General features: G+C 39.2%; 1 protein-coding gene and 1 pseudogene across 1 annotated transcript; one reads left to right on the top strand and one right to left on the bottom strand.

The window, feature by feature from the left end:
• Window positions 1-33,062: 33,062 nt before the first annotated feature.
• Window positions 33,063-34,837, bottom strand: LOC101532218 (large ribosomal subunit protein uL29-like; annotated as a pseudogene).
• Window positions 34,838-69,215: 34,378 nt separating this feature from the next.
• C2H1orf87 (chromosome 2 C1orf87 homolog) lies at window positions 69,216-139,413 on the top strand. Its single transcript, XM_004588809.4, has 11 exons — window positions 69,216-69,345; window positions 81,846-82,047; window positions 90,152-90,292; window positions 90,930-91,193; window positions 94,112-94,233; window positions 98,357-98,522; window positions 107,293-107,390; window positions 124,183-124,247; window positions 130,938-131,002; window positions 132,590-132,797; window positions 139,172-139,413. The coding sequence occupies exons 1-11, from the start codon at window positions 69,236-69,238 to the stop codon at window positions 139,330-139,332; spliced, it is 1,602 nt and encodes a 533-aa protein (XP_004588866.2). The 5' UTR covers window positions 69,216-69,235; the 3' UTR covers window positions 139,333-139,413.
• Window positions 139,414-144,179: the final 4,766 nt, after the last annotated feature.

Here is a 144,179-nt window from a genome sequence, read left to right as displayed (position 1 = left end):
ACTAAACTTGAGAGAGCAGACATTCTCAGAGATAGGTCCAAGAGTAAGGCAGAAGACTGGAGTTTATCCAGCCTTAAATATTTCATGATTCTGCCTGAGTATTAGTGGTCTGACTCTCCTAAATTTCCATCTTAGAGGGCAAAAGCACAGAGAGATTACTACTGTCCAGACACTTTGCGGCAGTCCGTGCCACAAGTTCATTCTGCTAATTCCATTTCATTTCTAGGAAGTCATCTTTTTTTTTTTAAGATTTACTTTATTTTTATTACAAAGTCAGATATACTGAGAGGAGGAGAGATAGAGAGGAAGTAGAGCTGCCGGGATTAGAACCAGCAGCCATATGGGATCAAGGCGAGGACCTTAGCCACTAGACCACGCTGCCGAGCCCAGTCATCTTTTTACTGTGATCTTCTCCAAGTATTCTTCACATACAAAGACAAACCTTTCACATTTCTTCTAGATTTAATTTTCTTCTAAGTTCCTTAACTTTCTATTTTAAACTTTTATCCTAAGCTTGCCTTCTCTTGCTCAAAATCATCCTCAGAAATCTTCCGAGTTCTCCTTTAGTTGGCACTCCATTTGTCATACTTTATCAGAGCCCATCATGTGTTTATGTTATAGCTGGTTATTCAGTATTACTCATCAATTCACCAACATCTTCAGCCCTCAACTGAAACAATCCCAGCATCAGTTGATCAGAACTCTCCTATTGCTAAATCCAACAAGTACATTCTTGAGCTTAACGTAATGCACTTCTCCAACCTTTAATTGTTTGGACTGTTTGCCTCTAGTCATCACTCCTGCACATTTGGATAAGTTAGTGGAATATGGAAAACTGCTCTAACATAGAAAACAGATTATCAGTAACACAGATGCAGGATAGTTTGAAAAAACGTAAGAAAAAAGATGAGTGATTCATTTTGGTTCATTTTCATCCAAATTTAATATTGAATGATTGATACATAATAAAATTTTTGAAAAGCTTTAAATCCGTGCGAGTTAACTAAAATTAACTGCATGTGCAACAAAATTTTGTTTAATTTTTCTTAAAACAAATTGTCAAGATTTTACTTATGATACACTGGATGGAGAACTTTTTTGTGGGGAAATTGCTTAAAAGATCACTGCCAGGTAGTCTCGATTCATTTATTTTCTTCATTACCAGAGTTGGTCTCACTCGAGGAGGTGGAATGTAAGGTGAACACTTGCTTTATTTCAGAATGGTAGATCACATTATCACTGTTATCATACAAGAAGTTTCTCACCACTTGGTCCTGGGGATTGGTGGCCATGGACATTGTTGGGGCAGGCAACAGAAAGTATATAAAATAGCCTGAAACACAGACCAAAGAATTCAATGATCTTTCATTCCTTTTATTATTATAACCAGAAGAAAAACATCATTTTGGAGCTATCTTTAGCACCTCTCAAAAACATGTTCATATTCATTATTTTATAAAGAAATTATGCCTCGGACATAGGGTCTTCCGGAAACTAGATTCTGAGACAAGAATGGAATAGCACTACTTTAATTCTATTCACATTTTTTATTACCATCTATTTATGGCAAATAAATTGCTTTTTCATTTATAGTAGCATTGCAAGCATTTTAAGTAGAATTTAATAAGGAGGAGAGTCAACTTATGGGAAAATATTAAAGGAAAGAAAGACATATGCTATGTAGATACGGTAAAAACACAGTTGGGAGCCCCCAAAGAAAGCCACAGTTTAATAGAAAATGTGGAATTTCAAGCCAGAAAAAAAAATTAATACCCAACACCACTAATGTCAGACAATCCCCTTACATTTTTTTAATCTTAACTTTTTGCATTAACAAAAATGGAGGAAACCATAGTTACAGGACTGTTGGAGAAGGATGAGAAAAGACATGCGGAAAGAGCTTAGCAAGACCCTATGTCTATTATAAAACATATTTCAGTGCCCTTTGTTCTCCTTTCCTTCCTGCTAACCTCTGAGCATATCCATCACTCCCTGCTCTTCAGGTATGCTTTTCACCATGTAACCTGTGGGCAGGCTCTTGTGTCTAATAGCCTCTGAGTGAGTTTCCTCAATGCAAGTTTCTGCTGCTGACAGCCTGGCATCAGGTTACTGTGCAACCTGCCTTCCAGAGAGAGTAAAGTGAGTGGCAGCAGGCAACAAGGGCTGCCAGGCAAGTTTTCCCCACAGACATCCTTCCTTCTTCCTCTTTGTCAAACAGCATTTATTCTTTCTTCTCTCCTTCTCTATGGGAAAGCAAGTAAAACAATGTGCTATGATTTAGGTTACTATGGAGAAATTCAATAGTCCCTATCAGTTTAGTCAAAACAGTGAGAATCCTTGATTTCTGATTCCTTAAGAATTCTTCACAAGATATAAAATCAAGCTATTGCATTTCTTATAAGATTAAGAAACACAGTTAATATTATTGACAACTTTTGTATCTGAAAAAATGTAATTGGTAAGGTCCAGTGCTGTGGACCTTACATTCCCTATGGCCACCTGTTGAAGTCTTGGATGTTCTTATTCCCACCCAACTCCCCTCTAATGCACCTGGGAAAGCAGCACAAGATGTCCTGCTGGGCCCATGCAGCCACATGAGAGACCCAGATGGGATTCTGGGTTCTTGTCTTTTGCCTGGCCCAATCCCAACCATTGCAGTCACTTGGGTTGTGAACTAGTGGAAGGAATGTGTCTCTCTCTCTCTCTCTCTCTCTCTCTCTCTCTCATCTCTCTCTCTCTCTCTTTCTGTCTCTGTCTCTCTGTGCCTTCCAAACAAACAAGTAAGCTCTTTTTAAAATATGAACTGCTAAGGCCATATTTGCAGGTTCTGGTGAGGATGAAGGACTGCTAACACATTGACTAGCATGTATAGAACAGGTACTCACAGATATTGTTTCTTCCTTTGAGCATGGACAGAATGGCAGTTTGGATTTGAAAAGAGTTAAGAGTTTGTTAAACTCTTTCTGCTGTCAGAAGCAAGAATCCCTTTTATCAATTATCTTAAAATTTCTTGCTCTCCTGCTTGGGGTTCTCAGCCTTGAAACTACCTTCATCTCATTGCTTGACAAATTACTTTTCAAGTCATTTGATCATAATACTGACTCTAATTTGCCTTTGTTCTCATCTGTTGTTCTTTTTTGGAGAAAGCCTCTTCAATCCAAGATTTAATGCTTTATTCTGTGTTGTTACTCTTTTTTCCAGGTGGCTTCTGATCTGTTATTTCTTCAGTGTTTCTAGTTCCTGTGGGGGATTTTTCCTGATGCCTTTGATTTCTCGGCACCAGATGGTTTTTTCTTAACACTCGATAAGTCCCAGAAGATTCATTATGATCATTCTGAAAGTAGTAGATGCAGAAAAGACAATAAAGTAATCAGAAAATCATATCATGCATTTATTGTGAGCTTTCTAGCCAACATACAAGAATGGTTAACATACTAGCACCTAGATGGAAAAACAAGTCCAGATATCTAAACCAAGTGTCATAAAACAGTTAGTGCAAAGGCCCATTTACTTAATGATCTGGGGCATAAAATTGTCAAAGAAGCAATTCAGAATAGCATGCATAGTAGGGCACAAATAAATCAAAAGCATACACAGTTAGAGCTCTAATACAATGATCACAATATAATAGGTGAACATCATATAGTAGAGTGTTGTCAACTAATCAGTGTTGATCACTACCTATTCGATTGAACGCATGGCCAATGTCAAGAATTCCAAAATAAATTATAAAAAAAATCCTTGAATCAAACAAAGGTGCTCAAAGTAGTAAGACAGACAAAGCTATAAATTCTAATTGGATGTTTTCAGTGCTCTTGCACAGGTTAGTATTTAGAGTGTAAAGCAACTAGAGGTAGTACCCAATTCTACCCAAGTGAAAGGGGTGAGGAAAGGAGTGACAATAAAAGGAGGGGAACATTTCCTCTGTACACATGCTTACAAAAAGGATTTCTTGAAAGTCTTGCTGGATATTCTCTTATTTATTTCTGTTTATTTACACTTATGATAAAAATTAGGGATTATGCTACAAATAGAAATACAAGAAATGTAACTTAAAAATACTATAATTGTTAATATTTGATTACATTTTCTAATCATTCTGATGGAGAGTTTTTGCACGTTGCTTTGGAATTCTTGCACACACAAAAATAAATTAAACTAAAATTTATTGAATACTGTCCTTGTATAAGGCACGAGGGATTCAAGGATGACTTAGTAGCCACCATCACAATGAAATAAACAAATAACGTAAATATTGCAGTTAACAATAGCTGAATGTAGGCGTGCATGTGGCACAATGTGTGAGCATAGGATGCTGAATCCCATATTGAAGTTCCTGGGTTGAGCTTTGGTCATTTAGTCTCTGATTCAGCTTTCTGCTAAATACACTGTGGGAAGAAGCAATGATGGCTCAAGTGCTTGCATCCCTGAAGAATCCCATGGGAGATCTGGAATGAAGTCTCCTTCAGTCTGGCACAGCCCTAGCTAGCTATGACAGGACTTGAGAACTGAATAACAGATAGAAAATTATGTCCCTCTTTCTTTCACATAAAGTGAAAATAAATAAGGGAAGTTATTTTGAAAAGAGAAGTTTAAGAAACAAAGTAAAAAATTAACCTGTAACCTACCATGCATGCAACTTTATAAACCATAACTTTTTCTTAATATTCTAGAAAAGGCATTTTCAATCACAGAGAACTGCTTTCATAACACTGTCATAATATTCATTAAGTTTATGAATTATCATTGATTTAAAGCCAATTTAACTGTCTTTTAATATCCCCTGGTATAAATAGCTTAAATAAATAATTTTGAATGTTAAATGTTAACATTTTTTCTTTTTCTTTTGATCTTACAATACAATTAATGATTCGTTGTGTTACATTTTCTTTTCAACAGCAATCAGTCTTTTTTTTTTCCTTCATGTTCACTTGCCTTTGCCTATATATTTTCCAATTGTGAGAGAGAAAATGCCTGTCTCATACATAAAATACACCCTGGATCAGATCAAGTAGTGACTCAGGCCTGTCAAACTCTCCAAATTTCTCACTTATGTTGGGACAAATAAAAGTATTAAATTACCATGCTGTGGAAACTACCAAAGCCACAAATGAGGAAAATTACAAAAATTTCTAATTCTTCCTATGTAGGTTGCTTTTTGGAAAGTTATGTTTGTATCATGCAGTTTCTGTCCCTTTCTTCTGATCATTCTCTAGTATTGACACTGAGTTATCATTTTCATAAAATAGCAAATGAGAAGCTGTTGCACAAGCTCAGTCATAAATTATAATACATATTCAGCTCCTATGTAGAGATTGATCATATTGGTAAGAATTCTACTGCGGCCAGTTTAACTTCTTTAGATGTGTGGACAAGGTTTTGTGTTCCTAGCCCATAAAGAGGGAAAAACGTAGCAGTGAACTAATATTTTCTGAGAACTTACAAACACCATGTTCTTTGCATGTTACTGAATATGATGCTGTTAACATAATGAAATACATTTTCTCACAGTTTTGATAGGCAATGAGATAGAGTCCCAGGGATAAAAGAGTTCTCCAAACCTATATATATATAAATATATATATATATACATATATATATAATTTTTAAATTTTTATTACAAAGTCAGATATACAGAGAGAGGGAGAGTCAGAGAGAACGATCTTCTTTCCGATGATTCACTCCCCAAGTGACCGCAATGGCCAGAGCTGAGCCAATCCAAAGCCAGGAGCCTGGAGCTTCTTTTGGGTCTCTCATGCGGGTGCAGAGTCCCAAGGCTTTGGGATGTGCTTGACTGCTTCTCAGACCACAGGCAGGGAGCTGGATGGGAAGCAGGGCCTCCAAGATTAGAACCAGCAACTATATGTGATCCTGGCACGTTCAAGGTGAGGACATTAGCTGCTAGGCCATGGTACTGGGTCCAAAATTTGGTAATACATTGAAACTGGGATAAAAACCTAATTTTGTGTGCCTCCAGAGTTGAACCTTTTTCTCCTGCCTTCACTGCCTTTCTAATATAGAATAGGAATATCTCAGAAAAGGGGTGCTGGGATAGTTTATTAGCATCAACCTAAACCTTGTGCTGTTCCAATTTCTGATAGATCTGCTCCATGGAGCCATTAAGAAAAGCCACTCATCCAAGAGCTATAAATTAGTGCTTTCCCCATAAACAATAACTATCAGCAGTTATTTAAAACCTAGGTAATATCTTCCTTGAAATAAGTATCAGTTTTCTGATCATTTATGTTCTATCACTCTTGGGTTTTCCATCCTTGACTCCATTAACAGAATTCTTCTTAATTCCTTTTTCCTTTTTATGGCTTTGCAAGTGGCTAATTTGCAGTAAAAATTGCTAATTTTACAGCTGCTTTCTGCTTTGTCAGCACAAGACTGCCTGAGGAGTTATTAATAGAAGAATAGGATTCCCTTTTCATCCTTTTGCACTTCACTGTTGGAGAAGGTGAGACAAAAATCCATTATTTAATAACATTTGTTCTTTTTGAAAGGTCATCATTCTGGCCTTTCAGTTTCCACTAAACTGCAGCAGTATCAGCAGCAACAGCAGGCACTTTCTCTTCCTGAAAGGTTTCTGGAATTCTTCCAGGTGAAAAGGTTCGTGTAAGACTGTCTTTGAGATCCACCTTGAAAAGGGAATCCATGTTTAGAAAGTCTCTCAGTATTTCTGTGTGTATTCCAAATAGTGCCATCTAGCTGCTAAGTATTTATAAATAACCCCAGTCATCCGCATGTAGAGTCCTGGGGTGGATAGTGAAAAAGGGATGTATAGTTAGGAATTTGATTTGGCTACTAGTACTACATAATAAAAGCAAAAGTGGCTGAAATCATCTATGCATGACTGTTAGCAGGAGTCCAAAGATGACAGTAAATGGCAAAGAGTACAGATCAGCTGTCTGTCCATCTCTCGGGGAGCTCCCTTACAAGTCCCTCAACAATTTGTACTTACGTAAGTAAGCTACAAGAGAGGCAGGGAAATGTTAAGTCTTGTTTTGTTTTGTTGCATTTTGTTAGCTAGGTACATTACTGCATCTAATCAAACCAGTTTTCTTAGAAAGGAGAGAATACTAAAGAATCAAAGTAGCATGTCCACTACATAAAACAAAGAATGTCTATTCAATTAAATGAATAAGCCTTTATCAAGCATCTATTTCACATCTAGAAATCACAGAACTGAACGCTTTCATCCATCTTTTAAGGTGCCTTAAACTTCATCCTCTTCATACACAATGTAACAAATTAGCATGTTTATTGATGCAAAACAAACTCATATTTTTCATAATATTTATTCTCTATTAACTTTTTAAAGATCCCTTGCACATAGAGTTTTGCATCAATTTTAGAGAACACACATTCTATTTAAGCACATTTAGAAATGTATTTTAAAAATGTTCTAAATTATAAATCAGTTTCAGTCAATTCCCAAGATTTGTAATCATACGTGCCTAATAGACATCCAACCACAGGGAGTAACGGTAACTGAACAAAACACAATTGCTACTTTTTGAAATCAAACTCTCACTAGCAACAAGACTCTATTTTGCACAGGCTACTCTGAGCCAGTGACTTAGTACAGCAGGTATCTTAACACAGGCCCATTCATGGGAAACATGGGAGTCTTGATGGTTGACATTGATTCAAGAAAACTTTGATAACCAAGTGTGAATGTCCTTTAGGCACAGGAAGTCTGTGAAGGAAGCTTGTATCAAATTTCTGTCTTTTCTTCCTTTGTCCATGGTTAACTCACACAGCAGTTAGAGAATTTTCTCCGTTATTTAAGATTTTCACCACTTTCTCTAATACAGACATATTGCCCAATGAAAGGCTAGCACATTTAATCCTATCATGGGGGCTGAAGAAGTGGCATAGCATAGTAGCCCTCTGCAGCACTACATCCATTTTGAATGCTAGTTTCAGTCCTGTCTGCCCCTCCTCCAATGAGCTTGCTGCTAAAGGCCTGGGGAAACAGCATCATGTAGCTCAAGTCCTCGGACCTCTGCACCCACAGAGAAGACCCAGAAGCTCCATGCTCCATTCTTCAGACTGGCTCAAGTCTGATCACTAAGGCCATTTGGGGGAAACAGCAGATGAAGACCTCTCTCTCCCTGATTTTCAAGTAAAAATAGATCTTTCTTAAGAAATTCTATCCTGGAATTTGTTTTTGAGGGACTCACACTAATTCAGTCCTCTGAAGAATTTAGTTCATCAATCTCCAATTCCACTTTTTTCATTTTGTCTTAAATCCATTCTAATGAAGTTGACATTGGACCCATAACTCACTGAAACTATTCTTGCAAGAGCAACCATAATCCCAAGATTGCTAAAATGAAACATTAAATTTTATCCACAGTTTAATCACTCCATCAGGAGTCTTGGATTGTAGTACATCCTTCCTTCTGTTTCATTCAATTGGCCAGTGTATGTTAGACCACAGCTTCCTTACACAACTCTTACTTGATTTATCAGTTTTTGTAAGTATTTCAAATTTAACCAACCCAAGACTTGAGTTTTTAGTGTTCCCCCAAATTATTCCTTCTCTCTTAGTCTTCCCTATATCTATACATGAAAAGTCTTCCTACGTGCTCAAGGTATTTAAAAAACTAAAAAACTAAAAATTAATCTTTGATTTATTTGTACTCTTGAATCCAAATTCTAACCATTTGTATCATTTTCATTCTACCCTAAGATACAAACAGAATATGACCATTCTTATTACCTCACTCTAAATACTTTGATCAAACCAAATTCTTACTTGACCTGAATTATTATAATATCATCTCAGGTAATTTCCTTACCCCACTTTCATCTGGCTAATATTTATTTTAACAAAACTATCCAAATGGACCATTTAAAAAGTAAACTGGTGGATTTTGTTTGTTTTACAACAGATTAAGGGATATTTTGTGATACAAGCATTCCATATCTGAGAACCAGCTCAATTTCAGGTCTCTTTGCATTTAATCTAGAAGCTAGCATGTCTGAGAAAACTGATGGTCCATTGTGTTTTGGCCCTTTCTATCCATGTGAGATATACAGATGAAATTCTACTGTCTGCTTTCACTCCGGTCAGTCTCAGCCATTGCAGTCCTTTGCATTGTGAATCAATGGATGAAAGAATCTCTGTGTCTCATCTCTCTGAGAGAGAGATTAGAGAGATGCAAGAAAAGGAGACAGAGGTTCTTTCTTTCCATAAAATAAATATTTCACAAATGTAAATAAACAAATATTTACATTTAACAAATAATCAAATATTTCCAATGACCTCTATTCTCAGTTGCCGCAGCAATCCTATAAGATACAATCACCATGTGATAGCTCCTCTGTGTCTGTCTCTATGTTCATCTCCATCTCTTACTCTGTTCTATTCACCCTTTCTTTCCTTTTTCTCGAAGAGGCAAATTTCAGCATTGACCATTGTTAGTTCACTCTTCCTGAAATTCTTCCTCTATGAAGTATTCCAAGGGTAACGTCGAGGAATCATTCACCTCCTGTGGTCTGTGCACAAGATGATCTTCTCACTGAAATTTTTAGCCAGTTTATCTAAAATTACAATCCATATGTCATTGAGAACTTACTATCACAATGAATCACTTTTAGGAGTATTTTGTACAAACTGCCATATGGATGTTTTACTATCAAAAATGTGTTTCTCCATGAGAATGGATAGCTGTGCTCATTGCTGTATCACCAGCATCTAGCTCAGCAATCTAATAGATACTCAGTATTTGCCATGTGCAAAACTGAATGAATTAAGCACATAAACAAATTTTCATTTTTTATTTTCATAAGAATATTATGAGACAAATTTATTCTAAGTAGAATCATAAAATCATAATGGGTCAACACATTCCCTAAAAAAAACAAAGTTTCCAAAATAATCACAAAATTATATTGTTAAATCTAAAAGCCAGAAATTCTAAAAACTATGAAATTCCTGAAAGAAAAATCTTCCTAAAATAAAACTGATTATTGGGCCCGGCGGTGTGGCCTAGCAGCTAAAGTCCTCGCCTTGAACGCCCCGGGATCCCATATGGGAGCCGGTTCTAATCCCGGCAGCTCCACTTCCCATCCAGCTCCCTGCTTGTGGCCTGGGAAAGCAGTCGAGGACGACCCAAAGCCTTGGGACCCTGCACCCACGTGGGAGACCCAGAAGAGGTTCCAGGTTCCTGGCTTCGGATCGGCGCGCACCGGCCGGTTGCGGCTCACTTGGGGAGTGAATCATCGGACGGAAGATCTTCCTCTCTGTCTCTCCTCCTCTGTGTATATCTGGCTGTAATAAAATGAATAAATCTAAAAAAAAAAAAAAGATGTAATTATAAAAAAAAAAAACTGATTATTAAATGTGGTCCTTGACAAAGGTGTCTACTGGAATAAAGGAAAAAGCAGGGAGGGTTTTAGTGGTCACACAAGGAAGGCATTACAGATTTGGTATATAGACTCTTAGTTTTTGTGTTTTCCACATAAAGAGTTTTATACACTTGGAAAGCTAAAATTTTAAAGTTTGAAAAAGCAGAGTAAAATCTGCCACAACCTTTACTTAGGAGAAGAAAATTCACTTAAGAGTTAAGGCATACTGAATCCTTACAGCAAATTTTTCTTCAACATAATAATTATTTTTCAAAGCTTCTAGAGGAGAAAGGCAAAAAGTATAAATGAAAACTTTGAAATAACAGAACCCATCTGAAGTGTTTGAAATCCAAGCAGATACCTACAGTCTTTTCAGTCAAAATCTAAAAGGACAAATCTGTAAAAATTATATGAATCATATAGAATGTCATTTCACTACACTGCAATACATTCAGAATACAGTTTAATGCAAGGTTGAAATAAAGTGATCAACCATTATCCTACCTAGCAAAGCACAGGAAGAAAAACAGGCAAAACAAAATGGAATTAAGAGTCACATTGGACCTACCCAATAATTTTTCTTTAATTGGCTCCAGAAGTATCGAAAATAAAACAGGACAAAATATTAAACCCCCCCCAAATGAAAAAGAACTGGAAAAGAATTTTCTTTTTTTTATGTTTATTTTTTTTATTAAATTTATTCATTAATTACATTGTGTTGTAATTACATAGAATCTGGGATTCTCCTCCCCACCCTCCCCCCATGGTGGGTTCCTCCACCCCGCTGCATAACCATAGTTCAAGTTCAGTTGAAATTCCCTCTTTGCAATTCTTTGCCAAGCATAGAGTCCAACATCCTATAGTCCAGACAAGTCCAACTACTTATTAGGTAGACCCTGTCTGGTCTGAGGGCAGAGTCAGCAGAGTATCTTCCCGGTCAAATAAAAGCACTAATATACCATCTGCAACAATTAACATCGTTATGGAATTAATTGACATGGTATTGAGCAGTCAACATGTTGAAAATAAATGCGATTTCTTAACCACTTTCTGTGACCCCCCCATTCACAGTTCAATTTTAGTTTATATACGACATATGACATAACATAACATGTTATGCTTAACATCATATCATCTTAAATTAAGGCAAACATGTGGTATCTAACCTTTTGGGATTGGTTCATTTCCCTTAGCATTATGGTTTCCAGTTTGGCCCATTTGGCCACAAAGAACTGCATTTTGTTCTTTTTAATAGCTGAGTAGTATTCCATGGAGTACATGAATCATAGCTTTCTTCTCCAATCCTCTGCTGATGGGCATTTTGGTTGTTTCCATGTTTTTGCAATTACTGATTGTGCTGCTATGAACATAGGAGTGCATGTTAGTTTCTCATAAAACAAGTGTTCTGGATATATTCCTAGGAGTGCGATGGAGTAACATCCCATGCTCCTGGATAGGTAAAATCAATATCATTAAAATGTCTATATTGCCAAAAGCAATATATACATTCAACGCAATCCCAATCAAATTGCCCAAAACATTCTTCACGGAACTGGAAACAATGATCCAAAGGTTCATCGGGAAACACAAAAAAAACACGAATAGCTAGAACCATCCTGAAGAACAGGAAGTTAGCAGGGGGAATCACAGTCCCGGACCTCTGGACATACTACAGGGCAGTGGTTATCAAAACAGCCTGGTACTGGCACAAAGATAGAGAGGAAGATCAATGGAGCAGAATAGAAACACCAGAAGGGAACCCACACAGATACAATCAAATAATCTTTGATAAAAGGACAAACGATAATCCAGGCAAATGGGAAGGTCTCTTCAATAAATGCTGTTGGGACAACTGGTTGATAGCCTATAGAAACAAAAAGATAGACCCACATCTCTCACCATATACTAAGATCAAATCTAAATGGATAAAAGACCTAAACCTGCATCCAGAAACCTTCAAACTTTTGGAAGAAAATGTTGGAAATACTCTGCAAGATCTAGGGGTAGGTCCCTACTTCCTAAGAAGGACACCAAAAGCAGTAGAAATCGAGACCAAAATAAACAAATGGGACCTCATCAAACTAAGAAGCTTCTGCACAGCAAAGGAAACAATCAACAAAGTAAAAAAGCAGCCCACAGAATGGGAGAAGATCTTCGTGCACGACATAGGTGATAGAGGACTAATCTCCAGAGTATACAAAGAATTACAAAACAGCCGAAACACCAAAATAAACAAGCCACTCAAGAAATGGGCACGGGAAATGGGCAGACATTTCACAAAGGAACAAACCCAAATGGCAAATAAACATATGAAAAAATGCTCAAGCTCCCTGGCAATAAGGGAAATCCAAATTAAAACATCAATGAGGTACCACCTAATGCCAGTAAGGGTGGCCCACATGAAAAACACCAACAACACTTGCTGGCAGGTTGCGGGGGGAGGGAAAAAGGAACCCTACTCCACTGCTGATGGGGCTGCAGATTGGTACAGCCTCTATGGCAATCAGTATGGAAAAGAATTTTCAAAAATTTTGTCAGATGGATGTGTTAATTGCTTGGTGCAATCAGTACATAGATTTTGTTATTTCCCAGAAAAATAAATAACAGTTTATAAAAATTGACTAAATCAGGAATAATCTACATCTTCAAGAGCCTTAGTGAATTCCAAGGAAGTTTAGTGCTTATCTGGTCAAATTCCTGAAAACCAAAAAGACATATTAACAACTATCTGATTGAATTCCTGAAAAACAAAGACACAGACGTACACACACGCATGTGTGTTCATGTGTATAAATGAATATACAAATGTGAGGAAAAGGTAGAGAGAACAGATTCTAAAGTGCAATTCCTAGGACAAAAGCTAGGCGACATTTTTTTTAATTGGGAAAGTGTTCATCTACAATTTTTGCAGGCTTCAGCCTGGTCCATCCGGGGGAACAATCAGGGGCTGTGGGGCTGTGGTATGTAAGTCTAAGCCTCTGCCCATGTTTCCCACATCCTATCTATCACCAGTTCGTGTGCCTGCTGCTTCATTTCCAATCCAACCCACTGCTTGCACCCGGAAAAACAACAGAGGCTGGTTCCTTGAGACTCTCCCCATATGAAAGCTCCAGAATAAGCTCCTGGTTCCTGGCTTCAGATCAGCTAACATCTGACCAATGATAGCCATTTGGGCAGTGAACTAGCAGATGGAGAACCCCTCTCCCTCTCTGTCACTCTAACTCTGCCTTTCAAATAAAAAAAGTAATAAATTTTTTAAAGGGGCCATGCACAGAACTTTCTCTGTCCCTCTTTCTCTGTAACTCTGAAATTTTAAATAAATAAATACATCTTTTAAAAAGAGAGAAAGTTAAGGGATTGAATAATATGTTATACTTATTCATTATTTTCAAAGTATGGCCTCACATGCACAGGGATTCCTCCTTCTGCCCCCATCATTTCCCTCTGTTGTTTTCTCCCATATTATTCTAATACTATAGTCCTTCAGCATCAGTCACAGCTGCAACATGTTGGTATTTAAGTGTATCTTAGCATTGCAGGTAAAGACAATGATAGAAAGTCTAGTATTCCTTTGTCAAAATCTATTTAGAATAATATATTCTATACAAACTGACAAAAAAGAAAGGAGTTTCGTCATATTTTTATCAAATAAAATATATCTTAAATTAGAAACAGTAAAAATAGAATAAAATCTCATTATATAATGATGAAGATTCAAATTAGCACATGGAAATACTACCTATCATTGAGACATTCAAATACATAAAACAAATATTAACAAAGGAAAAGACTTATTAAATATAATAATAATAGAGGTCTTAATACCTCACTGGTAGCATTTGACAGATCCTCCAGAGAAACAACAAAGTAATAACTAAATCTGACAGAATTCTACACAATATCTAACTCTATAGTTGCAGAAAACACATACTTCTCAACAGTAAACAGAACAATCTCCAGGATATATCATATGGTAGTCTCTCAATAGTGAGTTAAAAAAAAATAGAGATCACACCAAGTGTCTTATCTGACCACAACGCAATAACAAGATACAAATATCAAGAAAAATCTGCAAAACTACATGTACACCTCAAAAGTAAAGAACTTAAACCACAACAGCCAATGAATCAAGTAAGAAATTAAAGAGGTTATATTTTGAAATAATTAAGATAGAACTACAGGGCTTGGTGCAGTAGACTATTGCTAAAGTCTTTGCCTTGAAAGCATTGGTTCTCAATGGGAGTCAGACTGCTTAATGATCTACATCTAAGAATTGTAAAACCTAATATACTTTTAAGAACCTATGTTATTCCGTAATGGTACAGGAGAGCAGAGAATCTTCCATCTCCTTAGAATGTGTGAGGAAGATGTTAAGTACAACTTATCAAGAATATAACAGGTGGGCCCGGCGGCGTGGCCTAGCGGCTAAAGTCCTCGCCTTGAACGCCCCGGGATCCCATATGGGCGCTGGTTCTAATCCCGGAAGCTCCACTTCCCATCCAGCTCCCTGCTTGTGGCCTGGGAAAGCAGTCAAGGATGGCCCAAAGCTTTGGGACACTGCACCCGCGTGGGAGACCCGGAAGAGGTTCCTGGTTCCTGGCTTCGGATTGGCGCATACCGGCCCGTTGCGGCTCACTTGGGGAGTGAAACATCGGATGGAAGATCTTCCTCTCTGTCTCTCCTCCTCTCTGTATATCCGGTTTTCCAATAATAATAAAATCTTTAAAAAAAAAAAAAGGAATATAACAGGCAACTTATAGACAGCAGACTCGAATCAGCACTAGACATTAGCAAAACTATAAAGACATGCGGGGGCAATCAAGAGTGATCCTGACAACCTCTTAACAGGAGGTCAAATGCACAGAGCAGGGGGGGACCCAAGAGTTGGAGCAGGTGGACAGGAGGAGGCTTGCATCCCAACCCTGGAGATTCCTGGATCCTCACCAAAGATTATCAGTATGGACACCACGGGCTATATCCCAAATGCCAAGGAGACCACTGGGAATTGGCCCTCATGGGCCAAGAACTCTGAGGTCATCCACTCCCTCTCAGATCTGCCACACGGGATGGAAGATGCCCAGATCCTTGCTCACAGGATGTAATGTCAGCGGAACAATAGCCAGGAGACCTGAGTGGACCTCATAAACAGAAGAACAGTAAACTTCCTTTGGGACTCGGGAGAGGAGCTTTCTCTGGTCCTTACTTAGTTCCAAATTTGTATCCCCACCCTCTCTTGCAATGACCATCAGGGTCGCTTTGGAGCCACCCCCTCCCCAATTAGTGTAGACAGAGAACAACAAGGAAAGCTTAGAATCAGACAGGAAATGGTCAGCTTGGACTCACATATACCTTATCAGATAAGTTACTCCTCACTAAAGCATTGAGGATTTCTCTGTACACCCCTTGTAAAACTGTTCTGCGCCTCAACTGTTGACATATGCCTTGTTATATTTATAAGCCAGTTTAGACTATCCTAAAATCTGCCAAGTTCAGTAAAAAGTATGCTTCAACACCATAAACTGCTAAATACTAAAATGAAAATAGACACAAGACAGCTGAATAGTACTCTATAGCCATTTTAAGGTGTATAGAATCCCGTTGTATATAAACGAAAATTGAAATGTCAATGAAGTAGTCACAGGATGTGGTTAAGAATTTGCATTTCCTAACATATTGGTTACTCAACACCATGTCAATTAACTCCATAATGTTGTAAATTGTTGTTGATGTTATGTTGCGGCTTTTAATTGAGCAGGATGATATTCTGCTAGCTCTATGTTCAGACCAGAGATGGTCTCCCCAACAAGCCGTTGAACTTATCTGGACAATAAGATGCTGGACTCTATGCTTGGTATATGCTTGCAATAAAAGAATCTTAACTGGATTTGAACTGTAATACTGCAACCATGGGGGGAGGGTACGGGGAGGGGTGGGGGAATCCCAGAGCCTATGAAACTGTGTCACAAAATGAAAGGCAATTAAAAAAAATTAAAGAGAAAAAAAAAAAAGAAAGCATCGGTTCTAATCCTGGTGGCCCTGTTTCCCATCCAGCTCCCTGCTCGTGCCCTGGGAAAGCAATCAAGGATGGCCCAAACCCTTGGAACCCTGTACCTGCGTGGGAGACCCAGAAGAGGCCCTGGACTCCTAGCTTTGGATTGGCTCAGCTCAAGCTGCTGCAGCCACCTGGGGAGTGAATCACCAGGTGGAAGATCTTCCTCTCTGTCTCTACTCTTCTCTGTACATCTGACTTTGCAATATAAATAAATAAATATTTTTAAAAGATACAACGTCAACATGCTAAAACATAGGTGATACAATAAAAGTTGTAGTAGGGCTTGGCGGCGTGGCCTGGTGGCTAAGGTCCTCGCCTTGATCCCATGTGGCCGCTGGTTCTAATCCCGGCAGCTCCACTTCCTCTCTGTCTCTCCTCCTCTCAGTATATCTGACTTTGTAATAAAAATAAAATAAATCTTAAAAAAAAAAGTTGTAGTAAATGCGAAGTACAAGTTTTTTATAATCAATGATTATATCCAGAAGCCAGTGATATCTCAAATAAATAATGCTACTTCACCTAAAGAAATGAGGAAAACCCTGTGTTAAACCCAAATTATTCAGATGAAAGTAGCAAAACACAAAGCAGAAATAGAATAGAAACCAAAAAAAATACTTGAAAAAAAAATCTATGAACTGAATAGTTCTTAACGAAGATGAACTAAATTGATAAAATTTAGACTAGCTAAGACAAGAGCAAAGATTCGAATTAATAAAGAAATGAAAGTGAAAACACTACAGCTGACAATGCAGAAATATTTAAAAAATAATTCTATGAAAATTATTATATAATCAATTACAGAATAATAAACTTGATAATTTAGGAGAATTCAACATATTCCTAGATAACATATCAATATTGAATCATGAATAAATAGAATACCTAATGAGCAGCATGATTGAATCATTAATAATGAGTTTCCCATCAAACAAAAGCCCCAGACCAGATGGTGCCACCAGATGATGCTGAATTCTACCAAATATTTAAACAAAATCAACATGAATTCTTCTTAAGTTAGTCCAAGACAAGGAAAACACAGAAATCCTTCCAAAGCAGCTTTACAGGGCCTGCATTACCTTGATTCAAAAAGCAAACAAGGACACAACCATGGCAGACAGTTATTCGCAGCAGATAAATAGAATCTATCCCAGAGATGCAAAGCTGACTCGATATACACAAACCAGTAAGTGTAAGAGCCATTATTTGGTGTAGCAGTTAGGATGCTACTTGTTCCCACATGCAAATTTGAATCCTGGCTCTACTGCTGATTTTTGTTTCCTGTTGATCTTCGCCTTGGGAAGCAGCAGGTTATAGCTCAAGCACTGGTAGCTGCAGCTTGGAACACTCAGGTTGAATTCCAAGATCCTGGCTTCAACCTGGAAAAGTCTCATTCTCTCTCTCTCTTTCAGAAAATCCACAGTCCAGCAAAGACTGTACAACTGGATAACAAATCCAGCAGAGTTTGAGGAAAATACAGCCATCAATAGAATTATTACACTACAATAACAAATTTTTATGAAAAAAGAAATCCATCTCATTTTCAAAAAATTAACAAAAGTACTCAAAAGTAAATTTAACCAATGATGTGAAAGATCTCAATGATTGAAACTAAAACACCTTTAGAAGAAATTGAAGATAGAGCCAGTATTTTGGTGTAGCAGGTAAAACCACTGTCTTGAACATCAGTATGCCATATGGTCATCAGTCTGAGTCCTGGCTGCTTCATTTCCAATCCAATTTCCTACTAATGTCCTAGGGAAGCAACCAAAGATGACCCAACACTTGGACTCCTACACTCAGGTGAAGGAGTTCTGGTTCCTGCACACACATCAGCCCCTGGTTCCCAGTGTTTCTCTCTCCCCTCACTAATTCACATTACCTCCTGGTGTATTGGAGTTGCCTGTTCCCTACATTCTCACCAATACTTGTGCTGTGTTTTGGATAATTGCCATTCTGACATGGATGAGATGGTATCTCATCATGGTTTTGACATCCAGTGAAATTTCTGTTACTCTGTTGCAGATAAATGCCAGGAGTAAGACATACTACTGTTCATCAAAATGTTTATTTTCTAAATACCTAAGTCATGAAACCTTGTGATCAACATAAAGGAACGCAATGTCTAAAGAATTTGACTAGAGTTATTCTGTGCATGCTCTATGTGGCTGAATCACCCCTGTAAATAATGGCTCACTTTCCTCTCCAAAGAGCAGTTCTGAATATTGATACGGCCAATGTGATTTTCCTTTCACTGGGCATTTTCCTGAATTTCTAGGCTATTGTCTTACCAAATCATTATACTGCTGTTGAAGTTGTCAGAATAGAATGACTTTATTTATGTCAACCCTTTAAAAATTAAATAAACAAATAAATGACACTGGAAGGTAATAAAAGCAAGAATTTTATCCACAATTATCTAATATTATCTATTTCAAGAGTCTGCAAGGGCCCGGCGGCGTGGTCTAGCGGCTAAAGTCCTCGCCTTGGAAGCCCCGGGATCCCATATGGGCGCCGGTTCTGGTCCCGGCGGCTCCACTTCCCATCCAGCTCCCTGCCTGTGGCCTGGGAAAGCAGTTGAGGACGGCCCAATGCATTGGGACACTGCACCCGCGTGGGAGACCCGGAAGAGGTTCCAGGTTCCCGGCTTCGGATCGGCGCGCATCGGCCCGTTGCGGCTCACTTGGGGAGTGAAACATCGGACGGAGGATCTTCCTCTCTGTCTCTCCTCTGTGCATATCTGGCTGTAATAAAATGAATAAATCTTTAAAAAAAAAAATGGATAAGATTATTGTTAAAAAAAAAAAAAAAGAGTCTGCAAGAATCACAACCATGCACAAAGAGCACTGCAACCTTACATGTACCCATACACATAATGACATATTTCCTGGGACTCTGTATTCAATCTTAATCTGACATCACACTTGTTACTAGTCTGTGGGATCTAGCATTATTGTTTTGGATTATCTTATGTAATCCTCCTCATTTTGGCCACTTAAAGTGTTTCTGTATCTCTGTTTGTTTTAATACATTCACAGTTTAATCAGGCATGCTTAATCACACTGCAATGCTCTGCCAATACTAAATAAATATTGTTCTTTGGAGAATTTCAGTTTCATTCTCATTTTGATCAAGATTGTGGTAGTTATGCTTAACATACACTTTTTCACAACTTTCACATTTTCTTATTCTAAGAGTCACTTATTTATTGAAAGGCAGATTATAAAACAGGGAGAGAGAGAGAGAGAGAGAGAGAGAGAGAGAGAGAGAGAGATCTTTCATCTGTTGTTTCACTCCCCAGTGCCACAACAGCAGCCAGGGCTTTATTAGGCCCAAGCCACAACCCAGGAATTCCATCTGGTTATCCAGTACAAATGACAGGAAATCAAGTACTTGAGTTGTTATCTGCTCTTTCCCAGGTGCATTAGAATAAAGCTGGAATGGAAGGAGAATACCTGGGAACTGAACTGGCAGCCAGATAAAGAATGCAGGTGTCACCAGCAGAGGTTTAATTCACTCTAGCACAATGTTGACTCTCTTCCCACCTTTTCAAGAGGAGAAAATTGTAATTTGCTTAAAATGGACTTTTCCCCCATGGTCCAATTGTTAACTAAGAAGATGAACTAAGGTTTAGATACAACTCTAAGTCTGTGGTGTCTCCACAGCCCAATTCAGCTGCCTGAGAGCACATGTGTCATTACTACCTGGTCTTTGACAGGTTAATATTCTTGCCTAATCCTATTCCTACTGTCAATAAAAGGTGTTATCTTTGTCTCTACAACATCTGTGATGATATCGATTTCAAAGTGATCAACATTGGTGTTTAATCTATTCCTGACAAATGCTAGAATATAAAAATGGGATACCAGGAATTTTTTAGTCATGCTTCTGGGACGTTTTTGATGCTTGTTAGGAAAAATGACATTGAAATAAAAGTAAAAATCACACAGTCCATAAAATAGATCAATTCAATAAGAATGAAGCTGGTGTGACTGGGGAAAAGAAGTCCCAGGGACCCACAGAAGCCATGAAGCACGTGCAATTGTGAACCAACATATTTGTTCTGGGTTTCAGTATTTCTGCTGCAGCTCCACGACAGCGCAGTTTGTGGATACACAGGTCTTTCATTAAAAGAGGGAAAACTATGGCCATTTTTGGAGTATAAAAGGTATAAGAAACAGTAAGTGATTGGATGAAACAGGAAACCTGGAAAACCCAGTTCTGCTATGTCTGCCTGCCTTACTGTACAATTTGGACTGCAAGAATCCAGTATAGCAGGAGCATTAAAATTTTATTACAGACAGGTCTGCTTTTCAGATCATGTCTTTGGCATATTTTTAAATATAAAATGTATCATTTTAATTATTTGTCAACATACCGTTTAGTAACAAAAGACATTGCCATTGTTGCAAAACCAGATCTAGTTCCAGAACTTTTCCCTTTATCCCATGCTCATATGTCAATTCCTCAGAGCCTGTCAACCACTAATCTTTCTGTTTCTGTGGGCTTTCCTGTTCTGCACAGTTTATATAAACACAATGGGATGATATATTATCTTTCATGAGTGCTATCTTCTTTAACATCATGTGTTTAAAGTCCATCCATGTTATTGCATGATTCAGTACCCCATTCCATTTTGTCAATGAATGAATATCAAATCATATGAGTAGTCATGTTTTCTATATTTATTCCTTAGCTGATGAATATTTCAACTGTTTCCATATTTTAGCCACTGCTTGGAGATCTGCCCAAATCTATTTTTACATTTTGAAGTCTTAAGAGCCCTGCTTCTTCTCTCTCTCCAAGTGTTTTAATTTCAAGCCTTTGCAGAGGCTGCCAGCTCCACTCCCACACAGCTGGATTATCTGCTTGGAGTTCCCTCTTCTTCCACGTTAGCCCCATCACAAGCCCTTCCTCCATCACATTCATCACAGCTGGTAATGAGGTCATTGACTTTATGATAAGTGTCTATACCATCTCCTAGAATTTCATTTACTTTAAGGATGAAAAACCCTACTTATTTCCCACTAAGTTGTTTCAGCATTAACCACACTGCCTGCCACGTAGAAATTAATTGTTAAATGACTGTTGATCATGGTATCTGACTACCGAGATTGTGGAAATATTGTGAACCTATCCCATGGTGGCTTCTATTTAAACTCTGAGGCCCACATAAGGTACATCTTAAAGACCTACCTCAGTGGAGTGCTGGAGTTTGTTCCAGTGATTCAAATGCTGTTGTTGGTTGAACAGGACCAGATCTGTAACAGCTTGCTTCTAAATTCTTATCATGCTCTAATCTAAGCACTTTGAAAGTTTAATATTTTTAAAAGAAGTGAGTTATAACCTATTACCACATTCATTTTACAGATGATAAAACTGAAGCACATATGAATTAGGTGACAGACCTAAGACTTAATGAGTTCAAACCATAATTCTGAAAATCTCACATATGTTTATTTCATCTGGATCCCTGGGATAATTGAGAAGACAATCGCATTTAACAAGAGAGGGTGTTGAGGGCACAGTTAATCAATGATAAAGATATAATGAAGCCAGATATTACTGATGTCGAATCCTTCTCTTCCCTCTTACGATACAATATACAAAATACCTTTATTTAAGATTTATTTTACTAGTTTGAAAGACAGAGTTACAGAAAGAGAGGGTGAGCAACAGAAAGACAGGCCTTCCATCTGCTTCACACTCCAAATAACCAGAATGACCAGGACTGGACCAAACTGAAACCAGAAACTATCAGCTTCTTCTGCCGTACCCAGGTGGGTATAGGAACCCAAGCTCTTAGGCCATCCTCCACTGTTTTACCTGGTTCATTAGCAGGGAGCTGAATCTGAAGTGGAACAGCTATATTAAACTGGAGTATCTCATACTAGCAATGGCAGCCCCAAGCAAAGTGCATTGTAAAACTGTTGTAAACACTAGGTTTAACTTTCTGTGTTATACAATGAAATGGAAATAATTTCTAAATTACCAAGAACTCTCTCTACCCCTTGGAAAGAAGCTGTCAACTGTATGTTGGAATGCATACTTACAAAAATATTTCATCTTTTGATGAAACTTAAGGTAGGCACCACTTCCCATGTGTAGATTTCTCACATATATCTAGACAAGATACCTGGTCCTATAATTCTTGTAAGTCACTAAATCTTTGCAGCGACCCCAGGCCTCATGAGTTTTAGCATGGTTGCAAACTATCAGGAATAAGCTTATACCCCTAACTTGCACCCAAATGTTGCTCACCTGAGCTTCAGCATGCTGCACTTCCAGAGAAGTCCATAGTTCCAATCTGTGCTAGTCACAGTATCTATTGTAAGCTGTTTCCATCTCCCCTTAAGATAGTCAGTCACATTGGAGAAGAATGAACAGGAAATGCTCTGTGTAATAGACATTATAAAAATTATATTTCATCCAAGTTTCAGTTAGATATCATTCTATACCTTTCATAGTTGAAAAAAATATTTGAATCAGTATTTCATTTATATTGTTTGTAACTGGCCAAGATTTATTAAAAGGACTCTATATACTTCATTCTCATGAAAATAAAATGTTAGGCACTATAACTATATTTTACACATGAGGAAAGTGAGGCACATATAAATTAGGAGGCCTCAGCTGTTGATAAATGTCCTTGCAGGAAAATTTAGAAGATTGAGGTCCAATTTCACAGAACAGGAAAATCTTAGAATGTTCCAAAATGTAACAGCTAGGCCAAAGGAACATCACAAGCCAGAGAAGGGATTATTGCTACAGAAGCTGGATCTGTAAGCCAGAAATTACCCATTCTGTCTATGCTATGATTATATTTTAAATCAACAATTAAATCAAAAATTGCAACTAGTAGAAAACAGGCATCCCAATGAAACCGTTGGATATATCTTAACAATAAGATGCTGCACGGCTGTTGTAGGCAGCTGTAGGGAGTAATGGAAATCCCAGATCCTATGGAATTGTATCATAAAATTAAAAATGAAATAGAATAAGAAGAAAAAAAGAAATATAGCAGAACCAGAAAAGACCATCTACTACACCCTTATTTCACAAAGCCATGTATTTCAGCTAAACAAAACAAAGTTACCTTCAGATCAAGTCACATGCTATATCTTGAAGGACAGTATTCCACTTCTGCAAATACTATCCTTCATCTTTACCTGAGCAGTTTTAAATGACCATCCTTTATTTATGTCAAGCTGATTCTTTTTTTTGGCAATGAGGTCTGTACTAAGAAAAATGAAGTCATAATCATAAGCCCATCATTTTTTCTCATTTGCTACAAAGCAAGCTCCTTGATCAGTAACAATTTTGTATGTGGCCAATAGCAATGGATGAGACTTTTTACAAATTTTTCTTAGTAGGGACATGTAAAGCTGTATAGGAAGAGAGCTGAAACCACGGAGTATCAATGCCAATGATAGTACATGATTTCCTAGTCCAAGGTGACAAAAGGTTGATGTAGTAATAAGCTATATAATATCTCTGAATAATTATGCCTTTGTCTTTGTTGCTTCTGGATTTGCATTTGATAGTAATAATGACTATAACAGCCAGAGAGAGAGCTTCTGTGGTTGAACACCTGTATAAGTTAGCTACCTATCATGATACTGACTACTAATTGAACAAACACTGGTGCTGAGACAAATCTATCCCTGACATCTTAAGCATACATTGTACCATTTGTCTGTATGGACTGCTTTGTGGTGGTGGTAGATGTTACACCTAGAGTTCTGAGCAGTCTGACAGCTATCTCCCCATTTTTCATTTTTGCTGTTATACATGACAAATTCTAAGATTCCTTCGGCTTAAGGGTTTTTTCGTTTTGTTTGCAGAGCTAGACTTGCATTCTTTTGACATGGCTTGACTGAAATTTGACTCTGATAATCATTCAAGAGGTAAAAGGGGAATTTGGGGGGAAATATTCACTTTATGAGAACAAGATCTTGTTGAAATACATTATGCTAAGAGAAGGGGACACTCATTTCTGGGGAGAAAAAAAGGAATTGATTTACTAACCAGAAAGACTTAAAAAAATTTGGGTTTTCAGAACACTCAGGTTTCTCTATTCAACTTTTATTAATCTAGGTGTCAATGGTTTATTTTTTCCCTTCTTTTTAAAGAGGCCCTGATTTTGTCATGGGAGACCCACCGAGACTACTCAGGTCTTTGCTGTTGAGGCACCGTTGTCATCAATTGTTGGTTCTGATTTTTGTTATAGCATAACCTACAACTGCACAAAATAAGGTTAGTTTCTGAAGTTGTCATAGAATCTCTATTAGGTTATTCCAGAGAGAGAACCAAATAAATTAACTGATATTGATGATGTTGGAGATGAAGATATGAAGAAAGATATTGATGATAGATGGCTAGACTGATAGATACAGGCAAACTGAATATTGATACATCAAGATAGATAGATGAGAAGGAATTTTGGGAGAATTGGTTTACGTAATTATGAAAGCTAGGAAGATCTACAATAATCCAGATTCACACTAGAAATTGTGGCATAATAACAGCCTAGCTTGTTGCACAATCATAACCTCAAAAAAATAATAAAAAGCAAAAAAACAAGCAAAACAATGAGGGAGGAGGATGAAATGATGGCATAACTCCAAGCTCAAGGTAAAACGTCTGTGAACTGTGGGGACAGTGGTATAAGTTTTGAAGCCCCCAAATCAAAAATCCTGGAAGTCTAGTGTTCAAAGATAAGAGGAGGGCATTCCAACTCCAGGAGAGAGATAAAACAGATTCACCTTTCTTCTGCCTTTGTCCATTCATGCTTTTAGTCAATTAAATGTGCTCCACTCAATCTGATAACTGATACGTCTGTCTTCTTTAGAAACACTTCACGGACATGGTAAGAAATAATGCTGTAGCAGCCAGCTGGGTATTGCTTGAGCTAGTCAAGCTGACACTTAATTTAATCACCAGAGAACCCTGATTTCAAAATTATTTCTGAAGTTTAGATTGTCTTTAGACTTTTATTTTTAAAAAAAGCCTCTAGTGAGATCAAAAGCAGACATTCCATTTTATATCTTCTGTGAATAATGTTATTCCTACATAAATTAAAGATTACAGTAGGTTGAATTGATGACTTCTTGGTAAACAAGGTGAAAGAATGGTAGTTCAAGCATCCACAGTGGGATTAGTCTTGGCTAGGTGGAAAAACGATGATTAAAACAGAACATACCTAAATTTTCTTCATCTATCCAGACTTAAATGTACATAATGGGGCCTGGACCAAGCTAAATTTTTATGCACAAGAGGCTCACATTTTCCATGTCTATTCAGGAAAAGGAACAAACAATGCGTATCTCTTTCTCTCTGGCATTCTGGATTTAAAATAATAAAATGACAGCAAATCTTATTTTATAAATTAATTAGGAATAAGTAAGTGGATTCTAAATTCTAACAATTGCCAACAACTTCAACCTTCAAAAACATCACTTATTTGAAATGCATAGATAACAAAAAACTATGGAACACACACACACACACATACACACGAGAGAGAGAGAGAGAGAGAGAGAGAGAGAGAGAGAGAGAGAGAGAGAGCGGGAAAGAGAAAGAGAGAGAGTATAAAAGAGAAATATTCCAATTTCAGGCTCATACCTAAATATTCCAATTTCAGGCAATACCTAAATCTAGACTGGGCTGAAGCCTGGGGAAACCAGGAGCATGGAACTCCATCATCTGGGTTTCCTATTTAGATGGTGGGACCACATCCACTTGGGCCGTATTATACTGCTTTCATAAGCACGTGACAGGACACTAGATCAGAAACAGGGGTGGAAGCAGTGTAGTAGGGATCCCAATCTGACTTGGCATTGCTAGCAGTGATTACTGTATCACAATGGCTGCAGAAAGAAAAATGTTACATGTTTTATCACATTTGTGGTAATTAGTAGGTAGACAGGTAGATAGACTACTAGAGTTTTAACTATTTATTATTATTTTAAAATGTACTGTATATGAGATAAATGTACATCTCTTCATTTGCTTATTATTTATAGTCCTTGATTAAATTTCCTCTGAACTAATGTTTAACATTTTATTTTGTGGAACACTAAACCTTTAACTACAATATCAATAAAAAATATACTGTCTCAGAAATGGAAAGGAATTAAGAAAGGAAGAATAGAAGAAAGAAAGGAAAAGAAGGAGGGAGGGAACAGAGGAAGGAAGGAAGGAAGGGAGTAGCAGGAAGGAAGATAAATTCCATTGTACATTTTTTCAAGATTTAATTTTATTTAATAATCAGAGTTTATAGAGGGAAGAAGCTACAAGGAGGGATTTCCTACCCACCAGTTTACTTCCCATGTGTTCACAGCAGCTAGAACTTAGCTGAGTCAAAATAGGAGCCAGGAGCCAAGTCTCCCACACTGGGGCAGGGATCCACAGACTGGAGGTTTATTACTTTCTCAGGCCAGAAGCAGGGAGCTGGACTGAAAGTGAAGCTGCTGCGACTGCAACCTGTGCACAAATGGAATGCTGGTGCTACATATAGTCAAAGCCTTAGACTATCATATTCTTAGAAATACATCTATGAATTCTATTGGTATACTTTTTTATTAATATCACTTTAACATGAGAAATGATGAGAATTGTATTGTAATTAGCATGTGTTTCCTGTTATGGTGAGAATCTAAAGCACCAATAAATTCCTCAAAAGGAGAAAGATCCCTCTGTCTCCATTGTTCTGCCTTTTGAATAAATAAAATTAAACCTAAAATTAAAATACATAAAAAGATACTCTGAGCTTTGGCTTCTCCACTGTTCCCGTGTAGCACTGAGAACCTATCTTTGATTTAATATTCATTGTTCAAACTCCCTCTACTCCCCCCATCAACTCTTCCAACCTAATAATCATCATTCTATCCTAAAATTGAGGTTTTTTGAGATTCTTCGTAAGAATGCAAGGTTTGTTATCTTTTTGTGCTTGGCTTATTTCATTTAACATCCTTCTATTTTGTGTATTTTGCTTAAAAATGACAATATTTTGCTTTTCCTGAATAAACAATGTTTCATTGTGTATGCATATCATGCTTAAGCTATCCTTTATGACGTATACTCTGCTGATTAAACTCCCTAAATGTTTTTGAAGTGAGAGCATTGATCAACATTATGGAAGGAACCCAAACCCAGGATCAGTCCTTCACATGGTCCACTGACGTTCTTCAGCCTGTAGGCGCTGAAGAAAATTTCACAAATTAAACTGCCCTTGTCCCTACATATAGATAAAATCATTTCAGAGGGACTACTTTCTTCTGCCTGTTTCTTCAGTTAAATTATTTAACTCTGGAATTTCCCTCTATGCTTCTGGAGAAATCACTGTCTTTCTTTCTTCTAGAGAATAAGTAGTTATAAGAGATCTTCAGCCTGGAGGTCTTCTTGTCTGTCTCTGAAAAATCAGAATAACATAAACTCATGCATCTGAGAGCTGAAGACAGGACCCAACCACAGCTCTGCTAACCATTCACAGTGTGGCCTTGAACAGCAGAGCCCTTTGCTAGATCACAGAAATCTACTTCATCAAATGAGGTATTTCACAGAGTAACTTAGGGTCTAGATTTCCCTCACTTTCAGGCATACCATTTCCTCCAACAAAGTCAAAACTAAGGTAACTTTAAAGAGTTTTGGAGGAACTCATCAGCATGTCAAATCTCAGTGGCCTGATCGACTGGAAACATCTCTCAGTTGGACAAATCACTTTACTTTCATAAATGAATCAGTCCCTGTTTCGCCTCTCTGGGAATAGCCTTTCTGCTGAAGACTATTTTAAGAAGCAAATGGGAACTCTTCAATGTTTTGTGCCTTTCATGCTCTGCCTCTCAGGTCCAATGGACCTTTAGTAAATGCCCTCTCTAAGAGAGAATCAAGAGGTTATGGAGGCATTTTGCTGAAAGTATACATTTTGATTCAGTAATTAGTGCTTTACAATCTTTTATTAACTTCACTTGGGTAGCTGAATGTGAATTCTTTATACATACACTTCTCAATTTTTTCTCCTCTTTTAAAAAAATATCCTAATATAAAATATGGATAGGAAAGGGTCCCTCAGGCAGATTTACTCTTCATATATTGCTGAAAAATGCTTCCAAGTTGTTGAAGGGCGATTTCTAGAGAACTTTGTCACACCTGCAACACAGAGTAAGTTTTCTATAAATCTTGTTGCTATCCTTGCTCTTCTTAATATTCTCCTGAGCAATATCAATAGAACTGGCTACTTCATGAAACTCTTTAATTGAGACTATATCCTATAACAGACACATGATAATCATTTGGTCAAGCTGAGGAAAGCTACTAATACGTAGCTTGCCTTCCAGCCACCCCCAAAATTGCCTCCAATCTAATAGGATCTATGATTTCCTTGGTGAGTCTGCTGAAGCAGCTGCTACTTCAGGGTCAGAGCAAGGTCTTATTCAAACCGATTGCTTCAGGTCATATTTGCACAATGGGAAATCTTACCTATAATGTAGATGTTGGTTGCCAAACATCCAGTCATGTTTTCTAGGAATTCCTTTATGTGATTAGCCATAACTCGGCCAGATCTCTGAGGAGCCATTTAGATGCTCCCACCAAAAAACTTTCTATTGCGTTCTCAGAGGAAAAAAAAAATTCTTCCCATTTTTCATTGTCTGTGATCCTCTAAAACATGTCAGTGGCCATTTACATAAACATTTTATTACAGAGCTGAGTGAGACACATTTTAGAGCCCTCTCTTTAAAAATCTGTATACTCTGCTAGCAATACTCCCTCTTCCAAATATTTAAATATAAATTACACTCTAATTTTTGCTTAAACAATGAAAACTCGAGCCCGGTGTGATAGCGTAGCAGTTAAGGTCCTTGCCTTGAACACTCCAGGGTCCCATATGGGCGCTGGTTCTAATCCTGGAAGCTCCACTTTCCATCCAGCTCCCTGCTTGTGGCCTGGAGAAGCAGTTGAGGACGGCCCAGAGCACTGGGACCCTGCACCCACGTGGGAGACCCTGAGGGAGATTCCTGGCTCCTGGCTTTGGATCGGCATAGCACCGACCGTTTTGGTCTTCTGAGGGAAGAGCTTCCTTTCTGTCTCTCCTCCTCTCTGTACATCTGCCTTCCAATAAAAATAAATCAATCTTTTAAAAAATGAAAACTCAATGAAGATAGAAATGACATTTTATTTTTTCAGTATTATACTCTCAGAACACATCAATTACCCGATATATAGTAAGATGTATAATAACTACACAGTAAATGTATTGGCATTAATAAATAAATGATTCGGGCCCGGCAGCGTGGCCTAGCGGCTAAAGTCCTCGCCTTGAAAGCCCCGGGATCCCATATGGGCGCCGGTTCTAATCCCGGCAGCTCCACTTCCCATCCAGCTCCCTGCTTGTGGCCTGGGAAAGCAGTCGAGGACGGCCCAATGCTTTGGGACACTGCACCCGCGTGGGAGACCCGGAAGAAGTTCCTGGTTCCCGGCTTCGGATCGGCGCGCCTCGGCCTGTTGCGGCTCACTTGGGGAGTGAAACATCGGATGGAAGATCTTCCTCTCTGTCTCTCCTCCTCTCTGTATATCTGGCTGTAATAAAATGAATAAATCTTTAAAAAAATAAATAGATAAATAATTCATTATAGCATGCAGAATGAAACAATTGAGGATGATCAAAGAATATGAGTCAACATGCTAAACTTACAAATAAGTGAAGTCTAGAAAATATTCTGTACCTCACATCTACAGGGGTTTAGTGTCTTATGGGGAAGTGAGTTCTTCATGAATAAGGACACTGGAATATAAACTAGTAAATATCTATCTGGAATGCTCTAGAGAAAATTCTCACATTGAATCAAAGATAGACATCAGTTGCCTTTCATTTCCTCAAAATACATAACCTCATATATTCCTGATGCCTAAATATTAACTGATGACTTAAAACAATCAGAAACTTAATTAACTGTAGGTGAATTTTAGTTCCACTGCACTAGCTTTGATGTAGTGACCAAATTAACGACTTTAACTCCAGTTTCTACATCTATGGAATGTCACAACACAGGGTTTACAAAGATAATTGCAGATTGAGTTAGATAATAAATTTAGTGTCTGGTGCCATGGCACAGCAAATAGTCATTGGCTGCAAAGCAAGCATCCAATTTGTGTGTTATTTCATGCCCAACTCCACTTCTGATCCAGCTCCTTGCTAATGGCCTATGAAAAGCACCCTAAGAAGGCCCACCAGCTTGACCCCCTGTCACACATGTGGGAAACTCATCCTGATTTTGACTTGATCCTCCCCTGGCCATTGTGGTCATCTGGGGAATGGACTAGCAGATGGAATATCTCCCTTTTGCTTTCTGTTTCTCCCTTTCTCTCTAATTCTGACTTCTTTAATAAAAAACGAAAGAAGGAAAGAAGAAAGAAGACTTAAGAAACCTTGAGCGCCATTCTAAATATCTATTAACCACGTGACTACTATTATATTTTTTGTTCAGATCTATCTCTCAACTCATGTTCTTATTTCTGAAGTTAGAATAGTTAAGAAATTCTGCAAGGCTGCAGTATAAAAAAAAAATTGCTATTCTCTCAGACCATCACCAGTTCCAGTCACATTCATAACTTTCAGCAAGTCATACATAATCTTTGTATATGTATGAATAGCCTCAGAATCTTCTATCATAAAGGCCTTATATAAAATAGTTCTTCAGATGCATTCAAGCCCTGAAGAAATTATACCACTTCTTGCTAAGGTTTAATTTATCTTATCTTTTGTCATTCTTTAAAATCACAGGGTAACACTAGATAACAAAATTCACGCATTGCTCCCAGGTTTTCTGTCCATTGTAGGAAGGATCCCAGCATGTGACTGGGTCTGTCTGTGTCTCATGAGTATATTATTGGGTACTTGGGGCTTTGTGAAATTCAATAAATCATAGGTAATTCATTAGCCATAATCAACCTGTCATGGCAGGTATCCTGTCTGAGGCAGACTTCTTTCTAATGACTCCATTCCTTTCTAGAATGAGAATAAAAAAATTAATACATTGCAGCTATCAGAATATTTTCCTTTTTCAAAAGGGAATTTTCTTAATATGGGTCTGATATCCCTCCTGCTGTTACAATTGGAGTCCTCAACCTTCCTCTCTGAACCCATCCTCAAAAGACCCCGAAAGCTCATTCTTTGCTAGACATGTACTTCTTTACCATCACAGGGAACAGGACATTTTAGCCTTCTTCCCTGGAACCCTATAGAGTATTCAGGCATCTGCCACAAATCTGATTAGTTCATCACATACAAAAGCAAAATATCCATAGTGTTATATTACCCCCAGCTGGGAATAATTTTCAATACTAATAATATGAATAATAAAGAAGAACATTATAATAGGGCAAGCTATCCAGTGGAGACAAAAGAACAAAGGGTCAAAAAAGAAAAGACTTTTTCCTCTTATGTAGGAAGTTAAACTGCCATCTTACTTTTGGTTATTAAAGAAAAGATTTCACTCAACTGTGAAGGCAAAAGATTTGATTGATAGGGCTGTTATCTTTAGTTAGCTTAATAATGACTTAGTTTGGATGGGTTGATTTGAAGAAAATTTGATTTCAAAAATATGCCTCTGCCTCCGTGTCCATATTTAAATTACAGTTTCCCCATTCCTCCCCTGAAGCACTTTCTCACAGCATCTTCATTGTTAATGAGTAGTGTTTGGCTGCTGGATGACTTCAGACTTGAATTTACAGACGCACTAGTAGCTATTACTTAATGTAAATTAATTGCAAATTGTAAATTTAACAATATTTTGTTGCAAGTGTATGTTGCTAATGACAAATTAAGCTAACTCTATTTGTTCTTCCAGGCATATAACATTTTGTGCATTTTATCAAAAATCCTTCTAGTTTTTTTTAATAGAGAAATAAGTAGTAATGAACACTATCTTCACTCCATTTGTGCAGTGGACCCTCGGAACTTCTTACTCACATCAGGTACAAACTAATTCTTATCAACAAGCCTTTCCAAGTACCTGCTTCATGACTCTCCCCTGCCTATGGCAATCCCCAGTATAGGTTTTACTTTATTGCACATTATTGTAGGGTTCCATATATGAAAGAAATCATGTAGTATTTGTCTTTCTGCGCTTGCTTTTTTTTCTTGAATGACTTACAATTCCATTCATGTTGTTGCAAATGATGTCATCCTTTTAAAAATAAAATAATGTTTCATTGAATATATTTACCACCCTTTCTTCAAAATTCAGTCATCAGGAGATAGTTTCTAGGTTTGCCTCCTGCACTTGGCTATTGTAAATTGTGCTGTGATATAAATGATGGAGCAAATCTCTCCTTGAAAGCAGATTTCATTTTCTTTGGCTTACATCTATATGTGAGATTGCTGAATCACATGCTGGCTCAATTTCCAGAGTTTTGAGGCACCTCAATGCTATTTTCCCTCCATGTTGTGTTCTCTTTTATCCAACACCAACACATAATTGTTTTTGTCTGTTTGATATAGTCAATCTAACTGGAGTGACATGATATCTTATGGTTTTAATTTTCATTTCCTTGATGATTACTGTTGTTAAACAACGTTTTTCTCTACCTGTTGGCCATTTGCACATATTTAAGAAATGTTCATTCAGAAGTAAATCTGAGCTTGAGGCAATTAGAGAAACTCCGGTTGGGTCAGGCTTAAGACTCGGGCTTCTAGTTCTGGCCACCGATGGCAAGCATTAAACAGATCTTGAGGTACTCTGAGCGTGAAGCTTAAGAATTTTCCCTGTCCATGGCCACCATGAAGTGGGCAGATCTCAAGTAAGTCTGGGCTGGAAGTGTGGGCTCCACACAGCCTGGAGAGCTTGGGCAGGGCCCAAACACCAATTGTGCCAGGAAAAGCCTTCAGTCCACCTGGTGGTATGATTTGGGAACTTGGGGTTGTAAGGTTAGAGGGAGTCTTGGGGATGGCACAGGTGGAGATGAGCAGGGATCTGAAGGTTTATGTCCAGGTGAGGGATAACTTCTCTGGGACTTCCATGGACAAGGCCAGTCTACTTAAAGGGCTAGAATATGTAACCCACCAGCGAGCATCAAAAAGGGAATGGTTACTGTGAGGCAGGCCCATGAAGCTGGCCCAAGTAGTTAGACCTACCTACGCAGTGAGTGCTGTATCCCTGAGCCACAGGGATGGGTGTTCAGAGAGGCCTGGGTCACACATCCAAGATGCTTGGTCCTGATTACATGTTGAGTGCTAGGTCTGAGAGTCCCACAGGTAGAAGGTCCAGTAGGGCTCTGGTCATCTGGCCTGGGTTCTTGTGCCCCCTTTCAGGGTGGTTCCGTGTCCATGAGCCCCACGGTTGGCAGACCATCTTGGCCCAGGTTGCCTAGACCAGGTACATAAGCCCACCTATAAGAACTACTCCTTAGTGTAAAGGGTGGAGTATTGGATGGCAGACCATGGTTCACATACAGGACATGGTAGCCATTGGTGCCTGCAGAGGACATCTGGTACCACAGCAGAGAATAGAGAATGGAACATAAGGACAACTACCCTAGCCAAACAGTGACAGCAAATATCTGGGTGAATGGAGGCTCTAAGGTCAGCCAATGCACATTAGAATGGATTCCTCATCCATAGATAAGCAAAATCGATAGCATTTCAGAACTATCACACTCACCTGGGCAGAACCCTTGGAGTGTGCGCCACACTGTAACCATGGGTTAATATCAGGTGGCCTTGGATACTGGGATGGTTGAGAAGCTGGGAACGCCCCCATCACCTTATCTTTCCCCTCCCCCAGAAACGGGAAGAAGAAATAGAAGGTTTGGAAACAATGAGCACACACATTGCTCCCTAAACCTACATCCTTTCTACCCTGATCAACTGTGTGGACATTGTTTAAAATAATAAAATAGTAATAATAAAAAAAATTTTTAAAGAAAAGAAAAAAAGTACATGATAAATACTAAAAAGTCAAACAATAAAGAAAAAGAAAAGAAATATCTGTTCAGATCTACTACCCAATTTGGCTCTTGTTTCTAGTTAGGAGAACAAATGTGTTGCAGCCAGAATAAAAGTTTACTCACGTGTATAATTTTATATATATATATATAATTTATGTACTTGCTCAGTGGGTACAGCTGCTCCTTCTGCTTCTGTTTCTTGGTCTTGACGTTCTCCTGGTGCTTGATGAGGCTGCGGGCATAGTTTGTACTTCTTGCCCTTGTAGAACTGCCTAAGGTTTTCCTTCTGGGTCTGATTGGTGAGCACGAGGACCCGGGAGATGGACTTGGCGTTCAACGTGGATCTTGGACAACTTGGACCCTGCACCGGTGACCCTAGGCGACGCACAGCTGCGACAGCTCCACTTTGAGGTCGTCCACCTGCTTCAGCAGCTCCTCCATCTTCCTGCCGTGGAGGTCCTGAGCCTTTATCTTGGCCATGATTGCTGCGGCTGCTGCTGGGAGGAAAAGCGCTTTTTTTTTTTTTTTTTTTTAATACGCAAGCATCACTATTGCTTTTATTGACACAGTGGAGACACAATGAACATATATATTGCTCCATACAGTCTCCTGATACCTCTTCCAATCTTACAATTGAAGGAATATAATCTAATCCATCCCATGAGTACCTTTACTATGTTAGTCTAGTGTTAGGTTCTCAACTTTTAACAAATACCATGACAATTTATTCTAAAAACTCAATACTGCTTCTTACAAATTTCTTTTTTTTTACGATTTTTTTTTTGGAAGGTCAGATATACAGAGAGGAGGAGAGACAGAGAGGAAGATCTGTCCACTGATTCACTCCCCAAGCAACCTCAATGGCTGGAGCTGAGGCGATTCATAGCCAGGAGCAAGGAGCCTCTTCTGGGTCTCGCACACGTGTGAGGGCTTTGGGCCTACCTCAACTGCTATCCCAGGTCATAAGCAGAGAGCTTGATGGGAAGCAGGGTTGCTGGGATTAGAACGGTGTCCATATGGATCCTGGCACATTCAAGGTGAGGAGAGAATTTTAACCGCTAGGATACCACACTCGGCCCTTACAAATTTCCACAGAGAATATCCATGAAGTTCATCCCTAGAAAGTTTAATTTTCTATAATGTTTTGTTATTATATACCCTTTTTGACCATATAAACTGTGTGATTATCCATTATGTCATCTTTACTTCGGCTTCTTGGAATTTAAAGTCAATTTTCTTGTCACATAAATACTCTTTTTCACATAATTCTTTCTTTATTATTGAGCTTCCCAACAAGTGAATTAACATTCACTTACCTTATTTTGAACACAAACGTGTTCTAGAGATTTGAAATACAGCAATTAGTAAAAGAGAAATAAAATTCTTCCCACGTCTGTTATCTAATTTGGTTACACACTTTTTATCCTACAAATCAGTTTCAAAATTAGTGCAGTATTGCTCTATGTGATCTGAGGTTGATGCTCTTTTACTCATTAAATACCTGATTCCTTCATTTATAATGCATTTATTAAAATATATATTTCATCTAAGTATGTAATCTGTCGCAGATTTGAAATCTGCAAGAAAAACATAAAGTACTGGTAGAATTAGAACTAAGTCACTTCTGACTTTCTTAAATAATGGTAATAGAAAGTTTATAGGCAGATTCAGTAATCCCTAATCAGCATTTTCTAACACATTAACAGTTGGTGTCTGGAGCCTGACATTTGCTGTGAATGAGTGCTTGACAGCTTTTGTTGTAAGTTTGGGCTGCTTTTGCCTAGTAATGTGCTCCCTGCTGTCTAGGGGCAGTCAACTTTACTTTCCAAGATATGCTCTACAGTGTCAATGTCAATCTTTCAACTCACCCCAGAGCTCACCCTTTCCCACCCAATGTAAACACTCTGAAGGATTTCCAACTATGGTCAGGTATGATGTATGCTGTGATTGCGAAGGCCACTGCTTAGAAACACCTGTCATTCTAGATAACATTTTTAATAATGAATCTTATCAAGACAACCAAAGTGTAGATTGAGATCTGAACTTATTTAATTAACTAAGAATATAACATTTGTAATGTGATTAACAATAGCATAATATATATTCGATTGAAACCTGCTATTTATGTCTGCTGCAATTTTATCAAGGGATTAGTACAAACCTTGAGAATGAGATAAGCAAGTGAATGAGATTGATTCCAGCTATACTCTTTCTTGTCTTACTCTAGGTTCTTCTCCGCCCTTCACCTCATGCGGCAATTGTCTTATACAACCTGTTCTACTAGGCTGTGTGCCCAAGGGAAACCTGAACAGAAAAACTAGCTCTTCCTCTGCAGAGAAATGGAAGCCCATTCTTTAAATCTCTCACAACCTTTCTCATCTCTCCAGACTACACATACAAATAAATAATCCAGAAATAATGCCCTGAGTAAGAATTTAACTACCACTGAGCATGCTGAAATAGACAGCAAGAACTAAGTCACTCCTGATTGTGCACTTGAAGTTTTGAGATTTTGTATTTTACAATGTGCACATCTTCCTGCAAACATTTCAGTAACATCTACATGTTTTGCATATTCCATTGTTTTTAAATTTTCATTATGACATTCTATGACTGAAGGACCTCTTGGAGACATTTTTGCATCATCTCCAATTTTAGAGATTTTCTATTTAAGCGTTCTGTTACTGATTTCCAACTACAAATGATTATTGTTAGAGAGTACATTCTGTGTGACTTCAATCATTTTCCAGTTGTTGAGTTGTGTTTTATGGTCTAGATATGGCTGACTTTGCTAAAAACCCAAACACACTGGAGAGGTTTCATATTCTATTACTGTCACTTTCACCTGTAATGTTCTTTATTTGCCAATTAGTTACAATGTTTGCTGTGTTATTCAAATCTTCCCTTTTATCACTGATAATTTCATCAGAGAATATATCAATTCAATTACTGAGCAGGCATGTTAATGCTTCCAGCTATTATTAAATATTTTCCCCCAGCTTATATCAATTCATGGCTCATACATTCTGAAGCTATAAATTGGGTTCATAATAATTATTAAGTGCAAAACATTTTCATTATATGTGAATTTTTTTATTTTTATTAGTGTGTCTTGCATGAAACACTGAATTTCTCATATTAGCATGACTGAATTTGTATTTCGTCAAATTACTATTGGCATTATATGTGCTTTTAAAATTGTGGCAGAAACTGCTAACCTCCCATTCTTCCAGGATAAACTTTAGTGTCCTAATGAGTCCCTCTCAGGCTCTCAGAAGTCTCTTTTGATTGAAAATTTATCTTAATTGGCTTGTGGAACCAAGTATGGGAAAGGTAGAAGTCCCTCAGATACAGGTAGCACTCCTGAGGTTTGAATCTGATCATTTCTCAACTGAGAAACATATCTGCTTGTACTCCATCCCCGGTCTCAGCAGTTAGTAGGATGATTTAGTTACATCTGCTCAAATTAAATTTGATTAATGTTTTCTGCAACCTTTGCACTCTCTAACTTATGTTTCCATTTCCCTGCCTGTGGCTGTGGCATCACCTAATACCTAGCTTTTGCATCTCCAATTCCTCATCTCAAGATCTGCTTCCCGGGTCTGGCGCCGTGGCCTAGTGGCTAAAGTTCTCACCTTGAATGTGCCCGGATCCCATATGGGCGCCGGTTCTAATCCCGGAAGCTCCACTTTCCATTCAGCTCCCTGCTTGTGGCCTGGGAAAGCAGTCGAGGACGGCCCAAAGCCTTGGGACCCTGCACCCGCGTGGGAGACCCGGAAGAGGTTCCTGGTTCCCGGCTTTGGATCGGCGCACACTGGTCCGTTGCGGCTCACTTGGGGAGTGAATCATGGGACGGAAGATCTTCCTCTCTGTCTCTCCTCCTCTCTGTATATCTGACTTTGCAATAAAAACATACGTAAATAAATCCTTAAAGAAAAAGAGATCTTGTTCTGTGGATTTGCAGCTAAAGAAACCATTCTACTTGTAGTCTATCTAAGTCATTGTATTTAGAATGCCTTTTGGGGCCAAACATTTGTTTTGCAAGCTAATCCTCTGTCTGTGGTGTTGGCATCCCATATAGGCACTGGTTTGTATCCTCCACTTCTGATCCAGTTTTTTGCTTATGGCGTGTGAAAGTAGTGGATGGCAGCGCAAATCCTTCAGCATCTGCCCCCTCATGGGAGACCAGCAAAGAAGTTCCTGGCTTTAGATTTGCTCAGCTCCAGCCATTACATCCATTTGAGAGGTGAACCAGCAATGGAAGATCTCTCTCTGTGTCTCCCCGTCTCTGTAAATATAACTTTCAAGTAAAAATGAATGGTATCTTTTAAAAATATAAAACAAAAAATAGAGTATATTTTACAAGAATATTGCTGTTTTATTTAGTCCAACAATCTTTACATTTAACTGAAACAATAAGTTCATTGAATATATATTCTGATGTATTTGTGTGTTTAATTTCCGCTACTATTGCTATCATTTTACTATTTCAGTTCATTAACTAATTAGTTATGCACTCATTGTATAGTATTTGGAAACTACAACAAATGTTCTTAACTAACTACAGTTTAGTATAGATTAGATCATTAATTGTTTCCCCAAAATTGATGGTATTTGAAAAATTTTATCCTATTTGTTCTTTTCCTGATGTTGAATCATAAGCTTATCAATCAGAGACAAGCGTTTCTTTGGCTAATTCATGAATGCATATTGTCAGATGTCTCAATTTTGTTCTTTTGATCCTTACTTGGCTGCAACATTGACAAGTTTGGAAAGTGAAGTTATTTTTAAGGAGTTCCACATAAGTGAAAAAAATTTTTTTCCAATGACCCGTTTTCCTCTAAAACGTCTCGTTGCAGTGTGACATAGATATGTGTCACAGATCTTTGCTTAAGCCAGATTATTTTAGGGGCAATGAAATGACCAAGTTTGGATTAGATTTGTCAGCATTTCTACCTTAGAAAGTGTCTTTTCTCTGAGCACATATCCCGGGTGAAAAAAGAACATTAAAGCAAAAATTGTGGCTTGGTTAACAAAGAGAAAACCTAATAGACATTTGTCACAACAGGAAGAGCTATCTGTCAAATATAGCAATCTAATAAGGGATGTATTATTATTATCCATCTGGCTCCAAGACTGAGAACTCTGTTATTTGGAGAGTTGAAATTCCTAGCACATGATCAGTTTTGTAGTGATAGAATCTTTACTCAGATTAATGACCTCCAATTTCACATTCTGGGTCAACTTCATGCCCTATAATCTTCTGAATGGAATGTGAGTTTCCCTTTTTCCCTCTTCTTCATGGCCAAAACAATGAAATGTTCACATCTACAAACTGAGATAGGCAACATACTTGCCTCTATACCTTTCTAGGGCTTAGCAGCAGCATGAACAATAGCTGTACAGAGAGTGTTAATCATCCATAAATCAGGATTGTCTGAAACTCTAACTTGTGTATCCCTGTATCCATTACTCAATTAGTAATGGACATAAGCCACCTAGGGCCTAAGCATTATAAGGTGTTGCTATGCTAGCTCTCACCACAAGGGATGAATTAGATTTTTCACATACATTAGCAGAAATGATTTGTGTCCACTCCCCATTGCTATTCATAATTTTGAGTTCACTGTACTTAAAATATTCCTTCTCACCTTCAGCTGCATGGTTTGTACAAAGCTCCATCTCTTTAGGAAGTATCCTTAGAGTAATGGATTAGTGTCCCTGACATAGTTTGCTAGGTTGGGAGCACATTAGCCAATTTCATTTCTCCCAGAATGGAGCTGGGGAGCTAAGGAGCTCGGTAGTCAGAAAAAGCAAAAGTGGGCTGTTCTATGACAAAGCAGCTGGAACAACCACAATTGCAGCCCTTGAGAGCAGCTCACACCATGGGGTCAGAGGAGCAGCATTTTATGTTTCTTTGTATAATAAACTGAATATTTTTATATGAAACAAATCTTCCATCTATGATCCAGTTCCCATTAGTAGGTCAAGGCAAGAGCAAACCAGGGAGGCTTAATTTACTTAGGAGACATTCAGTATAAATACTATATTCCCTTGTGTGGTATTCTTGTTCTGTTAGCCTTAATACACACAAACAAAGATGATCAACTCAAAGTTTTGATGTGCCCAAAGGCGATCCTTCTTATAACATGGTGTTTCATTCAGGCTGGGTGTCAAAAAGATCCAGAAAATCTACACCAACACAGTGTGTATTTTGTTCCACTAAAGTATGATTCAATCTGTAATTGCTAACCTGACAAATTTGAACGTTTACCTTAACATTTGTAGGAAGCAGATAGTTTCCATATACTGCCAACCTGTTGTTATCAAAGCATTTTCCAAGAATTGTTTTCCAACCACACAGTCACTAGCATAATCAACCTTTGTGTAGATAGAATAAACAAGAAAATGGTCACCAGTCTACATGAAATGCAAGAATACTGTTCAAGGCTGTGTCTCATAGCAAGCTCAGGCTCAGACATAAAACCACATAGAGCCTGAGGAAGGATATATTTTGGGTTCATTTTATGGTGGTCATTGCTTTGTGTTCTCCCCCATTATCCATCTCCTCTGACATTCTATAGCCTATCCTATTACATGCTCCTGTTTAGACATATCTACATGCAACCATTGTCCTGGCTAGTTTCTATGGTATGTTTTCTTAGCAGACCAGTCACTCGGCAGATCTTAGTCTACAGAAGACAGTGAGTCTAGTTTCAGTACTCCACAGCTGTTTGCTTTTTGTAGACGTTTTTCTCTTAACTGTGGATTTTCTGTTCTGCCACTATGTTCCTCATTCTGTCTCTTCTATAGTTGCCTTGTTTATTATTACTGTTATTTTGGTGTCTTCCTCCTCTCTCTGTCCTTTGTTTGCATCCCTCTGTTGCTCTGGAGTTTTTTGTTGTTGCTGATGTTAAGATTTTAGATTTCAAATGATTATATTCACAGGGAATTACAAAAAATGTAAAGAGAGCACCCTTCTTATATCCAGTTGCAATATTTGTGTCTAGCATAACTATACTAAACAACCAGGAAACTGACATTTGTATGGTTTATAGGTTTTATTCATTTTATTGTACTTATTTATGTGTGTATGTATATATATATACATATATATAGGTGTGTTCTCCTGAATTACTTAAAAACAGTTTTTTTAATGCTTGTTTGAGAAAGAAAAGCAACAAGCTTCCATGCCCTGATTCCCTCCATAAATGCTTGATGGACAAAGTCACAAATTTAAAATTTAATCCAAATCTCCCATGTGGGAAACCCATTACTTGAGTCATAATCACTTTTTTCCAGGGCCTGTATTTGCAGCAAGCCAGAGTCAGGAGCCACACTTGGGAATTCCATAGAGAACATGGGTGATTCACAAGCTAAATAAACACCACACTTCCTTAACTTTAAATATTTAAATACTTAGTTAATTACATGAACTTGAAAGGCAGGGGATAGAGAGAGAGAAAGAGAAAGAAAGAGAGAGATGGAGGGAAGGATAAGAGAGGAGAGGAAAAGAGAGGAATGGAGAGGAGAGGAGAGGAGAGAGGAAAGGAGAAAGGGGAGAGGAGAGGAGAGGAGAGGACAGGAGAGGAAAGAAACAGAGAGATCTTTCATCTGCTGATTTACTTCCATATAACTGCAATAGTTAAGTATGAAACCTGCCAAAGCAAGAGCCAGGAACTCTATCTGGGTCTCCCAGGGAGTTGGCAGGGCTTTAGCACTTAAGCCACAATATACAGCTTCCCAGCAAGCATTCATAGGAAGATAGATAGGAAGTGGAAGACTCAGGATTTATATTGACCCTCCGACTAGGGAATGCAAACATTGCAACTGGTGGTTTAAAAATGCTCCGATACAGTACCACCCCGACTTACTGTTTAACGGGCAAAAACTTCAAAATGGCTCAATGTCAGATCCAATAAACATTAATTAGGAATACATAGGGGATACTGTTAGAAAATTCACATGAGTTTGTTCAGTTGGTTTCATATTAGTCCTCTTAAGAGGTATTACTCAAACTACCCATGAGGAATTTATATGGTCTTTAAGGAAAGCGAGGGATGTTTCCAAGACTGAGTGATACCTTACCTCTGAGTCCTAGGCTCATCATGCCAGCTCTTTAACCTTTGACCCTCCACCCCCTGTGCTGATTATGAGCTTCACTTTCACCCACTATATACTGCACAGCCTGAGTTGGACATGAAATTTGTATGGCTACTTGCCTTTCCACTGATCAATGATCCACACACTACGTTCATTTATGATGAATAAATTATTTGGGGTTTATTTTTTGTTTGTTTTTAAAATTTGTTGAAAAAGGAAAACTGAATGAGAGCAAGAGACAAAGAGAAAGAGCAACAGAGAACGACAGAGAGATCTTCAATGTGCTGATTCATTCCCAAAATTTCTACAATACCTTAAGATAAGCTATGCCTAAGATAGAAACCCAGAAATCTACCTAGATTTCCCACATGGATGGCAGGGATCTAAATATATGAACTATCATTTGTTGACTGCCAGATTGCACATTAGCAGGAAGCTGGATTGGAAGTAGAGTTGCCAAAACTTCACCCTAAGGCTGCAATATTGGATGCAGACAATTGAATCAGCAGGCATTTGAAGCAACAGCTTAGTGTCTGCTTTACTACAACATTGGTCCCTATTCTCTGCTTCTCTAATTCGAACCATCTGGTAGGGAATCAGATTGTCCAATGGGCTACAATGGTATTTCACTTGTGTTTGAAATATTGTTTTCCAGTCTCTTCCATCTAAGAAGTTTGTTGACCCATTTGCATTTTGAGGGAGACATGGTTGCTATTTTTAATTCTGTAGATGAAGTTACTGAGCCTCTGAAATGACCAAATCAAGATCAGCCAGAAGAGAAGCCCAGAATAAAGCTCAGATCTTTCAAGTCGTGATTAAAATTCTCTTTGCTTTTCACACCATGGCATGGTAGGATATCACCACCTACTATAACAACATGTTGTGTTTTGTGAACCATGTTAGGCTTTTCATTCATGTCATCTCACTTTGTTTTCATAACAGATCTGTCAGTGTGCTCCCTTCTACAGATGCAGGCACAGGGTCAGAAGGCATCCTTTTTTTTTTTTTTTTTTTTAAGATTTTATTTATTTTTAGTGGAAAGGCAGATATACAGAGAGGAGGAGAGACAGAGAGAAAGCTCTTCCTTCCGATGGTTCACTCTCCAAGCAGCTACAATGACTGGAGCTGGCCAGATATGAAGCCAGGAGCAAGGAGCCTCTTCCAGGTCGCCAACGTCGATGCAGGGTCCCAAGGCTTTGGGCTGTCCTTGACTGTTTTCCCAGGCCACCAGCAGGGAGCTGGATGGAAAACAGGGCCACCGGGATTAGAACCAGTACCCACATGGGATCCTGGCGCATTCAAGGCGAGGACTTTAGCTGCTAGGCTATCGCATCTGGTCTGATCAGAAGGTATTCTTAGCATCTAGCACAGTTAGCAAGAGTCAAAACCAGTAGGCTGTCAAGTTGAAGTTAACAATTACATTATTAGTTTACATAGAACATATGATTTTCAACTTTTCACCATATAGAATACCAGGAAGAGTTCAGTTATAGTTACAGGCTGGATGCTGCAAATTTTTTGTCAAATTTAATAATTTACAAATTATTAAAAATTTGGAGATTTTATGTAAGAGTGTGGATTTGTAGCTCCACAGTATATCCACACAGCTGGCCACAGATACATGATGAACTTGCAAATCTATGCTCTTTTTTCTGCCATAATTTCCTACCAACTAATTTCCTCATGACCCTGCCTGGCGCTATAGGCATGAGGGTTGCTGGTGAGTCTTTAGTGGATTTGGGGATTGGAGTTTAGAGTCAAGTTTACAGGTGAAAATCACAATTTCCATGTTTCCTTGTTAGCTGAAAAGTCTTTTTAAAAAGATTTCTTTTTTATTAGAAAGACAGATCAGATTTACAAAGATAAGGAGAAAAAGAGAAAGATCTTCTATTCACTGGTTTGCTTCCCAGATGGCTGCAGCAGTCAGAACTGAACCGAAATGAAGCCAGGAGCCAGTTGTTTCCTCTGGGTCTCCCAGATGGATACAGTTTCCAAAGGCTTTGGTCCATCCTCCACTGCTTTCACAGGCCACAAGCAGGGAACTGAATGGGAAGTGGAGCAACTGGATCATGAACCAGCATGCATATGGGATCCCAGCACTTGTAAGGTGAGGATTTAGGAACCATTGCACAGGGCCCAAACAAAAAAACAGTCTTAAAACAGAATCACATCATTTTCACTTCTTGCCATTCATATATGGGAGTTTATTGTGTTTTTTCCTTAGAATTTTTAATTCATCTGTGAGTGCTCTGACCAATAAATCCTGGGGGATTGAGTATGTGACTTTCAAGGTTATTTGTCAATGTCAGCATCTTCATTCTATTTATTGGAATACTATCTTTAGGAATCAATTTGGGACCACCTTTCTGGAGGCTATGTGGAATACTCTGGTTCATTTCTTAATTGAGTCCCAGATTCCCCACTGTTTTAGCCGAGTTAATAGACATGTCATTGAAACCATTCTAGGACCAACAAACCTGCCCATCCACCAGGCGAATACCATTAGGAGATCCCGATGCTATCTGGAACAAATGAAACACACAGTTAAGCCATGCCCAAACACTTAATTGCAGAATCATGTGAAACAATACAATGGTTTTGTAAAAATACATTTGAAATTCAGAATTACTGAGAGGAAGGAGAGACAGAAACAGACATAAAGAGAATCACACAGCAGGTCCAGTAGGGACAAGTCAAATCAAAGAATCAGGAGCATTGGTTGGCCGGGAACTAATCCACGTGGCCCATCTTTCAGTGTATTCTCAGACCATTTCCTCGGAGTTGTATGAGAATTGGAGTAGGCAGACATGAACAGATAGATGTCCATATGGGTGTCTATGTCGTAAGTTGCAGCTTAATTCACTACAGCGTAATGTTGGCCTCTATGGTTTACGTCTTAAACAGCGAAATTTTTGAAATAATCCATTTTGCCCCAGCAATAAGCTAGATGAAATTGCTTAAAGCTGCATGCTTCACATCCTTTGAAGACTGTGAAGACTCTCTTGCTCATAGATGCAGGAGTGATAGGAGCCAGTGGAAGAATGAGCTTACTGGCATTTTTGTAGTACCAAATGTTATCCATGCAGCATTACTATTAATTATAAAAGTCTAATGATTTCATGACAATCTTTCAGCCATTATTCAAAGACAATGCAACACTAATAAAAGAAAAGAGCAGACAGGTTAAATTCTTTATCCAATTCTTATGTAGGCATTTTAATTAGTTTCATGTCTTATTAATATGCTGCTGTGGCCACTTTGGCCTTTTCTAGATACAGTGTCCCCACCAAATGACCCTTTTGATTTAGCAGTAATGGAGGACACACTGACAGAACTCAAATCAAGCCTTCAATTTCCAGCGCTGTTGGAACATTAAAATAACCACAATGAGAGTTTGATTGAAAGCCTGGGAGATTTTGTAGGACAGTATGGAAGCACTGGGGAAAGAAATCAGGTCAACCTGCAGGAATGAATATAGAGAAAATGGGCACAGGGCTTTTAACTGATTTACCAATCGAAAGCCAAAAGGGTTTTACTTTATTTTTCTTTAGCAAATTTCTTTGGAGCACTTTGAGGTGCTACAGGTGTCTATAAATGGTGGCACAATCTTCAGGCCTTTCTTTGCTCTCTCTCTGTTTTGGTGCTGCTACAAAGGCTGCTGTTTTGCTTGGAATATTTTCCTAACTTCTTTTCCTAGTTATGTTGCTTTCTAGTTTCAGCTCCCACATCAACTTTGCTACTTGTTTAGTCTTACTTGAGCCTAGACATTCACCTTCTGGGTAAGGAATTCCATACATCCCTTGGGTTTACTTTACTACATTTGTCAATATGGCACTCACACTTAACCAAGAGTTGTATCCACATACTACATTCAGTTGTAAAAGAAAATGTAGTAACTGTATTTTTACTAATGAAGCTGATCCTTCCAAGAAATGGACCTCTGCTGACTTAACAGTAAAATTCAAGTCTGGCTCATCACAGGATACCAGTTGCTGCTTTTGTTTCGAACGTCCCACAGCCACTGTTGGCCTAATGGCATACAGTGTTTGGAGGAGTCATTTGAGTGACTATGACTTTGAAGAAAAAGTGCTCAAAAGCTCATTCTCTGCTGTGGACTGACAGGTCTTGCTATACTGTATGTTCTAAAAGTACACTGCAGAAGCCATTTCCTTCTTTCCTTCAGAATAGAAGAGTTTACAAACACTAGATTGGAATCAAACTGACTTGCATTGTAACTTCTATTCTGCCCGTTATTAAAATTTTCCTGGGCCTAGACACTTTCCTCCTCCAATGCTCAATGTCTTTTTCTTTATGGTGGAGATAGTAATAATTACCAAAAGCTTTGACTGGGTCATTAATACTGTACCTAGCATGCAACAAGTACCCTTTGCTTCTTTCTGATTGTCTCGGATTACTAGGTTTTTTTCTTTGTAGGAAGATCCACTATTGCTTACCTTAAATTTAGGTTCATGATCTACAATCTTTCCCCTTCTGCTATGATAATTTAGCAACCCTAGGTTCTGTGTGCATAGGGCCCTGCTTCAAGGCTTGCTCTGGCTTGAGTGAAATGACTTCATTCTTTTCGAAGCAACCTCTTGTGAAAAGGTGAGAACACAGCTTGAGATCAAGAATCATGGGCACATCTCACACAAAGGTAACTTAAAACCAAATCAGGCTTCAAGGAAATATGTGAAATTGGTTCTCCTTATATAAATAAGAAAAGATCTTAGAGCTAAGGTTTCAATTCAAGTCCAAAATCAGGAAAAGACCAATGTTGGTGTTTAAGGCAGTTACTCTTATTCAAAACCATCCTCAGAGAAACACCCAGATTATTTGATTGTATAGGTTGGAACCCCATAGCCTAGTCAAGTTGATAAGCTGAGCTAACATCTGCTGCTTCCTCGGATGGGTGCATTAGCAGGTAACTGAATCAGCAGTAGGGCAGTCAGTACTCAGACTGACACTAGAATATGAAATACCAGTTGTATAAATGGTGGTTAAAACTTTTTATATGCTTTATAATCACTGGCATAACGCACAACTAGCAATAATATTCAATAAGTAAGAAATGAAAAGTTGAATACATATTCCTATAGACAGAGGTATAAACAGTAAGCAATAACCACATAAGAAACTAGTTTTACTCAACTAGAGGGGCCCTTTTTCACCTTCTTTGAGTACTGCATATCTAAGAAAATGTTTGGGGTTTTTTTGAGACTGGTTTTTTTAAAAGATAATGAAAAAATATGAATGATTTGTCCAATAAATTAAAACTTTCTAATAAACTAAGGATTACCACTTGCCTAAAAATAAAAACTTAATAATTCATATCTATTTGAAATTAAATCTCTAACTATAAAATATGCTACCAATAAAATCTTCAGGATAGAACATACTAGTCAACTCTGCCATGTATTCAAGGAAGAAATAACATCAATCTTTTACAACATTTTTTCCTGGATATAGAAAGGGGTTATGCAAGCATTTTAAGACTAGCACATCCTTGATACAGTTATCTGGCAAGGAAACAACAATAGAAGTTTAAAATATATATATTAGAATACTCTCCCTCAAGAACACATAAGTTACAAATATCGACGAGTCTAACCTAGCATTTATATAAAAACTATATACACCAAAGCCAAGTAGGATTTTTTCTAGAAACAAAGTCTTGATTGATTGAACCTTCAAAGTTCGATTTTATCATTTCAGCAATTAATACAATAAAGAATAAAATAACATAGATTGTATAAAGCATTTGATAAAATTCAGTAACCTTTGGTGGCTTTGGCCTCAAAACACCCAGGTTGGAGGACCAGCTTTGGTTCTCAATTCCAGCTTCCTCTCTCTAGTGCAAACCCTAGGCGTCAGTAGACCAAGGCTTAAACAGTTAGCAAACCATTAAACACCAAGAAGACTTGGGGTGAATTTCTGGTTCCTGGTTCCTGGATCCTGGATCCTGATGCAGTCCAGTCCTGGTTAATGCAGGGCTTTGGGAATAAACAAAAAATCACCACATCTTTCATTCTTGAAAAGTCCTAGCAAACTTAGAATAGAACCAACTCTCTTAATTGGATATATAATAGTTTCCAAAGATATATCAAATATCCTTGTCTGACCTGACACATTTAGCAGTACCTTTGGAAAAGGAAACACTCTACGGGAGTATCAAATGTGTCAGTAGATTCTTCAATTCTTTATGTTATTTCAACAAGAAAGAGATATTAGTAAGATTACTGGGCACAGATTATTATCCAAACTGAGTAAGAATTTACAATCATCAGAAATATTTTGCTTCTGTCAAAAACCTGACTCAAATACACTTTAGATATGATAGTTACTGATTTTGAGAACTGGGAAATATGGTTTGATCTATCCTCATCAGTCACTCAGTGTTGAAGAAGGCAGTTTGAGAAATGGCCACCCCTTGATCACTTCGCTGTTGTTAGAAAAACTGTTCCCTCCGGTTGGGGCTAGGTGACCTCAGGGTACTCAGCCTCTGAGGGCATCCAATTCCCTGTGGCCTCCTTGGCAGTTGGGATATAGTCCTTGTTGCTCGTATTAACAGTTTGTGGTGAAGGTCTGGGAGTCTTCATGGTTGGGATCCAAGCTTCCTCCTTACCACCTGCTCCACTCTGGAGTGCTCCCCTGCTCCACGCACATGACCTCCTGTTAAAAGGTTGTCAGTATCGCACCCGATTCCCCCCTCATGCATTGGTACAGTTTTACTATTCTGCAGGGGATGGGAGAAGTCCAAACACTACCATGCAGAAACCAACGTCATCAGAAAGACAACCAGAAGCCCTGAGTGGTCTGCAGACACAGAAGAACAATAAACGTCCTTTGGGACCAGGGAGGAGAGCTTTCTCTGGTCCGAGCCTGGCTCCAACTCTGGACTCCCACCCTCCCTCACAATGACCATCGGGGTCGCTCCAAAAACCCCTCATAGCATACAAACTAAAAAACCCTAAAATAAATAGACAAACAACAAAAAGTAGAGCTTGGAATCTGACAGGAAAGAGCTGGCGTGGATTGGCTCATGCCTCACTGGGGGACATAAAGATTAGTCACTCCTCACCATGGTGTTGAGGATTTTCCTGCACACCCCCCCCCAAAAAAAATGTTCTGCACCTTAATTGTCGGCAAATGTCTTGTTAGAGTTACAAGCCAGTCTAGATTATCATAAAATCTGCCAAGATCAGCAAAATTATACTTCAACACAACAAATGGCTAAATACTAAAATGAGATAGACACGAGACAGCTGAATGGTACCTTATAGCCATTTTAAGGTATATAGCAGCCGGTCCTGTATATAAACTAAAATTGAAATGTCAATGAGCTAATCATAGGTTGTGGTTAAGAACTTGCTTTTTTTTTTTTTTTTTTTTTAACATACTGGTTACTCAAAACCATGTCAATTCCATAATGTTGCCAATTGCTGTTGATGTTATATTGGGACTCTTAATTGACTGGGATGATATTCTACCAGCTCTAACTTCGGACCAGAAATGGTCTCCCCAAGAAACTGTTCAACCCATCTGGACAATAAGTAGCTGGACTCTATGCTTGGTATACGTTTGCAAGGAAAGAATCTTGATTGAATTTGAACTGTAATACTGCACCAAGGTGGAGGAATCCACCAGGGGGGAGGGGCGTGGGGAGGGGTGGGGGGATTCCCAGAGCCTATGAAACTGTCACATAATGCAAAATAATTAATAAAAAACATTTTAAAAATGATCTTTAAAAATATGACAAAAAAAAAAAAAAAAAAAGAAAAACTGTTCCCTGCTGTTTCTTCCTTCTTGAGCTTCACTTCACTCTAAGAAGCAGCCCTGCAGAAAAGACTCTCTGTTCACCAGGGATTCTGATTGGTCAGGCTTTCACTCTGTACCCACCTCTTGGATTAAATAATGGGTCACAGAAAGGGAAATGAAATTAGCAGCCCTATCACTGGGCAGAGGTGTGAGGAAGGAGTGAGTCTCAAAAGAAAGAGAGATAGAGAAAGGAAAGGAAAGGAAAGGAAAGGAAAGGAAAGGAAAGGAAAGGAAAGGAAAGGAAAGGAAAGGAAAGGAAAGGAGAAAGGAAGGAAGGAGAGAGAGAATGAGAGAGAAATAGGGAGGGGAGGGAGGGAAAAGGAGAGGCAGAGAGAAGAGGGGAGAGGAGGGAAGGGAAGGAGTGGAAAGGGAAGGAAAGCAAAACTGGAAAGGTAAGGCAAGGCGAGACAGGGAAAGGAAAGGAAAGAAAGGGAAAGGAAAGGGGAAAGAGAAAGAGAATGAGAAAGAGAAAGAAAGAGCAAGAGAAAGGGAAAGAAAGAGAAAGGAAGGGAAGGGAAAGAGAAAGGAAGGGAAGGGAAAGAGAAAGGAAGGGAAGGAAGGTGCTAGGAGAAAGCAGTGCAAAGTCAGATCTGTGACTATGGTTACAGTGTCGTCCACATGACATGCACATAGTTAGGATATGCAGGTCTTGACAGATGCCTCTCCAGATTCTAGCTATGTACATCTCCTAGGCACTCTCCATGCCTTATTTTCTTCATCCATAAAATAAGTTACTTAATACATCTATCAAAACATCAAAACAACTAATAAACTCAAGATGTTTTCTCCTTAGCTGGGGACTTGCTCTGTAGAGGGCAGCTATCATTAACAATACAGCCCACATGGGCCAGTCAACACAGCAAAGACCCAGAGAGATTGTGACTTGTCCTTGGTTATAATCACAGAACTGCCCAGGGGAAAGGTCACAACAGGTACAAGAGCTGGGAGCCCTGAAGGTATCTTCACATCCTGGGAGTTAGAAAACCAATGATGACATTTGGTCATGAGGGAGACAGAGGCTAGCTGTGCTTAAGAACAATTGTTTAGAATACCACACAGTGTTTTTATTTTTCAATGTGTTTCCCATCAATTACATCATTTTATTCTCAAATATCCCTAAGAGTCAGGAAAGACATTAGTGCCATTAGCTGCTGTTCTTACTATTGATTTTTTTAAATGCAGTACTTTTTCAGAGCAAATACAGCATTCCCATTTGTAAACTATTCCTGATACATTTTTCAATGAACTCTGATACTTAGCTCTCTCTGACTTTGGTTGCTCTCTCCAGACAGATAACGGTAAATTTTCTTGACAAACTTATAATAAAATTCCTGAGGAAAAATATCACTAAAAAGTGAGAGAACTGGAGAAAACATTTTTAAATACAAATGGAAATTACAATCTGTATTTCCCATTTCTGAATTTCTGCAGCAGCTCAAATCAGAAGGACCAAAGGATCTGTGAACTAGCTAACACTACAAGTTAGCAGCTGTTCACACAGGTCCCAGGCGGTTGCCAAACGAATGCATTTCTCAATGTAAACAGAACCAATGGAAATTCTGTACCTCACAAAATCTACTCCAGATGCGTTACACTGAATTCTTGTCTTCTTTTCTTGTTATTCAGGGTAGAATGCGTGATGTAGAAAGGAAAGTTCTCAACTAAGAAAAGATCAGAAGCCCTGGATACTACCCCTCAGCCCTGTCACTTTCTCACTTTCAGGAAGACATATCCACTCTGAGTCACATACTCAGAGGAAAAATTGAAATACTATGTAGCTCTGCAGAAAGAGGCTGGGTGTGAATCCAGCATTTATGTATTCTGAATGCAAGGAAAGTTATTTAATCTTCTGAGCTTTAATTATACAATTTGAACAGCTATGTCTGATGATTAAACAATTCCAATATGACTACCTGTTTGTTGCAATGTTTAAAACAGTATACCTCGGTCAAACACATTCCATATTAAAGTGCCTGGGTTAGTCTCATCTCTGGTTTCACTTCTACCTGTATGTTAATGTGCACCCTGGGCCACAGTAAATGACTGGCTCAAATACCTCAGTCACTGCTATTCTCATGACAGATCCAGGATGAAGCTGGCTCATGGCTTTGACCTGCCCCAGTTCTGGGGAGTAAAGCAAGAGATGGAAGGTCTCTCTCTTTTTCTCGCAGCTGATTGAGATAAAATAACAGCAATTTGTAAACAGACATGCTTTACTGACTAAAATAGCATGGGGGTGAATATTTGTAGAACAACACAAGCAATGAAGTCAAATATACTTGGTGAAGATATTGGTACAAACAAAATGAGGAAAATGTTATATAGAGTTATATATTGTAATTATAGTGATATTTCTTAAAATTTTTCTGCTACTTTAAATGATCACAGATATATAGAGCATAATGTATAATATACATTAAGCATTGTGTGCTTCATATTATTTCAGATTCTTAAATGAGTGTTGCTTCTTCAGAAAAACAACCACTGTGTAAAAACCAGGGATACTATCACACTACTCTTTGTACAATAATGATATAAAGACCTCCTGTGTTCAAACACTACTGCCAAAACAAGCATGATCTCTGCACTGTCTATAGATAAAGTTAGGCTGATTATGACAAAGGAAGGAAATGGGGAAGGTATTTGGGAAATCTATGAATTGGCCAGCAAATTGAATAAAACAGAATTTAAAGTGAAAGCAGAAGAAAAGATTCTAGAGAAAGAAAAAGACATGCAAGTACAAACTTCATGGAAGAAAATGAAAGGCATTTCCAGAAGCAGAAATCATGAGGACTGATTGACTTAACATTGGATCCTTGCCTAATGGTCTAATGGAACCAGACATCACATAATGAAATCCAGTTTTTCCAAAGAGTTTCACAAATTTTGTTTCTAGAAAAATCAACCAACACATCTACCCCCAAAAGTAGAAACTACTCAACATGCCGTGATAGCCAAACCGGAGCGGAATGTGTTCTACAGACCATTCAGTTCCTTAAGGGAAATTTGTTTTCATCACCAGTCCAGATCATCCATCATCCATGTTAGTGATAATTCATTTAACATCTAAGACACAGTTTTCCTTCTGTTCAAAGTTAATGGTCATAAAAAGTTCGTTCTTCTTTTCAGCAATCACATGAGACCAATGTTTTGATGAAAGGCACATTTTGGTATCACCCCCTGCCCTGCGATTTTATGTGTTTACCATAAACTCTGACTTTATCAGCATCCAATGAAAACCTGTGAAAAAGCGGAAACATATCTGCATAAGAAGACTCTTGTGGGAATTGTAAGGGAATTGGAACTCACTTATAAAAACCAAATAGCAAAACGATTTTGGTGTTGGCTAACTTCAGTCGGGGCTGTGCTTCTCATGAAATGAACCCAGCTTTGAGTGCAGCATATTCTGCTTGTTTGGGTAGTGCTGGCTAATCGAGGCATATATTTCACTCAGCTATGAGAAAACAAATTGGCAATGGCATATTGTTCTGATATTTCAACCATTTGCTGGCTTTCTATCCCTCCAAAATGTTTTAAACAGAAGCATTCAGCATGAATAGGCCAAACTAGGGAAACCAGTATTTATGAGCCTATCCGAACCTTGTAAAGATTTGATCGGCAAATATGCCAATTGATACACCATAATGTTTTACAACTGCAGTTGTCTTGGTCTATAAAACTCATTATAATTCTAAAAGGATTTCTGTTTTCTTTGCAGACATTTCTGCTTTACTGCCACCGAGTGGCCTAGATTAGAACTGGCAGTTTTGTAACTGGAGTCTGAAGAAACAGAAAATAAGAATGTGTTTCACACAAAAAAAGCAATTAATGATCCTGAAATACATTTTTCTGTCTTGTCTGATTTTCTCCATGTTCCCCTTCCTAGTGTCTCCTGTACACACACACACGCACACACACAAAGGCATACACATTATACACACACACACAGAGGCATACACATTACACACGTACAGGCATACACCTTACACACACACAGAGGCATACACATTCTTCCAATCAGAAATCATGTGGCCCTTGTAAGGATTAAGACTTGAAAATATCAGTGGGTGATTCTACCTGCAAACGCATGAACAACCCATTATAAATTACCTAGCCCTTTGTTTCCTCTCTAGGAAAAATATTTGGTGAAATACTGTAAGGCTATTTTTAGCTCTGCTGATTCTTCCTCATTTATTTTCTGAGTGGTATGCCTGCAGTTTAAACATAATTCCATTTGTTGTGGGATGAATGATGCCTTCCATAATGTATATATATGGTAGCCTCAGTCCCCCAGACATCAAAGTATATTTAGAGATAAGGCTTTAAGTAAGTCAATTGAGTTAGTTTGTTTCTCCAATGGTGGGCCTGGATTGAGTCTGCATCTTTGCAAGAAGGGGAAGTTTGGATACAAAGATATGAACACATAGAGGAAAGATCAAGTGAGGACACACTTAGGAGGTGGCCATCTGGAAAGTAAGGAGTGAGACCTTGAAAAAATAAACCGGATGAAACTTTTATTTTGGACTTTCTAGTTTCCAGAACTAATAGAATGTCAACTTGTGTTGGTTAAGCCACAGTGATCTATAGTACACTTCATAGCCACCCTTGGAGAGTGATACACAATGTGAAACAAAAAAAAAAAAAAAATCAAGTGAAATACAATGCATGCGTTTTGAAACCTGAAACTGATACTAGAATCTGTCACATGGGCTTGCTTGAAGCCCCACTCCTCAACTAACGATGATTAAAAACTGAAAACTCCATATTTAACTATAAAAATGTATGTGTGTTTGTATGTGTGGAGATAAATATATGTGCGTATATGTATATATGTACATGTAAATATTTATGCCAAATACAGATATAGGTATGAGTTTGAGAATAAGGCAAATTTGAAATCAAATCCAGGTTCTTTCACCTACTAGCTAAGTGACCTAGGCAAGATTTTTATTTCTTTCTCTAAGACTCTTAGAGAGATGATCATTCTTGTCTGTAATACATATTTATTCATATTATGTATAGAGAGAATAATTTCCACCATTTTCTTTCCCTTACCTAGGTCCCTCATGGGGAGGTACAGTTAATACTAGTCACAAAATCGAGCATAAGCTAAGCATTATGCTTACCAAAGGGACAATTATATAACGTTGAAGGAAATTCTGTTTCTGTACCACATTCTGGTCACTACTCACTCAGTGATCCAAGACAAGTTTTGGGTTGAGTTTACTCTGCCAATTCAGTTAATCCTGTCAACAATCTCAATTTGCAGGAGGTAGAAAAGATTTTTTAGGAAGTATTTATTTAGTAAAAAGTGTTAGAGAGAGAGATCTTCCATCTGCTGGTTCACCTTCCGGATGGCTCGAACGGCCAGACCAAAGCTAGCTGCTGAGAGCTTCCGTCAGATCTCTCACTCGGGTAGAAGTTGTTCGAACACTAGGACTTTCAATGCTTTCCCAGGCCATTAGCAGGAATCACCGCAAGGAACACTGCATCACAGGTGGCCATTTAATGCATGATGTCACAACACTAGCCCCTAGAAAAAAAACTTTGTTGAAGGATCTGGTTTTTTTTAGGAAATAAAAACTGCAGCATGCATTTCTACTCCCAAATAAAACAGTAAATATACCTTGACAACAAGATACTAGATTATCTACCATTGCCTATACCAACAACACCATGACACATGTAAAGAACAGAATGCTAGGGTCGTGCCTATAGCTGAAGGACTGCATTATTGTAAAATACTAGAGACAATGGGCAGGGACAAAAGGAAGGAAAATGGGGAAAGCCTAGACCTACAAAACTGTATAATGGAAAATAAAAATTCTAAAAATTCTGTTCTTTAACAACTTTTAGCCCATGAATGAAAATTACATTTTGTCTCTTTGTTCCAAATTTTTTTTTCAGGTAGAATTCAATGAACATTATGTAACAGCAAGGGCCAAAGACATTAGTGCTGTTGAGGAGCAAAGATAGATACCACAGTACATGGAGCTGACTTTAATGGAGTATCGCTCAAGACAAACACTCTGGAATACCAAGTGCTCTTTCCAGTACATTGTAATAACATTAAGCTAAGGGAACAAGAAACCCCCAGGCACAATGTGCTAAGCCTGCAGAGCAGCAAAGGTCCCATTCTGCTGAGGCTCTGTGTGCTTGCAGAAACACTGCGTCAGAGACAGTACAGCTCTGTGGAGTTCTATTATGCCATGGGCTACAGTAATATCCTCACAGTGAGCACTAGAAATTGACTGGTTGGGGCAGGTGTTAATTGTCTATATGAACAGAACCAGACTCCAGGCATCCAATCCTCAAGGAGTTGGGGTTGCTCAGTGCTTCTCAGTATTCTGGAGAGCAATGCATAATGAAAAATATCCCACCCGGAGACTGATACGGCATCCACTCAGAAACACAGACTTGAGGACGATGAGAATCACGTGCTTTCATTCTTCAATATATTGTTTTTCTCTCATCTCCTTCATATCTAGCCCTAAGTTAGAATCAACAGGTCTGCTAATAAAAGCATAGACCCTCCATATATTTCAAAGCTTCATAGTGGGAAATTCTATGTATTCTCAACACACCAACATTTTACTTTTTTCTCCCTGGAGAATGTGAAGAAAACCACTTGAGGATAACACTGTCTTGCCATAGCCACAGATGATGGCATTTTCCAGGATAATGTGATTATCTGCCCAGGATACTGCAACCCAAAGTGCTCAAAGCATTGAACCCTCAAGAGACTATTGTAGAGCTGCATTCTTCATAATTCTCAGTGTAGAGGGCAGCCTGCCAAAGGAGAGGACAATATCCTCACTTTCTCTTTTGAGTAACATGTTGTCGCCTGCTCACCAAATGCTACATGAGTTCCTCTGTTTCAGAATCTCCCCACAAAAACTTGTTTATCATCTGTTTCCAGATGTACATTAGACTTGGATACATGGGCAAGATATCTAAACTTCAGACAAAACACTGTAATATCTACACTATGTCAGACTTAGTCCTGGATACCCTACAGAATCGATGCATTATTCTTTTTCAGCAACCCTCTCCTTTCCTGAAAAGAAAAATACCTCTTATCAAAAATTGTTCTCTTACATTCAGTTAGTCAGATACATAAAATTTTAGTTTAAACTTAAACTGCAACTCCCTTGGCACTACATGTGAGCGGAGTCAAGTACAATTCATTATACAAGTACATGTTGCATGTTGATGATTGTAATAGATGATTGATAGAGATTAGATAGATAGATAGATAGATAGATAGATAGATAGATAGACAGACAGACAATGAGAGGGAAAGAATAAGGACAAAAGAACGGAGTGGAAGACGGGAATGAGAAAGAGAAGCAAGGGAATGGAAAACAGAGGGAAAGGGAAAAGGGGGAGAGAAAAGTACAAGTGACACAGAGAAAGAAAAAGAAAGTCACATATAAAATATAAAAGTTTGGCTACACCAAGTTCTTAATCTCTGCTGCTATCATTAATACATACAAGAATTCTGTAGTTACCAGTATCCTCTTTAAAATGAAGAAATTAAAGATTCAAGGCACTGGGCAATTAGTCTAAAAAGTTAGGATTCTATCTCATCTCTTTCTGACTCCAAAGCTTAGACACTTTTTCTTAAACCATACTAACTCTATACTCCACCTCCCCCAGAAGGAAATTTTGAGGTCACACAACAACATATCACACACAGGATGTGTGTGCATGTGCAGACATTGCATGTGCAGAGTTGCTAAGTATGGATTTCTGTCTTATCGCCTTCAATAAGAAGATTAACTCATGTTTACTTGGCAGCTAGCAGAGATGCCAAATGAGGTTGTCAGCTGTAGGTAGGTAGGTGAATAGCAAAGTCTACATCACATGTAATGCCTACCAATCCATGCCCACCTAGAAATGGTAACAGGCAGATCACAGCTATAAGCAGGTATCATTCTTTTATTATATGCTGTGGATAGGTAAAACATAAACAGCATTTCCTTCATTTAAAAGTAACCAATGCAACATATGGAAAAATTGCTTTGAATAGTACAGGAGAAATTTTACATATATATATATATGTTATTTGTGAATATAAGTTTGTCCTGCACCACAGTGAATATGTGGCTGTTGTAAACATGGCTGAGACTCATCATTATCGATTTCTCTCCTTCTTGGCACATACCTCCTAAGCCTATTTTTGATAGGGATAGCTGTGTCATTTAGTTTGGCCAAAGGGCTATAAGCAGACTGTATTGGTGGCAGGTCGGGGGAGAGGGATGCAGGGAGCAAATAGATAGGGACAAGAAGAAGGGAAAGAAAAAAATTTTAAGATAAAGCAGCTTTTGGGCACAGTGCAGTGGCCTAGCAGCTAAAGTCCTCACCTTGAATGCACCAGTATCCCATATGGTCGTTGTTTCTAATCCCGGCAGCTCCACTTCCCATCCAGCTCCCTGCTTGTGGCCTGGAAAAGCAGTCCAGAATGGTCCAAAGCCTTGGGACCCTGCACCCGTGTGGGAGACCCGGAAGAGGTTCCTGGTTTCCGGCTTTGGATTAGCGCAGCACCAGTCACTGTGGTCACTTGGAGAGTGAATCATCGATGGAATATCTTCCTCTCTATCTCTCCTTCTCTCTGTGTATCTGACTTTGCAATAAAAATAAATCAATCTTAAAAAAAAAGATAAAGCACCTTTTGCCATAAACATCAAGGAACTAAGTGTTTAGCAAGAGATACTGTAGAGTCCACATAGACCACACTCTCAAGCCAATACATGGTGAATTCATCCTAGAAGACTGTCAAAATTCACTGACAAATTCATAAGAACAAATATTAAAGTTTTATTTATTAAACTACTGAGATATAGGCATTCTCTGTTAACACATTCTAACTCGATCTCTCCTAACACTGAGGATGGGATGATTTCATTCATTCTGTGAATGTACATAACATCTTTCCTAATTGAAGATTGTACATGCATTTTAATCTGATATTCAAGGTCTCTTCTGCCATCTGGTCCAAACCTACCTTTCCAAATGTGCCTCCTGCCATACTCCAAATGAAACTGGCTGCTGTTCCTTGTCTCCATCTCTCAAAAGTTTTTGTTTGGGGGACTTCTCTACTTCTGTTGTTAAGTAGATTGCATGTCAATTGTTATCTTTTAAAGGTCGAAGTCTTACTCCATCTCTTGCTTGAAACTTGCCATTAAATGGTAGTTCCTCTTGCCTTTCAATGTTCAGACTTATTTCTTGTCACCTTTTGTTACTTTATGCACCATTCTATAGTTATTTATGAGCATTTTTATTTTCCCTACTGATAATCTTGAGTGGGGCACTTAAATCTGATTGATCATTGAATTCTCAACACTGCGCCATTAGATATAAGTACATCAGTGATATGAATGCCATATATTTTTATCATAAAATCAATTCAAGCCACTTGGAGGTGCTATGATGAAGCATTTCTTCTCTCAATCACATTTGTACTTGCCCTCAAAAGAGGAACATTATTTTCAATATGTTATGCTGAGTGAGTGGGTAGGGGTGCTGAGCACTGGAGTGTCTTGCATGTATCGAAAGCATCTTTTCTTATCATGAAGCAGTATAGGAAAATACAGTGGACATATTTCCTCATCCAGAAGTATTCAAGACCTGGGCAAATTTATAATACTGAGGTTTGAGTGTTGGTAGGAAGAAGATCAGGACTGAAAATAAAGTGGAACATGAATAGTCATTGAAGATGTAGGGTATGCCAGAAACTTACGCTAAATGCTTTATGTAGGTTACATTGCTTATTCTTCCACAGATCAGAAAGGAATGGCATCTCACAGTGGATAGAACATGCACTCCATAGTAAGACCATATCTGTTTAAATCTCAGTGCCACAATTAAAAAGCCGTGAAATAGTTGACAAGGTGCTTATGTTTCTCTGTCTCCTTCATTGAAAATACACTCTATAACTATTAGGATGAAAAATGTGTTGGTAAATAGGTTACAGAAAAGAATGCCTATTTGTGTATCAAGACTATTAAATACTATGTTATAATGTAAATATGGAAAGAAGAATGTAACATCACTCTCTCTCCATCTGTAGAAGCACCCAACTAACTTCTTTCAGGGGATTAGCTTCTTCTGAGAAAGCGAGAGATCAGTTCAGAGACTAGTACCTGTTGGGAAACTGAGAAAACATTCACATCAAACAGATAAGAAAATTCCAGTCACCTTTGAGCATGGCTCCACCCCTAGATACTGAGTCATAAAACTGATACAGAAAACTACAACAAGTTTCTCTCTTTGTAGGGGGAGTCTGAGCCTCACGTATAGGACCCTAAACCTAACGCTCTTCATGGTTTGCTTCTTAATTCTGCAGCTGTAGGAGCAGAGGGGATTAGATTTGTATGTATCTCTGTAGTCTACGGGGAGCAATAGCAGCAGTTTTATTTGAGTGTGCAAGATCATTAACAGACTCCATCTCCGTGGGAGCTGTCCTGCAAAGGAACATTAAAAATGTGCAGACCCCTGTTTTCCTAGAGAAAAATTTTATGTAACATTCCTGCAATGGCTACTGTTGAACCTGACCACTAACTTATATCACATAGGTAAGGGACTTCAGCCACCTTGAACACAGTGCCAGGCCCTAGTCTACAGATTTTAAAAACAATACTCCAGGGCCCGGCGGCGTGCCCCAGCGGCTAAAGTCCTCACCTTGAACGCCCGGGATCCCATATGGGCACCGGTTCTAATCCCGACAGCTCCACTTCCCATCCAGCTCCCTGCTTGTGGCCTGGGAAAGCAGTCGAGGATGGCCCAAAGCCTTGGGACCCTGCACCCGAGTGGGAGACCCGGAAGAGGTTCCAGGTTCCCGGCTTCGGATCGGCGCACACCGGCCCGTTGCGGCTCACTTGGGGAGTGAAACAACGGACGGAAGATTTTCCTCTCTGTCTCTCCTCCTCTCTCTGTATATCTGACTTTGTAATAAAAATAAATCTTTAAAAAATATACTCCAGAGAAGAATACAAAGCTTCAGAGTTAATCAAATATAAATTTTAATTGATTGCCTGTGTACTTTCAGTAAGATCATTGACCAAGATTGTTCAAACCACCAACTAGGTTGACCTCTGTTAGGCACTTGTATCTGGTAAAGCATTCTACAGATGTGTGTTCATTCCAATCTTGGATTTCTTAAGAATTGCTCTTTTGCTACAGTTAGAACTAATGCAGGCTTTACACCTTGTTGGTCTTACAATGTGACCTTATGTACAACCATAAGAATAGCAAAAATAGTAATTTTGGATGAGGTCATATTGGAACAGGGTAGCTCTCAAATATGACATCACGTGTGTTTTACATATAGAATAATTTTGGACACATACATGCAGAATATCATGCAAACAGAAAGACAGAAATCCGTAACACAAATAATGCCAAAGGGTGCCAACAAACCATCAGAAACCGGAGAGACATGGTGAACAGATTCTCTCATTACCCTTGGAGGAAGTCAACCCTAGCCAAGTCTATTCTCAAACTTCTAGTTTCCAGTATTGCAAAATGATAAATCTTTCTTATGTGCTTGCCTGTGTAATGGCAGTTTGTTGTGACACACCTAGAAATCTGTTGTGTAAACCCAGCATTGTCCCATCCTGTCCTATCTGGCTTTCCAACAGCCATGAGCACATTGACGAAGAAGTTAACTTGATCATATTTACATTCTATTCTATAGTCTGCCAGTTTGCCCTTGCTTGCTTTTTTACCGGAAGGTCCTCATGTATCATAAAAATCATTGTCTTGGGTCCTATATTTCCTTTGGAAGAAAACAGTAACTTCAACAGCGTAACTCCCACTTTCTTTGCAATACAACTCAATTTAGCATCAGTTTTGGCTTTGCCTCTCTTTGAACAAAGCTTCACTGCAAAATGCCTATTTTTACACATCAATGGTTAAATGATCCAGAGAAATATTTCTTCATTGTTTCCTCTTTGTAAACTCATCCTATTGTGACTTATATGGGCAAAAACAAAACAATGGAGACATTCTGTTTTCTCTTCCTTGCTTAGATGGCAAATGAAAAATCATGTAGTTTGAAGAGGGGACATTTTCTAATCCCTTATTACAACCATTCATCTTTCTTTGAGGTTAGGGGGAGAGAAGACACTGATGGCTAGATGGAGAATGTTCCTATGGAATTTTTCTCTGGTGACTCATAATCTAAAGTTGTTAAATCCAAGGCAGGCAGTTTCAACCACAGAATTTAATCTTATAAAGACATTTATTGCACAGCTTTTTGTTTTGCCTTGTTTAATATAAACCACTGGAGAGATGTTTCTTAGGTCATTTCATAAACTGTGAAGTAGAAAATATGAGACAAGACAAAGGCCACTCCCTATCACAGAATCTGCATTTTTAAGAGAACCGTTGCCCTAAGACAACACCAGGAAAAACAATTGTAACATCCATAACTCACCAGCATCCCCAGAACAAGTGTGGAGTAGAGAAGATACAGAAACTTCTGAAATCAGACACAGCTGTATTTTTATTTTAGCTCAGACTCTTCCTACATTTCCCGTGACCAAGTCATTTATTTTCTCTGAGCATCAGGCTTCTCATCTATAAAAAGCAGATATTAACATTTCCTACTTTGTATGGTTGCTTTATACATTAAATGCAATGTTGAATGAAAATCTCTGATATTCAAGGTTTGTATATGATAAGTGCTCACTAATGCTAGCTGCTATTGTTATAAACAAGAATATAATTTATGGGAAGCTATTACATTTCAAAAGCCTCTAAGTACATTATCTCTAATCTAGAAAATATTTGTTCAGGATAATTATTTTTGTCTCCATCTTACAGATAATAGAACTAAATCGTATGTTCAAGGTCATTTAGCAAGGAAGTGGCAAAGCACAGGTTCCCTTGGGTCTGAAAAACATATCAAATTCTGAGTACCATAAAATTGACAGAAGCAGTGTCCAATAGAAAGCCTCCATTGAATGTCATTATGTTTTCAAGTTTGCATTTGTAAACATATGGAGTCAACACAATAAAATCAGTTTACCCCTTCAAACACTTATTACAGAATTTATAGAAAACAGTGAATGCTAACCAACCAACTAACTGTATCACATGTTACCTTTAACAACCTAAAGTTTAAGAACTCCTGTGTTAATTGGAACTCTGGATAAACATTAATGAAACAACTCTAAAAATGATCTTGAGCCAATGGAAAATTTGTTATTTGTATGAGATCCCTACAATCTCTTCTGTGTATGAGAATCCTATAATTATTTTCATGCAAAACTGAATTCAGTTTATTTTTATCCCATCAGATCCATTTTCAACTTTGCTTCCCTCTGTTGACCAGCCTCCTCCTCTTCTCTGAAAAAGGCAATATAACACAGATATTTGCAAAAGCCTTTACAGCTAAATTAACATTCCAGAAACCTCAAGGAAGAGCTATTGCGTGAAGAACTCCGTTTGGCCTATATAAGGCGCAGGGTGTGATCAGTTCTTTAGGAAAATAAGATAGAGGTGATGTTGGCATGAATGTGTTCCCTTACTCCAGGCATGTGTATCACACAATGGCAAGGATTCTAAGTGCTCAACTAGGAGCAGGATAGAGAAAGCATGAATGTGGGCTGGTGCATGTGACGAAATACCCTTAATGAGTAGTCCAGAGAATTGGTCAAATAGAATGAAAGAAGGAGCACCATGCAGCACCTCTATGTCAAAACCATGGAGAGAATAAGGAGAGAGATAGAGAAATAAAAAAATAGACAAACAGATGCTTTCACATTTTTGGGTTCTTTTATGAGATAGGGTTGATGATTCCATATGAGCAAAGCAACTTGGGTATATTATGATGCCTCCACAAGTTGCACATGGAACTTAAAATCCTTATTTTCATGTCTCTGCTCACTTAGTTTCCAGATGAATCAAGTGCATCCCTTGAAGGGGACATTTTGATTGTTGAGTAATGGGATGGAATTACACTGGGAGACTTGCAGAGACTCCTCGCTAACTCAGACCTAAACTTATTACTCTAGTTGTATCGCAACAGAAGCAGCACTCCGATTGACAGCATACAAATGCTCCATGAAATAGGAAAAATGTTCCTAAGGAAGAGACAGGAAAGATGAAAATCTGCACGTAATAGGAAAAAAAAAACTATAGTAACTAACGCATTCATTAGAGTCTTTTCCAGAAAATTTTACTGTTTAATTTTTGTTCTATCCCCTTTCATTTAGTCAAAAGATGTTTACAGAATGTTTGACAGAACATTTGACCAAGAAAGTATAAAAATCTATAGAATGATGTAGCTGCTGTAATACATTACCACATATTTGTTTATAATCGCATGTTTATTCTCTCACAGTATTGTAGACTGCATGCCCAAAAATATCAGTCCAAGTAGGCTAAAGTCATGTGATCAGCAGGGCTGGCTTTTTCTGGAGACTTTAGAAGAGAGCTTTTCCAGTTTTAGGAGCCCACTTGCATTCACTACTCATTAGCCCTTCTTCAGTTCACAACTATTCTATTGTCACATATTCTATTGCTTCTCCTGCACTGAACCCCTCTCCCTGTCAGGACACTGTGATTACCTTTAGGGCACCTGAAGAAGACAGGACAATCTCCCCATCTGAAGGTTCTTAACTTAACTGCCCCTACAAAGCTCTCTTTGACATAGAAGATAGCGTTCAAAGGTTCCAAGGTCAAGACACAAACATCTTGGTTATAAACATCCTTGGGAAAGAGGGGAGGATGTACAGCATATTATTTTTTTAAAGATTTATTTTTTAAAGATTTTTTAAACATTTATTTTTTTTAAAGATTTATTACAAAGTCAGATATACAGAGAGAGCAGGAGAGATAGAGAGGAAGATCTTCCGTCCGATGTTTCACTTCCCAAGTGAGCTGCAACGGGCCGGTGCGCGCCGATCCGAACCCGGGAACCTGGAACCTCTTCCAGGTCTCCCACGCGGGTGCAGGGTCCCAAGGCTTTGGGCCGTACTCGACTGCTTTCCCAGGCCACAAGCAGGGAGCTGGATGGGAAGTGGAGCTGCCGGGATTAGAACCGGTGCCCATATGGGATCTTGGCGCTTTCAAGGCGAGGACTTTAGCTGCTAGACCACACCGCCGGGCCCTACAGCAGATTATTCAGCCAGCCACACACAAGCCTAATTCAAGATTTAGCATTTAAGGTAGACAAATAACCACACTCTTATAGAAATATAAATGTGTTTCTTTAAAGAGAGAAACTACGAATTATACATAGGATAAATAAATCATTTTCAGATTCTGAAACCCAGTTTGACTTCATGAAAAATAGTGATAATAGTTAGCATTGTTTATTATTTTTCAGGCATTGTTCTGACAGCTTTATTTATGTAACTCAATTTCCACAACGGTTTGTCCTCATTGTACAGAAAAGGAAAGTAAGGCACAGATACATAAAATTACTTGCCCAAAGTGAGAATGAAGTAGTATGTTTAGCATTTGAATACAAAGCATAGAAGTCCAAGTGTACCCTCTCAACCAATTGATCATTGATCATTTGAGATGAAGTTTAAGAATAAGTAAGGCTGGGCCTGGCGGCGTGGTCTAGCGACTAAAGTCCTCGCCTTGAAAGCCCCTGGATCCCATATGGGCGCCGGTTTTAATCCCGGCAGCTCCACTTCCCATCCAGCTCCCTGCTTGTGGCCTGGGAAAGCAGTTGAGGACGGCCCAAAGCCTTGGGACCCTGCACCCGCGTGGGAGACCTGGAAGAGGTTCCAGGTTCCCGGGTTCGGATCGGCGCGCATCGGCCCTTTGCAGCTCACTTGGGGAGTGAATCATCGGACGGAAGATCTTCCTCTCTGTCTCTCCTCCTCTGTGTATATCTGGCTGTAATAAAATGAATAATAAAAAAAAAAAAGAATAAGTAAGAAAGCTGACACAGGGATGAACTGTAATAGCGTGGTAGGAACAGAATGACAAAAGAACAGACACAGAGAAATGAAAGGCAAATTCACTTCACCAACTGGACAAGCATCAGTGGAGCGTAGCAAGCCTAGTCGTGGCAGATCCAGCTAGGAAAGGAATGCCCTGAAACCATGAACATCTTGTACGGCTGATGAGACCTTAGACACATGCATCTAGGAGAATTTGGCCGTGGGAAGGTCGATCCACAGCAATGGAAAGGGTGGCTGCTCTCACCGTACTTTGTGTATCACAGAGTGTAAAAGTGTGTCTCACCCACAGCAGAGTGAGCCCCTGGAGTGGCAGAGACTGTGTCACTCATTTCTGGCTACACGGGCCGATAGTTGAGATGGTAAATGATGAAACAATACAACTAGAGGGTCTGGATTCTAAGGCAGCTGCTGCTCCTGCTGAAACCACTAATCACATGCTTTTAAAGTTAAAGCACCTTTACGCACATTCTCCTGTTGCCACTTAGCTGAATAAGAAGAGCCTGGGAGTTTAAGAGATACAAATCTGTATTCAAGTCTTGTCTCTCACTTATTCTCATTTTCTTTGCCATCAATTAAGATCATTGTATTTGTAATGGTTATGAGGTAGCAGCTTGCTTAAATAAGGCATCTGGCATTGACATGTTGTGGATGGCACTCAAAATTATCATTATATTCTTATTTCATCATCAACTCCCTTTTGGGTCGATGGTGCATCTTTTTATGGAAGAGGAAAATGTGTCTAAAAAGAAAGGATTTCCCTACCTCATGCAGTGGAAAAGACTAGATGCAAATGGATACAATCAAATTCCCAGCTATTCAGAAAATCTTACAAAGGGAACAGAAGCCTAAGAGGGAAAGCTACTTCCAGAGGCTCTAGTAGATGTTTAAGAAAGTGCAGAGGCAAAGATTTTTCAAGATCCGGGCTCTGTGCCAAGGAACATCACTCCCTAGACTGGGACTGAAGGCCCGCCCAGGCTTTGGTGGGTCTGTTTGGTTCCCGCCCAACAACAGCTTTATGCGTCCTTAGCAACCAGAGAAGTGCCGCCTCCGCTCCCACCCGGGGTCCTGATTAACGCAGTTCCTAGGTTCGCATCATCAAGCCGCGTCCAGATCCACCCGTTCTCCGCTCCTGGGCTTCTGCTGGAAGACGCAGACTGCACACCTGTAAACTCCAGTGGGCTGGAAAACGCAGCCTTGGTGGTAAGATGTCATCTTCTCTCTCCTGGATAAGTTGACCACGGCCAGCTGTGCAGCTACTGAGCCAGGAGAGGACGCGACCCTCACCGATTCTAGGCTTTGACTTTTACAAAGTTCCCCACAGGTTGCAGATCCGCAGGATCTCACTCCCAGAGTATATCTTCAGGGCTGTTCACACACAGTGTGAAGCTGGGGTCTTAGAAGAACTAAAGGACCGAAAACAGATCTAGCCTTTACTTGCTATGTAACCCTAATCAATTAATACATGCTCTGTAACCTTGGCTTCTGAATTTGTAAAGCCAGGATTTGCATTAAAATGATTTCTAAAGGGCTTCCAATTTCCAAAAGGCTTTATCAAAGAGTGGTAAGCTGGTGGCTAGATTTAGAGAACTTTCTGTCACCCTTAGCATGGGATCTATTTGAACAATCAGTGCTTATTTTATGCCAAATCTCAATTTAAGATTCATTGGATTCTTGCAGAAACTGCTGCTGGTAAGCACCCCCCTCTGTCCCGCAGACAGAACTCCTGCAAACACGTGATCTCACTGCATTTGTCCTAAATTCCCGGGAGCACATTGGAATCATCCCAGTTTTGTAAAGGAGGAAACTGAGCACCAAAGCATTCCAGTATGGAATATTCCTATCTGCTATTGAAGCCCCAGTCTCCTGGGGGACCTCACATGATCGCACTCAATGTCTTATAGGACAGAGTCCCCTAATGCCTCATTAGATTTGCATGGGTGGGCTGCTGGCTCTATGTATCATTGCTTCTGTGACTGAGTAAGTTAGGTAGATTCATTATAACTGTTTCATCAACTGTGAAACAAGAACAATGGTAACCAAGAATGTTTTACTCATACCTTTATTAGAAGGAATAAAATGCTTAGATACTGTAGGTGTAGGGATGGGAAAACTCCACTTCTTTGCTTTTAGGTACTAAGTGAAATCTGAGATTCAGATTTATCAACACGCACACACACACACACACACACACACACACACACACAGAATGCCAATTGAATTTATACAAGTATTACTGGGCCTATGAGACCATGTAAGTAATAAGGAAAAAAACAAAATAAGTTACTTACAGTCTGATATAAGAACAGAAAGTTGTCATGAAACAATCAAACGATGTGGGAGGATTATAAGCTGCACATTAACAACATCTATCCAGAATTATTCTCTGTCTCAACTCATCTTCAAAGACAAGGATATTGCATCTTTCACATGGGAGCTTTCTCTTCAGCTGTTTGGAAATCACACAAAGATCATAATTATTTTGCACCTCCTTTTTATAAAATGCTATTTCTCAAATGTACATTTGTATATGTATACATGTATGTATTTGAAAGTCAGAGTTACAGAAGAGAGAGAGAGAGGGTGCGGCAGAACATGGGAGAGCACTTCCAGTCACTGTTGTACTCCCCAGAGGGCTGTAAAAGTGAGCTGAAGGCCAGGCCAAAAACAGGAGCCAGGAACTTCATTAGCAACAGTCATGTGGGTGGCAGAGGCCCAAACACTTGGGCCATTTCCCATTGCCTTCCCCAGACCATTAGCAGGGAGCTAGGTCAGAAGTAGAGTAGCTAGGACACCAATGATGATGATATGGGATGCCTCACCTGGTGCAACACAACACCAGCCCCTACCAAATGCCTTTAACTTACCTGCTCAACTATCAAGATGGTATTTTGTACTCCTTTGTTGGTAACACACATGGTCTTGCTATTACTATTTTTGTTGCTGACAAGACTGCTGCAGTTGCTTAGTTAAACATCAAGGGAATGATTTGCTTATTTTTCCACCCCCTAGATTTGAAGAGACTGTGCGAAGCATCATGTCTTTGCATTGGAAGACTCCTCCGTGTAACTCAGACACAATTCCTGAGATCAGGGTGAAAATCGTTGGAGGTAAACACTTCCGATACCTCGTGGAGAAGCCAGACACGTAAGACGGCTGTTTGAAAAATTTCTGTGTGGCTTAGCTGATAATGAATTTTGTGTTTTTTTTTAAACCCAGAAATTTACATTTAAAAGATGCAATCTGTGGAAAATTAAGTCATTAAGATGCTATAATAGAAGTAAAATAGTGTTGATAACTTCCATGTGCGTGGTTTTCCTGGTATTTTTCATCTTTATAATTCCCTATACTCCTTAATTACTTTAGCTGATTTTCCGAATAGATGGGAAATATGAGCATTACAACATTTATAAATATTAATGGAGAGCTGCAGCTTTTCCTCATCTGCTTTGTAATAGGCCACAGGAAGTAATGGTTTGCTTTCGGTGGTTGGTTGTTTGCAAAGAGATGTGAGGCTGCTAGTCAATTTGTTGTAGATTAAAGGAGTGAGAGCTAATGAATCATAATTTGTAAGGTTTTCACTTCCTCCTGCTCTTGTTGGATCTTCCCACTATACAGGGGCTTTCAGTGCATGGTTAAGATATTTTCCTTCCCTCCCAAACTCATCACAGTCACACTGAAGGGAAAACATACATTACTCTCTCAGATCCAAGTGGATATTTGTCTCAGGAAGGTGTGAGCAGCTCTTTTCTACAAACTGTTAATAATTCACAAAACCTGCCTTTCTTCCAACAGGCCTTGGCTAAGTTGTACCAAATCAGTAGTGGACATTCCCCTTGAGATTTGCTTCCTATTTGTGAGTTTGAATCAGCTCTGTTTCAGCAAAGCCTTTGACATTGAAAATGTGGATTGATATTACTGGTCTCAGACTCTACGTCTGTAAATTGGGTATAAAACAACATCCATCTAGCAGGGTTATTAGGAAAACTGAGTAAGAAAAAAGTATGTGGCTGTTATTGAGCCCTGAAGAACAATTTTTAACAGCTCTGAAAAAGAAGACACACCAAGTGACAGAAGACAAACATTCCCATTGCCAAAAAGAAGATAAGAATGACTAAAAAACCAAGTTAGTCAACAACAAAACCCAGAATTAATTATATTAAGTGTAAAAACAAAACATGTAAGTGATAATTACTAAAATTTGGCAAATGTTGCCTTGAACCAGATTATTGCAATCTGCTTTATTTTCTTCACTGGTGAGTCACACTAGCCCAAATGAAAGGAATGATTTTCTGAACCTTCAGGTACTTTCTCAAAAAGTCTTAAAACAAAGCCGAAAACTATCTACTGAATGCTATTATGTCAGGTAACTTATCAACATGGTGGTGGTGGAGCTCTGAAGATCTGAAGCCAGAAGCCAGGAGCTTCTCTCAGGTCTCCCACATAGATGCAGGATCCCAAGGCTTTGAATCATCCTCCACTGCTTTCCCAGGCCATAAGCAGGGCACTGAATGGGAAGTGGAGCTACCAGGACACAAACCAGCACCCTTATGGGATGGTAGTGCTTACAGATGGAGGATTAGCCAGTTAAGCCATGTTACTGGCATCAGAAAAGCTAAATTTCCAGTATACAGAAATCTTTGGCCATGTTGGAAGTTGTAGCATCTCATTCTGGAGCAGGGGAGCAGAGAAGAAACTGCTGCTTTATGGAATATTAGGATCTAGTATAGCCATTCACTGGAACAGAAGCTTTGTAATCTAGCTGATAGCCAACCTAGGACAATTTGTGTTGGATGCTTTTTGCTAACTTATTTCCATACCGTCTAAGCCCAGATGCCACCTGCTCAGAAAGGACTTCTAAAAATACCCCTTGTGGCTCAATATATTGTTCTCACCATCTTCAGTTTTTCTCTTGGTATTCTCCTGATTTGAATGACCAATGGTTATCTGCTTTGGAGGAACTCATCACTAGAACTTTAGGTATAATATTGTATCCCCAAGACTTGAAACAGTGGAACTCATTTAATATTTGTGGAAAGAATATAGACAGCTCTATGTATTCACTAATTGCTAAAACTATTAACATGAACTTGACGGGACAATAAGATGCTGGACTCTATGTTTGGTATACGCTTGCAATGGGGAAATCTCAACTGAACTTGAGCTGTGGTTATGCAATAAGGTGGAGGAATCCACCATGGTGGGAGGGTTTGGGGAGGGGTGGGGAGAACCCAAGTATCTATGTAACTGTGTCACATAATACAATGTAATTACTGAAGTTAAATAATAAATAATTAAAAAAAAAAAACATTAACTTTAAAAAACATTGAACACATCATTAGGCCTGACACAATGGCTCAATTGGCTAAATCTTCACCTTATAAGTGCTGACATCCCATATGGTTGTTGGCTCATATCCCAGCTGCTCCACTTCCTGTACAGACAATAATCCAAACAAAAGATGATAGTAATGGCCAGTTACAATCACTACATAAACTCCAGATGAACTTTATTGTTTAAAAATTCAAATATCTACTTACAATTTTTGTAAGAAACAATTGGCCATCATACCTTAGCTTTGCTTTTATTGCTGTTTTTACTATAAATTTTTCATAACTTAATATTGATGGACTCAGTATCTCCTTAAAACTGAACAATAATAGCAGAGCAGATATCAGAGATTGTGATTTCCATTTTCACAAGCTCACAGATGGATAGCAAGTGATGTTTTAGGAAAATCCGCAGTCCAGAATTCCAAACATTGAGCCTGTAAACACTGTTTCCCACTTGAAACTCTGTATTTCAAAAAACATGAGAAATAGTCAAAATGTAAAACAAAGCACTATTTGCAACATATACAACAAAAAAGTTAACATGTGAGAATCAAGATGGCAGAATAGGGTAACGACACATTTAAGCAGACAGAGACTATTAGCCAGAGTGAAGCAGAAAGGACAGATTCCAGGAAATAGGAGAGGACACTGACAAAAGAAGATACCTGGAGACTCTTGGACATCAGGAATCATCAGAGAAAATGGAATGATGCAATGATGTTGCACTGACCAGATACCTCAGTGCTATTCAATAAGTGGTGATCCCAGCTCCACCAGCAGCCAGATGGGAAAGGGAGTTCATCAGGAACTCAGGAGGTGAATTCAGGCAAAGTTTTGCCTGTCCTGCTGATTTGCTTGATCTGATCAGGTGGTGCCAGAAGAGGGTAAGGGAAATCCCAGAACCTATGGAAATATATCATAAAATGATAATAAAGTGAAAAATGTATCCAGTGGGCCAATATTGTGACTTACCAGGCAAGTCGTCCACCTGCAAGGACCAACATCCTATTTGGGTCTTGGTTCTTCCCAGCTGCTCAGCTTCCCATCCAGATCCCTTCTTGTGGCCTGGGGAACCAGTGGAGGATGGCCCAAAGCCTTAGGACTCTGTATGCATTTGGGATGCCCAAAAGAAGCTGCTAGCTCCTGCTTTGGATCAGCTCAGCTTCAGATGATGTGGTTATTTGGGGAGTGAACTAGCAGACAAAAGATCTTTCTGTCTGTCCTTGTCTTTGTACATGTGCTTTTCAAATAAAAAAAATAAATCTTTTAAAAAGTTAATTTTAGTATATTAAGGGCTCTTACAAATCGACAAGAAAAGGGCCCAGTGCAGTAGTCTAGTGGCGGAAGACCTTACCTTGCATGCGCAGGGATTCCACATAGGCACCTATTTGTACCCAGCTGCTCCACTTCCCATCCAGCTTCCTGCTTGTGGGCTAGGAAAGCACTTGAGGACAGCCCAAAGCCTTGGGACTCTGTACCCACAAGGGAGACCTAGAAGAAGCTCCTGGCTCCTGGTTTTAGATCAGCTCAGCTCCAACCATTGTTGCCACTTGGGAAGTGAATCAGCAGATGGAAGATCTTTCTCTCCATCTCTCCTTCTTTCTGTAAATCTGACTTTCCAATAAATTCCTGGTCCAAGATTTAGCTGCTCCACTTCCAGTCAATCTCCTTGCTTATGGCTTAGGAAAATAGTCAAGGATTGTCCAAGGCCTTGGGCCCCTGCATCTACATGGGAGACCACAAAGAGGCTTCTGGTGCTCACTTTGGACCATTCTAGCTCTGACCATTGCAGCTAGTTGGGGAATGAAACAGCACGTGGAATATTTATCTACTTTTTAGTAAAATAAACAAACCTTTAAAAAGAAGAACAGAAATAAATAATAAAATTTTGCATAGCAATGAGATACTCTTTTTCAAAAAGCCACTTAGAAATGTGCTTATGAAAGAAAGAATTTGGACTGGCAGGGCTTAGAAAATTTAGGTAAAAAGGAATATTCATATGATAATTTTGTTCAAAAGTACAAGAGCTTTGAAAACTTGATGGAAAATTCATGTTATAAAGCAAATGAACATATGTTTCAATTTTTGCATCAAAGCAAATAACTTTTAATTCCACTTTTTTTTACTTTTTGAGTTATGCTTCTATACATGCAAAAGCTTTGAAAGTGCATATACATTTGCATACTCTTCAGTATGTATCTATAATTCAGTTCTGTATGAATGGATATATTGGTTTTCTGTTGAAGTCTCATGCAGTCTCATCAGAAATCAATTCCATGCTCAGGTTAAAATGATTCAAAGAGGCTGTAGTCATAAAAACAGCAATTACAAAGATGTATACTGGTTTAAAGAAAGCAGCAAGGTACAATGCAGGAACAGTGGGCCAACAGCTTCGATGTTGGTACCAGCATTGAATCTGAAAACATACAATGAAAGAGATATTACTGTAACTAATGGGGGAGGTTGGAAAGGCAAATTCCTGAGCCTAAGGGACTGTCTTAGGAAAAAGAAAGAACTAATGGAAGAAGTATCTTGTAGCTTTGACCATATTGACATGAATAGTGGTCTCTGTCCAAGAGGCATATGTAGCATGAGTCAACCTTGTAGGGAGGGAAATATCACCTGCCAGGATTACCTATTGGCTAAAACTAACTGCAATAAGAGGACATAGGAACTGTTGGAACAGTTCACATTTGTCAGCTTTCCTGGGCAGAGACACACTTAGTTAAGCAGCAAATCTTAAATTACTAAAAGTACAAAAGCAAAGTCAGTATTTACCATTTAACAAATTATATATCCATAAAATGAAATACTTCCTGGACTTAGGTATTTAAGTGTTGTTGAAGAGGTGTAAGTACGAATATGTAAGATATATACCATATATTTTCAACTAGAACCATTTTTTAAACAGTTGTAAAGATGTACAGTGTTCTTTTGCTTTAAAAATAAGACAAATTATTTTTATACATGTGAAAAATTGTATAAGGAGATAATATTATAGTACTAATACCACAGGTACTTTTGTCAGCTAAAATTTTGAGGGAGCATGGGTTAATATTAGTAGAGCACATGCCTTAAACCCATGACCTCATATATCCCTTATTTAGTTCAGCCCAATCAAACAAAGTAATATAGGAATGAGTATTGTTCCCCATTCCCACAGACTAAGAGGATGCATCCAGTCAGTGGTACAGATAGAACACTCTCTGTGCTGCATCCTCTCAGAGCGTGAACGGAAGACCTGATTCGCACACTGTACCATGGCAAATGGTAAAGAGGCCAGGCAACTGATCATTTTGCTTAGACTTGCAAACAAAGAACAGAACAAAATGTAAGTGTAAAAAAACAAAGGTTTTGAGCTGATTATGTTGACTCAAAGATTCAGAAGACTCAGCCTGCAAAACCTTTGGAAATAATTCACCCACGGATATCATATTACTGTCATATGTTGGGTTATGTTTTATTTTATTTTCTCCAATCTTAGTAACCCTTCAGAATTTGATACAAAAGAATCCTGCTTTCTCACAGCATATTTTTCAAGCTAACTCATCTGGTTTTACAGCCCACAAGAACCTGGATCCACCTCTCGATATGTAGCAAGTCAATCACTGACACTAGAAAATGTAGGTGTTTATTTTGCCATGCACAGAACAGGTAAATGAGCAGCTATCACTCAATTCCTAAATGCTCTAAGCAATTTAGGCTGATGAATTTTACAGATTAAAGTCAAGATTAAGTAGTGCAAGATCACCTTGGGTGTGGTCTCAAGTTGGTTCACATTGCTCCTGGCCTTCCTTTGGTTTGTCAGGTGTAGGAGGTGCCATGTTCTTATATGATGACAAACTTTTAGTCTGTATAGATCATCAGTGTATATGTTTGATTAGGGCCTAGAGTTCCTCTGAAGCATCTCTTGGAATAGCATCTTACATTAGAATGCTAACTATAAAGGCAATGTTTAAATTCTAAGTCTTTGTATTTTGGAATCTTGAAAAAGCCTGATCCTTGTACCTCTTTAATTTAATGAGCTAATCTTCAGCAACTAGTTGAGTTGTTATCATGAAAGTGAGGAGAGAGGAATCACAATCTGAGAGCAAGTAACCAGAGCCTAATAATATCTGTGTTATATGCATTCGGAGGAGGAGCTTAGTTTTAGTGTTTCTTTTTTCTTGTAACTCCTTAGTTTTGAGAAGTATAGGTAGGGCAATCATTCCAGCTACTTCTGATGATATATGATATAGTGGGAATTTTTCAGGATTGGAAGAGAGGAAGCTTTAGGTAGTGTTTTCAATGAAATTTCTATTCTCAAGCCTAACTAAAAAGATTCTCTGTCATTCAGTAGGTTTTGGCCCAGGTAGTTTCTGCTTATTTTTTTTCTTACAGGTGCATTATCATTCCATTGTAACAATAAAAGAATCAGCAAGCTGATATTGTTGTATCTAACATACAAATTAGAATGATTAGCAGTTTCTGCCACCAAGCACTTCCAGTCCCAAACCAGGAGTAGAGCCATCTATTGAGACTGCAAGTGAGGTCAGACATACAATTAATCTGGGTGTGCACACCCTGCAGAGCTAGGGAAGTGTTCCCAGAGCTGTCAGGAATGTATATACAACATTCTATCTTGATAAAGGTATAAGTGCCCCCTTGGGAGGCCATGAGAACTTCCAAATACACTTGGTTTTGGAAGACTGCCTTCCCCAGTAGAAAAACTTCAGTATTTGGCATTATCATTTAGGGCACACGGAGTGTAATTTGTTAGTGCTTCAATGTGCCAACTCACAGTCTCCAGCTTTGTTTGTGGACAAAGATAGAGAGTTAAGTGATCATACCAGGGGAAGACAAACCAGGTCTATTGGTGGAATGGATTTGAAAAGTTAGCAGGATTTTGTGTATTCTTTATCCATCTTTCTTAAATTCAAAATATATCTTTCTAACCATCCCAGGGTAAACCAAAGCCAGAGATTGATGCTGTATAGCTGTTGGTTTCCACTTAGAGCTGGCCATTGCATTCCTAGCATGTGCTTCTAGTCAGTCACAAACCAGACCCACAATTTGTTAACAGTTAGGGACAAGGATTGTCTCGATTTCTCAGGTGCTACTTGCTATCATGAGAATGTGTTTTTTAGGGCTGGCATTATGACAGAGTGGGTAATGCTGCCATTTGCAATGCTGGCATGCCATATCAGTGCCGGTTCACATTCTGGTTGCTCATTTCTGCTCCAACTCCCTGCTGAAGCACAGGGAAAATAGAGGAAGATGGCCCGAATTCTTGAACCTCTGCCACTTGCTTGAGAGACTCAGATGAAGTTCCTGGGTCCTGGCTTGGTTTGGTCCAGCCCCAGGAAATTATAGCCATTTGGGAAGTAAATCAGTATATGAAATACAAATTTAGTGGATGAGCTGGTCATGCCTGAACCTAAATTTCCTAGCTACCAAGGTTAGAGTTGGCCCTTGGGCTGGGTCTCTTTCCAAGTTACAGGTCCACTTAGGTATTCCAATACTGTATGGCAAATTATGCAGTTTAAGATAGATGAATGATAATGGCTAGTTCTTTCAATTTTTAAATCAATTTGTTCACTTAGGCATCCAGAGCAGAGAAAGAGTTTCACATGAAGCAACTCATAAAGGCTCGATTGAAGCTTGCTTCAGTGAGCCGCTGGAATGCTGTGCGATGTCATTAGCAAATCCTTACCTCTGTTCCAGTTGTAGCCTTGGCACGTTTTAACTGTTATACTTTTGAAAGTATATATCCTCTTTCAGTCTTTTGGGTTAATTGAAATCTTAAAAAAGCACATGAGTTCTATTCTCACAATTTGTGTACTGCTTGCATAACACAAGTAGTGACAGCATTTCAATCATCCCTTTGAATAAACAAGGACATTAAAGTTTGGGAATGTTTTCCTTCAATACAATTTTCACAATCCCTTATACCTTCTCCAAGTGATAATGATAAGTCTCCACCCACCAGGTGAATTTGTCCACCACCAGCAACAAATATTTTAATTTTCTTTTTGCCTTTGAAATTATAGTATCTATTTGACAGTCTTACAGTAGAGTCTGCTTGCCAGTCTTTCTCTTAGTTCTTCTCCCCTAGTTTGCACTCCCAACTGGCTAGGGGACAGGCCTGCCTTAGGATTGCTTTTAGTATAACTCATACACTTCTGTTTAATATTTTGTATGAGTATTTCAATGTTTGGGCCAGTTATGAATCTTTTTTTCTTTTAAAGATTTATTTATTTGTATTGGAAAGGCAGATATACAGAGAGGAGGAGAGACAGAGAGGAAGATCTTCCATCCTATGGTTCACTCCCCAAGTGGCCACAATAGCTGGAGCTGAGCCAATCCAAAGCTGGGAGCCAGGAGCTTCTTCAAGCTCTCGATGTGAGTGCAGGGTCCCAAGGCTTTGGGCCATCCTTGACTGTTTTCCCAGGCCACAGGCAGGGAGCTGGATGGGAAGTGGGGCTTCCGGGATTAGAACCGGTGCCTATATGGGATCCTGGCACTTTCAAGGTGAGGACATTAATCGTTACGCTACCACGCTGGGCCCCCAGTTATGAATCTTGAAGTCATTGTAAGGTTGCATCCCATCCATAGTGAGTATTCTAATTTAAGTTTATCCTTCAACAGGATTTCTGCATTAAAATCACTCCTAGGTCATTTACTAGCCAGGGGTCAAATTTCAGGAGTCCAAATCCCATTCCTGGGAAATAGTCTTACTTAGTTAAGGATCTATTTGAAATGCATGCCATCACAAAAAAGTTTTTAGTTTGACGTTTGTGCTATTACCTTTGAGACATGGTCAGCCCTTATTTCATCGAGGAAGCATATAGTCCAATTTTTGTTAAGCGGGACTGTGTACATCCACTAATTGGTTCCTACTGCTTCTATTAACCTTATAAATCTCTTGAGCATGCTTTATGTTTTCTTTTTTTCTCCTGATGTCACATTCCTTTTCCTTGCAAACCACTCTGTCAATATAATACAAAAACAGCATATTGAGAGCCAGTGTAAATGTCTTCTGTCTTGTCTCTTACAAGACATATTGCTCAGGTGACAACTGTTGAGTTCAGGGTCTTTTGTCATTGAACGTGGTGGCAATACTTCTGCTTCCAAAATCTCATGCAGAGTTACCATCACACTTCCAGCCTTTTGATTTCCCTCGTCCATGAAGTTGCTTCTATACATTAAGACTTACATATACGGAGTCTTTGAGGAGATATTGGTCAAGACTGGCCTGCTGAAACAGACTCATTCACGTGCAGCTTCACTTTGAGAACTGTAGGAGCAAGGTAGCTAAATATGTAGATGGTAAAGTCCTTAGAGTAACATTTACATTGTTGAATACTCACTTGATATTCCCTAGGGAGCACAGAAGTAAGCCAACAACCTCCCTTCTGTTCAATTTATGCTTTGAAGTGCTCTCCAAACGTGAATTTCGCTGTCTCTTAACATGTGACAGGTGACTGTACCATTCTCAGATGTATCAGCCGATTTATATGGCAGTATCAAGATTCTCTGAAGAGCTTGCCCCTGGACACTTCCTTATTTTTTGTGTACCAAGAGGCTGCAGGGTTTCTCTGGGTTGGAACCTGCAGTACAGTGCTGTGACAATGCCAAGCACTTGCAGGCTTTCGTAGGGTCACTAGCAGGGAGTTGAAACCAAACTGCAAAAGGTGCTATGGCTTTTGGGAATTTAAAAAAATATATAAAACTAAAAAAAAAACAATTCCACTTTGTCCCAATACCATTACCATAACATTAGGCTTTATATTTCAGTTTTGTCGAGTTTAGAGACACTTTCAGCTGTACCCCTACTTCCCTTTCCTGTTTTATATTTTATTGTCTTTTTAAAGAAAGTTTGTTTGTGCTGATAATTGCTTATAACTTCCAAATATGAACATGCTTTCCTTTACTGAGATTAGATTCCCATTCATGCGCTGGCATACTCTAGTTGGAAATCGGTTGCATTGTGTTCCTGCCAAAGCTGGCAGACCTTCAGGATGGCATCTGGCAACCTTTTGCTGAGAGTCCCCTCCGCCCCGCACCGAGTCCTTCATTTGAAATTTTTTGTTCTCTGAAGGGGTGGAGTCCACATCAAATGTGAGATCTGGTGAGGCAGAATTGCATGGGAGGTGGGGCCAATGGAGGATGCATATACTGCTGTGGACATAAGATTCTACCAGCAGCCCTTGCAGTATTTCTTTCTAATCCCCAGGTCTAGCAGACAAAGGCGCTATAGAGCTGTGTTGCAGGAAGAAGGACAGTTTTCTCCTCATTAGGCAATCATTCAGCAACACAATAATCTCCCCTAATTGCTCAAGCTCCTCGGCATCACTGAAGTCCCCATGGAGTCTCAAGGAGCAGCAACTGAGGCTGGAAGTACAGTTGCAAAACTGCCTGGGTCTGGATTCCATGGCACCAGCCGTGGCCTTTCCCTCCTTTCTTTTGAAATGACAAAGTGCTGTTTTCAGTCCTGTAGGTAACAAGCACACACCCTTAGAACAAAGACCTGTGCGTTGTGAACAACAAGACAGCAAATGTGTGTTGATGAATTGCTAGTGCTAAAGACCCACACATGCTGTGTCTCAGCTGGAAAGCCATTTTCATAATTTTAAAGTGCTGTGTATTTTTTTTTGCAAAAAAAACCCCTCTTACTTGAAACAGATTTAAAAAGTTATTTTTGGTTTTGTATCTACTGTGGCTGTTTTAAAAGCTAGACAGATAAACTCCACATTTCTCAGGCAATCCTATACCAAGACTGCCCATACAAGAATTTGAAAATTATTAAAGCTAATGCCTCTCTTGCCCTCATCCAGAGCAGCTGACTTTCTGCCCTGCAACCATTTGTGCCTTCCAATTGTACATTCCCAGTTTCCTGCTCTTCACATAATCCCAAATTTACCTCAATCCTATCCAGACTGTGCACAGTAAAAAGTGAGGTTGTACAATCCACCAGAGTTAAATTGAAAGCTTGGGCACATGTTTGAAAAAGCCATGTAGAAGTACGTAAAACGTATACTTTCTAAACCTTAATTTCTTCATCTTAAAATGAAAGTAACATGAATTCCTGCCAATAGGATTGACCTGAGTAACAAAAAATCTGATGGATAGAAAGGGCAATGTGCAGCTGTCATGGAGTTCAATGTTCAGGAATAGTTATATTAGTAACCACTGCAGGCTACTAATATTTCTCTTTCTGATAAACTCCATCTGATTCAGCTGCCGTTTATTTAAAGGTTAAGAAGATATGTTTTTGGATCACTTATGCAAATTTTATGCCAATTAATTTCTACATAAAAGTGCAGAGATTGTCTTTTTACTGCTCACTGAATTTTCAGACATGCCACACCCATGCAACAAATAGCCAGATTACAAAACTATTTAATACCCGTATCCCAGAAGCCCCCATGTTTCTATATGAATTCTATACATCCCACAAAGAAAACCAATATCCAAGCTTCTAGAATCAAGTTAATACCATTTGTTAACCTGATTTTATTTTTTTTTTAATTATCAAAGGAAATTTGGTCTTCTTTACGTTATGGAACTTACAAGTCTTCTCTCACTGTAAGAACAATTTGTCAGATATACATTCTCCTGCTAATCGTCCCACAGTGCACTATTGTCCTTTACACTGAACTGACAAAACTTCAGTCCTGGGTGAGCCCTGCTATCTGCCTTCTTGGCATCCCTAAAAGTATGGGAAATTCCTTGAAAATATCATCCACTCTGAGGCTGATACCACAGAATTTCATGATCTTCCACTTTAACTGGCTGCTCAGTTGTACCCAGCCAACCTGTCTTATTCTTCTGATCCTTCTCTACATAGCAACTCTTGTAAACCATTTTTCTGCCCTTCATTAAAATTTCCTACCCCATAATGTCCCCATTGAGTTTTGGTATGTAATCCTTCTATGGATATTAGACAAAAAATTAGAGCTGTCCATAGTTAGCCTAACCTCTTCCCAGTCCCAGTACTAATGAGATTTCCTCGACAGCTCCATCTCTAGCACCTTTTTCTGAGGTTTCCTCTCTGCATCCCAGTGGCACCCCATACAACTGTGCCAGGGCTCATCTTACTTTATCAATGACAGCTTTTTCTTCCCCAGTTCAGATTGCTTTTCCAAAGTCTTGAGTCCTCACAACATGGTTTCTCTATGGTGAGTGATCTATAGTTAAATAACCTATGTTTGCTTTTGCGTTTCAAAGCACAGTGTGATCACTGTTTATATCACTGACTAATACCTTCCATTTCTCATGCCAGCCTAGTGCTTCCTGAACCCACCCTTTGAATAACAAAGCATTTCTTCACAGCAAGGAAAATGAGAACTTGAAGGCAAACTCCCAAGAAGCAACCCAGAAACTCAAGACTTCTAATGTGAAGCAAGTGAGCAGTGAACCCCCCACTGATGAACAAACAAATTACAACCCAAATGATGTGGGAGAGAACACGCTCTCAGAGAACAACGACAAGTTCCGGACAGTGGCACATAGCAGCAGATTCCTGGATGGCAAAGTGAGTAACAAGAAACACTGGAGCTTTTCTCAGTAATTTACTGGAAAATATAGACAGAAAAAAAGGTTCACACAATCACGCATGTATGAAATAATAATACATTTTGCATGAGATAGACATTAAATCATTTTTTTCACTCTGAAAATGATTTGCAAGGTCATTTGGGATTTTCATCTTTGTTGACCATCAATTGAGATGGTCTGTGTTGTCTGTGGTTAATTCAATGATGCTCATAATAGAAACTTAAGTGTCACTACATCTGCAAAATTGGAGCATATTACAGGGGAAGGAATTGTTTGCCTTCATATTACTGGAAGAGATAATTTATATGTTCAAAACCCAAATGAAATCATGTCTAAATATCAAAAAACTAGAGGCCCAGAATTGTCTTGATAGAAACATGTATCATCGCATTCTGTTAACAATCACCCAACAATCTATAGCAAGCTGATTTGGTAATGATAAACCTAAATGATTAGTAATTTGTAATTTAAAAGCAAGTATAGTAGCAGTTGAAAGCTGGATCTAAGTTAAGACAAAACTAATGATTCATTGGTAACAAAACACCATTTCCAAAAATCGCTGAAATTGCAATTAAACAGATACATAGAGTAGTTTTGCAATGTTGCCAAGCATTAAGTGACAGCCAGATATTTTAGTAGAATACTGATTAGAGTTTGCAGTAAACTGTAACTTGACTGTTGTTAGTTTGTAAGTTTAATAGTCAGTTCTAAACTACTGAGATAGGTATTTGTCTTCAGTTACACAAGAAGAAAAATGAATACCTATGGTTCTGTGAACTTTTGCTCATAAGAACAAGCCGGGGGTTATAATTTTGAAGTGGTTAACAGCCCATCAAATGGGATTCAGGCTACAGTCTTCTAGGTATTGTTAAACACTAAAGTTCATTTATAAAGTGATCTTCTCAAATCGTTAGGGATACAACCTAGGGTGGAAATGACCTCATAGTTCCCAGTTAATGTATTCTATTGGCTTACCTATGAGGCATCCCTGAATTTAAGACTTAGTTGAAACAGAAGGTGATTAATCTACCAAAATTAAAAACTTGTAAAGATCCTGGGGTTTTGCTCTAATTTTGATTCTGATATTAATGTATATGATGATGGTCTTGATCCACAGGATGAGATCAATAATTTTATAGCCATAAAATACTTTTATTATTGACTACTTTTGAATAAATTTTATATTTTATTTTTGGAATAATCTTATTTTGGAGGTGACAGTCATTTTCATTAGCACAGAATAAATGCTAAAACTGAACCCCAGAAAAATTAAAGTACAGATGAAATGTTTTCCAACTTTTTCCTTTACTTAAAGTTTAATTAGTCTTTCCTATTATAAACGCTCTATAATTATGTAGAAGTTTTGGCAAACAGAAGGAGAATATAAATAAGAGCAAAACCAAGAAAGCCTTTGGGTGCCTTTCCTATACCTTCATTTGTTTTTATGCAGAGATATACGGTGAGAGTCACTACATTTATAGACTTTGTTAAATACTGCTTGATTCACTCCATGACAAAAATTGGCATTAAGAATTTCATCATATGCATCACGTTATGAGAATCAACAGATAACATTAACATCTATATTAACAAATTTACTTTTCACAAAGAATGAGGTAGAAACTTATCTTTATTTAATGTTCTTTCAGAAATGAAGAGAAAGTGCCATGTTAAGGTTACAATTCAAGCCCAGAGTTTGGGTCCTAATCACCACACCAGAAGGTTCTTTTACACTGAGATTTCCTGGTTCATCAAAAAAAAAAAAAAATGCTTCGTGGGCATTTAAACCATTTTTTTCTTGAAATAGAAATTTGTGCATTGAGCATCCTCGTAATACGTCAAGCTGCCCATTCCTGCCATGATCTCTGTTCCCCGTTAGAAAGCATAAACTATTCACTAGGTAAACTGCTCCTGGACTTCCAGGATACAGACCATTTGCTAACTGTGTGGTACTAGAGGGAGATGATTTGATCTCTTCCATTCAAGACTTCAACAGCTTTTCTGTTGGAAGCTCATTGGGGCTAATACGCAGCCACCAAACACAGGAAGGCCTTGTGGGAGGTGTTAGGACTAATTGGTTCTCTCTGCTGAGTGGCAGTGTGGTGCTGGCCTGCCAGATGGCAGCCACAGTTGCTTGATAGAGAGACCCTCATTACCACTTTGACAAAGTGGTAACTGGAATCCTGTGCAATTACAGAAGAAAACCAATCAGAACTCCTTCTAGATCCTTTATCGCTCACACGAAGGAAAATAAGCTCTCCTGCCTGATACTTAACAGGCAATCTGGATCAGCTGAATTTGCTCCAAGAGAGAAGTTGCTGATAAACACTGAGCTAACTAGCATGGATAAAGACAGGCAAGTGTGAAGTTCTTTTCCAAATGACAGCTTAAGTTTGAAGAGTATCATTGGTAAGAGCTAAGCAAAGCTAAAAATATAAAGAGAATCCTTGGATCTATGTGTATGAGAAGAGTAAGTTGTCTTAGAAATCAACAAGGTCAAATCTTCATTTCATGAGTGAGGAGTGAGAGAACCAAAGACCTTAAATGATTTAGAGCTTCCACGAGTTGTTTAAGGCGTCAAAAGAGAAGACCTTGGCTCTACTGTCCACCAGTCGTTTTTTTGTCTCCAAAAATCTTCTACTAATGAGTATGTCTTTAAATATATTATTTCCAGTTGTATTGTTCCTCAGAAACACCACGTATGCCTTCAGCTAAAAATTAAATAAATAAAAGAAGAATGTGTGATGAGCAACAAACTCAGTAGCACAGACTCAACAATAAAATTAGAGTGTGCTTTTTGCATCTGGCAGCATGCAAATGAAAGTGTTAGTGCTTTAATTTTAGTCGCTATCACAGATGACTGATAGGATGTTCTTTTCAAAGGCCTTTTGTAAGATTTTTTTCTGATTCTTTCTTCACAGTAACTCTGTGAAGCAGGTAGAAACACGTGGTGTTATCCCTATTTGGTTAGTGAATAGCCACATGTCATGATCATTTTTACCTGGTTATGCACTCGCAGCTCAGATTCAATATGCTCAAAGCAGAACTCTGGTTGTGCTCTTTTTCCTGTGATCCGCACCCTGAGATGGTCCCAACATTCTCCTGGTGGCCAGCAAGAAAGCTGGCACACCTTCCCTCTTTCTCTTTCTAAAACTGATAACTGGGCCCAACACAATATCCTAGTAGCTAAATCCTCACCTTGCATCTACCAGGATGGACTCTTGTTCGTGTCCTGGCTGATCTAGATCCCATCCAGCTTCCTGCCTGTGGCCTGGGAAAGCAGTAGTGCATGACCTAAAGTCTTAGGAACCTGCACCTGCATGGGAAGTCCAGAAGAAGCTCCTGGCTCCTGGCTTCAGATCAGCTCAGCTCTGGCCATTGCGTCCACTTGGAGAGTGAATCACTGGATGGAGTATTTTTCTCTCAGTCTCTCCTTCTCTCTGTAAATCTGCCTTTCCAATAAAAATAAATCTTTAAAAAAAAAGCCAAAGGAAAAAAAAAGCCCTGATAACCAAGCAATTATGGCATCCTTTCTTTGAGCCTCTCAAAATGTCCTTTACCCTTTTTCCCCTGTCATCAGTTTAGTCAGACTACCTTTGTGTTACCAGAGAGAACTGAATCTTCTTCAAATTGACTTTCCTGTCTTTTTCCTGTCCTTAACTGTATTGGTCAGCTACTGTCATGAGAACTGGTGTGTAACAAATCAGTAAAATAGTGGTTTATATCAAATGTCAGCTAAGACGTCTCATTTATCTCAGCAGACTTCAAGGTGAGGATTTGGTTCAAGTCTTTGTTTTTCTTGTTCTGAATATAGTGGGTTCATCAAGCTACATTCTTGTCATAATGACAGAAATGATTCAAGAGGACAGTCTCAACCTTGCAAGTATAATTGATTACGTTTTCACTAACATCCTGTTGGTCAAAGGAAACCACGTGTCGAAGGAGAACGCTAGTGGGATAGGGATGTGTATGCCAACATCTTCAGGAGAAATTTCAAAACCAAAAATCAAAGGTAGCTCTTCTTAAAACACAAACCCATTGTCGTATCCTCATTGTTTACTACAAAATTTCAATTCCTTAGCTTACCATTCCATCTCAGCAGTCTTCCTTGTCTGCCTTCTTCCCCCTTCACTGAGCAGTGTTCGTATTCCATAAACAGAGTTCCAGGCTCTCTCCTGCTGCTTATTGTTATGCTCATGTTTTATGTAGAAGTCTCTCTTTCATCTTTGATTAGCTCTTAATATGAGGGTCTCAAAACATTGTCTGTTTAGATAAGTGTTTGATTTCTAGGAATGAGTTAAGTTCCTTTTCTGATCTGTGTGAATTTGTGCATATCCCTATAGTGAATGGTTTAATAATACAAAAAGCTTTTTTCTTATATTTCTCTTTCCAAAGTCTGTAAGGCCTTAGAAAAGACTTATGGCTTGTCACTTCTGTTTCCAGTATAGCAAAATCACCCTCTAGTTTAGTTGTGAGATATTAAATGCTTTCACTTTATAAACTGGAACAAGTTAAGGGTATTCACCATCTCTGATTTTTGGTTTGCACTAGGATATGAGCTAATGCAATTAAATTTGAAAAACAAATTACAGTCTTAATATTTACAAATGAAATGGCAAAACATTTTTGTCTCTTCAGATATGAGGTTAACATGTAAAAAATCAGGATAGCTAATGAAAAATTACTAGAACAGTAAAAAAATTCACCAATTGTAATAGCAATAACACAAATCAATGGACTTCATATATACATATCTATACATATATACACGCATATATACATATATATGTATTTGTAAATACACACATATATACATATATGTATTTGTGTATATATATGTATGTGTATATATATACACTAAAATTAGTTACAAGATAAATAGAAGAGAGGCATCATTTACATTGATAAACTATTGCCTAACTAAGATAATGAAATACATAAAAAGCCAAAGTGTAAAGTTAATAAATATGTCTAAAACTTTATGAGAAATATATAGAGAATTCCTGAAAGACACAAGAATATTTTTAAAAATTTTTATTAATGTAGAGAATGTATTTTGTATAATTCTGTAGGCACAATTTCAAGAAAATAATCACACTTCCCTCAGTCAGATGAAAAGGAATGCTATATCCTTGTACAGAGGAAGTTAACATCAGATGCCAATGCTTCCTGAGGAAATTTATAAGTTTGGTGGTTATTTCTCTTTTTTTTTATTCTTCATTTTCTTCTTAATTTTGTTTACATACATAACTGAAAGGGATGCATACCCATGTGGGCTCCTGATCAGGGGGGAGAGGGTCAGGTATGGAGGAAGGTGGATTGGATTCTCTTCAATTCTCTCAGTGTGTCCACAGGAAGGAGAGGAGGCCATTCCTTGCCATCAAACCATTTTAGCACCCAGGGATGGAGGACAGTCCTTTGATGATGCCCTAGAGACCCCGATGAGGGGAAGAGTGCTCCAAGGGTGTTACTTGAGTGGTTTTTCTAATTCAATGACATATTTTAATTCTGCATATGAAAGCAATGTGGTATTGAAAATTTAATATCAGTAATGTTGGGATTATTGGACAGCCACAGAGAAATTTTTTAATTGTAATGGCCTCTCAATTAACAGGTATTATATATATATATATATATAAATATATATAAATATATAAATATATATATTTATATATATATTTATATATATTTATATATATTTATTTATATATATATATATATATAATACAATACCTGACATTCATGTACGGGGCCTGAATGGAGTTCTGGGCTCCTGGCTTTGGCCTTGTTTGGCCTTGGCTGTTGTAAGGAATTTGTGGAATGAACCAGTTGGTAGAAGACCTGTTTCTCTTTCTGTCTCTCCCTCTATTTTTGTTACTCTGTGTTTTGAATAAATAAAAAATAAACCCTTTAAAAAAGAATACTAACACTACCAGTTTCTTTAAATGGTTTGGGTAAGGAATAAATTGAATGACAGTATATGGAAATATATATATATAATTTATTTATTCTGATTAGTCACTATAACATGTATGCATCTATGTATTAAAACATCACATGAAACAATAAATATGTACGATTTTATGTATAATAAAATTTTAAAGACTTGTTTATTATTTTTGGAAGTCAGAGATATAGAAATTAAGAAGGAAAGACACAGATCTTCCAGCTACTGGTTCATTCACAAGGATCAGTTCTGTGCCAGACCAAAGCTGAAATTCAACAACTGCATCTGTGTGTCTTACGTGGATGGCAGGAACCAGGGACTTGGATCAACTTGGATCAACTTCTGCTTTTCCCCAAACCATCATTGGGGAGCTGGATTGAAATTGCAGCTGCTGCAACATGAACCAACATGCAAATGAGATGATAGCATCTCATGCAGTGGCTTTACCTTCTATGTTGTCCCTTTTTTTTAAATTATACGAAACATGAATGACCAAAGTAAAGCCTCCATATTTTGCCTTTTATAAGGCAAATCACATATAAATAACTAGTGATATTTTAATGCTTATTCTAGAGCTCTCTCATTATTATCAACTCTAGACAACATCTTCATTTCTTTACTAGAATGAGTCAGGACTATAAAGCACAACACATAGGTGACAACGCATACAAGTGTTGCTCACTATGACTGTCAATTGAATACAGACACTTAGTTTCAGAGAATCCTTCTTGTTCTGTCTCCTTTCAATTACCTGATATCTTTAAAAAAAATTGACTCATTATGCAAGGTTTTGTTTTAATCAAGTATAAAATAGCAACAGACATGTAACCACTGCCTTTGAAAGAAGAGTTAATTATGATTCCTAGGAGAAGCAGACTTGCCACACTATGTATGACCACATGGGGAGGCACCACATTCACTCAAAGAAAAACGGCCAGCAAGAGCAAAGAATGGACTACACACTTTTTTGGAATTTCTCCAAGAAAGGCAAGTCAATCTAGGTTAAACAGCCAGGCTTTAGGCATGAATGTTGACACAAGTTGTCTGAAGCTGGTCATGGGTTGATTGTTGGCAGGGAGAACACTGACTTAGAGCATGAGAGACAAGTTTCAAAAATGAAAGATGCATTTACAAGCAAGGTATTAACCATCTCTAGGAATGAGTTAGTCCTTGGAGGGACAGTCTTCCTGGCACCCAGATAGCATCCTCTCCAAGATAGCAAAACATCATAAAAATAAAAGACTGTAACAAATGAGAAAACACACCATGCTCTATGGCATGACAGAATGGGATTTCATCATTAGGTATCATTTCATTCTGTCCAACTATAACTCTATATGTGATTCAGCATTATTTTACAGGTAGTTCATCATTCATTCTACTACAACTTTTAAGAACATTGCTTCAAGTGCAATACTCTTTTCTTCATCTCTTCTGTTCCATTGTTGTCAAAGCTCAGGATCACCTTTGGTGCCCTTCCTGGGCCTGCCAACTCAAGCAGCTTAGGGATACTCTAATCACTAATATAAACTTTTGTTTACAGTTCATACTCTGCCTACGTTTGGTCATGGACATCTTTTCTTGCATACATGCATTTGTCTAACTTATGTTTTTTTTTTAAAGATTTATTCAGTTTATTACAAAGTCAGATATACAGAGAGGAGGAGAGACAGAGAGGAAGATCTTCCGTCCGATGATTCACTCCCCAAGTGAGCTGCAACGGCCGGTGCTGCGCCAATCCGAGGCCGGGAACCTGGAACTTCTTCCGGATCTCCCACGCGGGTGCAGGGTCCCAAAGCTTTGGGCCATCCTCGACTGCCTCCCAGGCCACAAGCAGGGAGCTGGATGGGAAGTGGAGCTGCTGGGATTAGAACCGGCGCCCATATGGGATCCCGGGGTGTTCAAGGCGAGGACTTTAGCCGCTAGGCCACGCTGCCGGGCCCAGTCTAACTTATGTTAACTAAATAATACTGGAACTGGTGTTGAAGCAAGCTTTCAAATAAGAGTTGAATTTTATTTAGAAGTAAAAATGTCTTTAAATAGTTTGGTTAGCTTTCTCATATTGTCCCTTCTTTCTCCTTCTCTCCCTTGCCCACTTCTGCTACTGGTTTCTGTTTGTTCTTGTTTCTTTAAGGTCCCCAGATGGACAAATATCCATTGCAGCTCTGTGCCTACCGGAGACCAATCATTATCCTATTTGCATGACTTTCCCAGGAGAAAGCTTAGAAATCAGTCCTTGGAACAGATGGCAGCGGCTGGAGCTGAACAACCTGAGGTATGTACTCTGACAGCCACTGGCTAGTGTTTTCATTGCACGTGAAGTGGTACTATTTGTTGACTGTACTTTTTGATGCAGAGTAATTGAAAAGATGGTTTGGGGATGGCCTAATAGACACCAGACTTCACATGTCTATCCTTGGGGAGTTTGCAGGCAAAATCTAAATGCCTCAACTGAAAACCTCATTCTCCTACTTTCCTTTCCAAAATACTCTAAGCATGAGAGGTATCATTGCACTCTCAGTTAACTCGGTCAGAATCATCCTTGATCTGCAATCTGGCATTAATCCCCCAAATTCAATGTGTCTCCTGGTTGTGATATTCTAAATTATTACAAATCAAAAAAGTATACTGTAAAAGACGACCAATTGACTTGAGAGAATCTTCTCGCAAGGTCTGTACTTTGAAATGTTTGGTTTTCTTTCTTCTCCTGAGGGAACAGATTGAAGGCATGGTAAACCCATGCATAGTCACAGTTTGAGCACCTGCCTGCAGGTACTGCCACCTTGTTATGAATGTGGCTACTCCAAGAGTAGCAGTGTGCTTCTCCTTCCTGTTTGGGCCTTTAATGTCTTTAGCATCTTGTTTTAGATCCATGTTTTTGTTTTCGCCTTTTTTCCCCATTGTTACTTTAGGGCATTGACCAGAAGCCAAGTGGAATCACAGAGGAAGACACTTTGCTTCTTGCCCTTGTCAGAAGAGAACTCAAATCACACCTCCTGAGTTCCAGCTTCTTAGATAAGCTTCAAGAAGAGCTGCAGATCCTGGACCCCATCTCTTCTGGGTTTCTTCTGCAATCCCAACTGAGCCACCTCTTCCTGAGACATAAAGTTCCTCTGCAGTTACCAACAGTCAAGATTCTTTGCCAGCGATTTTCTAGGATGTGCTCCCCTGAAATGGTAGGGTTCTGAACTATCTTAAGTGTGGTTCTTTTTTCTCTGTTACTTTTGCTGGTCATCACCAGGGTGATGTAATTAAGATGCTAGTTTCTTTCTTAAGACTCACTTGTACTTTGGACTCCTAGGGTAAAATAGTTTATTTATATGACTCAGTGGAAGATTCTTATTAGGAAAATAAAGCTAGGTATTTCAGCCCAGTTTAATTGTTCTTTAAATGGTTTTCCTATTCCAAATTTTATCATCTAATTCTGACACTGAGGAAAGTTGTGGACTCAAAATGAGGGACCTGCTTGATTCCATTCATAAAGCAGCTCAACCTGTAAGTCCCCAGTAAGAATGGATAACTGTTTTCTGTCTTGAGACAGTTTCTTAGATAATTGGAGGCAGGAAATATCTTTGAAATGTAATCCGCCATTGCCATTTTACTGATTTGGAAACAGGAACAAAGAGGTTGTCATGAGCCTACTAAACACACCCAAGGCATTAATGGCAGATGTAATACTGAAACACAAGCTCATCAAAAGGTTCTTTAGACACCGGTTTTTGGAAACTCATATGTGTGACTGAATGTACTATTGTTTAAGTATAACAAAATTAAAATATAAAGAAGAAAATATTCTAAAATTGGGAGGAATAATAGCAGTAAGCAAATTTTCAGTGTACAACTGTCAACAGCAAGGCAATGGGTAGAAAAATTCTCAAAATAAATTTTGACTTATTTATTTGACGAAGAAAGTTTCCATCAGTTCTCTCTTAAAGTGCCTGCAATGGCTATGGCTACACTGGGATAAATCCAGTAGCCAGAAATCTAATCGAGATCTCAGCTTCAACTGATCTGTTTCCCCAGATCATTCATTCGCAGTAAGCTAGAATCTGTTCTTGTCTTACCCTGGGCTTTAATACTAGCTCCAACATTGTTACCTCTGCACCAAAGGGCTCATTCTATTTGATTTTCTGATACATGTTTATAAGGTCAACACTGATCTCCTAGAAAAGGTCACATGATTTATTAGGAAGATAAATGGGAATTGCAGGACTTATCAGATGCTGAAACACATATTCTCTCTTCTGCTCATGTCAAGTATTACATAATGGAGTTAGCTATGTATTTATAAGAAATGATTAACAATGCAATGTCAGTTTATTTGTACAGTCTGTGTGAATCATTATTCAGTCATATTTTGGGGAGAAATTTAGTTTATAGCAAGGTCCCTGTGTAGCTTTACTCCCTCATTGCTGCCTCCTCTACCATACCAGAATTTTTTGGCCATACCATACCAGAAACTCTATGGTGCCATCTGACCCAGGAAAGAAAATTATCTTCTCCTATGTAGAAAAAAATAGTCTTGCATGTTTCAACTACGAATAAATTCTTGACCCAGAAAAAAAACGTAATATATCTGCTAAATACATTTAAATATAAATTATATTCTATATAATAAATATACTACACATGAGAAAGAGGGAAGAGTTGAGACTAGGATGTGCCAATACAAATGACCCCAAAGTAGTCATAATGGCTGAAACAACACAAGTTGATCTTTGTGTTTACACTGAATTTCCGTAATATGTCAATAGGCACTTATAATCTTACCCAGGGACACAGCCTGATTAAGCAGCACTCTAGATTATTTTTAACAGAAAAGTAAAGGAATAAAATGGGAGCTCTGGATGGTGTTCTGTTACTAGTTTACTCCTTGACCAAACATGGCGTGCATTATTTATGCTCACAACTCATTTGCTCAGACTTGTCACATGGCCTGACCTCAACCCAAAGTCAACCAAGAAATACACTTTTGCCCTTTGCCCAAAAGGGAGAATCATAAGAATATTTGGTAAAAACAAAACAAAACAAACAAAAAACCACCAATCCTTATTAAACTGAGAACTGAGTCTTATAAAAAAAAAAAAAGGAATTGTTCAAAACTTTCAATGTAAAAAATCTCCAAATACATTTCTATATAAGCGAGCATCTTTCCTTTACATGTTGTTGCAGGGTGCGAGCGAGATCACACCGGACATGTCTAAGGTTTATTAAGGAGTCTTTATTAATCAAGCTTGAAGACAACAGAGCACAATAGCAAATTACAAGTCCATACAGCAATCCACCTAATCAAATCCAACCAATCATAATCCCAAAAGAAACAAATGGTCATCATCCTTAAGTCCATCCATTAAGATGAAGACCCAGCTTCCCCAACAATATATGTTATCCTAAGAGACATGCAACAAATAACCTGGACACACTCACAAAGAACCTGGACACACTTCCAAAGCTGCAGACATTCACCTTTCCCTGGCTTTTCTGCCCACATTCTACTACTGCTAGGCCTCACCCCTCCTGGAACTCGAGATAGTACACAGACCAGAAACAACTTTATTATAACCATTGTCCCATCTAAGCAGCACACAGGGACCATGCTCAGGGGATTACCTGTCCTGGGTCAGCCAAGAGTCGAGGTGCCAGAGTAATGGAAGCACCTGGCCAGAGAGAGAGTGAGAGCCCCTGCTTCATGGGCCTTTTTAAAGGGGCTTGTGAGGGGAGTGGTTACAAACAACACAATACGGTCCCCTCTCAGTTGATAGGTGAGTCACAGATGGGCAGGAGCGAATACCTAAGTGTTGTGGGCTAAAGAGTTGATTAGTGCTCGTTAGGATGGACAGGAACAGGAACTGGGCTTGTAGCAAAAAACCCTAGACTAATTGGACTTCCAATATCCTGGCTAATTTAGGATGTGGGGAAGTGGTTGAGGATGGAATTATCATTCCATTGCTGTTAGGACCCACCTTCAGGACAGGGGATGGGGGACCCAGCCAGATTTCATTTGTCCACTGTCAGTGGGTGCTGGCTATCACTGGCTGCACCCCATAACAATGTAAATCAAATGAGGTTGATGTATCTTATATTTGATTTTCAGGTGGATTACGGAAAGCTACTTTGCTTTCTAAAACATGCAATATCGGGTGATTCGCTGAAGAGTCAATCAGGTGCAGACAAGAACAGAAGGGCAATTCAGAGCCACAGCAAGCAGGAGCAAAGGTATTTTTCTCTCTGCGTGGGGATATTATTCTCTGCTATCCTCATCCAGTGCCACAGACTAAAACCAAAATTTAATTTTCTCAATTCTGGAGGTTGAAATTTGAAAATTTTGCCAGCAAGGTCAAGTTCTGGTGAGGGCCCCCAGCAGACTGCAAAGTGTACATTTCCGCTTGAGTCCTCACATGTCATAAAAACAATCTGCTAACTCCCTGCCTTCTACTGTAAAGAGCATAGTCCCATTCATGAAAGCTGTACACTCGTGATCTAAATGTCTCCTAGATCCTTACCTCTGAATAGTACCACGTTGAAATGAAGGTTTGACAGGTGTAGCCAAACAAACATTGAGTTCTAAACCCTGGAGCTGGCAGGGATCTCACAAGAATTCCCTCTAAAGCCTCACCCTATACAGAATCACTTTGTGCTTTAGCAATTCTTGGCTCAGGTTTTTAGGTTTCTTTCTTTCTCTTTTGTATTCAGGCCAACATAGAAAGTTATTTGCAGCCATTGCATATGTTTCTTAACATTAAGCATGTGTTCTTTTTATGAGGTTGCCATGTGAAAATGAAAAACCTCGTTATGGAGCAAAAAATGATTGTGTACGGGTGCAGAGATTGTCTATGAATGTGATTCCAAAAATATGTTCTGTCCATGAACTCCTGGGTTACCAATATCAGCCAAAGAAAGGTTTTAAACACAGGAAAAATAATCCCTCAATGCCCTTCAGGCAAACAAATGACTCAAAATAGGATGTGACCAATATCAATAAGGGTAAATCATATAAAGTAGGATATTCTCCATGGTTACACACAGAGAGAGTACAATATTTTGGAGGATAGCCTCCCCCAGAAACCAGGACTCAACTGTTGACTCTGCCTCCGAGTGCTTGTGTGACTTGGCATTCACTTAATCTCTCTGGGCATTCTTCAATTGTAAAACAGAGATGATAATAAATGCCACCATACTGATTTGTAAGATGAACTGCATTATCTTCATAAAAATAGTGTTTGGTACCTAGTAAGTACCATGTACGCATGGTCATACTTTTAAAATAATCTCTGAGAAAAAAAATCATCCTGCAGTTATCAGAATGTGATAGAGCATATAAGAGCCATGACACTGGAGCTAACCACTTCACTTTGGAAAAATATTCCTCAGCTAAGTATTCTATGGTGCGTGTCTTGTAACCCTGATGCTTCATACAACATTCATTGAACATCAGCTGCCTCTCTGTTCCTTGTTGCTGCATGTAGTGAATTCCGAGGTTAGCAGGCCTGCTCTCTTTCTCAAGCACTGATAGTTCAAAACAAACAACAAACAGTAACATTGTCATGCAGATACTCAAGCCAAATATCACCCTGAGAATAATTGCCCTCCTAAGAGCAATAAAGCCCTACAAATGTTCAATAGTCAGGAATCATCCTTTACATGACACAGATTGTGAAATGCTGGCTGGGAGAGGGGATAGAGCATGCAGGGTAACTCCAGTTCATGAATTGGCACTCAGGTCTTACAAGTGCTATGGAGAAAAACTTTCCTAACCCCGGAAGGTAAATATATTTCCTGTAGGTGTGCTGTCCTGTAGTGTTTTTCCTTCCTAACAATCATTGAATTTTTAAGATATTTATTTGACACTTAGGGTTAGAAATCATCTCTGTCCTAATTCTTTAGCAAAGTTTTCACATAAAATATAGGAGATGCTCAATACGTATTTGTTGAATGTGATTAACACAAGTAGTTACTTAACGATTTTACATCACTTCACTTGCAGGAACACCTGAACATCTTCTCTACTAAAGAGAAAAAAAGAATGCATAGGAGATCATTCTGAATTTATCAGAGAAGTTTCTGCTTTCTATAAGCTACACAGTGTGTTTGTAGAACACACTGATGGGCTGATGGCTGGTAATGAGCCATGCTTTTTATTAATTATTCTGCATCTCAGGAAACTTCACTCATCACAGTCTAGTAGGTAGGACCTCTAATAGTGTAGCTGTGTGACACTTTAAAGGATTTCTGATTTGCCAAGGACAGCAGAGGGAGTAGCAGGGGTTCCAACATTTCTCATCCCCTAAATTCAACCTGATGAAAGAAACCCTTGCACCACCTTCTCTGAGAAACTCCACCAGCTGGAACAAATAGATTCCACACACGCCTGCCCATTCATTACTCAGTATACTGAGCCAGGGGCTAAAGCCTCATGAATTCTGCCAAGCTCTAACATTCCAAAAAAAAAAAAGTAAAGGAAGGAAAATTTCAGACTTGAATCAGAGACAGCGACAGTTGATTGGCTGAGTCAGAGTTATGGGCCCTGGTTCTGAAGACTGGTAAAGCAGTCAGCTGACACTGTGCCCTTCTAAACATAGAGGAAACTCTGTCTTGGGAGCTAGGGACTATTTGGGCAAGGATAATGGTAGAGAAGTTGCTGACCAAAGTAAAGACACATGCCTGGCATTCTTCTCCTGCGCAGAAATTTTATAAAATATTACAAATAAGTAGTTCAGAATAGTATAATCTGGGACAGAAGCTTGTGTATGACTCACAGAAAAAAAATACATGACCTTTACAATAGTTTATATATCTATAAAACTACAGATAACTATAAAACTAGTTCATCTCACATACTAGCCAATGTAATGGATAAACTAGTCTTGACCCATGGAACAATCTGTTGAGGAGTCATATTTGAGACAATAACAAAAGAACCAGAGATGGATTGCAATTTAGGCAAGTATATTAATGAAATGATCAAGGTACTAAGAAATGGTGTGACTGGCAGAGATGTAATAGGGCGTGCATTAAGTTTAAACAGGCACAGTCTCTTTCTAGCTCTTCATTCATAGATGGCATATGGATACCTTGAAATCAACCATGGAGGGAGTATTTGTACAATGGAAATTGGTAATGCTACAAGTTAGTTTTTCTTGAGAGAGGGCTTTTAAGACGTATAGGTCTTAAAGGAAAGAAAATTGGATTACCTGTACTAATCTGGAGGCCATGAATCATTGACTGTTCCTCAGAGAAAGTGGCATTTAAGTACAAATACTAGAAACCATGAAAAGTTTCAGAGTGACAATAGTTGAACTCTTTGGAGGGTAGGGGGCTAAGTAAATCTAGATGTTAAATGATAAACTTTTCCACCTAGCTTCATAAAAACAGACTGCCTACAAGGGTCAGTGCAGTGGTACAGCAAGCTAATCCTCTACCCTGTGGTGCCAGTATCCCATATAGATACCCCAATTTGGATCCAGCTCTCTGATTATGACCTATGTAGGCAGTGGAGGATGGCCCAGGTCCTTGGAACCCTGCATACATGTGGGAGATGAGGAAGCTGCTGACTCCCAGCTTCAGCTCTGCTCAGTTCTGGCCATGTGGGGAATGAGCCAGCAAATGGAAGGCCTTCTGTTTCTCTTTACCTGTATAAAATCCTGCCTTTCAGGTAAAAGATAAATATATGTTTTTAAAAAATAACTGACTGTAACATTGTATCACCCTGTTGTTTTCATCTATTACTCAAAGTAACAACAGTCAGAAAAACTATCTTAATAATTATATATGCTTTCAAGTCAAATTGTAAACAAATAATTATCCCCAAAGAATTAATGAGTTTCTCAGATATAAAGACTAGAGTCAATGATGACGCAGAATGATCTGTGGTTCAGGATGTCTTCCTATAAAAGATTCCTTGGTTACAGGGTTCATGAAGGATCTACCTGCTTTGTTTGCTTTGCTTATCACCATGGGTTGTTTCAAAAATTTCCATTGTTAAATGTATTAACTTTAAGACAAATTAATTGAACCAGGAAAATCATTATGGTTGCTTACTTTTTCTCTAAACCTAGGGAAAAGGAACTATAAAGGTGGTTTAAGGATTTTGACTGACATCATGACTGAATTGGTTGGCACTTCCTGCAATATATAGAGCTCAATTAGGTGGAATAGATTTGAGTTGCCAATGTAATTTCCACAGGCAGTCCCAGTACCAGGTGGTGAAGATTGTAGCAGGCCCCCGTAGGTGGGTTCTCTACCTCAGCAGTGTGTGAAGTAGCCAGACATGGCTGAGAGCCGGCGGCTGTTTGGGGTAGACCCTCTTTTCTTAGTTTTTGCTCTGCCTTGTTCCCACCAGACTTCCACCTCAAGACTCCAGCTCACAGACAGAAGTGAACAAGGACCTTGTGGGGATTTTGAAAATGGCATTAAGGACAGCCAATGGTAAACTCAACATAGAAAATCTCAATCTGAGTTTTCGAAAAGAAGATCGCTCCTTCTCTGGCTGTCTCCCCCTACCCAAGGTAACCAAAATCAGATTTCAAATGTGTGCAGCTGTCATATCTAGTAACATGTCATTTAACTTCAGGGCATTGTAAATTTCTATTTTTCTTTCTATTGTTGATTTTGTATCATGACTTTCATTTAAGGGGATGTACAGTAGTTGTGTAATGGAGACTGTCATATCTAGTAACATGTCATTTAACTTCAGGGCATTGTAAATTTCTATTTTTCTTTCTATTGTTGATTTTGTATCATGACTTTTCATTTAAGGGATGTACAGTAGCTGTGAAATGGAGACTAACATCCAGATGTGAAGATGCAGTGTAGTATGCATTTCTGTTTCCAGACAAAGATGGACTTACAATGAAACTGTTCACTATATCTTGACAATAGGATTCTGGACTCTCTGCCATTGTCCATGCCCACAATGATGGACATATGACTGAGTATGAAGAACTATATGTTAGTAATGATACAGGGGAACTAGGTGGAGGGGAGGGAATTGGGGAGGGGATAAGGGAATATGGAGATGTATCATAAAATGATAGCAATAATAATAAAATGAAAAAATCTTAGAAATTCTAAAATGCAACAAATACTTAGGAAATAACAAAAAGTTCCACAATAAAGAATTACATTATTCAGAATGTTAAAAAAAATGCTACTTCAGAGCATTGGGTATAAAGTGAGAAGGCAGAGTGATAATCTGAATTTTGTGTGTGGATTACATTATGTAAACATTTGCTTAGGAAAAAAACAGAAGGAATTATGAAATATGCATAGTTCATTTGGAAACTGTTTAAATTGTGCTGTTTTATGTTAATAATAGAATAGATGACAATATAGAAATAATATTTCACAATGGAAAACCAGTTTTTTTCAAGACCAAATGTTCATTTTTTATTCCATCTCCCAGCTTCCAGTGAAGCCAGCTTGAGGTGTCTTATTCCTCAATAGCATCAAATTTTAGGAACTGATGTAATTTATTGCTGACAGAAGATAGCATGCTGTTTTGAGCAATAATTAGCAGCAAAGATATATGTTACAGAAGAGGATTCAGAAACATATTAACTCATCTATCTTCTGTAGTTAAACAAATTCCAATCACAAAAGCAACTTGGATACTGGTAAAATAATTACCAGTTCTACGTGTCAAGCATTTTGCTAAATGCCTTGGTTACCTGAATTCATTCACCTCTTTTGCTTCATTATCTTGTCGTCAGGGCATCGATAAAAGTTTACATTGAGAAACAAATCTACCAATATTACAACTTCACAATTACATCAATTTCTTTGAAAGATTCAGAGTTGAAAGCTTGGAACTTAATGAGTTAACACTTCTAAAGTTAATCCCTTATATTGTTATTATGCCCACTTCATAAATGAAAAATATTAAAATGTGTAGAAGCCAGTTGAATCACCGAGGGACTAACAAGCTAGAACCAAGTCTTGAAACTGAGAGCCAGAACTAAAAATTAGGTGATATGTGTAAGGTTCCATTGAACACGATATACAAGCTATAAATCTAGAAAATTAGAAATTACAGAAAGAAAACATTGGTGAGAAATAGCAAATATATCTTTCACCTAAGTATGTGGGATTAAAATTGTTAGATAATTTAAACTGATAGTGATATTTAGCAATGGAAGCAAGAATACACTGTTACATTTGGGTTCTTATTGTGGTACAAGGCAGATTTCTCTGATATATCCTTTAAATAATCAACTGGATAAAGCAAAGCTTATGGTAGTTTGAATGCATTATATGTGTTTGTGTGAGAGAGAAGGATAGAATAGTAATAGTACACATGCAACTCGCATTTCACCTGAAAGAGGCAGAGAATTTCATGGGAGTTCGTATGTCTTTAGTAGCCTTTGCCACGTATGTGAAAATATCTAAATCTAAAAACTACGACACTTTGGGCCCAGCTCAGTAGCCTAGTGCTCAAAGTCTTCACCTTAAATTGCTCCAGGATGCCAGATGAGTGCTGGTTTATATCCTGGATACTTCACTTGCTTCCCAGCTTCCTGCTTGTGGCCTGAGAAAGCGCTAAATAAGAGACTGCTCAAACACCGTCGCAGCCGCTTGGGGAGTGAAACAGCAGATGGAACCTGATTTTCTAATAAAAATAATGAGTGTTAACAACAGTAACAACAACAAAGACTTACTTTATAAAAAAAGGTATAACCCTTTATTAGATTAGAAATCACAGGACAATATTAGTGAAGTTTAAATTTTCTCAGATGAAGCAGAATGACTTAAAATACATTAATGAAGCTTTCTAAATCTCAGATTTTCATCTAGAGAAAATAAAATCTTCTATCTGCCTATGATGTGTTCTGTGAGATGGAAATGAAATAAGTACTCAAAAGCACCTAGCGTTACTACCTGACATACAAGAATTAGTGAACTGCTAACTTAAGAAAAAGTTAATGTTTCATGAGAATCTCACATCAAAACAGCCTAGGGAAGGAATATCCTTCTCATGGCCAAGTAATGGCCACATCAAATCTTGACTATCAAGGAAAGCTTTAAATGTTCTTCCTCTACACTGCTGATCCTGAAAGCTTAACTGTGGTTCAGATCCAAAGAAATGGGACACATTTTCCTTCCCTGCCTTTTGTGAGCCATCTGGCATCTCTTAAGACATCTGGAACCCACTCAAAGTATATTACAGTTCTGGAATACACGTAAAACAAAAGTTTGTTTCCCAGAATGCAGGGCAAATTGAGGTCCAAAAGATGTTGGCTAGAGAAGGCAGCAACAGTGGTGCCCAACTTCCTTGCTCCTGGTCAAAGAATTTCAGAGTTATCTTGGAAAACGTTATCAGAAATATAAGGCTTTTTGTGTTTGTTTGGGAGAGGAGGGTGAGACAAGGACCTTAGTCCTTAATTTGCTCATAGTCAGAAGAAAGAATTGCAGTCTGTCTCGAGTTTTCCATGAAAGTATGCACTCTTGCCAGAAAATATGTTTTTTAAAAAAAAATTAAAGTAAAAATATGATATCCGCACAGCCAACATTTTAAAGATCAATTAATCTTCTTAAAGGATAGTTTTATGGGTAATATCATTCATATCAGTGTATTGGACATTAACAAAAAAATATCAAAATGTGTAAGATATTTATCGTCATCACTTTGTACAGTTCCTTGTCTTGCTCATTTATACATCTTCAATGAAATGACGGTTTCTGACAGGACTGCTGAGACAATGTAAGTCTACCTTTGTTTATTAACCACCTAACCATGATTCAACCTCAGGATTGATTAAATAGAAATCAGTGGTTTCTAAGCAGGCAAGCTCAGTTTACCCCAATTACACATAATCCATATTCTTTATACCTTCAACCCAGCCTCTTCCACTTCATATAATCATCTCCTCCCACTCTTCTCCCACATTTTCCTTTGAGGAAGATTAGCTAAAAGACACTTTGCTCTACCTCTGATTTTTCTTTGGTTCTTTTTAATCACTAGAGAGAGTCCTGTTACTGAGCTAACCAAGGTTTGTGAAAATGAAGTTCATTCTGTGACAAGGCTCCGACTAGGACCTTGGTTTACTTACTGAACCAGGACACTTTTATGCAGTTTTTTTTAAGCTCTTTTCTTTCAAATTCATTGTTTCTGTATCTGTACACTGAACTTTAAAACTATAAGAGCATTGCTACTAACTTTGACTCATTTCCTACCTCCAATGAATTATCATCTCTTTATGATCAGTATATGTTCACTCTATTGTTACGTTCAACCTAATATCACTCAGTGTGCTCTAATCATTGTGATAGATACTGAGGAATACATGCTTTAATGACTTCATTCCTGAGTTCTCCAGTGACTTTGAACACAAAGAATTAATAATAAAATGGCCTAGTCTGAATGCTCTCCAAAGGACACGGTGCAAATACTGAATCTTAAAAGATGCATCTTTTTTGGTAATAAATAGTGACGGAAGGGCAGGAGCAGTGGAAGGGATAGAAATGTTGTTGCAGGTAAAGTGAAATATGTGAAGCAACTCTGTCATGATAGATAGCATGGCTAATTTAGGAAACTGCTATTAGGCTGTCAACTTTTAAAGTTGACATTCAAATAGAAGATAGGAGTTTCCTGTGAAGGGTCATAATAAGTAATATAAATTTTATCCTAATGATTATCATTAAATAGGTGAATCACATGATTACCCTGAAATTTGAAAAAATGTTCTAATAGAATTTAGAGAATTGGTTAGACACAGACAAAACTGGGGGCAAAAACATCTGTAGAAACTATTCCATCAAACAAAACAAGAAAAGATGAGGGTCTAAACAAAGCACTGACAGGGGAGAAAGCTATATTAAGAGAGTAGGAAAACATGTCTGGAGGCTAATGTGGTACAGACCAGAAATTAGGAGAAATAATGAATGATTTCCAAACCCAGTTCTGATTTTGGCCATTTGAATCATGATGCAATTTTCCCCAGTAGGAAACCAAAAGGAAGTCATTCAAGTCAGTAGAAAAGTTGAGTTCGGTTTTGAAAAAGGTTGATCTTGGTAGACAGATGTAAACTAAATGAAGACGAAGTAGAATGGGAATAGTGAAGATTACTAAAACATACAATGAAAATTGAGAAGGGAAAAGGTTAACGGGGCACTCACTGTTAAGACTAAACAGTGATGAGAACCCAATAGAGGAAACCGAAGGAAGGTACTAGAATTGGAAGAAAGATAAAACAGGAGTTCAGAGAAATGAGTCATGGTCATTCCTGCCACATATTGCACAAATAAAATTCAGAGTTATGGTTGAAAAATATTTGATCATTGTAGAACCATGAATATTCCTACTAATTTAGTAAAAAAATAGAGTGATAACAAAAAATGTGGAGCTGTATTAGGAAAACAGCCTGTGGCAGTGTGTGTCACTCTTTCAAGGAACATTATGAGGAAATAAATGTTCATCTTAATAGCATTTTAAAAATATTTAATACCATTTTTAAAGGTATTTAATACCATTTTTAAAAGTATTTATTTATTCTTTTTCCATATAGACTGGGATTCCCCCACAGACTCAAACCCCCCAACAGATTTTCCCCATTTTACCACATTGGTATAGTCCTTCATCAGGAATCATAATTCCATCAGTCTCTTATTTAAGTGTACTCTGACATTGCTGGTACAGACAATGTCAGACAGTCCAGCACCCCATTGTTTATGCATTTCCAGGAGTTTCATTGGCAATCCATCTTTTGTCTGGAAGCAGGGCTACATGTTGCATTATACCCCCACATCTGTATATGATAGACCCCAGTACTCCATCATTATATATTTCCATAACTGAGAAGCCATCAAACAAGGTCAACAATTGGTATGAGTTAGAACAACAGCCACAACAACAACAACAACATCAACAGGAAAGGCAGAGAGTAGAGTTGACAAAGCGGCCCAGAGGGGGCTCATTTCTGGCTGATCACACAGAACTGATCCAGCGGGGAGGGTAGCACCAGCCTCGCTCCCTGCAGGGTCTGTGTGGTCCCTGGAACTGAAAGCCAGCAGCCCCAATTCTCCAGCAGTGCCCCCATTTTAATACCATTTTAAAAACAAGATTGAATCTATTATTTTTTTATGAAAAACATTTCTCTAGTAAATAGACAATGTGAGCACCTTTCTTCTAGCGGTCAGCATTATAAATATACATGCTTAATAAAAAATGTTGAGTAATACTTACATAGTAGGCTGTTGGAGCAGATGTTTCCATTTGCTCCCCTACAACCATCAGCAGTAACCATCAGCAGTGAGCTCTTAGCAGCCATTATTCTGTTTGCTTCTAGGAACCCAGTTTTACAATCTCTAATCTGCAGTTCGCTTTATCCTAGAGCAGAACTCACTGTTTGCAGAACACCTCACTGTTTGCAGAACACCCTCCCTCTCAATAATGATGTGTTAAAATACGTCAGTATGCTTTCATTATGGGAATAATCCAGTTCTTTGTGAACTAAAATGGCAAAATGTGACCAATTTCTACTTCTCTACCTGTGTTTTTGTTCATATCCACCAGTACTCCACTCCTCAGTGATCTCGACTCATCAACTCACTTCTTTACTCATCCACTTATTCATTTATTCAACAATTATAGATTCTTCATTCCTAAAGACTGCGCTAGGGAATGATGATAAGAAAATGAGTGAAGCAATTGCATCCATGAGAAAGCTGTTGTCTTGCAGAAAACTCAAATAACTGCCCTGGAAAAGCATGATGAAACAATAGTGGAGTGAATATTATTTCTAAAAACTACAGAATTCTCTTACTGCTGTTTGCAATTTTTTTCTCTTCCCTAGCATTCTCCCCAATTCCTTATTCTTCTAGCAAACTCATTTTTTTCAGATATCAAATCAATATTTTTTCTAGAGTTTCCTTTCTTTAGATTATTCTTTTACAAGTTTTGAACACAGATTTATTGTTATTCAAGTTGATGGCACTTACATATCATAAGATAATCACCATTAAAATGACAGGAAATTTCTCACAGTTACTAGAAGGGGTTTTGACACACCAGCCAGGACCACACAGGAAAGCATCAAAGAGAGTGGACAAGAATAAAGAATATTGGAGAAATGTAGTTAAGAACTTTTGTAGAGGTGTTTTGAGAAGCAATAAGGAAAGCAGAGTGAACAGGCGTAGAACTGGCTAGTTTAAATAACTTTAGTGACTCCTGGGGTATTCTGTCTTGGCTAACCAGTTACTGGACACCTAACTCTCTGGTCTGAACTCAGGTTATACTGTTTGCATATTAAAAGTTTATATTCCAATAAGTTCTTAAGTGGTTCTAGAAATCCATTATCCCTATTGTGACAATTACATGGGCTAACAGGTAGTTAGGGTCAGGCGTGTGATGGAATGAGGAAAGGAAGAATCTCTTTGAAAGAGTGTAGATGCTTGCTTCTGCCCAGAAGCTGTTTAAAAAGACAGAATACCAATCCTGCTCCTGAGTTTCCGGTTTTATCATGGGATTAGCAAGGACATGGTATGAGTTCACCCTTCTGAGTTTGCAGCTCATCACGAGAACAGAGATAAGTTACAATCACATCTTCTGATGACTTTTCATTTTGAACAATCTAGGCAGGATTACAATTCTTGTCCTTTAATAAATTTTGTCCCACCCCTGTGATTGTTAGTTGCTGTTCCATTTCCCACCCCTCAAAAAAATGTGCTTAGAAGATTCCACTTCAGTTAGATTTTCGGGTCTTCCTGTTTTAGAGTCCATTTTCTAACTGCTGTGGCAGCAGATTTTTTACTTCAATAAATCTTCCTCTGCTCACTGCTTGGCCCAAACAGAAAAACTTTGATGTATGACAAAAAGGGAGATTGTCTTTCTTGGTCCTCTTTTCCTGTAATTTCCCTGTCCTTAACACTTAGAGGGACAATTCCTTCAAAGTTAAAAGGGCTCCCAAGTAAGACAGCATCAGAATAACGAGTCTGCTTAATGCAGGCACTATACTGAACTTTCTGTAAAAACGTTTTAACACTAGCCATTCCTTTCTGACCTCTCTGATCAACTAATCCTCTTTTTCCTCCTCTCCTTTTCCTTTTCTCTGTCCTTCCTCTTTATTTCAGCTAACATTAATGGAATACCTATTAAGAGGCAGACACCATTCTGGGATCTTAATTTGTCATGTAATCTTCACAGAATCTGTGAAGCACAATATACTTACCTAATTTACTAGATAAAATAATCAGAGAATGATACAGTAACTCTGCAGTCATACAGACAATAGAATTGGTGTCCAAAATAAGTTCCATTAAATCCAAAAGTCTGCCTATGTTTAGCAACTATTTTGAACACATACAACAGTCATTACCTTCCTAAAAGTTTGGTACACAGTATTTGCCTCTAAATATCACCTACTGGAGCCTGACATGATAGTGTAGTGGTTAAAGTCCTCGCCTTGAACGCGCCAGGATGGGCGCTGGTAATCCTGGCAGTCCCACGCCACATCCAGCACCCTGCCTGTCGCCTGGAAAAGCAGTCAAGAACAGCCCAAAGTTTTGAGACCCTGCATCCTTGTGGGAGATGTGGAAGAAGCTCCTGGCTCCTGGCTGCAGATTGACTCAGCTCCAGCCATGTGGTCGCTTGGGGAATGAACCATTGGACAGAAGAGCTTCCTCTCTGTCTCTCCTCTCTGTATATCTGCCTTTCCAATAAAAATACAAAAATCTTTAAAATAAATAAGTAAATAAATAAATATCACCTATCCAACTAGCCCGAAACTGAACTGGCTTGGTGCTAAATTTACAACATATGAAGAAGCTGAATGCAATGCTAATTGAGTGAAGAAATATGTATTTAGCATCTTGTTTCTGCAACAAGTTCCATAATTTATTAGCTTTGCAACATTAAGGAATATCTGACGTCTTTACTCTTGGTTTTCTCACATATAAAGTATGTATAAAATATAGGTAGCTAATTCAACAATATAATTCTGTTAGGGACCGCAGATGACATAAAGTCATTTGTTATTTACCTACATAATGATGTGTAGATAATCCCAAGGCTTTGACCACTCATTCTATGACTGATGAAAATGGAAAATTGGCATTTGAAAGCATAATAACTGTAGAGTACAAACTATACCTCTGTCTTACCTAAATAAACATTTGCTGATGAGAATCTTTCAGTTGGACATCCTTGTCCTGAGTGGTATTTCAATAGTGGAATTCAATAGTGGTACTATTTTTTTGCCAAAATCCTACAGGTTCTAATTATGGGAGTGGAATTCATATGTTAATTTCATTCTAGTGAATCTTCAAATCCTTCCTTATTTTTAGGTGAGGGCTATATGTGGGAAGCATGGTTTATATCTGACCTTGAGTCTTCTGGAAACATTGCTTGCTCATCAAGATCTGGGCTATCAAGATGAAATAAAGTAAGTTGACTTTTGTTTCACACTAAATGGCTGTTACTCACAAATTCATTAGTGAACTTTTAACTCTCAATTTGATTATAATTAAGGTATGGTGATATTTGGAAGGTAATTAAGTTTAAATGAGGTCAATCAGGCACAAAACTAGTGATAGGATTAATGCTTTTGGACTAACACTCTTTAAAAGGTTTCCAGTGTGGGCAAGCATTGTGCATCAGATTAAGTTCCAATCTGTGATATTAGCATCCTACATGGGCATTCGTTGGAGTCTCAGCTGCTTGACTTCTGATCCAGCACCCTGCTAATGCACCTGAAAAGCAGTGGAAGATGGTCCTGCGTGAGAAGTCCAGGTGGGGTTTCAGGCTCCTGGCTTCCACCTTGGCCCAGTTCCAGCTGTTGCAGCAATAGGGGAAGTGTGTCAGCAGACGGTAAATCTCTTTCTCTCCCCACTGCCCTCTTTCTCTGTCTCTCCCTTCATCTATAATTCTGACTTTCAAACACATAAAAATAAATCTTAACAATGGTTTAAGGACAAAATAAGGAAAATGTGCTGTGAGATTTACAACATAGGTAAAAGTACAGTGTTTCACAACAGTATACAGTGCTATGAGAGGGAAATAAAAGTATACTGTGATAAGGTTCTTAGTCTATAAATGCAGTGTATCTTTATTTAAAGAAAGAATGTGGGCCCGGCGGCGTGGCCTAGCGGCTAAAAGTCCTCGCCTTAAAAGCCCCGGGATCCCATATGGGCGCCGATTCTAGTCCTGGCAGCTCCACTTCCCATCCAACTCCCTGCTTGTGGCCTGGGAAAGCAGTTGAGGATGGCCCAATGCATTGGGACACTGCACCCGTGTGGGAGACCTGGAGGAGGTTCCTGGATCCTGGCTTCGGATCAGCGCGCACCGGCTGTTGCGGCTCACTTGGGGAGTGAATCATCGGACGGAAGATCTTCCTCTCTGTCTCTCCTCCTCTGTGTATATCTAGCTGTAATAAAATGTATAAATCTTTAAAAAAAAGAAGAAGAAAGAATGTAATAAAATGTTCATGAAGAAGATAAAGTAAGAACAGTAATGTGCTCAAGTGACGAAGAAAATATAAAACAAGGGAAAGGTTATTAAAAGAGTTCAGGTAATAGTAATCAAGCCTTAAAATGGTGGATTTAAAACCAATCATATCGGGCCCGGCGGCGTGGCCTAGTGAGTAAAGTCCTCGCCTTAAACACGCCAAGATCCCATAGGGACGCCGGTTCTAATCCCAGCGGTTCCACTTCCCATCCAGCTCCCTGCTTGTGGCCTGGGAAAGCAGTCGAGGACGGCCCAAATCCTTGGGACTCTGCACCAGTGTGGGAGACCTGGAAGAGGTTCCTGGTTCCTGACTTCGGATCGGCGTAGCACAGACCGTTGCGCTTACTTGGGGAGTGAATCAGCAGACAGAAGATCTTCCTCTCTGTCTCTCCTCCTCTCTGTATGTCTGACTTTGTAATAAAATAGATAAATCTTAAAAAAATTTTTAAAAACCCAATCATACCAATAATTACGTTAAATAAAAATTATTCCAATGTGCTACTTATAAGGAAATCTTCATGATTTCATTAAAGACACCCAATTAAGTAGAACAACAAAAACCAATGACAAATATAAATATATAGACAAGCCAAAAGAATGAAAAAAGATTTATGGAACTAAAGAAATCGGCAGTGGCTTCCAGGCATATTGAACAAAGTTGATTCTGAGGCATGAGAAAGCCAATTTCATCAAAAGAACATAGAGCCTGTAAGTCTTCATGCCCACGATACAATAGCTTCAAATGACACAAAGGATAAGCACAGACCTGAAAAGAGAAACAGATAGCAATTCACAATTATAGCTGGATAAAGCAATAGCCCTCTACCAGTAGTTAAAAGAAAAATTAAGAATAAAAGATAAGTAGACACAGCCAACCAACCAGACCCAAGTGCACATTATGGAACATTCCACAAGTAGCAGAATATAAATTCTTCTTCAGTGTGCATAGAAATTTAATAGGTGAGCCATATGCTGAGCCACAAAACATGTTCCAGTATATTCAAAAGATGTGAAAATATGCAAGATATGTTCTCTGGCACCTCAGAACTAAATTAAAAGCCCAAAATAAAAATAATTCTTCAAAACATCCAAATTAAGCACACTTCTATACATCCGATGGTCAAAGAGGAAATTACTGAAAGCTGGAAAAAAATTATGAAATGTAGTACTATTAAAACATAGCATATCAATAATGTTTGACTTTGTTCAGAAATTTAACTTGTACTCACTAATCTGTTCATAAATCTTCTCTATGTTCAGAATATATTCAGGATCCAGTCACTTCCTAACCACTCTGTTGTTTTTGAACTACAACCTGCCTGAACTATCATTATAGCTCTCCTAGATTATTACAATAGTTTCCAAACTGAACTCAGCTTCTTTCATTATCCCCACTTTATCCTCAGTTCAGTAGATATTTAAATCCTAAAGCAGTTCATACCATTGCTGTGCTCAAAAGCTCACTTTATCTCACTTACATGGAAGAGAAATAAAAGTCTTTGTAAGGAGTTTGCCATTATTTTTCAGACTCCATGCAAAACTTCACTTGTTATGATACTCTGGATGCATTATGCTCTTCATTTTCCTCAAATACATCAAGGAAACATCCACCTTAACAACAATCCTCTGAATTTTTTTCTATCTAAAAGCTTGCCAAGCCAAATATCCTCACATTAACGTCCTGACCTTCCTACAGCTGTCTACCTATAGGTAAGATCTACACCGAAAAAGATTATTTTACTTATTTGTGAGGCAGTGACAAAGAGAGTGAGAGAAGGAAAGAGGAGATTTTTCTATCAAAAGTCCACTCCTGAGTGGCCACAGTGTGAACAGTTGGATCCGGTCTAAGCCAGGAGCCAAGAATTCCATTAAGGTTCCCACGCAGGCGGCAGATGTTCAAGCATCTTGGATATCCTCTGTGGCATTCCCAGATGCTCCAGCAGGGAGTTGGAGTTGAAGTGTAGTAGCTGAGACTTGAACTCATTCCCTTTTTCTGTTGTTAAAGATTTATTTTATTTTTATTGGCAAGTGAGATATACAGAGATGAAGATCTTCCGTCCACTGATTCACTCCCCAAGCATCCACAACGGCCAGAGCTGTCCTGATGCAAAGCCAGGAGCCTAGAGACTCTTACAGGTCTCTCACATGGGTGCAGGGTCCCCAGGATTTGGCCTGTCCTCAACTGCTTTCCCAGGCTACAAGCAAAGGGCTGGGTTGGAAGGGGGGCTGCCAGGATTAGAATTGATGCCTATTTGGGCTCCTGGTGCATACAAGGCTAGGACTTTAGCCACTAGGCTACCATGCTGGGCCCTGAACTTCTTCTCTTAAAAAGAATTCTGGCATTGCAACAATAGTTTAACAGTGGTATTTGTTAATACCATAACAGTGGCACCATAATACCAGCCACATAACTACCTGTTGGCAACGCCCGCGTCGCCACGTAATCCGAGCTGAGCGGAGGGACTAGGGTTGCAACGCAGACAACGCAGAGAGACAAGACAAGGCAACACGCAGTACACCGAATGCCGATCGATGACAGATTGATGTTTATTGCAACTCCAGACTTTCTTTTATACTCTGCTTAGCTCCTCCCAGTAGTGTCCACCCTAAATCCCTTCAGTTCCTCCCAGTAGTGGCAACCCTAAATCCCTTCAGTTCCTCCCAGTGTTTATCCAATCCTCTAGTGGCCACCCTAAATCCCTTGAGTTTTATCCAATCCCTTGGCAGATAACTTGACAAATAGGAAGCAGGAACTTGCGGTTAAGCCAGTGGCTAGATGTATCAGGCCAAAATTACCAATCCTGTTATGCTCTGAGAAACAAGCTAAGCTGTGGAGTTAATCCTTGGGAGACCGGTGCCTGCATGTCCCCCTTTTTTTGTTTTTTTTAATGGACGCCTGTCTTAGGTTGTCCAGCAGTCAGTTGACGCCTTACCCGTCATGGGGAGCCCCACCTGGGGAATCCCTGTCTTAGGTTGGTCATCAGCGCTGCCAGATCTTACCCGTCTCTGGCTGCCCATCACACCATGTTCAGCACTAGGGTTTTCCACAGCTAAATCCATCATGGTTTGTCAAATAATGACCTGCTCCCAGGCTTATTGCCTGCATAGGCGGCAAAGAAGAGTGAACAGTACTGCAATCATGGCTACGACCATCAGCCTCATGGCCAAGATTCCGCTTTGTTCCTGAAACATCCATGCTGCCAGTTAAATGCCATTTCACAGGGGTAACACATATATGATGGTAAATCGGGGAGCAGCTGGAGATCCCATGGGCAGGATATCAGGAAGTTGCACCACTGCTGTCAGGGTCTCCTATCCTGCAAGAACATCATTAGGAGTGGGATCATGTTGAGTTGGAGCCAAGGAGATTTGCCGTGTAAGTCTCTCGGGAACCCATCTAGGTGTTTCTTCATCCTGGGGAAAAACACAAACAGAGCCTCGCCCCCACGTTAGTACTGGATCTGGTCCTCGCCATTTATTTGTGGCCAGATCTTTCCATTTTACTTGGCCTTTATTCTCATTAGCAGGGCGAAGCCAATGGCGCTCTGTAGGAGCTACATAAAAGGCGAATGAAAGATGAGCATTCCCCAGTTATCTTTAAACTGACTTCACAGACACACAGGAGTTGAAGGGTCAGCTGAGCAAGCTGAACTTTCCAGGGCACGTTCGACAATGGCTTGACCCTGAGGATTATAAGGAATGCCTGTTTTGTGAGTTATATTAAAATATAGGCAAAGGCCTGTAAACAATGGGCTTCTTTTAATTTCTCTCAAGCTGTTCCTTTACCAATTCAATTGCAGCCTCTAATTTTTAACCCTGTCACAGACTGGTTGGGGGTCACCTTGAAGATGTCTGCCCAAACCTTTTCCAGGAAAGTATCCCTGTCTATTAAGCATATTTGGCACAGGTTGAGAGGTCAATACAACATTCATGGCACTCAACAAATCTCGTCCCCACAGATTGATAGGAATATGTGGTAAGACATACGGCTGGAAACTCCTGAATGTCCCTCTTGATCCTTCCACCTTAACAACCTGGCACTTTTCTGTGGCTGAGAAGTTCCTATCCCTTGGAGAACGGTTGGGGTGGCCTCTAATGGCCAGGAACTTGGCCACTGTGCCTGGGATATAACTGTACTATCAGCTCCGGTATCAAGTAAACCTGTGAATTTTCTCCCTTCTATCTCTAACTGTAAGGTGGGTCGGGTTTGCATGTCGGAGACCCAACATGCCAAGGGGCCAGAATGTCCAAATCCTCCTTGTCTATCTCTCTTAAGAATGGGGTTGTCAGTTGGAACCTTGGGGATCAAGATTAGCTGGGCAAATCTAGCTCCTGGTGGAATGATTATAGTGCCTTTGGCTGATTCTGCCATGACCTCTATTTCTGCTGGAGTATCCTCATCTATCACTCCTGGGAGTACTCTGATTCCATGCATAGTAGCACTACTTCTTCCTAGGATCAGGCCCAAGGTATTCTTAGGTAAGGGGCCCCTGACTCCTGTTTTTATCCGTTGGGGTCCCAGGAGCGGGGTCAATACCTCTCCAGAGGTGGCACAGAGGTCCAGTCCTGCGCTACCTGGTGTTGCTCTGAGGAGGGTTGAAATGTCGGTGCTCCTCGCCGTGGGAGAGGGACTCTGGAAGGAGTCTGCGCTGTTCCGGAAGTTACAGGTGTCTGCTGGGCTCCGTACACCTGAGGTTGGGGGGCCCGGAGCGGGCCCCTGACCCCGTTTCCCGATAGGGGATTGCCTTGGGCATCATATCTGGACCTACAATCACTGCTCCAATGATAGCCTTTATGGCATCTTGGACAAAGATCTGGGGCCTGCAAGGATCTTGGGGGTGATCTTCCTTGTCGCGGAAGTTTGGGGCACTGTTTTTTAAAATGTCCAGGCTGTCCACATCTGAAACAGGTTTTGGGAGGCGCCCTAGGGTGGGGCTGAGGGTGTTGAACAGCGGCTGCTATCACTTGCCCAAGGGCATGGGTGGAGTCAATATGTCTGCAGATTTTGAGATAATCATGCAGGGACTTATCTCTGTGGAACCTGAGAGCATCCTGACAATATTTATTAGCATTCTCAAAGGCTATATGCTTAATTACTGGCATTGCTGGTTCCACGTTACCAAAGATCTTAGTAGCAACCTGCATAATACGGTCCACAAATTCTTGAAAAGGTTCTGTAGGGCCTTGCAAGACCTTGGAAAGCTGGTCTCCTGTATTAGCATTAGGTAAGGCCTTCCAGGCTCCAAGGGCTGCATTTGCTATCTGTGCATAAACTCCTAGGTCATAATTAACTTGTTGTTGGATGCCCTCAAAAGGTCCAGTGCCAGTAAGCATTTCAAGGCTTCGATCTGCGTGTCCCCCAGCCGCGTTCTGCTCAGCAAAAAATCTGCACCTATCTTGAAAATCCCCTTTCCATAGGAGAAAGTCACCACCATCGAGAGCAGAGCGGCACAATTGCATCCAATCACTAGGAGTAAGATTCAAACTCAAAAAGGATTCTATGAGTGCAAGAGTAAAGGGTGCCTGGGCACCATAATCTTTAACAGCCTGCTTTACATTTTTGAGGTCTTTAAATTGAAGGGGCTGATGCTCCCGGCGAGGGGGACCTCCTCGAACTGGGACCTCTATTACAGGGAAGCATCGAACCCCACCCACCGGCGATCAGTGAGGCCGTCATTCCATGGCCGTGTGGGGTAATTATTGGGTGAATGGCCCGCGGCATCCTCCTCAGGAGGAGCGGTAGGGGTCACAAAATTAGGGGCATAAGGTGGTGGTCTTGAACTGGACAATTTGCCAGAGGAACGTGCACCTATTCCTGCTTTCTTTAACTTTCTTTTAATGTCCCTAATTTCCCGCTTTAAGAAAACCTTCTCTTTATCCTTAATTTTCCGCTTTAAGAAAACCTTCTCCTTATCCTTAATTTTCCGCTTTAAGAAAGCCTCCTCATCTCGTTTGTCCTCACTCTCTTCCGAGGAAGAGGCCTCGTTCTCATCTGAAGAAGAGGCTTCACTCTCCTCTAAAGAAGAGACCTCACTCTCCTCTAAAGAAGAGGTCTCACTCGGGGTGGTTTCACTCGAGGCCACCTCGTTCCAGGCTTCCAAGGACCGTAGAACTTCCCACCCCTGGATTGCTTCAAAAGTAGTCTGTACTTCTCTTAACTGTCTCTCAACTTTCACTTTATCAGTAAATAATGAATCACGGACTAAGCGCCACAAAGAAAAGTTAACAATGGGGAAATTATCTGGGTCTTTTTGTAAACAGGATTGTAAATTGGCCTTAACCTGTTCCCAATCGGGAATATTGAAGTTGCCTGAAACAATAAACCAAGGACTGCTAGATTGAATGGCTTTAACAAAATTTCTAATCATTTTAAATTTAACTGGCATCCCCAGTTGACGTAGAAGTTCTTCAAGCTCGGTGGCCAATTTATCCCGTGAGAAGGCAGAACCCATTTTATCGTCCTTTTCAACGGATAAATTAAACACCAAGACCTCACTATACTTCAAAATAAATCTAAAACCTGACTATACTTCTAAATTAATCGAAAACTTACAAAATAAATCCAAAACCTAGTTATATTTCAAAATAAGTCTAAAACCTAACTATATTTCAAAATAAGACTAAAACCTGACTCTATTTCAAAATGAAACTCCCTCTCCTACCAGTTTAGCAGAGACTTACAATACGTCCCACTTACCTGGATCAGCTGGCCAGCCTCTTGGGACGACCCTTCGTCGTATCCTCTCTTTCTCAATCTCGGTGGGAACCTCCAGATGTTGGCAACGCCCGCGTCGCCACGTAATCCGAGCTGAGCGGAGGGACTAGGGTTGCAACGCAGACAACGCAGAGAGACAAGACAAGGCAACACGCAGTACACCGAATGCCGATCGATGACAGATTGATGTTTATTGCAACTCCAGACTTTCTTTTATACTCTGCTTAGCTCCTCCCAGTAGTGTCCACCCTAAATCCCTTCAGTTCCTCCCAGTAGTGGCAACCCTAAATCCCTTCAGTTCCTCCCAGTGTTTATCCAATCCTCTAGTGGCCACCCTAAATCCCTTGAGTTTTATCCAATCCCTTGGCAGATAACTTGACAAATAGGAAGCAGGAACTTGCGGTTAAGCCAGTGGCTAGATGTATCAGGCCAAAATTACCAATCCTGTTATGCTCTGAGAAACAAGCTAAGCTGTGGAGTTAATCCTTGGGAGACCGGTGCCTGCAACTACCCTTAAACTTTTGTTTCCCATCTTTTCCTCTGCTTAAATTGCTCCCTGCTTGTTTTCTTCTAAACACTAACAAGTTTCTAATCAATTAAATGAGCTGCCTACTTATTGTATCAATTATTGTTATTATCTTTGTCAGCCATGGCATAAAACTATCTTTGCTTTATTCAATTATATTTCAAGTGTCTAGTGCAGTAACTGCCATATAGCAGGTATTCAATAAATGATTTGATATTTTAACTGGATTCGGGACATCAATGAATAAGTTAATAAAAAGCTTAGGAAGCTGAACCTCCCCAATAAATTTCAATTGACCAGCTTCTGATAGAGGATTTCTCCTTCAAATTCATAGGCACAGATTGATTAAGGTGAGAGGGTGGTTAAGCTGTAACAGCAAAAGACAAGCAAAAGGGCCTTGAGCCATGGCTTACCAGCTAAAGTCCTCGCCTTGAACACGCCTGGGATACCATATGGGTGCCGGTTCTAATCCCGGCAGCTCCACTTCCCATCCAGTTCCCTGCTTGTGGCCTGAGAAAGCAGTCAAGGACAGCCCAAAGCCCTGAATTTGCCTGAGAGAGGTGGAGGAAGTTCCTGGCTCCTGGTTTGGGATCAGTGCAGCACCAACCATTGTGGTCACTTGGGGAGTGAATCAGCAGACAGAAGATCTTACTCTCTGTCTCTCCTCCTCTGTATATATCTGACTTTCCAATAAAAATGAAATAAATATTTGAAAAAGATAAGCAAAGAACCAAGTAGCAAACCTAAGAAGCTAATATTGGGAATTCCAGAAAAGCATCAATTTAAAGAGAGAAAAATAAAGTAATAAACTTCACATTGTAACCTATACCCAGCAGAGCCTCAGTAGATACTGGTTGATTAAATGTTGCTGACTCTGTATTTAAACTGCCAATCAAAACACCATTCCACACCAGTGTCTTGGTTCAATATCTGCCTTTGCTGCTGATGCCAGATTCCTGCTAATGTAGATCCTGAAGGCAACAATGGCACAAGTATTTGGTTTCCTGTCAGCCATGTGGGGAGGACTAGATAAAGGCCCAAGAGTTTAGCTATAGCCTTAACCCTAGGCCAGCTGTCCAAGGCATTTGGGGAGTGGACCAACTGATATACATTCTCTCTCTTCCCACTCCTTCTTCCTGTCTTTCTGCTTCTCAAATAAGTAAATAAAATAAATATATTTTTAAAATTGAGAAACAGGAGTTAATGTTATGCTACTTACTGCACGTTATCACCTATGACACTGTCAACCCATTACAGAGCACTGGTTCAATCCCAGCTGCCCCATTTTCAATTCATTGCCTGCTAATATGTCTGGGAAAGCAGTAGAAGATGAACCCAGTACTGGGGCCACTGTCATCCACTTGGGATATACAGATGGAGATGGGATACCCTGAAGGAGCATGACCTAGCCCTAGGTGTTGAAGCTTTTTGGGAAGTGAACCAGAAGATAGACAATCTCTCCTTTTGTCATTCTCTTTTCTAAATAGCTAAAATAAATATTTAAGAAATGTATGGCAACAAGCCAAGAACCCAGAAGTCAAGAATGTAAGCCCAAGAGACAGAATGAAAAATAAAGGAAAATAGACTCCCTGTTATTCTATTAACATCGTCAATTTTCCATTATTTTTGTGCAACTCGAGAAGCATACAGATTTGTTATTCACCTGTCTTTGACTTTTGAATATTCAAGGACACCAAAACCATGATAAGCGAAGAATTGTGTTTTCAAGAGATAAACTTGTTTCATCCTTAAACACTCATTGGCTAAAGCTTCTTCTGTTGAGTTAAATTCATTCAGTTAAAGACTTTGTATCAAACCTATATCCTTAAGAGATTAAAGATGCAATTTAGACACACATTTTAGGAGCTGAATGCACAATCATTATTTTAGTACATATTGTCCATTAATCTGCTGTTCAATTGGGAACCCATTTGGAATGTGGCTGCTTGCTAATTAGCAGGATTCTAGTGCTGAGCTGTTTTCTGATTAAATGTCCTTTAGAATCAATAAAACATCAGGAGGGATTAGGGTGATGTGGGATTAGCCCCATCTAACCAAACAAAATGAGTTGTGTTCTCTTCTTAAACTGTCACGTTGCAAGAGCTGACAAGAGGAGCAAATTTTGTGAGCCCTGTAACAACGTTTTTTTTGTAGTTGTTGTTGTTGTTGTTACTTTCTTCTAACATTGAGATTTTGATTTCTGCTGTTTGGCTACCAATTAGCAAAGACATTAGTGAATGATTGCCAGGGTAAGGCGATTTCAAGAAAGACTTGATTACGATTTAAAATCTACTCTGAATCACTCTTATGTAAAATGAGTTCAGGTTGTGTTGGATGGAAATTATTATCCCTGTTCTTGGCCAGAAACATGTAAGTCAGAATTTGCATTTAATGTTTCTGGGTGACTTTGTAATAAATGGTAATTAAGGAGGGCAAAAAGAGAACAGGAGGCAAACTAATACTCTAAAATTGTATTGGCAAAATTAAATGCTTCAAGCCAGTTTAAAACACACGCACACATGCCAAATTGGGTTGGGGAAAAGGGATAAATAATGAAGGCTGTGGAAGCTTCCTGAATAGAGTGGAGCAATTGACACAGCCACGAGAAAGACTTCTCATACACATCTGGCCCATTATTGACAGTACAATTAGATTGAAAAAGACTGGCTTTGCTAATCCCAGCATCAGCCAGAGGATTTTAGAAGATAAAGGAAACATGAGGTGTTTGATTCAGCAATTGTTACCAGAAAAGCTCGGTGGGGTCTTTCCTCAGTTTAATATTGAAATAAATAGCCAAGAGGCAGTTGCAGACAGAGAAGTTTTATTTGTGAAGTGACCAGGTGAGTGGGGAGAGAGAAGAGGGAGGAGCCAGGAGTTGGGGTGCCTCTTGAAAGAAGAGGAGAGACACCGAAGATCTGAGGAACGGTCTTGGGATTTTAAATATTCTTGCTGGGTGGGAACCTACAGGTAAAACGTTCTCTATTGGAAGTTTTTTTTTTTCCATTTTGTGACACAGTTTCATAGGCTCTGGGATTCCCCCCAACCCCTCCTCATGCCTTCCCCCCACCCCGGTGGATTCCTCCACCTTGTTGCAGTATTACAGTTCAAATCCGGTCATGATTCTTCCATTGCAAGCATGTATCATGCATAGAGTCCAGCATCTTATTGTCCAGATAAGTTCAACAGTTTCTTGGGGAGACCATCTCTGGTCTGAAAGCAGAGCTGGCAGAATATCATCCCTTCCAATGGAAAGCCACAACATAACATTAATAACAATTTACAACATTATGCAATTAAGTGACATGGTATTGAGAGACCAATATGTTAGAAAATACAAGTTCTTAACCACATCCTATGAGTACCTTATTGACATTTCAGTTTTAGTTTATACACAACCAGCTGCTATACACCTTAAAATGGCCATAGGGTACTATTGAGCTGTCTCATGTCTATTTCATTTTTGTATTCAGCAATTTATAGTGTTGAAGCATAATTTTTACTGAGCTTGGCAGATTTTATGATAGCCCAAACTGACTTATAACTCTAACAAGGCATATGTCAACAGTTGAGTCACTGAACAGTTTTAGGAGGGGTGTGCAGAGAAATCTTCAATACCTTAGTGAGGAGTAACTAAACTTTCTGTCCTACCTAGTAAGTGTATGTGTGAGTCCAAGCTGACTGTTTCCTGTCTGGTTCTAAGCTTTCCTTGTTGTTCTCTAACTAATCTTGTGCCACGCGCTTTAAGGTGTGGCCAGTATTTCAACAGGCTTGGACAGTCTCACCAATGTTTTTTTTTTTAAGATTTATTTATTTATTTTATTACAAAGTCAGATATACAGAGAGGAGGAGAGACAGAGAGGAAGATCTTCCGTCTGATGATTCACTTCCCAAGTGAGCCACAACGGTCTGTGCTGCGCTGATCTGAAGCCAGGATCCAGGAACTTCTTCCGGGTCTCCCACAAAGGTGCAGGGTCCCAAAGCTCTGGCCCGTCCTCAACTGCTTTCCCAGGCCACAAGCAGGGAGCTGGATGGGAAGTGGAGCTGCCGGGATTAGAACCGGTACCCATATGGGATCCCGGGGCGTTCAAGGCGAGGACTTTAGCTGCTAGGCCACGCCACCGGGCCCTCAGCAATGTTCTAAAAGGGACTAAAAATAGTGATTTCAGGCAACAAGCTACTAGGGAAGTGACAGGAATTTGCACATTGACTACTACATAGAAATTGGACCTGGTTATTCACTTCCGGATGCTACTATTACTAATAATGTTATTATCATTATCACTTTAAACATTTTTATGGTGCTTGTCATAGTCCAAGTAATGTTTTAAATGCTTTAAAAATATTAAATTTTCATTCTTGCAACTTCCCCATGAAGCAGGTGCCATTATTTCTCAAATAACAAAACCCAAGCACAGAGTCCTAGAGTGGTTAAAAGCAAAATGTATTTGATAAATGACTTCTCCAGTACATTCAATATATTAGTAAACTGAATGTAAACTCTCTAGATTCAGAATTTTGTTTCTAAATCATACAGTATAGCACATATAAGTTCTAAAAAGATCATCAGGAGATGAAAGTTCTTTGACTAGTCACAGGGACTCTGTAATAACTGCATGAATACCAGAGCTGAGTTCCCAGCTGCATTTGCTGGTGAATCTGATTTTGGATTTCAGTAGCTTGCTATCATTTGCTCTTTCCTTTAAGCCTCCAAAAAAAAGTATAGGATATAGATCTAGAATGAAATGATTTTTAATAAAAGCTCAAAGAACAGGCATGATCTGAAGAAGCCTGGAGCTTAGAGTTTCTTACCTCTTCAGCCATCCCACTACCTCTTCAGTCCTACCTACAGGAAGAAGCAGCATGCACTCTGGAATCACATATCCTAGATGAAAACCTGGACTCTGGAATTCACTGGCTGTGAAAATGGGGTGATGACTGATTCTTCTTTTTTTTCTTTTTTTATAAACATAAAGAAGACAGAATTCATGTATTTCAAAGACATAATTTTAAGAACACAGTATTTCCAGCCCTTCATTCTTCCTCTTTTCTTGCAAATTGTGTGATAATATACCTTCAATTTATTTGCACTTACATGTCTAATTCTCTGCTACCCCCATGTTTATTACAGCTCGATTCACAACAGTTAAGATACAAAAACAGCCCAAATATGCATCAACTACTGACTGCATAAAGAAAATGTTAAATAACATGACCATCTAATTTCTGGCCTGGGGAACCTCTTTTGTGACACAACCAGCTAAGCTACTACTTGTAATGCTCATATTCCTTATTGGAACTCTGGTTCAAGATCTGGCTGCTCTAAGACCCAACTCCCAGCTTATGTGCCTGGAAAAGTAACTGATAGTGGTCCAGGTACTTGGATCTATACCATCCATATGTGAGACCCAAGATTTAGTCTGACCCAACTCTGGCCACAGTGGCTGTTTTGTTTGAAGATGGAAACTAGAAAGAAGTAGGTAGAAGTAGATAGAAGATATTTCTCTCTGTCTTGATTAAACTGCCTTTCAAAAAAGTAAATAAGTATTTTAAATAAATACTTTAAAGCTGCTTTTAAATAAATATTTTAAATGTTTATTCATATTTGAGAAGGCAAAATCAATACATACCCACTCAAAATGTTTTCTTTTCACTGTGTCCTCACAGTGGGAGGAGAGGGGGAAATGCCTTGGGATCTCTCCTGGGCCTCTTTTGTAAGAAATTAAGCTCATTCATGTAGTCTCTGCCTCCATGACCATGACCTAACCACTTCCTTGAGGTCCCATCTTATATTACCTTTTAAATGAGGGCTTTAATGCATGTATTTCAGGGACACATAAACATTCAGGCCATAAAATAGCTTGGCTCCCTAGAATGGTTCCTCAAGGTAAATGTTTCTTTGGGAATATCCTTTCTATGTGCCTCCCTCTTCAAACATATTTTGCAGCTTCAACTATAGTATAGGATTACAGGATTATAAGGTCAATGCCCTAATGATTAACTCTTCAAATTATGGGATCTAATTGGTGACTCTGGTAGTCTGACCAGAAGTGAATCCTCAGCATTGTTCCCTCATAGAGGAACCTGCCCCCCATTACTAATTCCATCTTCATTATAAAATGTTTCAAAAAAATTTCCCACATTTTGAGTGTTTAATATAGTTGGGTGTTTACAAACATTATAACAATACATTTGCTTAACAGTCCCTGAATAAAATCACTATGAATATAGACAAAAACACATGAGCAGCATATGATAAGAACTTTAATATCAGAATCTAGAAGGAATAAGTGAGATGTCAGAAAATCAATGCGTTCCCTGGTCTCAGTTTTTCCTGCTTCTCTGTGGGAATTTTCTTATAAACATAGGTCATTACATTGCATAAGTCTTTTAAAAAAGATTTATTTCTTTCTATGGGAAAGCTAGACTTCCAGACAGAATGAGAGACAGAAGATGTTCCATCTACTGGTTCACTCCCCAAATCGTCTCAGTGGCCAGAGATAAGTTTATTTGAAGCCAAGAACCAGGAGCTTCTTCCAGGTTTCCCAAACAGTGCAGTGTCCCAAAGCCTTGGGCCACCCTCTACTGCTTTTCCAGGTCACAAGCAGGGAGCTGGATGGGAAGGTGAGCAGCCAGAACACAAACCAAGGCCTGCATTGGATCCTGATACATTCAAGGCAAGGATGTAGCTCACTGAGCCATCACACCGGGTCACTCTGTGAGAAATTTTGAAGGCAGTAGATGTTTTGTCTCTTTGATTTGAAGCTCTCATCTGTTAAACAAGTAGCAATTCATGCAAATGTAGCTTTCTGAGCAACTGAATCCTTCCCTTCTCAACCCTCCATCTCCTGTCCAAGCATGCATACAGGTGTACTAACCACATACTTAGCTGTACCTACTCAGAGAACCAACTTAAAAGAAAAACAAAGAAAATTGAGGTGAGATGCAAAGGGGGAGGTCTAGCTATGTGTTTGCATCCGAAGAAGTGCAATTCCCAAAAATAAAGGTGTGGTGGCTACTGCAGAGAGAGGGAAGTTGTTGGTGGTTGTATGTGCTGAGGAGTATGTAAATTTAGGCACACTATCCCAAATTTAGGATAGTCTTATATCCAACAAGGGTGGTTTGAAGATCTCCCCTGCATGCTACCAAGGAGTGTCTGGAGAATGACTAAGAAGCATCAGGTATGATGGATGTTGTCATCTGATCCTGTACTGCAGGTCAAAGTGAGCAGCAAGCAGAGCCAAAAGAAATCACTGGAATTCATATGTTGGACTGTATGAAATGTTAACACATCCTCATTGGGGCTTAATTAAGAGAAAATTCCAAAATGCAAGACCTACATAAGTAAATAAATGCTTCAGATACCGAAAGGAAATCATAGCTTTGTAGACTAAATCACAATGAACCTTTGAAAATTATCTGTTCTATCATTTCTCGGCCTTTTGGCTAAGACCAAGTGTAGAAAATGATCTATTTTTTTCTAGCATTAGTAAAAAGAAATAGTTAACAGGATGTGAAATAATTCATCAATTAGTTGAAAATGATACTGCATGAAGGACTTGAATCACACATTAAGGTCAGATAGAGGTAGAGACAGAGAGTGGATGAGATGACAGGGAGAAAATAAGGGAAAGAGAGAAAATAATTAAATGAAAGTAGTCCCATATTGGCTATGGCACGGTGTGGGACATTGTTTTTTCATTCATATTATATCAAAAAGGAAACTGGATATCTCTTATTCCAGAGAAAATAAGCAAGTTTTTACAAATAAACCACCTTAGGATGTTAAAGGAAACACAAGCAATTTTCACTATTAAAGCTTGTTAAAATAATTTAGGTCTTAAATGGCTACCTGAATGTCTCTTACAGACATGTTGCTCTGTATGTTTTCTGCTTAAGCAAGTCACTAAACATGTTGTACTTGCACTTGACAGCCTTGACTTTCCCTTTCTATGTTTCCTATGCTGCCATCTTCCCCTTGCTTGTGAAGGCCAAATAGAACATTAGTGAAACCCCATTGACACAAACATTCTAGAAACGAACAAGTTCCACTAGTAAGATACATTTGTACGAGGTTTGAAGGGAAGAAGTGGAGCTGAAATGGGATGATGATGAATTATTTTTTTTCCTCTGGCCAGAATGCCTTGGCATTGCTTGGTTACTAACATCATGATGAGGTGCCACTGAAACATCGATCAGATATTTCATAGGGCCCCCTGATTTCTGATTTGTATCTTCGGAGACCTAACCCTGAGCTCAGCAGCAGACCTTTACCTCCATCCAACTAGTCTTGCAATAATACCATGGGCACCTGATTCCCTTTATCAAAGACCTTCCTATGACAGACACCTAAAATACCTTCTCTTTCCTACATTCATCCCTAAATGACAAAGGCTCCTTTGGTATTAATACACACATAAACTTTAAGCTTTACTGTACCTTCTTCCAGGATGGTGAGATGGATCACCACTATTGATTCTTTTATTTGCACAGATGGCAGAAATTTCTTGAGTTGCTGAGCAGAGCCTCTTCTGATTTGTCATCCTATTTGCCTACAGGTGAGCTGTATTAGTTCATTACTCTTTATGACATTCTATCTCCCACAGGTCCTGTTAACTGTGATACTTAGCTTGAATGATTGTTAGGTTTCATTCCATTCCTTTCCAAAATGTAAATGAATCACCAGTGAAGGAAAAATGAGAGTAAGAATCACCTCAACAGCGATTCCTTTAGTCCAGCTGATCATAAAGATGTGATTATATGTTTAATTGTGTCATAAGGCATTCTCTTGGTGGCAGTCCTTGAAGACAAACACAGCACACCAACAGAAGGACTTGGCATTATTCATGTGATTATGGGTTTAATTGTGTCATAAGGCATTTTCTTAGTGGCAGTCCTTGAAGACAAACACAGCACACCAACAAAAGGACTTGGTATTATTCAATAGAGCTGTTCAATACAATTTTAGTTGTACAGTTTGGAAACCTTGCAGCTAAGTAGTTATTCTACTTGATAGCCCACCAAAAAGAGTCCAAGTTGTATGTGAATGTTAAATGCAGCATTTTTTTGTAAATACTTTTAGAAGATGAAAACAATGAAAGTATCCCACAGGAACCAGCTAGTGAAACTTTACCATGACTGTAAAATAACATGACTGAATTTTCAAGACATCTCATTAAGTAAAATTATAAAGATGAATTGTATAAAATATTTTGAGATTGTGAGAAGTGAAAAATATGCATTGATATTGATCTGCTTTCGTAGTTTCTCCATATACAAAACCCATTCGAGCATTTACTGGGATCTTTTGGATAAAAGTACATGGCACACACACACACATTGAGCTGGTGGGAGTGGGTCTAGGTATTTAAAAAAGAGGGAAGTCATTATAGGGCATTGATCATACAAGTATCAGAAGGCTGAAAGAGTGAAAACATTGCATGGCTAGTCTAATTTCCCTTTCACAGGACTGCCATAATAAATCACCAGTACTCCAAATATGGTTATAGTTTAAAAACTAAAGTAGCATTCTACAAAAATCAACTGTGGCTCCAAGTTTCAATCCTTCAATGAAGTACCTATGAACAAGAGACAGAAAGATGTTAAAAGCAGGGAACAGATCTGCAGCATGGCTGCCATTGGGGGAAAATATAAATGGAGCCGAAAGTACCTCAGAAGCTCACTTATCCACTTCACCAAACTCTTTCTCAAAACTGGTTACTCAGGCCTGGCATGGTGGCGTTAGTGGTTAAAGTCCTCGCCTTGCACGCACCAGGATCCCATATGGGTGCCGGTTCTAATCCCGGCAGCTCCACTTCCCATCCAACTCCCTGTTTGTGGCCTGGGAAAGCAGTCGAGGACGGCCCAGAGCTTTGGGACCCTGCACCTTTGTGGGAGACCCGGAAGAGGCTCCTGGCTTCGGATTGGCTCAGCACCAGCCGTTACGGCCGCTTGGGGAGTGAATCATCAGACGGAAGATCTTCCTCTCGGTCTCTCCTCTCTGTATACTGCCTTTCCAATAAAAATAAATAAAGCTTTTTAAAAAACTGATTACTCAAGAAAACACAGCTAATGGTAGAGAGTTGGCTTCCATTTTTTTTTTTTTTTTGAGGAAAGTAGTATCCATAATAATCATTAGTTGGAACCTGTATTGTCAAAGGGACAGACAAAATAACTCATTGACCTACACAATAAAGAGATTTTGATTTATTCAGATGAAAAACATGGCATCAGCAAAGGTTTCTGGACATGATTTCATCTAGCCATTCGAATGTCAGAAGCAAGACCTTCTTGTTTCCTCAACCTGACCTTCTTTCTGACCTTCTGGTTTCCTTCACCTGGTGTTTGCGTAACTTAAACACTTTGCATGATATGTTCATCTCTCTTATGATGTATGACAAAACATCTGAAGCTGAGTAAGACATAAAGAAAAAAGGTTTATTTTATTCATGATCCTCATCCCTAGAAAGTCCAAAAAGTGTGATGCAGGTTTCTGTCAGGACCCCTTGGTTGCAGAGAAGCAGAAAGAGAGCAAGCCACATACCAAGAAAAACCAAAATGTGAGACAACTCACTTTACGAAGTAAAGAAAGGAAAGTGAAAAGGTGGGCAGGGTTGGGAAGGAGGAGTGGGGGGAGGAAAAAGAGGGGAGGATAGAAAAGAAGTGAGAGGAGGAGAGTGAATGGGAGGGAAGTGGGGGAGAAACAAGTTAACTGCAGTTGTGTGGCATGCTGATGAGGCCTCTTGGCCCTGCACCTAACACACTGCTCTTTTGTTTGCACTGTGTCTTAGCCAGGCTCTCCTCTCAGCCATTGCTTGAAGGTACCAGGTGTCCATACTTCATCCATGCTTCATCTTTGCCTTTTCTGTGATTATTTTCCTTGAATAGTTTTTCCCCAGCTACCTTTCACCAGATATTTTCGTGTCACATTCCCTTGTTTCCCTTTGCAAATAGCAACTATCATTATTTTCTATCCTTATAACTAGCTTTGGTCATGCTCTTTGCACGTATCACTACCTGGCATTGTTTTTCAAACAATTATTTAGAAGACATTGACAGAGGAGGAAAAAGAGAAGGAAAGAGAAATGGAGGAATAGAGAGGTCTTTCATCTGCATATTTCACTCCCCAGCTAGTTGTGATAGCCAGTCCTGGGCCAGCTCATATCAGGAGTCAGAAACTCCATCCAGGTCTTCCATGTGGCTGGTATTGGCACCAGTGCTTGGCTCATATTCTGCTGATTTCTCATATGGCTCAAAAACCAAGGCAGGTAGAACTTGAGTAGACAATCCAGTATGGGATGCTGACATAGCAAACAGCAGCTAAACTTGCTGCACCACGATGCGAGCCCCAGTACCTGGTGTGGTTTTATGTGTAAGTTTGCCCTCAGCTATAGAAAGCACATTCTATAAGAAGAAATAATTTGTTGTGTTCATTGCTGTATTAAGTTCCTATGACAGTGTCTAACATATAGCAGGGACTTAACAAATGATTGTTGAGTAAATAAAAGAATAACAGACCTAACCCTACCTCTTGTTTTCCTAATCAAGTAACTAAAATCTCCATTGCCTCAATTTCCTCATCTGTCAAAGGGGAAGAATTTCTCCTTCCCAAGGCTATTCATTAGATTTTATCAAAAATGTGTCATTTATAGACCTTTAGCTTATGTTTTCTTCTCACAAATGCTTCATTCAGTAGGTCTGATGAGGCCAAAAACCTCTACTTAAACACATTGCTTTCTACTGTGGCGTTTCACTTTAGAACCTCTTAGGGAATTTTTTTAAGTACCAAACTAGATTTTGGCCCCTGAGATTCTGATTTAATTTGTCTGCAGGATGGCTTAGAAATATTTAAAGCTCCCCAAGTAGGCCTAATACTCAGGATGCACTGAGAATCATTGATTTCAATTCATTAGTTGGGATAACCAAGAGGCCTGGCTATGTGATCACCAGGATTTTACTGGAGGCCACGTAAAACCTGCCCCTTACAACACCTGGAAATTTCTAGAAACCTGCTTGGCTTATTTCCTCCAGAACAAATCTTCAACTGGCAGATGAGACAGATGGCTATTAGTTATCCATCCTGAGTTAGAAAGGGAAAATGAGCTCTGTCTCAGAATTTTCAAATAAATTTTACATATACGATTATTACCTTTGCATATGCCATTAGATATTACAAAGGGCAAAGGGAAGCTAATAAATGATGAAGTGGGCTGACTTGTGTTTCCTCCTAACGGGACTTCTTGAAATGCACAGTAGAGAGGAAGAGCACTGCAAAACAATCTAGGATCTAGCTCTTACTCTAAAACTCAAAATTCACTGAACCATTCCCAGGAAAATGCCTGGCACATTATAATTAGTACATATTTCTCTTTTCTTGAAAGTTTTTTCTTTTAAGATTTATTTATTTTTATTGGAAAGGCAGATATACAGAAAGGAAGATCTTCTGTCTGATGATTCACTCCCCAAGTGAGCGCAATGGCCAGAGCCGAACCAATCTGAAGCCGGGAGCCAGGAGCTCTTCCAGGTCTTCCATGTGGGTGCAGGGTCCCAAGGCTTTGGGCCATCCTCGACTACCTTCCCAGGCCACAAACAGGGAGCTGGATGGGAAGTGGGGCCACCGGGATTAGAACCGGTTTTCGTATGGGATCCTGGTGCGTGCAAGGTGAGGACCTTAACCACTACACTATCACACCGAACCCTCTTGGAAATTTTCTAATGGTCATTTAATAATCACACAAAAGCATATAATAATACCTTATATTGAGCACTTCCCTTATGTTTCATTTTTATCTCCACAGTATTAATACAGATTGTTATAAGTTCAAAAATGATATAATTGTAATCCACAGACTTTCAGTTGGTGAAAGGAAGCGTTAGAGTTAGCATTCAGGTCTGACACTAAAATACATCTGTTTACCTTTGTGCCATATATTGCTTATAGAATCCCTTCAACTATCAATCACTGAGAATAAGAGTAATCTGAACTTTTTTCCTCCTAAAATAATGAAAAAGCTTTTCTTTAGCATACTGGATGAGATAAGCAGGGGCCAAAGCTACTAGATGATGATGGGATTCCATGACGATTTAGATTTTCAAAATATCAAATAAGATGTGCATTGAAGTGGCTGCACTAAGTGGCTTTCATCAGAACTCACACTGGACCTGACACTGAGGAACAGTATGTAAAACCACTGCCTGCCACACTCCTGTTGGTATCATTTCATTTCACATTCTGGCTGCTCTACCTGTATATGACATAAGGGATGGCTCAGATATCTGTGCCTCAGTGTCAGCAATAACTAAATAAAAACATATATTCAGTGACTTATTTTCCCAAATATCAAGTAAGGTCACATAATCATTTATTTATTGAGTTTCTTCTCTAATGCTAGGCAATAGGTCATCAGAGAATGTTATGAAACCACATTGTCTTTCTCCATCAAGAAAGGGAGAGAGAATAATCCTAGCAATGCATAGGCAAAATTTTTAAAAATTAGTCTAACAAAATGCTTTTAAATCTGATATGTGAATTTACTTACTTAACTTCCTTACATAAATGACTGTGTTTTTAAGCATTTGTTGAAAAACTGCTATGTTCCAGAGACTTTGTTTACAATTTTTAGTTTCCTTAATTATCACAATATCCTATAGGTGTCACTATGCTCAATTTACAGAGTAGAAACCAGGGTACAGAGAAGACAGTAAGTTACCTAAGTTCATGCAGTTAGTAAAGTAAGGAGCCAGAATTCAAACCAAGGTATCTGGCCTCAGAACTTCTGCAAATGCTCTAAATCACGACATTACGATACCTAACTCTACTTTTTGTTTAAAATGTACTAACTGAATCATTTTAATAACTGTTGTGAGACCCAAATAAGAAGCTTTGTGTATGTGTGTGGGGAGGTGGGCTGTAGAGAGAGAGATGAGATACTTGAAATGTGCAGAGAACACTGAAACAGAGTCTTCCAGAACACTGTGTGGTAATGACAGGGAATTGCAAAACAAATAGAGACATATTTCCGAAAATTAATGCAAAATAAAACTAAAATATAAATTTATGTTGGTGCCAAAATATTTTGAAACTCACACATACAAGGGATCTTCAAAAATGCATCAAAATTATGAAAAAAAATCTTTCCATACACTTAAAAATGTTTCACACCAAAATAAACTTTTCAAAATACTAAATTATTTTTGAAAGTCTGAGTAACAGAGAAAGTAGTGGTGAGAGAGGGGGGTGTTTCACCTTTCCAAATCTCCCCAGTAGTCATGGCTGGTTCAAGCTGAAGCCAGGAGCCCAGAGCTACATCCTGTAGGTGTTAGGGGTGTGAGTTTTCTAGCCATTTATGCTGCCTTCGAAAGAGAGCTGTCTCAGAAGTGGAGCAGCAGAGCAGCCAAGAGTCAAAGCAGCTCTCCAATAATGGAATGCCAGTGTTGCAGGAAGCTGTTTACTCACTGCACCACAGTGCTGGCCTCGAATAAGCTCATTTTTAATCACATTTTACATACATGTTTTGAAGCACACCCACAAATATTCATAAAATCAGATGGGAAGGTGGTGAGTGATCAATGAACCAACTGCAGGCGTGAGAGCATCATAGCAGAGGGCCTTCATGCTTTCCCTGCATCTGAACGGAGTAGCCTGCAGTCGGTGACTGCCCGCACAGAAAAATCCTCCGGGTTAGGGATGCTGTCCAAATGCTTCCCACCCAGGACTTCCGACCTTTGAAGAAGGTAAGGAAGGAGGAAGAGAAAGATTGTGCCCTGCCCATTGGGTGCACATCTATATGGAGAGAGACACGCAAGTGCCTTTTTGCAGATTAATCTATCAAGTTCTATGTGATTCTGGGCGTTTCAGGGAGGAGCTTCAGTCTGTTTGCCAAGAGCTCGCTGCTGCATACAAACAACCCCTCCTCTGCTTGGAGGTCTCCTATCCCTCCATCAGTTTCCAATTTATGTCATTTCTTCCAAAAACATTGCTGATACCCAAGTCGTTTCCCTCAAGCACCAAAATAAGTTCTAGAACTTTACTCATCTTATTTGGTAGTATTTGTAACACAGGATATGTAATTTTTGAATAATTGTTTGATGTCTTCCTCCCCAGTCTGAGATCCCAAAAGGCAAGAACCAGATCTCATACTCATCAAGCGTATTTTCACTGCTTAACACCATGTTAACAGGAGAGCCTGAAGCGTATCGGTATGTGAAATAGCAAGGCAGGATTAAAATTTTTCCATTTTTTTTTCCAGGGAAGAATGAAGAAGAATCCGCGGCCACTCCGGTGGAGATCGAAGTCCCTCGGACTGAACATGTGGTACGCACCTGGGTATAGGAAGCTTGGGAAAGGTCTTCCCAGACATGGTCTTCTTTTCACTGTGAACTCCTGTACTGTCGTGCTTTGATTTCCCCCAAACCTCTTATTTCAGGCCGCTGCTGCCGAAAATGGAGGCTAAACTACATGAGTAGGAGTTGTGTTTTAGCTGCCATGAGAAACCTCTTGCCACCATTTGGTGACATTCTTGCCCCCAGCCCACAATATGCTTGCATTCCTAGCATGTATATGGATGTCCTTCCAAAGCTTGTGGCTGACCCCTCAGCTGCAGTGAAAATCAAGTGTGTTCCAAGCCCTATTTTGACGTCAAGTCCAGCTTCCAGAAACTGAGTGACCTTTCCCCAGACATCACATTTTAAAATGTAACAAGCACTTTGATTAAAAAAAAGTAAAATAAAATCTGGCAAAGAGTTACAATTCATTTCAATTTTCCCAGAATTCAGCCAAGAGACATACAAAGAATTGAAAAACAGCCTGAGAGTTTTTTGTTGTTGTTTTTTAAATGCCCAGATTAGAGCATAATTCATTCTAAAATGACGAGAGACCTCTTCATGCACTTCACACGTTGAAATAGTTTAGAAAATAGTATTCATTTTGGCAAGCTTCTTGCCGCACAAGAAACAACAGTAAGTGCTTTTCTCTGTGAGTGTTAAATCGGCTGTGAGTAAGATTAAGAAAAATATCCTTGCTCTTTTATTTTACTTCTTATTTGAGGACTTTATTACATCCCAGCAACAATTTATTCTTCTCTCATTCCTGTAGAAATAAATGGCATTTTTCCACATTTTAGTCCTGAATTATACAAGTAGAATATTGTGGCTCTCTCCACTACCATGTGGATTGGCAGGAGATGCAATTCCTGGAAAAGCTGGGCTGGCTGACTGGCAGTAGATGATCAGTCTCTCCAAATGGTAGGAGGCAAGATGCCTTGCATGGCCCAACTTCAACTTGTTTGTCTATTTATTCTCAAAAAAACCTCTACGATGTACTATGCTGGGAGTTAAGATATCAAAATGAAATATAGAAAACCTCCTTTAGCAGCCTGTCTGGGTCATTACTGCCTTTACGAAATGAACAGGGCAAACAGCTTAGAAATGTTTCAACATTCTGTAAAATGGACCTATGAGACTAAGACAATATCACTATTGTTCCATTCACTCTAAATAAAGCGTCCAACTGTTTCAGAAATGTTCATACCAGAACGGTCTAAGGTTTGCTTGAAGCCCATCCCCTGTAGACCTCACTAATACAAAACAGCTGAACATCAAGAAGAGTCTCAATGAGTTACAAAGTCATTTCCTTTATTCAAGTCAGAAGTGACAAGTGAGTAAAAGTCATGATGTCACCCTTCTCTTTAACAACAAACACACTTAACATGTTTGTATCCAGCAAAACTTGGCAGAAACGATCCTGTGACTCTGAGGATTTGAAACTCATCTGCCTCACTTTCCAAAGCCCAGGCCTTACAATAAATCTGCTTAGTTGGGAGGTCTCATCCTTGGCCAAGAGTCTGGAGAAGCTCTGGATGGGGAGTATATTGCCAGTGAGATGCTTGTGTTGTTTTGGTAGAAAACTTCAGAAGAGGAGCTTCAGCCAGAAAACCCTCATGCTGAGACTCCAACCCCAAAGGATGCTTGGTACACGAGGAAGATCCGACCAGTCTCCCAGCCTTCCACAAATCCAGCTGTGGGGAAAGAGGCTGAAGAATGTGAGACATGGATCAACAGGTTCAGCAAGCTCGAAAACGCCCTCTACCTCTGTGATCTGAGCAACACAGGTGAAAGATGTGTTTGAAACTGATGCACCCTTTTTCCTTTTCAGGCTCTAGTAGAAAAGTGGAAACCTCATTTTCTTTCACTTCTTGAATGATTAATATACATTGTATATAGATCATGTACCTGGCACTGTGTTAAACACAATTGGGAAATGCAATCTATTTCCAAGTCTTTCCTGTACTCTATGACCAAAGCTTAACAAACAATTCAGTCTGATAATTTTCCTTATGAAAATACTTAAGGTACTTCCCCACTCCCGCTTACAGGAGGGACTCAAAGCTGTTGAACAAGGCAATATTCGGCCTCTGATCACTTTGATCAGTTTCTGTCTACTGTTACTCTTTTAACATATCCTACCCAGTCATAACATAGCTTCTACTCTCTCAGAAGTCTCTGACTTCTCAAACTCTAAGCCTTTCATCTAATTTGCCTCTTCTACTTATCCACTCTCTACCAGTTCCCTATTCTGCCCCCACTGGGTAATTATTAAATCTCTTTTGCATCTGAATTCAAGAACTCCCCAGATATATCTAAGCCAACCAGTGTGACCTCTAAGATTGTTTAACATTACTACGTCCAAGAGAGATGTTATTGCTATCTCACCAATATAATCTTTTACTATCTCTGGTATCTTGCACAATTTTTTTAAATATTTATTTATTTTTATTACAAAGTCAAATATACAGAAAGGAGGAGAGACAGAAAGGAAGATCTTCCGTCTGATGATTCACTCCCCAAGTGACCTCAACGGCTGGTGCTGCGCCAATCCAAAGCCGGGAACCAGGAACCTCTTCCAGGTCTCCCATGCAGGTGCAGGGTCCCAAAGCTTTGGGCCATCCTCGACTGCTTTCCCAGGCCACAAGCAGGGAGTTGGATGGGAAGTGGAACCGCTGGGATAAGAACCGGTGCCCGTATGGGATATTGGGGCTTTCAAGGCGAGGACTTTGGCTGCTAGGCCACGCTGCCAGGCCCATCTTGCACAATTAAACATTTACTTCAAAGGAACAAATAAATGAGTGAATGTGCAGTAAGTAACTGAATACAAAATGTGAAATGATAAATGCCATTAGAATTCGCTATGTTCACATTCAGTAAAAGGAGGATCCATCTCTGGTGGAGTTAATCAGGAAAGGCTAAGGTCATGTTAAATTGGTCATTGAAGGTGAAGTAAAGGTTAGACACAAAGGAGTGAGATAGAGAGCCTTTTCTAGAAAATATGCAAGATTAGCTAAGCAAAATGACATGTGTGAGGTTCAATGTGATGAGTCCAGTCACAATAGAACACTGATGCTATTGAGAAAAATATTAAGGGCCCTGGCATGGCAGCCTAGTAGCTAAAGTCCTCGCCTTGCATGTGCCAGAATCCCATATGGGCACCAATTCATGTCCTGGCAGGCCCCATTAAGCTCCCTGCTTTGTGGCTTGGGAAAGCAGTCAGAAACAACCCAAAACCACGGGACCCTGTACCTGCATGGGAAAGAAAGAGGTGGCTCCTTGCTCCTGGCTTCAGATCAGCTCAGCTCTGGCCTGTTGCGGCCATTTGGGGAGTGAATCAGCAGATGGAAGATCTTCCTCTCTGCCTCTCCTCCTCTCTGTATATCTCACTTTCCAATAAAAAAAAATCCTTTATTTTTTTAAATATTAAATGATAAATACAGAAATACATAATAAACCAAATATTGAAATATTTAAAATGTAATACTAAGGGATTTTTTTTAGTGTAACTCATAGATAGTGTCATTTTAAGCAGAGGAAGAGCATAAAGAGTTATGTTTTAAGGAACACCTTTGATGACTATGGACAAAAAGTTAAACAAAGAAAATAAGATACGAGTGGAATGTCCAACCAAGAAAGAATGAAATACAGAACTGGGTCAAAAATCATAGAGAATGAAGAACAAGGGCACATACAAAAGCACTTGGGCTAAAACTGTCATATTTAACTATTTAAGGTGGTTCCTAAAGAGTTAGTGAACACAGTATTCTGTAGAAATAATCATGTAAAAGATCAATGGCTTTTTTATTCTCTGTGTGTTTTGGTTTTTATTTTTAACTCTGAAGCAACCTAATTCTAGGCCACATGAAATACAGCTGCCATAAAATCCCCAATGCATTTTTAATTATTATACCAAAAGCAAGAAAAAAATCAACACCTGAAATCTTTACATTAAAGGGTCATTTGACTGAATTGGAAAACTCTTTATTAAAAATATTGACCCTGCATCCACATGGGAGAGCTGGTTTCCCACCTGTATTGCAGGGGCCCAAGAACTTCAGCCATCTTCTGTTCCTTCCCCGAAAGGGAGTGGGATTTGAAGTGGAACTCCAACCAGTGCTCATATGAAATGTTGTTTAATCCACTGCACCACAATGTAGTCAGCTTTTGTCACTTTAACAAATGCCTGCAAGGAGCTACTTGTGAAGGAAAATATTTATTTTGACTCATAGGTTTGTAGATGCAGTCCAAGATCTTGCGAAGGTCTATGGCAGGATGAATACAAAGAGGAATTATATTCCTGATCCAGGAAGCTGAAGGAAAGTTAGGATAAATCCAGCTTAGGTAACCAACTTGCTCAAGACAGCCATCTTACTAGATCATATCTAGGTCCTTCTCCCAGACACAATAGTCAGCTCAAGCTACCACCCTAAATCCCTCAACCATTACTGTTAATCTGTAACTTACGACTTTAGGGATCAGATCTTTAATGCATAAGCCTTAAACAATATCCAGACCATTCAGAAAATGCCTACAAAACTGTGAGGGTAACAATGGGGTTGCAAACAAACAAAAAACCTTAAGAAACAAAATTGCAAGGAGATAGGAAAGACATTTCTAATGAGATAAATGTTGAGTTGCAATGATGGATGATGGATCATAAACTTAGTTGCTAAGAAATTCCCCAAAGACCTGGACTTTTCTCATTGGAGTTTAAGTGTTTTGGGGAAAACATGGAGTTTTGTTGACTTTGGAGACAGATTCTGAGACTCAAAATGCCTTTCTCATGGCCTCTTCACTGTTTATGCCTGTTTTCTCTGTTTCTATGAAATTCGTTAGTTCTGCAGTGGCCAAAGAATGTGTCAGCCAGATCTGGGAACATCTACAAATGTCTGTAACAAGGAAAGATTAACTGAGGTCATTTTGCTGGTTTATTAATCACAGCATTTAGCAGACCACCAAGGTCTCACTCTACATGCAGAGTAGATGATACCTGCTTTGCCCATGGATGAATCACTGTTCTTTATTGTGTGCAAGGAAATATGTGGGCCAGGGTGTTCCTCATCCAAGATGAAGGCAGCCCATCCATCATCACATCACTGTTTCTGGGAACCTCCTGTGCTTATTCTCTAATGAGGGTTGTCAAGAAAATAGCCTTGAGGAGAAGGAATAAGGAATGACTATGAATAACAGGTCATGTTTTCTAAAGAAAGGAGTATGACTGGTATAAATGTCTGTGCAAATTGTGCATTTGGAATTTTCCCAGTAAACTGATGACTAGATAGAAAGTATTTTAGCGTTCAAGGAGGCAGAAGGACTTAAAGAACATTTTCATTTTGGGTTTGGACATTACATGCACTGCAATACTAAATGGCCACTTCAGCCACATGCTGAAGGAATTGTATTCTTACTTACAGAGCAAAAAAATCAAGTTCAAAGTGATAAAATAATGGCCTGCAGGAAGTTGAGACATAGTTCAAACCCAGCTATCTTTGACTTAGTGATACACCCAGACCCTATAGTATATTGGAAAGTATGCAGGGTTTTGTTTCATTTCTTTTCTTTCTTTTTCCTTTTTTACCAAAATATTTAGATTCAAGTCCAGATCCTACCAACTGTTAAAACTTGAAAGTTCATCCCATACATTCTCTGAGCCTGTTTCCTCATCTGAACAATAAAAGTAAATCATAATTATAATTATTTCATCATCTATACAATAATTATAATAAATAATAAAAATAAATAACTACTCATAAGACATACCGCTCATATTTGAGAAAAAAGACAAATAACGTAGACTACTCAAAAGTTTTTGGGAAATTGTAAAAGTACAGATTGTGTTATGGAGATTCTTACTATCATTTGTTTCATTTTGGTTCCAGCTGAAAAAGAATAGACCTTCCAACATTAAGATGGACTGGGAGGAGTATTTTAAGCACCTTTTATGGCATACCCTATTGAGAGAGTAAACTGGGCAAGCATAAATTATGGCTAGGCTTTTATTTGATGCTATAAATCCACCACTGTGAAGCTTCAAAGAGAGGGAATACCACCATGATGCCTAGTGTAATTTTTAGGCATTGTTTTATTCTTAATTAACATATGAGACAAATGTTATATATTTTGATGGTAAAGATTATATATTTAAATACTTTTTAAAGCTTTATTTATTTTTTATTGCAAAATCAGATATACAGAGAGGAGTAGAGGCAGAGAAGTAGATCTTCTGTCCGATGATTCACTCCCCAAGTAACCACAACAGCCGGTGCTGTGCCAATCCCAAGCCAGGAGCCAGGAGCCTCCTCCACTTCTGCCATGCGGGTGCAGGGTTCCAAGGCTTTGGGCCATCCTCAACTGCTTTCCCAGGACACAAGCAGGCAGCTGGATGGCAAGTGGAGCTGCCGGGATTAGAACCGGCGCCCATATGGGATCCTGACACATTCGAGGCAAGGACTTCAGCTTCTAGGCCACAGTGCCAGGTCCTAAAAAATGTTTAAATTATTTATAGTAACACTAGCACTAATGAGTCCTTGCTTGTATCAGATACTAGGTTAAGCGCTTAAATTTTTAAGTTAATATAATTCAATTATCCTTATTTTAAAATTAAGGAAAAATTCCATCAGATGCTGCAGTCAAAAACTTACCGCAAAGCTCATGACTTGTGTTTCTACAACCAATATAGAAAAATTTCCAGAGGGAATAAGCCTAATGCAGGATGAAGAGAGCTTCAGAGATATAACTGACCAACTCAAAGACTGCTATATAGAAGACAGAGCCAACATTCTGAAAGAGAAGATAAACAATAAACAATTAATGAACAATAAAAACACAATAAGCAAATGCGAATGGAAAAGAAAATAGACAAATAGCAATGGAATAGAGTAGAATGGAATAAGTCACTGTAAGTCCCGCCAGCCTGCAGAGAATACTTAAGAAGGGAGCATTGTGAACAACAGCCCTTGCACCTGTAAACATGAACAAGACTTGATAGCTTAAGCTGAGATGGGAGGTGCTTACCACTTCCCAGCCCTGGTTGACCAGTGGTAACTTTCTATTGAATAGGTAAAGCATTGTTTCTGGATTATTTGAGAAAGATTTTTATAATCACTATCACAGTGTCAACAAGTAAAGATTCAACATACTAATGCTTCCATCTGTATACAAGATACTTTAAGTTTTTCATTGAGCCTGTAATCTCGGGGTTCCCAGCCATAAGGGCCCCACAACTACTGAGCAGGTGAGGTTACAGTGTTCTTCAGCAGCAAGAACCAGCAGAGACAGTCTGATAGAGCATGAACTTACATAGACTAAGAAAGGGAAGGTAAGCAGGCATCTCCCTACAGTCCTGCCACCCTACAATGGCATGCAGGTACCAGAGCACATTTTGTGATTATAGATGACATCAACTCTATTACATATGTTTAGAGTCTTAAGGAGTTATACAGTTTACAGGGACCATGCAAGAAACTGGAGAAAGGCACAGTAAATACATTTCTGGGAAATGCTTTTTAAATTATTTATTTATTTATCCTTTGAAAGAAAAACCTCAGATACCCAAAATAACTAGGGCAGGAGCCAAAGCAATCCAGATTTTGCATTTGAGTGGTTGAGACCAAATTATCTGAGCCGGCATTGCGACCTCTCAGTACGCATTAGCAGGAAACTGGAATTAGGAGTTGGAGCAGGAAATCAAAGCCAGGACTCTAATGTGAGTATGAACATCTTAAATAACCCATGTCTTAATGATTCAACTAAACATATACCACCTGGAAATGCATTTTACAATGAACTGTTTAAACCTTACATGTTAGGAACTTTTTGGATACCTTAACCAATAAAAAGAGATCAGAACAATTGGCAAATTACTCTGTGTAGACATCCTATCTGTTTTAACTCTTGGATTTAAAACTTGTATGACTAAAAAAAAGTTTAAACTTCTTTCAAATTTATTCATTTTCTTCTCCTCCAAAATTACACTCAAACTGCACTTGAAATTTATGATTCATATATGAGACATTAAATGTGTCTTAAAATGCCCCTTTTTAAAAGCTTAAAATTTCATAATACAAGACTTTATCTCTAACTAGAAGTCATTCAAACTAATACGTAATTTTCTCTGTTTTTCCCTTCCTCTTTAAAAATCTGCTCAATGCAATCACAGGAGTCCTGGAGAAGGAGCGAGCCAGACGCCTCATTCACAACTACAATCTTATTTACAATCTGTCCCTGAGCCCTCAGAAAATCGACCAGGCCTTGAGGAGGTTCCGTTCTGGAGAAAACATGCTCTTGGAGCCAGCTCTGCGGTACTTAAAGGAGCTATGATAACAAACCCATGTTGTGAGAACAGATGTTTCCCTGGACACGTGTTTCTCTTCAGCCTGGGAGCAGTGGTGAGGATGCTGTCAGAGCCGAGATGCTGCAACTGTTGTAGAAGCTTTCACTTAAACTCAGATCCCTGCACAAAGTGATCAGAGAAAATAGGTTTCCTCTTCTCATGTCACAAGAACCTGACTGCTTAAAAGGCTTTCTGCTCTAATAAAGCTTACAACTAATTATTCATGTTTCTTTTAGCATGCTAATCAAAATGTTTTGGCAAAAGGACCAACTCCTCACAGTATAAAAACAAGAGGTTGCTAGAAATTGTCAATTTCCCTAAGTACCTGGCATATAGTAGCCCTATATACATGGCTTTTCATCGGGCAGATCAAACATTCCCCTAGTCTTCATATTAGGAAGGATTTTCATATTACAACAAATATTTTAGCAATCTGTACAATAACAAAGCTGAATTAAAAAGATAGGGTAATACTTACAGATGGACTAGTCTGCCTGAGGACACATTTTTTTTTCTGGGCAACACAAAATTATAAAAATGGAAATAGATCCAACTAGAAATGTCCTCAGATAACATTTATTTCAATGGATGCAAATGGGTCCTTAATGCAACATTATTTGGACACTTCCTTACATTTATGTAGAAATAAATCTTTTTCATGCCTCTTCCTTTAGCTGCTGAGCATTGAAATCCTCAAAACAATACAGGTGTTGGGGGGTTTTGGTACAGTAGGGTCAGCTGCCACTTCAATGTCTCCAATTCTAGTCTCAGTGTTGACCTGAGTTCATATTGCATTGTATTGAGTTCTGGCAGCTCTGCTTCAATTCAGCTTCCTGCTAATGCACCTGTAAAGGCAGCAGAGGAGGCACTTTGGTCTCTACCTCTCGTATGGGAGACCAGGACATAGATCTCGGCTTTTGACTTAAAGCCTGGCCCAGCACTGACTGTTGTAGGCATTTGGTAGTAAACCAGCAGATGGAAAAATCTCTCTCTTAGATAGATAGATAGATAATAAATCTTTAACTTTGAATCTGTCCTATATGCAATGGCATCAAGAGGGCACGTCACTAGTATAGCAAAAGCATATTTTGGGATGTGTCTGTCTTGTAAAGTGGCAATTTCTGTAAGTGGTCTCCTGTAGGAAAGTCTCCATTGCTTTGACCCCTAGGTGTGTGAGCACATGTGTGTGTTATGTGTTATGTGTATTGAACAAAGGCTAATCTGACTCTTGTTAAAATGGTAAAGAACTTTCACAACAGACAACAGGGACTGCTACAATGGAATTTATACTGAAGGAGACAGATTAGACTGAACTCCAAACACAACAAGGAATCGATGATTTGTAGCCAGGGGGACAGCAAAATGGTGGTTGATGCCCGGCTGGAAAGTTGTAGCAGACATCAGGTAGGGGACAGTCTGCCCAAGCCTAACAAGTTTCTTGCTGAAGGCAGACCAGACATCACTTGGGCAAGGCAGAAGAGGGAGTAGGAGGGGGTGAGAGGAGTAGAGAGGCAGGAAATAATGGTGCTTGATTAAATATAAGTGAGATCAGATACTCAGAGTAAAAGATTGTGACTGATCTGTCTTGGCAGAATCCTTGTCCAGAGAAATTCTTAAGGATGTGTTCAGGAATATGACCTAATTGAAAAACAGCCCAGAGGCACCTGATACAATAAGGGGATAATCTGTATCAAGGTATATATACACGTACATGTGTATTTATTGGCAAGACTGGCATTCTACTGAAGCTCATTAGTTTTCCTCTGGGTATGTATTGGGAGAACAAATATTCAACTACATTCATAAAGAAAAGTATCTAACAACAAGGTGACAGTGGAGGTTAAAAGAAACCTGACTATGAGGCAAACCATTGAATACAAAAGATGCTATGAAGTCATCATGCCCCAGAGAATCGTTGCAACTTCTGTGACGGAACTTTGCCTCTGGAAAGTCTCACATGTCTCTTTTTTTTCTCTCTCAAATTAGTTGCATTGTGTATGTCCTCCATGGCTGTGTCATCAAGACAAGGAAAACCTGGTGTTTCTAATCTTGACCAGCTTTCTCTGGCATAACTTTACAAAGGGTTTGTGTGCACAATGGACTAGCTAGCTTCCAGTGAGCCTGGAGATGTTGCCAGTTGCTACTCCCCATGGTCCAAAGCTTCAGCCTTTGAAGAGGGAAAGAGGGACAGACATATAATGTAACCATTAAAGTAGGCCTGTGACTCTGGTATGCTGTGTCAGGGTATATGAGTTCAAGTCCTGACGCCACTTTTGATTCCAGCTTCCTGCTACTAATGCGCACCCTGGTGTTGAGAGCGCCTAACAATCTATGGGGCTGTCTAGGACAGCACCGGGACCAACGCCCTGAGGAGGGCAGCGGTAAACAAGTTCAGGAAATGTCTTCCCCTTGGGGCGCCGTGCGCTTCCCACGTGAGGGGATGACCTTTTAGCTGATTGGTCACTTCCCACGTGCAGGGGTGACCTTTTAGCTGATTGGTCGCTTCCCACGTGCGGGAGTGACCTTTTGCCTGATTGGTTGCTTCCCGCATGCAGGGGTGACCTTTTGGCTGATTGGCTAGGTGTTCTATATAAGCAGGTTGGGTCCTAGAGAGAAGGAGAAAAAGGGGAGAGAAGGAGGGAGAAGACGGCTGTCCTGTTTGCATGCTGCCTGGTGGAATAAAGAGTTCCTACACATTCACTCAGTGTCGGGGTTTCTTCCGCGGGTTCAGAGATTCCCCGACACCCGGGGAGGCAGCAGGTGATGGCCCATGTTCTTGAGTTCTTGCCCCCAGCATGGGAGACCTGGATTCAGCCTTGTCCAGCCCTGGCTATTGCAGACATTTGAGAAGTGAAGCCACAGATGGGGGATCCCCGTCTGTGTCTAACTCGTTATCTTATAAATATAATTAAAGTTTTTAAAAGTTAAACAACGAAGAAAGGAAGAATGACAGAGAACCAAGAAGAATGGCAGAGGTAGGTCTTCACTAGCAGGGCATCCCCTCTACCAACTGTTTGCCCCAAACAGTTTACTACCTACCCTAGAGCATCATTTCTATTTCTAATTCTTTTTTATTTCTAATCAACCCATGAAAAGGGTAAATATGTGTTGGGCACCCTGTGATGTTTAGGTACTTATATAATTGTGTAATATCTACCCAAGGTAAACCCATATAAGTCTTCATTCAATATTTATTATGTTTACCATAACCTTCAAAATCCTTCTTTTCACATTTCTTAGGAAAATATACAGTATATTATTACCCCCATTGTGCAACAAAGCACCAGAACTTCTTTTTCAATGGGTACTGCTATAGCTAGAAAGAAGTTAATACATTTTGACACTAATTTTAAATAAGGTAGTACATGCAAATTACCCCATACTGTAATGTGCCAAAGTACTAAAATAAGACCACCAATAAGCCCATAGCTGCTTGTGAAAGAGCAAGTAACCTTTATTTGAGCCAGATGGCATCAGCCGGTGTCACTCCCAGAAAGCCAAGCCCTGAATGTCCCCTATCATAAGCCTTTATAGTTTAAAAACACTGGTTTCTGAACAGGGAGCAAGCAAATAGGGAGACGCAGAAGCAAAGATTCAGCTGTTAGCCTTGGGCCGTCAAAACATGACATCATAGTTCGCAGCACTGTTAGTCAGTCAACATTTCATCCTAGTGTCCAGTGCAACCAAGCTTGACCCTCTTGACTTGGAGAGGGCTTGTTTTCCTAGGTCTTCTGCACACACCTCCTCTACATGACCAACATGTGAGCTTGTTTTTCAGTGAGACCTACGTGTAAGTCTGCTCTCCTCCGTCACAAGGACATGCTCCATACAGGAGCAATATTATTTTATTGCTAATACAGAATTTCTCATTGCCCTACTCAATGAATCACATCCTTAACTGTCTTTCCCAGGTACAGAAAACTTTCAAGTTTCCAAGATGATTTACAGGATCGTGATAGGCAGACACAAATGTCTTCCATGTTTTTCTTCCTCATTCTCCCTGCACTTGTTCATCGTACTAAACCAATTAGGTTGGCATCCCTATGCCCATTCTATACCAAGGTAAGGTTGAGATGTGGGATATGTACTTGCTAAAGCTTGGCAGAGTGCCTTACTGAGTTAGGATTAGAGCCTGGGCATGTACCACTCCCAGTTAATTAGTGCCAGGCAGGTGTCAGTTTGAGCAGATCACCTGTGGAACACTCTTTCCTGTATATGCTCTACATTCCCAAAGCTGGGCCAAACCCTCACTCACCTTTGTGTGCAACACAGAGCCCATATTTACCACTGAGTAGGCAGCTGGTGAGCATCTGCTACAGAAACCCCGCAGGAACATTTTGAAAACCCAGGTCCTCCTCGCTCTCCTCTAGCTCATCTGAATTCCTTGCTGCCTTCTGGGGACTGGAATAAAGAGTGTTTTCAGTACTCTTTGGAATGATTTGCTCACACAACCAGAAGTACAACTACGGAGATGGCACAGTCCAAAGAGTTTGCTAAGTGCTCGCTGACTCTTTGGAGGAATTTCCCAAGATCATTAAGAGAAACAATAACAGGGGATTTGATATTCTAATTGGAATCAGACATTGGACAGCTTTGGAGCTGGCCAGAGAACTGTGAAGCTCTGAACACAAATGGTTGCCTTTCTTCTCCGCCTCTCCTCACACCCCCTCCTACAAGAGCCTTTCAGCTATGGGTCCAATGCTTCTTAGCAACAAAGGCGGAGTTCCCAGAGCCAGGGTGCTTCAGCAATGCCAGCCAGTCCCCTCATTAGCATTCAGGGGCTCTCTCCTGCTTGCACAGTTGGCCACAAGGCTATGCAAAAGACAACGTGGCT

Source organism: Ochotona princeps, chromosome 2, assembly GCF_030435755.1.
Source record: "Ochotona princeps isolate mOchPri1 chromosome 2, mOchPri1.hap1, whole genome shotgun sequence".
Taxonomy (NCBI): domain Eukaryota; kingdom Metazoa; phylum Chordata; class Mammalia; order Lagomorpha; family Ochotonidae; genus Ochotona; species Ochotona princeps.
This window is presented reverse-complemented; position numbering and strand designations above follow the sequence as displayed.

Excerpts from the sequence above, each read along its gene's own strand:
- C2H1orf87 (XM_004588809.4), top strand. The coding sequence starts at position 69,236 with ATGTCTTTGCATTGGAAGACTCCTCCGTGTAACTCAGACACAATTCCT. Across the intron at positions 94,234-98,356 it reads CACAGCAAGCAGGAGCAAAG|ACTTCCACCTCAAGACTCCA; the intron begins GTATTTTTCTCT and ends TGTTCCCACCAG. Across the intron at positions 131,003-132,589 it reads TCCCTCGGACTGAACATGTG|AAAACTTCAGAAGAGGAGCT; the intron begins GTACGCACCTGG and ends TTGTTTTGGTAG.